This window comes from Rhinoderma darwinii, chromosome 4, assembly GCF_050947455.1.
Source record: "Rhinoderma darwinii isolate aRhiDar2 chromosome 4, aRhiDar2.hap1, whole genome shotgun sequence".
Classification (NCBI taxonomy): Eukaryota; Metazoa; Chordata; class Amphibia; order Anura; family Rhinodermatidae; genus Rhinoderma; species Rhinoderma darwinii.
Window position 1 is genome coordinate 132,789,414 of NC_134690.1, and position 144,179 is coordinate 132,933,592.

Here is a 144,179-nt window from a genome sequence, read left to right on the forward strand (position 1 = left end):
CTTCCGATGCCCCGTGCAGTTAGCACGTATATAAACGTTTGCAGCATCCATCGAGGATTAATGAGTGCAGAAGCTGCTTCAGCATGAGCAGCTCTGTACTAATCTATGTGTCGACCTCTTTGACTTAGTTTCATAAAACAAACATGTGTTTTTTTATGAAACTAAAGTTACAAGTGCAGCAATGCTCACAATGAAGCAGTCTGCACTTATCTCTCTGCCCGTGTGTGTCTACACCTCCCCCTCCTTCTCCCTCCTTCTCCCTCCCTTGGCTTCTGCCCAGACATAACAGAGCCAGTGTGCTCCTTATCTGGACAGATAAGAAACAAAAAGTTTTGTTTTAACCCTTTAGTCTTCTTCTCTCTCCTGGAGAGTGAAGAAGGCTAACTGTTAAAGAGCTGCAACAGTGTGTCGGCCTATTGTGTCCGGTACAGACTCCATCTTTTGCCATGTTGCTATATTCCTTGATAAAATTCTCAGACCCTATGCTATAGGGGCCAATTCATAAATCAGGGACACCTCTGACTTTTTAAAGAAACTGCAGGAAGTCTCTATACCGAGTGATAGAAATATCATACTTGCTTCATTTGATGTTACGAGTCTATACACAGTTATTGATCATGTTAGAGGTCTGCAGGCTGTGGAAGATATTTTGCAATTGTCTGATTTTTCTCCCGACTGTCGTGTGTTCCTTTTACAATTGTTAAACATTATTCTGAGATGCAACTACTTCTTGTTTGGGGACGACTTCTTCCTACAACTGCGGGGTACTGCAATGGGGTCGAATATCGCCCCCACTTATGCCAATATATATATGCGTACTCTGGAGGAAGCTTTCATCTATGTATCCCATCACTTTAAACATGTTGTTAAGTGGTGGCGTTACATCGATGACATTTTTTTAATTTGGTCCGGAGACCTTACAATGTTGACCGATTTTCATACTTTTCTAAACTCAATTGATGAGGGAGTTAAGTTTACGCTGGTACAGTCTGAGTCAGAAATTCAATTTCTGGATGTACTGGTTAGGATTACAGGTGATCACTTTAGTACTGAACTTTTTGTCAAATCCACTGATTGTAATAATCTACTCCTTTTCTCTAGTAGTCACCCACGCAAGATGGTGGAAAGCTTACCTACTAGTCAGCTCATGCGCGTTAAGAGAGTTGTTAGTGACACGGATAGTTCTGATAAGACATTGGATTTGATGATGGATCGTTTCAAGAGACGTGGGTATCCGACGAGACTCCTTGACAAACATAGAGCTAGAGTAGACAAATTGGATAGGATGACACTTTTAGAATCTACTGATTCATCAACAGATTTAGGACGTATTCCCTTTGTCTCGACCTACACGGAAAGGAGCAAGGATATTGCTAGTGTGATCAGGCGACATTGGCCCATGCTGGGCAATTGTCTTCCCCGTGTTAATGAATTCTCTAAACCACCACTCTTCTCGTATCGCAGACCACCGAGTCTAAAAAATAGGCTAGTCAAAGCTGATATTGGCCCCATCAGAACTAAGAAACAGATGTTTCTGTCCAAACCCAGGTTGGGTTGTTATCCATGCTTGTGCTGTGTTAACTGTAACCTTATATGTAAGGGACAAACTTTTGAACACCCTGGTACAGGCAAACAATTCCAGATTAGGCACTATTTGACATGTAATAGTGATTTTGTTATTTATGTACTTCAGTGTCCGTGTAAACTTTTATATGTGGGTGAGACCACCTTGGACCTGAAGACTAGACTCAACCAACATAGGTATACCATTAGGAAGAAGAGGTTGGATATTCCTGTATCCAAACACTTCTCCGATTTTGGACATACCGAACAGCAACTAAGATTTTCAATCATAGACCGTATCCCGTTACCCAGAAGGGGCGGTGACAGGACTAAGCTCCTGAAACTTTGAGAGCTTCAATGGATAGGGAGACTTGATACTCTAAAACCAAGGGGTTTAAATGTTGATTTTGCTTTAGGTGGGTTGATGTAGACCCCTCACATTGAGTCTCAGTAGTGGTATGTTCAGACCTCCTGTTCCGTATATTTGACAAGAAAATTGACTTTCTATTGAATATATACTAATTTTATTTTTCTATTTTAGATGAAGATACATCATTTGGGATATCACTCGTGTGGATCGATTGGATCATTGTTTTACATTTCATGTATGGCAGGTCACCCTGTTATTATGTTTTATGATACTGTTTCCCTATCAGATTTTTGCAGTCTAGGTCCGAAGATGACTTGTGGTGGCTATAGGCTTATATGGTTCCATGTGACTATGACCCGTCTTTGACACAAGTGCTCTCCAGTTCTGCTCTCTATACACGCCTTACGATGCAAGTGGGGAGGTTTTGGACTGCACTTTGTCACATGTGTGTGTTATTTACGCATACATGTGACGGTGCTTTCCCTATATGTGAGTGACACGGATCGGCTGGTTGCGGATCTATGACCTCCTGCCCTCCCTTTAGCACGGTGTAGACGTTGTTTCCCCTTCACTGGATAAGAGCTATTTAATGTCGGGGTCTGTGATACTCTTGGGCTTCTATGTCTGCCACCCTGGTCTATTCTCGGTCAACTAATGTCTGTTTTATCCATAGGCATATTGCCTGCAATATTTTCCTTACCTCTTTGTAGCCAGTATCCAAGATGGCGTCCGTGTACTCAGATGTGCAGTGCGCATGCGCCTACTACGTCACACTCCTGGGTGACCTTTGCTCTCAGCCATACGTCCGCGCATGCGCAGTTGCGCCTCGTGGACGCCGCCATTGCGGCTGCATGATCTGACATCCCCAGGTGATATCCATTTTAAACACTGTTTTGATTTCACGATTGTATACACATGTGTATGTATTATCATAATTTACACTGACCGGATGAATTAACCTGTATGTGTATTCCTTAGCACTTTTTGTACTATTGTACTCTGTTTACATTTGTAATGATGCATCACCTTTGAAGATATGTTTCACTTTGTATTTACACCTCTGTACAGTATACCTTGATTTATACTTGATTGCTGTTATTGTTTTTTTTAAATTGGTATCCTGTCTTATACCACTGTTGTTTCACTTGTCATTTGCTTGAGAAAGGCTCTAGTGGATAGAGCTGAAACGTTGTACTTAGGGTTAATAAAGTACCCTCTTTTTCACTGATCTCTACGGTGTGCTGCCTATTTTTTGGATCTCTGTTGATATTGAGAGCTTGGTCTGCTCCCTGGGGCCTGCACCCACATCCTTCAACCGGTGCTGCTGGATCTTTTTCGTATATATATATATATATATATATATATATATATATATATATATATTATATATATATATATATATATATATAAGCACACACACATAAATAACAAACATAAATATATAAAACTTTTTTTAATGAATTGTCTGCTTATAATAAAAATGTTAAACATGGAATTAATTTAAATAATCTAGAAAATTAAAGCCTCATAAGTCTTGTAAAAAACAAACAAAGTAAAAATAGTTGGGATACTCAAAGCGGTTGCAAATATATTATCGTTTAAAGAAGTTCACGTTAGAAATGGAAAATCTGAACTGGAGACAGGGGCATCAATGACCCTCGGTCATGAAAGGGTTAAGCTTGCAACCCACGTCAAGGTTACTCATTCTCTTGCGAGTCCCTAACTTAACCCTAATGAAACAAACTAAACTGAACTTAATAAAATGCAAAGGCAACAGTCCATAACCAAAGTTTCTACCAGATAGCTTCCATCTGCCATGGAACTGCTCCAACAGGTGACACAAAATAGTCAGCATAGTGTTCCCGGATTGATGCTCCAGGTCTTCCTTACTGGTTCTGTTCAAGACGAATGGTTGATGTAGGCATGTAGTGCTGCAGCTCACCATCCAACACAGCATCATGAATTCGGCGGAAGTTGTGGCTTGGATAACCAGCATCACATTATCTGGACTCATCTGCAGAGAGGACTGCAATATCTGCCACTTGCTGCTCGGAATCCCAAAGGCACACTCAACATACCGCCTCGCACGGGTAAGGCGGTAGTTAAAAATGTGCCTCCGGTCATCCAAGTCACGCCTGGCACCTGGGAAAAGGACGCATCACATGGGGGGATAGCCCAAAGCTTTCATCAGCCATGATGACAAATGGTGCTAAAGGTCCAGAAGATCCCAGCAGTTGCCTCGGTTCGGGAAGGGTAAGCTGGTTGGGCTGAAGCCGTTCATCCATTCTGGAAGCCCTGAAGATGCCCCAATTAGGCCCCTATATCCACAATTATAAACCAGTAGGTGCTGTCAGCCAAGACCAAAAGCACCACCGAGAAATATTGCTTATAATTGAAGTATAGGGACCCTGAGTGAGGTGGCTTCTTCTCACGAATGTGTTTCCCATCCAGTGTGGCAACACACTTGGGAAACTGTGCAGATTGGTCACAGTCCTCGGCAATCTGAAGCAAGTCTTCTGCCTTGGGCTGTGGCATTACCGTTGATCTCAGTCGCTGCCAGATCACTTTGCAGGTCAGTCACATGATCCGCAAAATGATTGGGGAACCCAGCAGAATTTTAAAATGCAGCGATGCTAATGAGTTCCCGTTGCCAGTAATCTGTGGGAAATAAATTAATTAGTGGTAGCAAAACCAGGGCGACATGGCGGCAAAAGTCAAAGAGGTCAAGTACGCTCATACTATCTGTGACAGGGAGACATCAGTAAATGGGCAAAGGAAACAAGGAAGTTTATACTATCTGTGCCAGGGAGACATGGGGAAATGGACAAATGAACATTGTGTTCTTACTTGAGGGTAATGATTAGCCGTTAATCCAAAGTGATGAACCGTCATGGTATCATGAAAGGTGAGTCCAGGATGCAGGTCTACCAGCAGATGATCAAAGGTGGAAATGGACAGACGGCAGTAGCTGTGGAACTTGTCCGGTTGCTGAGTCAATGGGAGACAATGGGGTGAACCCAATACCTCCATCTCTTCAGTTCTTCTTCCAGCAGTGGTGGTCGCCGAGAGAGGAGCCAGTTCAGGAGAACATCATCCACAGAATCTCAGGACATCTCTGCAGTGAAATAATCGCCAGAAACCAGAGCTAGAATAGCAGAGGAATCAGACAGAGCGCTCAACAAAGCAAAAACGCAAATGAAATTATTTTGGAGCCCCAGTGACCATGTGACCATCTTAGGGGGATGGGAGGTCTATCATGTGACCACCTCAGAGGATTGGGACTACTAGAGACCTCATTTCAAACTTTCCGCAATTATTTCTGGATCCGTGATTACTAATGACACACGGATGGACTGCAGAAGGTTTTTCACAACAAATACTCCGCAAATACCGACAACAGATCGCAAATACAATATGGTCGTGTGCATGAGGCCTAAGACAAATCCTTGCTTTTTAACTTGTCATATGCCCATTCAGGAGTTCTGAATCTTGATTGGCCAGTCTTCTGCCATGCATGAATCACATTTCAAGCCTGTTTTTCACAAAGACATATTATGTGATTGCGAAGTGGTCAAAGTAAGGGCTCATGTGTAAGGACCTGTATGGACACAATGCACTTGTGGTCTGTATTACAGACTAGTAGGTACTCGGTGTACAGTGAGGCACTGTACTCTTCCCTTGAAACAATAGTTCTAGGGTAAAATGCCTTCATATTAGAGCATTCAAATGCATGCGTCTGTATGAAATCGGATGCACACTGAGGTACAGTGGTGGCAAATAGAATTATATTGGTGGCAAAGTACAGATCTTTACCACTTAAATTTACACTGCCATTGTGTGCATGCTGCCTAAATGTGATAAACCGTGTTGCTCCATATCTGCACCATATTCTATACTAGGATTATAAAGTTATATAAAAAATAAATGTGTATTAATATGTTTTTACTTTCGCTTACCAAGTTTAGTGTCTACTTCATAATGATAAAACAAAGATAACAGAATTAATAAATAATAAGGGCACAAAAAAACATTTACATGTTTTAAACTTTAATAAGACGAAAATACTTATCAAATACAGTAAACAATTTTAGTTTTCTTACTGCTTAAATATAGCACAAGTAGGGAAAAATCTATCAGATGAAATTCTGAGGATTAGTTATCAGTTTACATAAACTATATGCAACAAGAAGATCAAATCATGGTCACACAAACCTGCTGCAGCAGTTACTAAACTAGAAAATAGAGGCCCATTTGGTGCCATGAAGATGTTACATAAGCCACAAATATTTGAGGTGTCTTTTTGGGTTATAATATTATCTTTTTTTTTTGGAAGCTTTAAAGGAGTAGTAGGAAAAATGGCATAAGCCTAAGGCTGGGTTCACACTGAGTTTTTTGCAGGGGGAAAATCTGCCTCAAAATTCCGTTTGGAATTTTAAGGCAGATTTTCCTGGCGTTTTTCATCCGCAGCCATTGAGCACCGCGGGTATAAAACGCTGCAAAATACGCTTTCTCTGCCTCCCATTGTTGTCAATGGGAGGTCAGAGATGTTAACGCCCAAAGATAGGGCATGTCCCTTCTTTTTCCCGCGAGACGGTTTTCCGTTCATGGGAAAAAAAAACGCCTCTGCCTCCCATTGAAATAAATTGGAGGCATTTTCGGACGGTTTTTGGCTCGTTTTGCGAGCCAAAAGACTCTGTGTGAACCCCCCTTATGGAGTTTAATTTGATTATGATTCCTAGAAACAGATCACTTAACAGACACAATGTCAGAAGTGCAGCTACAGATGGCTATATACACAGTCGAGTCACATTATTATGACCACCAGCTAATATCCAGAGTGTCCACCGTGTGCAGCACGGACAGCAGCTAGATGGGCTGGGAGTGACTCAATATGGTGCTGGTCGGTTGTCTCAGGTATCTGGAGCCATGCTGACTACAGTGCATCCCACATATGCTGGATGGTGCTTGGGAGAGGATCCATAGCGCGAACAAGACAATCAAAGTGGTCCCACATATGCTCAATTGGGTTCAAGTCTGGCAAATGAGGGCCGCAGGGAAGTACTTGGAATTCTTGGTCATGCTCTTCCAACGACTGTCGGACATTTCTGGCTCTGTGACATATCGCATGTTGCTGGAAGACAAACAGCATGTATGGGTGGACGTGATCTGCAATTATGGATTCATACCCAAATCCATTCAAAATGCCTTCCACGTGGATGAGTGAGCCCAAAAAATGGCATGAAAAAATTCCCCCGCCAATAACGCCTCCGCCAACAACTTTTGTTCTTCCAGCAATGGTTGCAGGGTGTTTGTTCTCTGATGTTTCTCGCCTGACATGCCAACGTCTCTCCGTTTGATGAAGCATAAAACGTGAATCATCGAAGAAGGCAACCCTTTATCAATCATTGGTGGTCCAATTCCGATACCGCCGTGCACTTTGAAGCCTTTTTTTTCCGATGCACCTTTGTTAGCATAGGAGCAGTGACGATCTGTCTGCTTTGGGGCCCCATACGCAGTATGGTTCGTTAAGCTGCTCCACTGTAGCATGTAGTTCGGCCCACGCGCTCCTTCGTAGCCGACGTTCACCTCTCACATTAATGGCACATAGTGAACGCAGTTTCCACATCGGTTATTCCCAATGGTGCCATTTGTTCCACTCACGATACACTTTCACCAAAGAAGCATGCAAAGAGTTCACAAACTGCGCTGTTTGATAAATAGCCACCTTTTGCCCGAATGCCAATAATCAACCCTTTTTGCAACGCTGACAAATCTAGCCCCTTTTACCCATGGCAACATCGAGTGATATGTGTTCAGACAGCCTATTGCCCACCTTATATATCCACTAAGCCAGCCCACGACACATCACTTCCTTCTAGGGCTACGCGCTGCCGACCTCAAAAGTAGGAGGTGGTCATAATAATGTGACTCGACTGTGTATAATAGATTTATAGATTATTTTTCTCAGCCCATTTGATTTCCTTACAGATAAGAGCAGGTAACCTTTGTCAACCATGTTATTTGTATCTTCTAGTACTTTCCTAATTTAGTTTACCATTTATTATTTCATGTTAAAGAAAGTGACCTTGTGGCCCGCCAGTATTTATCATTCCACTTGAATATTTTACAAATTGTGTTTCATACTATAAATTATTTTGACCTCTGTACACTGGCAATATCCATACAAATCTACAACTAAAGAAATACATATTAATACATGCATTCTAGTATTAGACTATATAGTTATGAATTGCTTAGAGATCAACTTTCCTTGTATACTGGTCATTGTCATTTAGCAGGATCGGTCTTGCATTCTGCCTTTATTTTCTCAATTTAAGTGACATTACTATTAGATAACATAACCAATTGCTGAATTCTGTGTAGATCAGTATTTTACAACAGTGTACACCTTCTGTGGGTTTTAAGTTATTGTATAGAAGATTGATGAATTGTCTCAGTAACAACAATATTTAACTGCATCAGTATTATTGATACATATTTATTTATTATATCTGTATTGCATCAAATAGATTAAAGAGTTTATGCTTATTATTTTCTGTTGTCAATATAAGAACAAAATATCAGAAAAGTTTAGTAGATCAAGGTAAATAGGTAACTGAGAATAAGAAAGGGAGATGGGTCTGTGTTGCAACCCTCATAAGTAAGGTGTAATTAGTATTCAATAGTTCTACTTTTAAAGGGCATCTGAAATGTGGACCCGTTTATAGATATATTTGCAAAGCTATTTAAATATCTGGAGTTGACTGTTATAGTTATGTTTTTCTCATGGCCAGTTTTATATTGTCTCTAAAAGAGCACATTTTGGCTACATCAGCGATATTATGTGAACTTAGCAACTGGAGGGCTTAACAGTAAGGTAGTAAGGTAGAAATCTTTTGAAAAAATTTATCCAGCACTCTCTCTGATAAAATCCAAATTTTCATTTATACTACTAAAACAAGGTAAAAACAATCCCAGAGAGGACGCTTACGCGTTTCGAACCACTAAGGTTCTTAATCATAACTATGACTGAGAATCAAAGCGGTTCGCAACGTGTAAGCGTCCTCCCCGGGATTATTTTTACCTTGTTTTAGTAACATGAATTAAAATTTGGATTTTGGAGAGTGCTGGACAAACTTTTTCCAAAGTTTTCTACCTTTTGCATTCCAGCGTGGTACAAGGGTATGGTGAGTGGACCAATGCTTTTCTTTTTTCTTTTTTTTCTAGGATAGTAGAAAGCCGTCTTTTGGGCACAAAAACTATTATTATTCCACCAGGGAATGATTTAATTTGTGTTACATGTATAGGAAAAGTAATATAAGCCTTTTTAGATTTTTTTTTTTTAATTAGCTAATGTAATTCTGTTAATCTGTTACATACAACCAATGTTTTCTTTGTACAATCAAACATGTACAGTATTTATTGTACTTACGACAAACTATAGATACATGTAAAGAAAAACGCAAAAACAATCAAAATAAAAGAATTAACTTTGATTTGCAATACAAAAATTTAATTCTAAAACCATACAAACACAACTTTGCACAGACAAAGGCCACAGAGGGCCGTTGTGCAAGAACAATGTAAGGGGCCCCTGGCATACTCACAAATATACAAAGATGCTCGTACAAGCCAGAGGGAGAGATGCTCTTTTCAGTGGCTCTTGCTAATAAGGAGTGGTCTTAAGCAGGGGTGATTTATTACATCCATATGCCCTAAGAAGCCATATAAAAAAGGGCCTATCTTAAGCCAAAAATTTCTTTATGTGTTAATTAGCAGTAGGTTAAAATGAAATATCCTGATTTTGAGAGTTTCCATGTACTTAATTTACCCTATAGCTTGGGAGTTAATACAAACAAATACTGTAAAGCCCTTTTACACAGAACTCTCATTCCCAATCATTGGCCTGTGTAAACAGGGCAGCGATCAGCTGATGAACGTTTGTTCATCGGCTGATTGTATAGTGTGTAAACAGGGAGACCTGCTGCCAACAAGATAGAAATGTATGGGGGCGAGCGATCGCATTAACGAGCACTCGTCCCCATACAGAGCTCATTGTGAAAGGAGCAAACAAGCGCCGATCAACGAGCTGTGTCCTTTATTGGTGCTCATTTCCATGGCCCACGTTGGGCTGTGTAAGAGGACCCTTAATGCTAATATCTTTGGTTGTCTAAGGTAGTGAGTGAGTTAGTGCTAATATCGTTAGTCATCGAGAGGAATGAAACACTTAGTGGAAACATATTTAGTGATTTATGGTAGTGAAGTGGTCTAATGGTAACTGCCCTGCTGGTCTAGCTATCAACCAACCAACCAACCAACCAACCAACCACAGAACTGCTCAGTCAAGCAGAGATACTGATGGTGGTCATGCAGTGTATGTGTAATTTATTAGAGACCCATTGACAGGGTGAGTAATGGAAGGGGTTAAGAGAAAGCCATTCATGACCAGAGTGGGCTCCCTCCCCACTGCTCTGGACCCCTGTGCAACTGAACAGGCTGCACAGACAATATGTCCATCCCGGTGTATACAATTCCATGTATGATTCTGTATATATGCTTCAGTATGTCAGGCATCTCAATCAGTTTTCCTGGCACTAGAAACAATGTAAATATTTTGGCACTAAGCCCATTAACAAAATTGGAAACCAAATTAGCGTAATAGGTGATTGATTCTTAACACACTATATATTGTTATTTTAAAGAACTTTGCGACCATGTTATTTTCCTACACATTTCTTCCATGGTCTTGGCAGGGCTCATAACATTTTCTAGTTTTTAATACTATTTATAACATAAATGGGCTCTGTAGGTCTAAACATGTACACAAAGTTTTTTTTGTAGATACAAGAATTGTTCAATAATGTTTATGCAAATACTACTCTTCTTTACAGGTACACAACTTTATAATACCAAGAGTAATACAAAGTCCAATTTTATTCCCCACCCCCAAAGAATAATGAATATGTTTTGCGGTTTAATTTGCATAATACCATACTTGAAATGACTACCAATATGTTTGTACCTCTAATCATAATATGTTAATTCTTTAAAGGGTAAAGCCATTAATTAGAGACCAGTGCAGCTTTCCTTCTTATTGCTGTAATCATTAAATTGATTTTTCCAGTCCATCATGTAATTGTTCCAGCGATGGAATTCAGCCTTCCACTGTCGTTCTACTTCATCAATATTTTCTGGAAAAAAAATCACAAGGGGAGTATTAATCTAAATTTGAATCTATGTTTTTACAATAATTGTTAAAGAATGAGTGTTAGTGAGTGTTTCTGGAAATACAAAGCATTGGATGATCTAGTGACAGAAAACAGGAATTGATAAAATGTAATGTTAATTTTTTTATTTATTGTTTTTATTTAATTCTTTTTTTTTTTTTCCTTTCCATTTGACTATTGAATCTATCTATAATTATATTTCTCTAATTAAAAAGAATTTTTGGCTTGATTATATTTTACATCGCCATCCTCTTCATTAAGTTTCCAGAACTGTTTCCAATTTGATCATATACATTTGTATATGCACTAAGAAATTCAGCATGGTAGCATTATTGAATATATTTAGAAAACACCTTAAATCATTTACATATGCTGCGGATTTCTAGTAAGAAAATTGTAACATAGGTTCACTTTCTGGTGTCAACTGTGGTTATATGGTTATTGTTAACTGGATTTCCATCTTTACTAATCTGGCCTTCATTAGATGTATGCAAACTACATGTATACTAAGATATTTTTTAACCTTAGTCGGCTTGGCAGTATTATTGAAATAGAAAAATAGAAATAATTACATAGGTTAGCTCACCGCGTTTCCACTACGTTATTTTCTCCGTTAGTTGGTTCCACGTCTAGATATTGCAGGTGCTTGAAGATACTCCCAGAAGAGTCGACAGCATGTATACAAGACAATGGAAGTGGACAAAAAATTGGTGTATCCAGAACTCTGGTAAAAAATTTAGGTTTTATTCGGTCATTTTAAAACAGAACGGTTAAAATGAAAATCCCGGGACCACGCTTACGCGTTTCGAACCTCTGGGGTCCTTAATCATAGCTTAATCATATGCTATGATTAAGGACCCCAGAGGTTCGAAACGCGTAAGCGTGGTCCTGGGATTTTCATTTTAACCATTCTGTTTTTAAAATGACCGAATAAAACCTATATTTTTCACCAGAGTGCTGGATACACCAGTTTTTTGTCCACTTCCATTGTCTAGTATTATTGAAATATCTATGGTCACTTTAAAGGCTATGTAAACCTTTGAATACTTTTTTATTTTTTTTTATAAATAAAACAATGTATTATAGTATTTTAAAGAACTTTGTAATTGGATACATAGAAGCTGTATCTTGCACTCAAACCCAAATCTGTCAGGTGAGCGGGACTGGCGGCTTCAATGACAGCAGGTTTTGCATGTCTCTGACTTGCCGGATCCATCTGTTATCGATCGCATCTGAGCTCTCGAACTAAGGTATGATAGGTATGATAGATAACAAGTGGACACGCAGAACCCGCTGTCACTGAAGCAGTCAGTTCCACTGACCTGACGGATTTGTTTGAGAGCAAGATACAGCTTCTATGTATCCAGGATACAAAAAAGCTGCATCTCCAAAAAAATAATAAAAATTTAATTAAAAAAAGTTGTTTAAAATACAATGATACATTGTTTTATAAAAAAATAAAAAAAGTTTTCAAATGTTAACATAATCTTTAACTAAAAAATAAATCCCAGAACAGTTATGATCTTTGCAATGCTTCTACCTCTGTAATACAGCAAATATGATACCAAACAGCCTACTGCTCGTCGCCCAGTCTTACATATGACTGCTACAAAGTAGTAATCATATATCTATTCCTACTGAATCACAACCCTCAACCCTCTCACAACCTTATTCTAAGGTCTAGTGAGCAAAGTTCTCTCTCCTTGCATCTCAATTCATATTGTGGGCTACATAGTTCCATTCAGGGGTGTAGCTAAAGGCTCATGGCACCAATGCAAAAGTTCGTATTGCCCCCCCCACCCGCAAACTCATGGCTGACAGCCCGCAGCTTTCAGTTGCATCACTGGGTCTCTTAAGTGACCCAACAATGCAGCACTAGGAGCCGGGGCGTCACTAAAGTCTTAAAATGTCAGGGGAAATAGCCCCAATACATATGCCCCCCCAAGAAAATGTGTGTGTGTGTATATGTGTGTATAGGAGACAGCATATCTATAGCACTACGACCCTATAAACTATGGATAGGATTAGATACAGTGGCTCAGCAGGCAGTATCACACATGATTGGATTAGATATAGGGCCCAGCTCGCTGACATTGCGGCTCTAGCGCTGGACCCAGGAAAGGTAAGAATAATAATTGTTTTGCTTCTTTATGTGTTACTAATTATTTTTGTGTGTTTGTGTTATTTTACAGGTTCGGTCGTTGGACTACGTCGAATTCGAGGACTACTTCAACGACAGCGTTTTTTTATTCTCAATAAAATGGTTAATGTGGGTTGTGTGGGTTTTTTTTTTATTTCAATAAAATATTTTTTCTATGTCCTTGTATTTTTTTAAACTTTATTATTACCATCTTAGCTGCTTGCTGATTGACAGCGTCCATTACTAAGGCAGGGCTTAATGTTATGCCGGTACAGAGGCTAACACTTACCCCCATTATTAGCTCGTTACCCACCGCCCCCAGAGGTACTGGGAAGAGTCGGGTACAAACCAGTACCCAACCATCTGTAGTGATGGCCGGTCACTGAGGCGGCCACAGGCTGGTAGTATTAAGCTGGGGAAGGCCAAAAACAGTGGCCCTTCCCACCCTGGTAATGCTAGGCTGCTGCTGCTGTGTTGTTTCTGGCTGGTTATGAAAATTTGGGGGGACCCCACATCGTTCTTTCCAAATACCTACCGTGTGGTAGGTTTATATACAGGCCCATCAGACAGGATCACACATGGGCCCTGTATCTAAGCCTACCATGTGATTGGCTTAGATACAGGGCCCAGCAGACAGCTTCACACAATCTGTGATCCTGTCTCATGGGCCCTCTAAGCCTGCTACATCGTAGGCTTAAAGAGGCTCTGTCACCAGATTTTGCAACCCCTATCTGCTATTGCAGCAGATAGGCGCTGCAATGTAGATAACAGTAACGTTTTTATTTTTAAAAAACGAGCATTTTTGGTCAAGTAATGACCATTTTTGTATTTATGCAAATGAGGCTTGCAAAAGTACAACTGGGTGTGTTTACAGTAAAAGTACAACTGGGCGTGTATTATGTGTGTACATTGGGGCGTTTTTAATTCTTTTACTAGCTGGGCGTTAGGAATGGGAGTGTATGATGCTGACGAATCAGCATCATCCACTTCTGTTCGTTAACACCCAGCTTCTGGCAGTGCAGACACACAGCGTGTTCTCGAGAGATCACGCTGTGACGTCACTCACTTCCTGCCCCAGGTCCTGCATCGTGTCGGCCACATCGGCACCAGAGACTACAGTTGATTCTGCAGCAGCATCAGCATTTGCAGGTAAGTAGCTACATCGACTTACCTGCAAACGCCGATGCTGCTGCAGAATCAACTGTAGCCTCTGGTGCCGATGAGTCCTCGCTCGTCCGACACGATGCAGGACCTGGGGCAGGAAGTGAGTGACGTCACAGCGTGATCTCTCGAGAACACGCTGTGTGTCTGCACTGCCAGAAGCTGGGCGTTCTGAAGAGAAGTAGATGATACTTCTCGTCAGAACGCCCAGCTAGTAAAAGAAGTAAACACGCCAAGATGTAACACACATAATACACGCCCAGTTGGACTTTAGCAAGCCTCATTTGCATAAATAAAAAAATGGTCATAACTTGGCCAAAAATGCTCGTTTTTTAAAAATAAAAACGTTACTCTTATTTACATTGCAGCACCGATCTGCTGCAATAGCAGATAGGGGTTGCAAAATCTGGTGACAGAGCCTCTTTAAAGGGTTTCTTAATATCATACAAGAGCTGTGGCCCCTTCGAAACAGCTGATTGGTGGGGTCCCGGGAGTCGAACCCCGACCTATCAGCTTCAGCAAGACAGGGATATTAATCTTACCCTCCTCTTCAGCCACAACGGAGGTCCTGACTCTATCCAGGGTAAGGATGTTGTGCACGGCGCACAGCGCTGTGACGTCAGGACCTCCGCAGCGCTCCGGAACCAGGCAGTAAGTACTGTTAGTTACTATAGTAACTTTTTATTGATGTGGTGTAGGGGGCCACAGGCAATTGCGGCAATTGCGACCGCTGTGACCCCTGTAGCTACGCCACTGGTTCCATGTGGAATATTAAAGATCGAAAATTCTCCTAGACACATTGAACACAGTGTGAGTTATGGCATTCAATGACGCATGCTTTTTATATGCTTACATTTTTTTTTTTGTAGACTGCCACATTTGTATACAATAGTATGTGCGGCTCCATTATAAAGCATTAATCCTAAATACGGTGGTGTGCATGAGACCTTCATAAATGTTTAAAGTCATGAAGACCATATCAGATAACATTGATACAAAGCTGTTTTTTTTAAGTGAATACTTGTTTAATAGATAAAAGATTCATGAACGCTCTATTTTAAAATGTCCCCTTGAGATTTAATACAATTTACTCCTTTGATAGATGAGTGGGAGCCATAGCTGTAAATAATTTTTTATAAGAATATTGTAAAAACATGGCAGGTTGTGTGACATACAGCGCTGAAAACTTTCCAGAGTTATCTTAACAGCTGTTCCTATGAAATCCCACTGTGCAACTTGTTAATGTTATCAAAATCTGTGCTCTTCTCATTTCTCTCTAGATTTAAGACAACAGAACTTTTATACCTAGGGAGATTTACATTCCTAAAACAAAAGCAGGTAACATTCTTAAACATCAATGTTCTTTGAATTAATTTAAGCCCTTAGGTATACAAGTGTTCATTTTAAGTGCATAAGATTTGTGGTATATTATTGAAACCCTATATACAAGGTAAGAGGAGACACCCGTGTACACACATTCAGAGGGATGTACTCTTGAGTGACTTTCAATACCCTCCTGTTTTCAGAAACACTAAACTACCTGTTAAATCCAACAGAAATAGTGCTTGTGAAATAACCATAGCGCTACATGTACCAGTGTACTGTAGTTGTTCATAAGATGTCTGGTGGGTGATTATACCTGAAGCACAAAAAGCTAACATTGACCGAATAGGTCATAAAACAATGAATTGTAGGGGTCTGATGCTGAGATTTTTCCGTAACGCCCATTTTTTCAGGAAGGAGTGACTGCTCATCGACAACACTTTATTATATTGCAAAAAAAAAGTGGTCTGACCTCCATTGATCCTTATTTTATGTTCGAGCCTATTTATAGGTCTTTAAACATTGTGTTGGAAAATCCCTTCTAAGCATAAAAGCAAGCCTCTTATTAGGCCCTGAATAAAGGAGTTCTCTTTGTATGTGGTGTATAATAAACAAAAACTTCCAACAGCCCTGTATATAAATATCTATGAACATCTCATTTTAATTAAAATCGGTGCCGCCCTGTATGTTTTGCACAAGAGCCTCCACATACAATGGTCAAGCCTAAATTACTACATCAATTCTAGGTCTTGGTAGGTCTGTGGCACCATAATATTTGGGATAGAAATTAATTTGAATATAAAAAGTTACTTTACAAAAAAAATGTCCTGCAGTGATTTGTTTTATAGAAAAAAAAATTACTTTAAAAAACAAATGTTTAATAAATGATAAAGTAATTATCTATTGCAAACTGTTTTGTAACCTAACATTGCTTTTTGTATACTTTGACCATTGCAATAGATTTATAATCTAGAGCATAGAAGGTAAAGTTATTGTCCCAATTCAGCAAAGCATCCCCCGCATAGATCCGTGGGTTATTTGCTCATCTACTTGTTGCCAGCTGCCACCAAGACGAGAATGTTCTTTATCAGGGAACCGAACAGTGAACAGTAAGACTCCAATAAAGTTAAATAAAACAAAACTGCAGCTATGAAAACAGTCACGGTAATGCTGCTGCCAAATGGATGGTGAAGATTGTCACTATCTCCATTTATCTTTTAATTGCAGAAGAAAACTTTTTTTACAGAAACTTATTTCAGTTTATTTAGAAATAGCATTCACTGCTGAATATCTACAATTCTCAGAATCTCAATGGACCCTTAATGTAATAAAACAGCCCTTGATAATAACACCTGTGACAATAGAAACATAAACATCATTAAACATATGTCTTCATACATAATTGATCTGGTTAATTACTTCATAGAAATTCAATCTAATGTAACGCTCTAATTCCATGGAGGAATTCACATCCTGAAAGGCAGTAGAAGGACACACAGTTTGATATATTATTGCCACCTGTTTACATTCTTAGTGATAAGGTCACACAAATCAAATCATAAGTCATGCATCTTATTAACACTGACCTCATCAATCTATGTGAAATGACTACCATAGACAGAAATGAGACTGTCGCTAATAAAGTAAGATTAGTGTGCGCTGTACCATCTCTAATTAAAATAAACTGCCCTTGTGCCGGTTATGAAGCGAAAAATGTATATAAATGCACTATCAGGAATAGTGAGTACAATTTCCTCATGTCCACACGCAAGTATTATCTAATAAACACAACACATTAATTGTTATTGCATTAAACAGGAGAAATGGAAATAAATGTAGGATTTTATGCCTTAGGCTGTGTTCACATCACCGTCGCTTTCAGCTGAGGGGTTCCGTCGGAAGTTTTCCCTTGGGTTAACCCCTCAGCGGAAAGGCAAACAGAAACCTCATCTTCTGTTTCCCTCACCATTGATATAAATGGTGACGGAAACCTAGCTAATGGTTTCCGTCTGTTACCGTTGTGACAGGGTTCCGTAGTTTTGACGGAATCAATAGCGCAGTCGACTGTAAATGTATCGGAGTACGGGCTCACAGACTATCGTTTGAGGCCGTACTCCGTTACATTCATTTACGGAAAAAGCTGAACAGACACGAAGCAGCTGAGTTCTCACACAATCGCTTCTGCTGCTTCGTTTTAGCGATGGGGGGGTCTCAGCTCGGACCCCCACCAATCCAAACATCTGACATGTCACTATGACATGTCAGAAGTTTGTTAAACGTTTAGCTACACTTTAAAGGGAGTCTGTTACAAGAAATTTGCCTATCAAACCCGCAGCACAGTAATATAGTGTAGCCTCACCTGAATCTAACACTGTTTTCATTTTTCAGCTGAGTGGCTCCGTTGCAGCGACAATCACTTTATTCCTTATATGTAAATGAGCTTTTTGGAGCAACGAGGGCGTCAAACTTATCTACCTTTTATTCCCAGTCCGACCCTCCCTCACTGTAACGGAGGCACTCAGCTGAAAAATGAAAAAGCGTTAGATTCAGGTGAGGCTACACTATATTACTGTGCTACTGGTTTGATAGGCAACTCAAAGCGCTGGTTTAACCCCTTAATGACCAGGCTATTTTAGGCCTTAATGACCAAGCTATTTTTTAAATTTTTCCATTGTCTTATTCAACGAGCTCTAACTTTTTTATTTTTGCGTCGACATAGCTGTGTAAGGTCTTGTTTTTTGCGGCACAAGTTGTATTGTTTGAATAGCACTATTTTGGGGTACATTTAATTTATTGATTAACTTTTATTAACTTTTTTTAGGGGGGAAAGAAAAAAAACAGCAATTTTGACACACTTTTTTGAGTCCTAAATTTACACCTTTTACCGTGTGGTATAAATAACACAATAACTTTATTCAGCAGGTTGTTACAATTGAAACAACACCAAATTTTTATAGTTTTCTTATGTTTTACTACTTTACACAGTAAAACCACTTTTTTTTCAAAATAATTTGTTTTTGTGTCTCCATATTTGAAGAGCCATGACTTTTTTTTATTTTTCTGCCAATGCAGCTGTATGAGGGCCTTTGTTTTGCAGGACAACTTGTAGTTTTATTGGTACCGTTTTGGAGTACATGCAACTTTACTTTTTGGCAAAAAAAAATTTAAGGCAGGATTCACAGAAAACAGCAATTTTTGCATTGTTTTTTATTTTATTATTTACGGCGTTCGCCGAGCGGTTAAAATAATGTATTAAAATGAACAGGCATCTGCTAGGCCATGCCCCTGGCATGGCCTAGCAGGTATTAACTAGTGGCAGACCTGGGGGCATTTATTAGGCCCCCGGCTTCCATAGAAGACACCGGTATACGGTGATCACACGCAGGGTGTCTGTGGGGAGAGAGAGGGAGCTCCCCCTCTCTCCAAAACCACTCAGATATATATCTATAGTTTCTAATGGAACATTACATAATTTTTGTTTTGTTGGATTCATACAGTGAGGTAGACTACAAGGCTCATAAATCTCTATGGAAGCCTTGTTATGGCTCTGCGTTACGAGATAACTCCAGTTCTGCATCTGAAACATCAAACCGCTAGCGACATCAAGAAGGTAAAATAAGACTTTAAACTACTGTTTGTATTGTATTACTTTGTAATGAAAAGTTTCAGTCAGAGTATCAATATCTTAACATTTTCAACTCCAAGTCATGAATAGTACCAAGATCATGTATTGCTCTGTCAATAATTACAGAATAGAAATAATGCAGCATCTAGGAAAATCTGTTTCGAGCAAGATATCCTCAAAAACTGTCACCATGAGTAACCATGCAAAGGGGGCAGAATTGAGGGAGGCCACTAAGAGACATATGACTTCTATGCAAGAGTTGCACAGCAGGGGTAGAAGAGACTGGGCATACAACTATTGCGGACCAATTTTCACCAGTCACAATAAAAGATTGACAATTAGAAAGCAACTGTTTGAAGAAAAGCAAGCTGATTCTAACAGACACGTGAAAACCCAAATGCTATATCCACAAAGCGAGGTGGGGGTATAATTTTTTGCAACAGGTCCAAATAAGCATGTAAGGTTGATGGTAAAATGCAGCAATATGGGATAAAATCCTTGGGGGAAAACCTGCTATAGCCTGTGGAAGAAAGGTAACTATAATGCAGCCATTTAACATGCAGACTACATTTGATGACTGTTGTATATTCAAGCACCACAATGTAGAAAAATGGGAAAAATAGTAATAACACAGTTGACACATAATTAGGCACAATTAGTTTCTAAGAGATCTTTAGCAATTTAATTCCATTCACTATCAATTACTATCAATATCCAATTACTATCTCTAAAAGACTCTATAAGTCAGGGGAACCTCTCCGAAAAGAGCAAAAGTCCTATAACACCCTGGAAATCCAAAAATCCTAAACTGTTCCAACATGTTTCCCCAGAAAGATACAGTTGTGCAACTATTGTATAAAATGAAGTATAGAGAAACAATCACTCATCTCAACGGAGCCACTCACTGATCCAGCTCTTCTGGAAGGCGTTATGATTGGCAAATAAGGAGAATTTAGCTTTCATTTTCTAAACTGCCCTGGAGAAATAAAATCTGGACCTGATAGGTGGCTATGAGTAACAAGTCCAAGTTTTCTCTGAGACAGTTTTTATACACAAGGCCCATTAATATCTATCTATCAATATTTATTTTCTCATCATTAATTTTGTGATTCTGTCAAACATTACACACGTGGGTAAACATTTAAGCACAGAATACGTTTATTATAATATATATATATATGGATTTATATACAGTATATTTATTTATATATATTACTGTAAATATAATATTATTTTAATGAACTATTTATTTGTTTGTTTGTTTATGAAGTCGTTTTGAACTTTCTGCTGTATATTTACCTGTTATCTGCAGAATTTTGGGATAGAATTTGTTCCAGAATCTGCACTGCTTGGCACGCATTTTCCGATCTGTCTTTAAGTCTTCTGTGTCTAACATAAGGTAATGTTGTTCATCGAGTGTGAAAGCTGGCCATCTGTTTTCCTGAGACTGCGCCCCATTTGGATTGCTAAACGAGAGATATTTGAACATAACGCCTGTTATTACATACTCTGCTCATATTTTGCATTACACTCTTTATATCCGCAGCCTTTTGGTTACTCATCCATATTCTAAACACACAACAAATGCTTGTAATATCACTCAGAATAGAAGCTCTGAATGCTGCAGTGTGTTGTAGGATTTATCAGTACATAGTGCAGACTGTGCCATGCTCTGTGCCTTATTTATCAAGCCCAGAAATACAGAAAGACAAAACTGAGTTGGAAAATTCTACATTTCTGAATAAAAGAATGCATGCAAAACTAGATGGAGACGGAAAAATAACACAAGTCAGTTTAATACTTAGGCCCTGTTTACACTGAGTTTTTTTTTTTACGTGGAAACCGCGTTGGAAAACACGCCAAAAACGGCCGAAAACGCCTACCATTGATTTTAATCGGAGGCGTTTTCTGCTGCGAGTGATAAGACCGTCTCGCGGAAAAAAGAAGCGACATGCCCTATCTTCAGGCGTTTACGTCTCTGACCTCCCATTGACATCAATGGGAGGTAGAGAAAGTATTTTTTGCGGCGTTTTTGCCCATGGTGCTCAATGGCTGCGGGTGAAATGTCACGAAAAACGCGGCAAACGGCGTGCAGGCAGATCAATATCTGCCTCAAAATTCCGTCAGGCAGAATTTTCAGCCTGCAAAAAAACAGAATTGAGGGAGGCCACTAAGAGACATATGACTTCTATGCAAGAGTTGCACAGCAGGGGTAGAAGAGACTGGGCATACAACTATTGCGGACCAATTTTCATCAGTCACAATAAATGATTGACAATTAGAAAGCAACTGTTTGAAGAAAAGCAAGCTGATTCTAACAGACACGTGAAAACCCAAATGCTATATCCACAAAGCGAGGTGGGGGTATAATTTTTTGCAGCAGGTCCAAATAAGCATATAAGGTTGATGGTAAAATGCAGCAATATGGGATAAAATCCTTGAGGGAAAACCTGCTATAGCCTGTGGAAGAAAGGTAACTATAATGCAGCCATTTAACATGCAGACTACATTTGATGACTGTTGTATATTCAAGCACCAAAATGTAGAAAAATGGGAAAAATAGTAATAACACAGTTTACACATAATTAGGCACAATTAGTTTCTAATTAGTTTCTAAGTCTCCTACAATAACTTATTACAAAATACAAGACCCGCAGCTACAAGTATAAGACGCCCACATGTGTAAAACTTTTCATTGTTCTAGTCAGCTGCATCACAGGTACCCTGAAAGACCCTGAAAATTATATTCTATTTCGAGATACGCTGTATAATATTTTGCTCTTTATCTTACTCCTCTGTTTGTATCAGACGTTCTGGCACCTCCAGTGGCGTAACTACCGCGGTAGCAGCCATAGCCGCCAGCCGACACAACCCTGTTCCGCCTTACAATGATGCGCTGATTGACGGGGCAAGTCATTCTGCCTCGCAAATCAGCGTCATTGGATGACGCTCATTCAGCTCCTGTACACACGCTCAGAAGAGAGCATGTCTGCATCGCCAGTGAACAGTGTGGGAATGGGATCATGTGAGTATGTAAAGTTTTTTTTTTCTCATAAAACTGTGAGTGGCATTATATATAGTGGGGGCTCTATCTACAGGGGGTCGTCTACATGTGGGCCACTATATACAGGGGGGGTCTATATGTGGGGATGTGGGGCACTAGCTACAGGGGTGGTCTGTATGTGGAGATGTGGGGCACAATCTACAGGGGGGGGTCTATATGAGGGGATGTGGGCCACTATATACAGGGGGGTCTATATGTGGGCCACTATCTACAGGGGGGTCTATATGTGGGCCACTATCTACAGGGGGGTCTATATGTGGGGTACTATATACAGGGTGGGCTATATGTAGAGCACTATCTATAGGGGAGCTATTTTTTAGGGTACTTTCTGTAGGAGTGGGCTATATGTGGGACACTATATCAGGGGTGGGTTACCTGTGAGGCACTAGCAACAGGGTGGCTATATGTAGGGCATAGTTTACAGGGGTGGACTATATGTGGGACAGGGGGAGCTGTACAGAGGTGGGCTATACATGGAGCACTATCTAAAGGGGAAGCTATGAGTAGGGCAGCACGGTGGCTCAGTGGTTAGCACTATTGCCTTGCAGCTCTGCAGTCCATATGTGGGCACTATCTACAGAGCGTTGTATGTGGGGCGCTGTCTACAGGGGCTTCTATGTAGGTGACTATCTACATCGGGCTATGGGGGCACTATCTACAGGGGGCACGGTGTGTGTGTGTGTGTGACAGTGTATGGTGCTATTATAATCATGGACACAGTCTACGGCGCTATTATAGTTAGTGGTGCAGTGTATGGCGCTATTATATTTAGAGGTGTTGAGAATTTTAACTTTGTTTATCCCCTTCACGTCGTAAACAACTTTCAGATTTTCATTTTCGTTTTTTCCTCCCCACTTTCCAGAAGCGATATCGTACTATGAGGGCTCGATTTTTGCGGGACGAGTTGTAGTTTTTGTAGCACCATTTATTTTGCCATATAATGTACTAGGAAACGGGAAAAAATTATTTGTGAGGTAGAAAATGAAAAAAACAGCGATTCCTCCATGTTTTTTTGCGCGCCGTTTTTACGCAATTCACTGTGCAATTAAAGCACCATGTTAACTTTATTCTGCGGGTCAATACGATTACGGCGATACCAAATATATATAGTTTTTTCTATATTTTACTACTTTTACAAGTAAAGTGTATAAAAGAAAATTTATTTTGCGTCGCCAAATTCCGAGAGCCATAACTTTTATATTTTTCCGTCGATTAAGTGGTATGAGGGCTTTTTTTTTGCGGAATAAGCTGTCGTTTTTAATAATATAATTTTGGTGTACACGCGACGGTTTGATAACTTTTTATTTCATTTTTTGTCGGAGATTAGGTGACCAAAAAATAGAAAATCTGGCGTTTACAATTTTTTTTGTTTTTACGGCATTCACCGTGCGGGTTAAATAATGATATATAGTAATAGTTGAGACCTTTACGGATGCGGCAATATCAATTATGTTTATTTATTTATTTACTATGCTCTAGGGGGAAAATGGGAAAAGGTTTTTTTTTTGAACTTTTTATATTTTATTTGTTTTTTTTTACACAAAAAAAAACTTTATTTAACTGATTTTTACTTTTTATATTAGTCCCCCTAGGGGACTTCAACCAGCGATTGTTAGATCGCTTGCACGATATACTGAAATACTAATGTATTGCAGTATATCGTGATTCTGACAGGCATCTATTAAGCCCTGCCAGAGGCAGGGCTTAATAGGTGTACAAAGATGGCGGACCTGGGGGTCTTCATTAGGCCCCCAAGCAGCCATAGCAACCATCGTCCCCCCGCGATTGCGTTGCGGGGGACGCAATGAGCTGTTAGAGGGGGTCGCCCCCACTTTCTCACGATTTAAATGCTGCGGTCTGTATTGACCGCGGCATTTAACTAGTTAAACTAGCGGGATCGCGCTCGAGCGTGATGCCGCTAGTTACTCTGAAGTGTCGACTGTAACATACAGCCGACACCAACATCGTATGGAGCGAGCTCACTGCGTGAGCCTGCTCCATACTTCCCATTCCCGGCTATGACGTAACTGTATGCCATATGTCAGGAAGGGGTTATAGGTGCAGAAATGTCTTAAAAGTAAGAACCTGAAGACATCTGAGCAGAAAACTGCAGAAATGGGTTATGGCCGTTGAAATCCAATATAGATGTCTGGACCGGAGGGAGAAGAAAAGAACTAGAATCTGAGATGTCACCGGTGAGTCACTTAATGTAAATGTTAATTCTGCCTGTAATCAGCACTGTAGTCACTGTATGATCTGCAGCGAGATGATGGGTGATATGACTTTTCTTTGTGAATCAGCATCTCCCAGCATATCCTCACCATTGTTCGGGCCATGCTGCGAGCTGTAGTTTTACACCGTGCAAACCTATATGTCAGGGGTTGCACTAAATGGAGCTGTATTTGTTCTGGTGTTGTATATATGTACTGATCTTGGATATGATGCTGTATGTAAGTACTGAGCTTGGTTCTGATGCTGTATATACGTATGAGATTGGTTTTGGTGCTGTGTATATATGTAATGAGCTTGGTTCTGGTACAGTATATATGTATGAGCTCGGTTCTGCAACTGTAATTATATAGGATATATTTATGATAAAAAAAATTGCAGGGCAGATGGAATTGTTCTCAATTCATTGTATATTTCATGGAAACCTGTCTGGTAGTTTTAACCCCTTGAACCGCCACCATGCGGTAATACATGACCTGACAATATTCCCCAGTATGTTTTTTTCAGATGCAGCAAAATCCTTAAAATCCACTTTTAAAACCGCACACTATATGCTAATTACTCATTAGAGGGTCATGGGCCGGTGCCGCTATCCAGAAGAGTCACATAGTCCTGCCTCCAAACCCACCTTTCCATGTTTGATTCACATCCCCCTGGCTGATACAACTTTCTCAGATGCACCTTTGTCTTGTGGCACTATAAACAAGGGGGGGAGGGGCTGTGTGGCACTATACACAAAGGGGGGCTGTGTGGCACTATACACAAGGGGGAGCTGTGTGGCACTATACACAAGGGGGAGCTGTGTGGCACTATACACAAGGGGGAACTGTGTGGCACTATACACAAGGTGGAGATGTGTGGCACTATACACAAGGGGGGGCTGTGTGGCACTATACACAAAGGGGGGCTGTGTGGCACTATACACAAGGGGGAGCTGTGTGGCACTATTCACAAGAGGGATCTGTGTGGCACTATACACATGGGGGAACTTCATGGCACTATTTACAAGGGGGAGGGCTGTGGCTCTATCTACAGGGGGTTGAGTGCGGCGCAATCTACAGGGGTTTGTTTGTGGCACTTTCTACTAAGCGGGGGGGGGGGCTATGCTGCACTTTCTACTAAGGGGGGGGCAGTGTGGCACTATATACAAGGGAGGGGGGCTGTGTGGCACTATATACAGTGGGAGCTGTATAGCGCTATATACAGTGGGGTCTTTATGGCGATATCTACAGGCGGGCTGTATGGCACTATCTACAAGGGGTAGGTGGGGGTTCGATCTAGAAATGGGGTGTGACACTGTCTATAGGCAGGGCTGTATAGCACTGTCTAACGGGAGGCTGTATGGCACATACTACAGGGGGCACTATTTATAAGGGGGGCTGCTTGTGGCACCCGGGGGGGGGGGCCCGGTCAAGAGTTTGCTATGGGGCCCAGTCTTTCCTAGTAATGCCCGTGGGCACTTCTGTAGTTCTTTCATTAAAATTACTGTATGAAAAAATAAGATCAGGATGATCCATGTTAAAGGGAAGTATTGCAGTGAATGAAAATGTGGGGGCACATAAAACAAAACTTTATTTTACAGTAATGCAAAATTGTTAATTGCAATCTGTGAGATTCTCATGGAATAAATATTTTTGTCTCAAATTAAAGCATCTGTTCCTATTCTATATTTTTTATAGTTTATCTTTAATATTAAAAAGGTTGATGTATTAATAAAATGTAAAAAAAAACCAACATCAGTCATGTTTCACATCTGAATTATCTATTTGAACTTACATTGTGCATTACAGGAGCAAAGTTGGAAATACACAAAAGACAATGTGTAGTTTGTTGTGGAGCATATCTTCGAAAATGAATGACTAGAGAATTAAGCCAAATTACCCTAAAACCATAGTCCTGATCAGTCCAGGACTTTAGGATGACCTCACACATTCCAAAAAAATAGCTATTTTATTTTTCCGTCAATATAGTCCTAGGAGGGCTTGCTTTTTCCGAGACGAGTTGTACTTTTTCATGGCACCATTTATTGTACCATATAATGTACTTGGAAATAGGAAAAAAAATATTTGTGGGGTAGAAAATAAAATCAACTGCGATACCTCCATTGTTTTTTTGCACTTTTTTTTTTTACCAAATTCACCCTGCAATTATGCTGCGAGTCAACTTTATGCTGCGAGTCAATACGATTACGGAGATACCAAATTGATATAGTTTTTTTTAAATATATTTTACTACTTTTACAGTGAGGTCTCATTCACAAAAGCCACTTAACAGCTCCGTGTGGCATCAGCATATGATGCGTGGCTGCGTGGTTTTCGCACAGCCGCCATCATTATGACACTCCATTTGAATGTTTGTAAACAGAAAAGCACGTGGTGCTTTTCTGTTTTCATTCATCCTTTTGACAGCTGTTGCGTGAATCACGCTTGTCCCACGGAAGTGCTTCCATGCGACATGCATGGTTTTCACGCACCCATTGACTTCAATGGGTGCGTGATGCGCGAAAAACGCTCAAAGAACGGACATGTCATGACTTTTTTTCAGCGGACTCACGCTGAGTAAAAATCACGGACATGTCTGCACGGCCCCATAGACTAATATAGGTCCGTGCAACGCGCGTGCAAATCACGCGCGTTGCACGGACGTAATTCACGTTTGTCTGAATAAAGCCTGACAAATAAAAATTTATTTTGTGTTGCCAAAATCTGAGAGCCATGACTTTTTTTTTTCCAATTAAGTGGCATGAGGGCATATTTTTTTGCGGGATAAGCAGTAGTTTTTAATGGTAACATGAGGTTTTGATCACTTTTTAATTCATTTTTTATTGGTGATGAGGTGACCAAAAAACAGCGACTCTGGCATTTTAATTTTTTTTTACTGCATACACCGTGCAGGTTAAATAATAATATATTGTTATAGTTCAGACTTTTACGGACGCAACAATACAAATGATGTTTATTTATTTATTTTACAATGCCTTGGGAGGAAATGGAAAAAGTACATAAAACATAACTTTTGTACATCAAAAATTGGATCACTTGCACCATAATTGTCTTTCTGACATCGCGGAGGGGGGGGGGGCTGATGATCTGTTAGTGGGGTTTGCCCCCCCTCTCTCCAACAATTTAAATGCCATGGTCGTTATTGAATGTGGCATGTAATGGGTTAAAAGAGTGTTACTGTGACACGTTTATTTATTTATATAGTGCCAACATATTACGCATGTCCTCTTTTTTACCGTCCCCATTGGGGCTCACAATCTAAATTCCCTATTGGTATGTTTTCAGGTGTGGGAGGAAACCAGAGTACCTGGAGGAAACCCACACAAACAAGGTGAGAACATACAAACTCCATGCAGATATTGTCCTTGGTGAGATTTGAACCCAGAGCCACAACACTGCAATGCAACAATGCCAACCACTGAGCCACCGTGCTGCCTGTGTTGGCTGTAGCAAACAGCTGACACCCACATTGTATGGAGTATAGTATGTCCTCCCTGGAACCTGCAGGGAATTCAGGCTGAAACACTGCACCAAATTGTGCAATTCTTTGGGTGGAATGTCTGCTGTGGAAAACAACAGTTGAAAAAATTACAACTTATACTTACCCCGTTCTCCATAGTCATGGTGACGCGTCCCTCTGTTGTCCATGCAGTCCAGCCTCCTGGGATGACGGTGAAGCCCATGTGATCGCTGCAGTCTGTGATTGTCTGCAGCAGTACAATGGGATGAAACATCATTCCAGGAAGCTGGAAACCGTCGCTATGACAATGCCCGGGTGGTAAGTATAAACCTTTTTCTTAATTTTAAACAACTAAAAGCTTTTTTTTTTTCACAGTTGCAATTGTTGCGGTGGAAAATGGTAACATTTACTATTTGTTGCGAGTTTTTCCTTCCCATTTAATTAATTAATGAAACCCCGCAAGAGAAGAGTAGCAAATTCGCAACATAAATAGACATGCTGTGGATTAAAAAAACGCACTGCAGGTCAATTTATGAATGTTTTTTGGCAAATTTATTACGCAGCGTGAGGATGAGATTCCATCAAATCTTATCCACTCTGCTGCTACTGTAAAATAGGGATGCATGATACATAGAAACTTTGGTACTGTTTCAATACCATGCACCCTCAAACGGTTCAATACCGTTATTTCATTGATTTCGATACTAAGCTATGGGGCCGCATAGCTTAATATAGTAATACATGAATGTATAAGAGCGGGGCTGCGGCTGTGTAATACAGCCATTGCCCAGCTCCTGAGAAGTGCGTGCATGGTCACCATGATGTGATGCGACCAGCGCTGCACTAATGAGCGGCGGCACTGAAGACAGAACATGGCGGGCGCACTGCAAAACACCCCCATGTTCTGTCTTCGGTGCCTGCCCTGACGCTCATTAATGCAGCACCGGCCGCATCACCTCATGCTGACCGCGCGCGCACTTATTGTCAGGAGGGTTGCAATGGCTGTATTGCACAGCTGCAGCCTCGCTCTAACGGCGGAGATCAGAGAAACCTCTCATCTCCGCCACTATTCTCCTGAATGCTGCGATCAAAGCTGACCTCAGCATTCAGGGGAAAATGAGAAGGGGAGATGCCCTTTGGACCGCATCACAGGGAATTCCTGTGACGCGATCGAGGGCCATACCATATATGGGCAGACAGCCCAGGGTCTATTGAAGGACCCCAGGGCTGTCTGACCATATTTCCTGTTAGGGCATACTTAGGTATGTCCTAACAACTGCCTGTGTACTATCAGTACACAGGCTAATGTACTGGCATATAGATATATACCAGTACATTAAAGTTTAAAAATAAAAAGTAAAAAAAAACATAAAGTAATGTTAAATAAAAAAAAACACTAACACCCAGTAAAATAAACATAAAAATAAGTCTCAATTCATAAAATATATACATATTTGGTATCGTCAGGACCGTAATAACACATTTATAGCGTTAATCATGTTTACGCTGTTATAAAATAAAAAACTGCTTTCTTTCACTTATTAATGTGAGGCACCAGGTACTAGGAATTTTGAACCTTCATGTACCTCACATTAATAGTAATTAACCCCATCATGTACCTCACACATTTACCCAATGTTGTCCATTATGACTGAGGTACATTATGGGGTTAATTACTATTAATGTGAGGCACATGGAGGTTCAAAATTCATCACACCTCGCACCTCACATCAGAAAATGGAAGAACTTTTTTTTTTATTATTATTGTTGCCAAAAGTATCGTTTTGTTAACAAGTATCTCAATACTACACAAAGTATCGGTATTGAAGTCCAAATTCTGGTATTGTGACATCCCTACTGTAATATGCTGGGATTTTCCGCAATGAAATCTGTTGCGAAAAATCTGCGGTACAACATGTGAACATACCTTTTCTGTCATTTTGCTCACATGATTGCCAGCAAGATGAAAGCTGTAATACACAACCACAATGCCACTGCAACGCGGATCAGAAAAAACTCTAAACCTGACAGCTAACTCATTCAGCGCCGCTATCAAACCTAATCACAGCACTGCAAAAGACAGGGACCTCCCTTGTGTACGTTGTCGACAACTCCAGTATGCACAGGCACAATATAATGGAATACATAAATATGGCGTATTTTAAGTAAACACAATAGTGAGATGAGATGTCATTGTCCTGAAGAGGCTACTTTATCAGGAAAGTGACAACGTTTTCTTTCTCGTACTTACCAGGTGGTATATAACCCAAAGTGTTTTTCTACAGATGTCATAAAAGCTGCTCATGTACACACAGTACAGAATTTTTCTTTACAGAATCACTAAATGTAAGTTAAAGTAAATCATTTAAAAACAGTTTCTTACATCGTATATACAAATGTTTCTTAGGGTTCTTGAATAGGAGATATTTAAGGCAAAGTAGTGAACATGGGCGCAGGCATTTTCCTATTCTTCTTGTTATAAATCTTCACCAGAAGAAAATGACTGCTTACAAAAAGATTGTACTGAATAATGTACATAAAATCTGCATATGGCGGAATACAGATAAAAGTTAAGCCTCACTCACACAAGTGTGTCTGATTTGAATCCGTAAAAAAAGGGACCATTCTACCTCCGTTTGTATGCCCACGTGCATTCCGTATGTCTGTGTTTTACACGCATATGGCATCTGTATGTTATGTTTGTTTCTCGCCCGCATATTGGTTAACTGTCTGTGAAAAATGGACAGCACGTGGTTGCCGTCCATGTGCTGCCCGTTATTTTCACGCACCCATTACCTTTAATGGGAGAAGAGGTCCTCAAAAACAGACCCGAAAAGGACATGCATTGAGTTTCTTGTAACGGACACACTCTCCATGAAAAAACATGGATGTTTGAATATCCCCATTACATTGCATGGGTCAGCACACAGACTTGAAACACGTTCGTGTGAATAAGGACTTAATGTGAACATCACTTTTATATTAAATAAGCAGGACTTAGCTGAGTACTGTATGTTCGCTGTAGTGTTGATAACAGTCTTGTAACCACTGCTTGCATTATAGCATCTGCTGAAACTGCTCACGCATGCAGGATCTTCAGTGAATTAATTGAGCACCTTCTTAGTCTTCTATAAAATTGTGTTCTGTATTAAAACTGTTATAAGAGACAACCTGTTCACTGTATGATAGGGGCCGAACCAGGTAGATGGGTTGATCTCTGACTGCAGGGTCAGTGATGAAGGAGTTCATCAGGGGCCCAGGGTTGGGTGTTTCCGATGCTATATTTATGTTTTTAAGTTACAGCCGGCGTTAAAGCATTATAAATGAGTGGATTTAATGGCAGTTCTATTTTGGTTAATAACTGCTGGTGGTTAAAATAAAAGCTGTGGTTAACCTCCACTCAATAAAAGAAGAATCTGTATCTGTGACTTTATTAACTGAGGTATGAGTGTGGCCTTCTTTGTGAGTAATGGATTGCTTGGTGGCTGTTTCTTGCAGTCAAAGATACCATTCCATAAGGATCAATAGACTGAATATGGATTCAGAAGAGACTGAGAGAAGATGCCCACTGGAGATGAAGGACTAGCTTGCTACAACTCAAAAATTGGCCAAAACGGTATTTAACTAATTTACAGATTTACTTAGGGCACGTTCACAATAGTGTTTTTTGAAGTATGTCTGATTAATGCAAACTGATTTCATAGAAATGAATAGAATTAGTTGACAGATCTGCCATAATCACTTGTTATTAGTTTCATAAAAGCACACTGTAAAAACACTAGTGCCCTGAGGTCTATGTAAATAGGAGGCAAGTCGATAAAGAACATGACATTGGAAAGATTAATTTTAACTGTCTCCAGACCAATTTCTTTGTCTTCATTTCACACATACATTATAATATCTCATCAGGAACGTTGACAGCTTTTGATTAATTGAAAACAGTGCAGATGTCCATCATGGTGAAGTAGGATAATTGATTTAGCAACAAAAAAAAGAGTACATACAACCCTTAAGTGGACTTCCCTAACTTCAAAGATAGGCAAGGTCATGTTAATAATAGATTTACTAATAGAATGGAGAGAAATGTATATCTAAGCCCATTTCAAACAATTTATTCATAAAGATCATATAATAAGGAGGATTGTAAAGCGGCCATCATATGGTGACCACTTTAAGTGAAATGCCAGGCTGGCCGAGACTTCCCCCAGCAAAACAGCTGTTAGCTGGGTGTGCCGATAGCAGGAACCTGCACTGATCATCATGCAATTGCAATCTGAAAGAGGATATTTCCAATGAGACAACCCCTTCAAAGAAGAATAACATTCATAGAAGAATATCAATGTTTAGAGATCCTTAAGATCCTTTCTTACAGGAAAATTATTTTATTAAGGAAACAGGAATCATCATTACATGGGCAAAAGCTATATTAAAGAGATTCCGACCTCAAGAACTAGGCCTGCTCCGTATGCAAATAACCAACTTTTTATGTTGGTCTTGTAAAGCATCAGTTATTTGCTTCACCAAGTTTGCATACATAAGAGCATACTTCATTAATAAATTAAATCATGCTGTCACAATTGATTGTCTTTAGGGTTTAAGTAGAATGGTAAAGGGCTGGGCATTGAGATGGCAATTAAAAACAGAGCAAAAACAGGCAAATTCAAGTCATCTGTTATAGATAATTGCAGTAGCGAAAATGCTATAAATAATACATTATAAAGGCATAAATATTGTATAAATTGTACATTGAAAAAATGTAGCATGGGAAAGGATATGGATATGGAAATCTCCCGGCATACACACTAAACGTGTCCATAGTGCTCCATGAGAAGTATAAGTTAAATGGTCTATGGGTGAGGGATTGCTGCGTATTTTCCACCTGGAATTGCGTACGGAATATACGCAGCGGAATGCCGTAGCAGCAAAGTCAGTGAGACTTAACAAATATCATCCTCACGCTGCGGAAAAATTCCATCCAGGAATTTCACCTGAGGTGTGTAATTTTATTTCTGCAGCATGTCAGTTATTGCTACGGAAAATGGATTGATTTCCTGCGTTTTTTCTTCATAGAGATCAATGAGGAACAACAATTCCGCACAAACGACAATGTATTGTGTAATTTGCTGCAGAAATGCTGCAGAATTTCTTACAGGGGGGTGGAAATGACATCACAGGAAGAAGAAATATCACCATCATACAGCCTTTGAAAAAACGCAACAAAATCGGCACTATTTTTCACAGTAAAAAACGCATGAAATGGTGCGTTTTTTCCGCTAGTTAATGCGTTAGAATTCTGCTGACATTTTCTACAGAAAAACGCGTTATGTGTGGACAAGCCCTAAGGCATTCAACACATCCTATGTTTAACATATATGTTAAGGGGCTTTTCACGGCGCATACACTAAACGTATACCAAAAACGTGATGTGGATGGGGCCTTATTGATTCAAAGAACATTTCCGTTGGTCTTGGAAAAAAACAAACATTTGGAGTATGTGCCATATGGTCTCCGGGTAAACTTAGTATATATGTTTTTTTTAAATTATTTATTTAAAGTGACTGACCAGTACCCGAATGGACAGTCATTTTAAGCCCAGCCAATCAAGCTTTTTTTTATTATTAAATATTCCTCTGTTCACCATGGCTCCTCTTCCCTGCAGCTAGAATGGGCGGGCTGATGCTGGTGAGTGATGTTTCTAGCTGTGCCCGCCCGCCAGCTTCTTCCCCACATATTTCCACTACTGCCAGGATTGTGTAGCTTTTAGCTACAAGTGCAACTTTACAGAGGGATGAATGTCAGTGCTAAATATAGGTACATACTGTAGGTAAACATCATGTCAAAGTGACCATCAGACAGCTGCTTTAAAAACCTTTATATATTTTGAAAGCTTATCTATTATTTGGATTAAATGTAGATATGTCTAATAATATTTATTTATCGCCTGTTCTTTTACAGAGCTTCAAATCCCTTGCTTTCTTTCACATAGCCATAGAATTAATTGACAAAATTCTGCCTGCCTGCAGCGCCCAGAAGAGGAAGCTTAGGAGTTTACCTTTACGTTTGTTGCTGCTCCTCCTCGTTGTGGCTGCAGATAGGCAGAATTTTTGTAAAATAAAGCAGGTGATTTGGAGCTCTGTATTATAAAACAAAGTTCTGACCTCTATAAAGATGTATTATGAAATTAATCAGTACAGAATGTTAGACCATGAAATAGGAATAGGGGAAAGGGAGGTCTGAGGGTATGTTCACACGCAAACTCAAAAACATCTGAAAATATAGAACTGTTTTCAAGGGAAAACAGCTCCTGATTTTCAGACGTTTTTTAAGCCACTCGCGTTTTTCGCAGCGTTTTTTACGGCTGTTTTTTTAGCTTTTTTCAATAGAGTCTATGAAAAACGGCTCCAAAAACATCCCAAGAAGTGACCTGCACTTCTTTTTGAAAAACGGCTGCGTAAAAAAATGGCCCATTGGAACAGAACGTCGTTTTTCCCATTGAAATGAATTGGCAGATGTTTGGAGGCGTTCTGTTTCAGATTTTTCGGCTGTTTTTCAGGCGGTTACGCCCCGAAAAACGTCCGAATATAGGCCGTGTGAACATACCCAACAGTGATTGGTTGAACGGAAAGAGCTTGGGGGAAGGGGGGTTTAGACACTGAGGTTGACCAACAGAAAGAGAAGGGAGCTAGAATGTCTAACAAGAAGTAGCCACTTCTTGCATATGAAGGCAGGAAACATCCGGAGCACATGAGAAAGTCTTTCACAGTTAGGGTATATTCACACGGCAGCGTCCGTTACGGATGTAATTGGAGCTGTTTTTCCATGGAGTCCATGGAAAACGGCTCCATTTAAGTCTGAAGAAGTGACAGGCACTTCTTTGACGCGGGCGTCTTTTTTACGCGCCGCCTTTTGAAAGCGGCGCGTAAAAATAATGACTTTCGGCACAAAACATCGTAAGACCCATTCAATTGAATGGGCAGATGTTTGCCGACGCTTTTGAGCCGCATTTTCGGACGTAATTCGGGGCTAAAACGCCCGAATTATGTCCGTAAATAGTGTGTGTGAACCCAGAATTACTAGAATAGAATAGTACTTTGTCAAGTATGAAAAATTCCGTAAATAGAAATTCTTACATTAAACAATGTAAAACACTATGGGATAAGCGCATACACAACCGATGCTACAAACAATCAGACTTAACATATTTAACCCCTTCCCGCTAGTTGCATTCTGGGCCTTATTGACCAAGCTTTTTTTTTTGTTTTTCCATCGTCACATTCAAAGAGCTATAACTTTTTTTATTTTCACATGGACATGGCTGTTTGAGAATTTGTTTTTTGCGAGATGAGTTGTATTTTTCAATGGCACTGTTTTGGGGTATATATAATTTTTTAATTACATTTTATTAACTTTTTGGGGCGGTTTAATAAAGAAAACAGCAATTTAGCCATTGTTCTATGAGTTTTACATTTACGCCGATTATTGTGCAGTGTAAATAACATGCTACCTTTATTCTATGGGTCAGTAAGATTACGGCGATTGCAAATTTGTATAGTTTTTTTTATATTTTACTACTTTTGCAGAATAAAAGCACTTTTGAACTAAAATAATTTTATTTTGCATTGCCGCTTTCCAAGGGCCACAACTTTTTTATTTTTCCTTCAATGTCACCATATGCGGTACTTCATTGCTACCATTTTGGGGTACATGGGACTTGGTACATGGTTAACCTTTTATTATTATTTTTCGGGGGGGAATGGGAAAAAAATAGCAATTTTGCCGTTGTTTTTTGCATTGTTTTTACAGGATTCACCCTGTGGTTTAAATAATATGCTAACTTTATTTTTTGGGTCATTATGATTGCGGGGATAACATATATGTGTAGTTTTTATTTTATTTTTACACTTCTACTGTAATGACGGGGTAGGGAGACAGACAGGGAGACAGACAGGTGAGCCCTAATCTACCCGCCACTCAGTCCCTGCCTACTTGCACGGCCCGTCCTAGGCGACGGCGTACAACTGGGTGACGGTCCCTACGCTCAATATGTGCACGACAGACAAACAGACAAGGGGTACACAGAAGCTAACGGAAATGGGGCAGTTGCCCACTGCAACACCATGAGCAACAGACGTAGTGAACGAGCCGAGTCAAACCAGGAGTCTACGAGGTACCAAACGCAGAGCAGGAGCGTAGTCAGTAAAGCCATGGTCAAAATGAAGCAAGGTCAATAATATTAGCAGGAGCAGAAGAGCCAGGAAACAGGATAGAATCACAGGCAAAGACAAGCAGGAAATGAAGGTATAAATAGATCGAGGGCGGGAGCTAGAACCGTCTGGCCAGGCTGTGATAGGTTCTCCCACTCCTGAGCCTACCAGCCTGAGTGGTAGCAGATCGAGTCACTCTATAAGACCTAGGAGCAGGTGCAGACTGATTAATCACAGGCGTCGACACAGAAGCTGTGTCTGGCAGATCCTTTACATCTACTAAATAAAACCATTTTCTTATGGCTTATTCATTTTTATTTCACATTAATTATTTTTTAAGTCTCACTAGGGGACTTCACTATGCGATTAAAGATCACAGATATAATGCTTTGGTATACTTCGAATACCAGAGCATTATTGCCTGTCAGTATAAGGGTATGCTCACATAGCAGCCTCCGTTACGGCTGAAATTACGGAGCTGTTTTCAGGAGAAAACAGCTCAGGAATTTCAGACGTAATGGCAAGTGCATGCGCTTTTCGCTGCGTCCATTATGGACGTAATTGGAGCTGTTTTTCCATGGAGTCAAGGGAAAACGGCTCCAATTACGTCTCAAGAAGTGACAGGCACTTCTCGTGGCGCGTAAAAAAAATGACCGTCGGCACAATACATCGTACAACCCATTCAAATGAATGGGCAGATGTGTGCCGACGCTTTGGAGCCGTATTTTCGGACGTAATTCGGGGCTAAAACGCCCGAATTACATCCGGAAATAGGGTGTGTGAACCCAGCCTAATACTGACAGGCATCTATTAGGACATGCCTGTGGCACGTCTTAAGGCTGGATTCACACGAGCACATTACGTCCGTAATGGACGGACGTATTTTGGCCGCAAGTCCCGGACCGAACACACTGCAGGGAGCCGGGCTCCTAGCATCATACTTATCAGTTCAGATCTGAAGTGGCTTTGAGGGCCTTATATATTAGAAAGTCCCCATAAATCACCCCATTTTAAAAACTGCACCCCTCAAAGTATTTAAAATAGCATTCAGAAAGTATTTTAACGCCATAGGCGTTTCTCTGGAATTAAGGCAATGTAGAGGTGAAATGTACAAATTTCTATTCTTTTTGCCAAAATTCATTGGTAATACAGTTTTTTTTTTTGTAACACATAAGGTTTTACACAAGAAATGCAACTCAATATTTATTGCCCAGATTTTGCAGTTTTTAGAAATATCCCACATGTGTCTCTAGTGTCCTAGTGGACTGAAACACCGGCCTCAGAAGCAAAGGTGACCCCATTTTGGAAACTACACCCCTCAGGAAATTTTTCTAGGGGTATAGTTAGCATTTTAACCCCACAGGGTATTTGTTAAATGTATTTGAATTAGTCTGTGAAGATGAAAATCTCCTTCTTTTCTGAAAAAACTTAGAAATATTTAATTTTCACAAGGAATAAAGGAGAAAAAACACCACCGCACTTGTAAAACAATTTCTCCTGATTACAGCAATACCCCATATGTGGTAATAAACTGTTGTTTGGACACACAGAAGGGCTCAGAAGAGAAGGAGCGTCATTTGGATTTTGGAGCGCTGATTTTGCTGGATTCGTTTTCAGTGCCATGTCGAATTTGCAATGAACTGGAGGGACCAAAACCATGGAAACCCCCAAAAGTGACCCCATTTTGGAAACTACACCCCTCAAGGACTTTATCTAGGGTATAGTTAGCATTTTGACCTCACAGTTTTTTTGCTAAATGTATTTAAATTAGTCTGTGAAGATGAAAATCTGCTCTTTTTCTGAAAAAAACTTGATTTTTACAAGGAATAAAGGAGAAAAAACACCCCAGCATTTGTAAAGCAATTTCTTCCGATTTCAGAAATACCCCATATGTGGTAATAAACTGCTGTTTGGACCCACAGAGGGGCTTAGAAGGGAAGGAGCGCTATTTGGCCGTTTTCGGGTGTCATGTCGCATTTGCAAAGCCCCTGAGGGACCAAAACATTGGAAACCCCACAAAAGTGACCCCATTTGGAAAACCACAACTTTAGGGATCTATTTATAGGTGTAGTGAGCATTTTGACACCACAGGTCTCTTGCAGAATTTATTAGAATTAGGCCGTGAAAATTAATATCAACATTATTTCCAATAAATGTTGCATTTTTTTAGTTTTCAACAAGAATAAAGGAGGAAAAAGGCCTCCAACATTTGTAAAGCAATTTCTCCCGAATAAGGCTATACATGTGGTCATAAATGTTTGTTTTTTTTAATTAGAAATGAATTAACCCTTTCTGGACTGATTGTCTTGAGAATTTTTTTTGTTACACCACCTTCTGAGAGGCATCACTTTTTTTAATTTTGTATACGATTGAGAGTTGTGAGGGCTTATTTTTTGCAGGGGCGAGCTGTAGTTTTTATTGGTACCATTTTTTTGTACATACAACTTTTTGAGCACTTTTTATTAACATTTTTTTTAGAGCTAAGGTGACCAAAAGCCAGCGATTTTGGCGTATTAAATTCTTTATTATTTACGGCGTTCACCGTGCAAGTTAAATAATGGTATATTGTAATTTTTTTTTACTTTTTCGGACGCAGCGACACCAATTTTATGTATTTTTTTATTTTTTACATTGCTTTAGTGAAAAAATAGGAAAAGGGTTTACTTTTGGACTTTAAATATTTATTTAATTATTTTCACTATTAACTTTATTTACTTTTTTTTTTTTTACACATTTTATTAGTCCCCCTAGGGGACTTGAACCAGCAATCATTATATATTGTAATTTTTACATGTTCCTGTCCTTTAGTCCCGGGTGTCAGCTGTAATACACAGCTGACATCTGCAACTTATGGCACGGGCTCAGCATGTGAGCCCGCTTTATACATCACCCCCCACACCACGACATGCTATTAAGTTGTGGTGCACGAATGGGTTTAATGCACAATGGATGGTGCAGAGTGAAAATTAAAATTTTCCACTGATATGTCAGTTTAATGCACAATATGTTGTGCCTAGTTTGTGCCACTGCAGACAAATACCTCATAAAATATTAATCGGGTTCTCCCGGGTATGGTGATGCCATATCTGTGGACATAAACTGCTGTTTGGGCACACTGTAGGGTTCGGAAGGGAGGGAGCAACTTTTGGCCTTTGGAGCTCAGATTTTGCTTGGTAGTAGTTCTGTTTGGAGTTTTTCTGGTATTTCAGTTTATAATGTGCGGGCATATGTAATATATAATCGGCAATATGTAATAAATAATAATCGGCAGATGTGTGCCTGGTGTCGCACTGATAAATGGTGCCAGATGTTATCCGCTTTTGGAACACTCTGCACATTTTGCAACGCCATATTCTGGGAGCCAGAATTTTTTTTTTTTCTACACCGGTGTTGTGTGAGGACTTATTTGTTGCGGGACAATCTGTAGCTTTTATTGGTACGGTTTTGGGGTACATGCAGTTTTTTTTATCACTTTTTATTGCATTTTTTGGCAAGCAAGGTGACCAAAAAGCATAAATTCTGCCAAGGTTTTTTATTCTTTTTTTTTTACGGTGTTCACCCTGGGCTAAAAATGACAATTTAACTTTATTCTGCAGGTCGATACAATCACGGTGATACCATATGTATATAATTTTCTTTCTGTTTTGCAGCGTTTGCGCAATAAAATCACTTTACTTTAAAATACTTTCTTTTTTGTGTCACCATATTCTGAGAGCCATAACTTTTTTATTTTTTAGTCAAAAAATCTGTGTAAGGGCTTGTTGTTTGCGAGACGGGTTTTAGGGTATGTTCACACGGCCAAATTTCAGACGTATACGAGGCGTATTATGCCTCGTTTTACGTCTGAAAATAGGGCTACAATACGTCGGCAAACATCTGCCCATTCATTTGAATGGGTTTGCCGACGTACTGTGCAGACGACCTGTTATTTACGCGTCGTCGTTTGACAGCTGTCAAACGACGACTCGTAAAAATACAGCCTCGTCAAAAGAAGTGCAGGACACTTCTTTCAGACGTTTTTGGAGCTGTTTTCTCATAGACTCCAATGAAAACAGCTCCAAAAACGAGTTGGTAAAAAAATGAGTTGGTAAAAATGCGAGTTGGTAAAAAACGTCTGAAAAGCAGGGTCTGTTTTCCCTTGAAAACAGCTCTGGATTTTCAGACGTTTTGGTTGACTACGTGTGAACATACCCTTAGTGTTTATTGGTACTATTTTGGGGGTACATGCGACTTGTTGATCACTTTTTATTGTATATTTTGGGAGGGGTGGTGACCAAAAAATAGTGATTCTGAAATTGTTTTTTACTTTTTTTTTTTGCAGTGTTCACCGTGCAGGAAAAATAATGTTCACCGTGTAGGAAAAATAACACTATAGTTTTATAGTTTGGGTCATTATGAACGCGGCGATACCAAATATGTGTACTTTTTTTAATGTGTTAATTTTTTTCCTATAATAAAAGACGAATTATAGGGAAAAAAAGCATTTTTTGTAACTTATAACTCTTATTTGTAAACTATTAAGAAACATTTTTATTAACTTATTTATACTTTACCTACGTAGTGTAATGTGTTCTAGCTATCATTGTGACGTGACAGTCACTCTGACAGGAAGCCTACGAGGACTAGCCTCTGGCTGGTCCTCATAGGCTTCTGTACATGGCAGCCTGGATGCCATTGTCCAGCTTCCGGTTGCCATGGCAACCATCGCCAACCACCGTGATTTCATGTGGGGGTTGGCGATCTGCTGTAAACTCCTTGAATGCGGCGATCGCAATCGACCGCCGCATCTAAGGCGTTGACTGCTGAAATCAGCAGCGATGGGCCGCTGATCGGCAACATGGAATGCAGGGCAGAAACCCTGCACAGTTAACCGCCGCTGTGGTGTAGTGCCGCGCGGCGGTTAACTTTCAAAGTACAAACGTAACCGCACGTCAAGGTGCGCAAAGGTACTGCTCACCTTGACGTGCAGGTACGTCAAGGTGCGGGAAGGGGTTAAAAATTGCACCAACAATGACACCAAAACTGGCCTTAATGTTAGGATACCTCCTCAGTTCTCAAAAATCCCTCTAAAGTAAAACAATAAATAGTTGACAGTGTGAAGAAGGTTCAGCTGCAGTTTCTATCTCTATTTCTACTTCTGTGAGACTGCATGCTGTGAGAGGGAAAGGGGAGTAGAATTGAGGAAACATCTGATTGGCTGGGAGTGTTGAACTTGCATCAGACCAGGAACAACCCACTTGGCAGGTATTGAGAGAGAAAATATGCATTTTTAAAAGGCAGGCACAGAAAGTCCGAAAAAAAAAAATACAGATGTAGCAATCTTTAACTTGACTTAACACTTTTAATACACTGTGGCAAGAAACATTAGCTTGACTTTTTAAATGGCTTTTGTTGTGTGATATCACGCTGCAGCAAGTTATCAGAGTCAAGTTAAACTTTGCTGTAACTGTATTACACAAACAAGTTTGGGTTACTACATTTAATATACATTTATAGATACCTGCCTGGAGTGATTGTGGCTTTTATTTCCCTCTTAAACATTGATATGCTTAAAGGGTATACTTTAACCCCTTAACAACATGCCATGTACAGTGACGTCGCTGCCGTTAGGTACTTAACGCAACAGCATGTAACTGTACGTGACAGTGATGGAGCCGGCTCAGAAGCTGAGCCAGTGCCATCACCAGTGGGTGTCAGCTGTATATTACAGCTGACAACCTGCTGTACGGCCAGGACCAGAGCTAGCCTCCGATCAGGCAAATTAACTCCTTAGATGTAACTATCAAAAGCAATTGCTGCATCTAGGTGGTATATAGCCGATTGTCACCCCTGTGATGCGATCGTGGGGGTGCCGATGGTTACTATGGCAACAGTTGGACTAACAATGGCCCCCTGATCTGCCAAGTATGAAAGCCTTTTAGGCCCCGCCCAGAGGCAGGGCCTAAAAGGCTTGCTGTCAGGGCCAAGAAGATGGCTGTAATGGCCAGGACCGGAGCTAGCCAGCAATCCAGCCGATTAACCCCTTAGATGCAGCGATCAAAAGCGATAGCTGAATCTAGGATGGTTCTTAGTCAATCGACACCCACGTGACGCGAACGTGGGGGAGCCGATGGTTGCTTTGGAAACTGGAGGCCTAACAATGGCCTCCTAGTCTGCCAAAAACGGAAGCCTATTCGGCCACTTCTGGAGGCGGAGTCTAATAGGCTTGTTGTCAGTGTATAACGGACAGTTCTAATACACTGCACTATGAAGGTAGTACAGTGTATTAGAATAGCGATCAGGGCTTCATGCCTTCAAGTCCCCTAGTGGGACTAAAAAATAGTTAATTAAAGTAACTAAAAATGTTGTAAAAAAAAAAAAAAACAACATTAACTTAAAATAAAAGTTTAAAGTTAAAAAAACAATAACCGCCTTTTTTCCCATAAGTCTCCCAAAACATAGAATAAGAAAGTGATCAAAAAGGCGCATGTACTCCAAAATTGTACCAATAAAAACTACAACCTGTCCCACAAAAAACAAGCCCTTACACAGCCTTTATGACTGAAAAATAAAAAAGTTCTGGCTCTCAGAATATGGTGACAAAAAAATATATACATATATTTTTTAAAAAGTGATTTTATTGTGCAAACGCTGCAAAACATAAAAAAAATATTATTACCATAATTGTATTGACCCGCAGAATAAAGTAAAAATGTCAGTTATAGCGCAATGCGAACACTGAAAAAAAAGCCATAGCAGAATTGCTGGTGTTTGGTCACCTTGCTTGCCAAAAAAAGGAATAAAAAGTGATCAAAAAGTCGCATGAACCCCAAAATTGTACCAATGAAAACTACAGATTGTCCCCGCAAAAAATAAGCCCTCAAACAGCTTCGGTGGAGAAAAAAATGGCTCTCAGAAGTTGGTAACACAAAAGGTGTTCCAAAAGGGGGATAAGATCGGCCACCATTTATCTGCGCGACACTGGCCACATATCTGCAAATTATTATTTATTTACCCAATTATTATACCACCTTATTATGCCCTGATGAACTCCGCACAACTTACATATATCCAGGGCTGGCCTTAGGGGTGTGCGACCTGTGCAGGTGCACAGAGCACTGCACCCTCCCAGCATGTAGGGGGCGCCACTGGGTTCTGCCTCTAGTATGTGCTCTCCTCTTAGTTACACATATGGAGTAAGTAAGAGCCGAAGCCTGTGACCCTGTCAGCAAGGAGAGATGGTGAGTGTCTATGTGGGTCTCTGTGTGTATACATTATGTGTATCTGTGTGTATATGTGTATGTGTGTATGTGTGTGTGTATACAGTATGTGTTTCTGTGTGCATACAGTATGTGTCTCTGTGTGTATACAGTATGTGTCTGTGTGTATACAGTATGTGTCTCTGTGTGCATACAGTATGTGTCTCTGTGTGTATATAGTATGTGTTTCTGTGTGTATATAGTATGTGTCTCTGTGTGCATACACAGTGGCGGATCATCATTAGGGCGGTTCGGGGGACCGCTCAGGGCCCAAGGCTCCCGGGGGGGCCATGGCCGCCAGAACTGCACATGACCGCATGGGCCCCCTCATGCCCAGTGGCATCGCTAGCATTGGAGGGGGCCCCGTTCATTCATATACAAACTCAGATACAAATGAATATTATAGGCTGCAGGCCACATTAGACTTGCAGCCTATAAGGTGCTGGGAAGACTCCATGCACAGACCGGCGTGATGAGGTACTGTATCAAGCTGGTATGTACATGCGTCTAGTCTGGAGGATTCACATGCGTCCAGCTGGAGCGACCGCCATGGGGCAAGATAAGTAAAATATAGATATCTTTTTTTTAGGTGGGGGTAGCACTGTGTATATATTCAAGGAGGGGGGGAGTGCTCCGTTACACTATATACAAGGGGGAGTGCTAGGTGTCCCTCTATACAAGGGGGAGGGTAGCGCTGAGTGGGCCTATATACAAGGGGAGGGGAGCGCTGTGTGACACTATATACAAAGAGGGAGTGCTCTGTGACACTATATACAAGGGGGAGAGCTGTGTGGCTCTACATACAAAGGGGGAGCGCTGTGTGCACTATATCCAAAGGGGGAGCTCTGTGTGCACTATATACAAAAGGGGCTGCGCTGTGTGCACAATATACAAGTGGGTGAGCGCTGTGTGACACTATATATAAGGGGGAGCGCTGTGTGACACTATGTACAAAGGGGGAGGGCTATGTAGCACTATATACAAGGGGGGGCGGCTGTGTGGCCCTAGCCACAGCGGTATGTGTGTGATGCTCTTTACAGTGGTGGCTCTGTGGCGCTATTTACAAGAGGGGGAGGGCTATGTGGCCCTCTCTACAGGGGGGTTGTATGGCACTATCTATAGGGGGCTGTGTGTAACTCTCTCTATGGGGGGGATGTGTGTGGTGCTTGCTAAAGGGGGGATGTGTGATATATACAGGGGGCTGTGTGTGGCACTGTTTTACAGTGTATGGTATTATTATATTCAGGTTTCTAGTGTTTAGTGCTGTTATATTTAGGGGCACAGTAAGTGGCACCATGATAATTTTATTTTCGTTTATAGGTGTGGAAATGTTGGAAAAGTGAGGAACCGAAGACATCTGAGTGGCAAATTTAGCAAAAATGGGTCATGGCCAGGAGAAGTCGTCATGAACTCTGGACCGGATGGAAAAGAAAAGAGGAAAAAAAACTACTAGAATCTGAAACGTCGTCACCTGTGAGTCACTAGATTTATAGAGAATCTGTCACCGCTCCTGACATGTTTACTATAGGAAATCCTTGTTTTTCACAAAAAGTCTTTCTGCAGTCCAGGACTGATAGACAATTCCCCTTGTCAGGAGGATGTGTCTCTGCAAGGTGTGATACTGTCAGTATGTAGGGACACTGCCCTGTGACAAGGGTAATCGTAACACCCATTTGTTAATGCTTGCCCAAAAAGGTAGTGTTAACAATAGTTACGGCGTGGCAGGGCGGCAGTGCGGAAGGGGGGCCCAAGTTTGGGTAACAGCCCAGGACCTATGGTCTACTTAATCCGCCACTGTGTATACAGTATGTGTCTCTTTGTGTCTACAGTATGTGTTTGTATGTGTATATGTTACAGTATGTGTGTGTGTGTGTGTGTGTGTGTGTGTGTGTATGTGTGTGTGTATATATATATATATATATATATATATATATATATATATATATCTGCATTAGTTTATGTCTATTTCTATAAGTGTATGTTTAATATTAAAGTTGAACAATTAAAATGAAGATATCTGTGCTACCCCCTATATACCCTGCTGCCCCTATATACCCTGCTAACTATATATCCTGCTGCTGCTTATATTTCCTGCTGCCCCTTTTATACCGTGCTGCTTCATATAACCTGCTGCCCCCTGTATACCCTGCTGCCCCCTATATACCCTGCTGCCCCTTATATAACCTGCTGCCCCTTTTTTACTCTGCTGTCCCCTATATACCCTGCTGCCCCCTATATACCCTGCTGTCCCTTATATACCTTGCTGTCCCTATATACCCTGCTGCGCCATATATACCCTGCTGCCCCTTATATACCCTGCTGCTCCTTATATACTCTGCTGCACCTTATATACCTTGATGCTCCTTATATACTCTGCTGCCCATATATATATTCCTCTGTGTGTGTGTTTATATGTGTCTGTAGGTATAGTTATCATCTACGACATTATCTGTACTCAGAGAGTTATCACTGTGTTATCTGTAGAGTTACATAGGACTGCAGGTCACATTTACAACATTACCTGTACTCAGAGAGTTATCACTGTGTTATCTCTGGTGTTACATAGGACTGCAGGTAACGCTACTACATTATCTGTTCTCAGAGAGTTATCACTGTGTTATCGGTGGTGTTACATAGGACTGCAGGTAACATCTACTACATTATCTGTAATCAGAGAGTTATCATTGTGGGTTATCTGTGGTGTTATATAGGTCTGCAGGTGAAACTACTACATTATTTGTAGTCAGAGAGTTATCACTGTGAGTTATCTGTGGTGTTACATAGGACTGCAGGTCACATTTATGACATGATCTGTACTCAGAGAGTTATCACTGTGTTATCTGTGGTATTAAATAGGACTGCAGGTAATGCTACTACATTATCTGCTCTCAGAGAGTTATCACTGTGTTATCTGTGGTGTTACATAGGACTGCAGGTAACACTACTAGATTATTTGTAATCAGAGTGTTATCACTGTGTTATCTGTGGCGTTACATAGGACTGCATGTGAAATCTACTACACTATCTGTACTGTGTATGTATGTGCCTGTGTAGGTATATGGGTATATATGGGTCTGTTTGTGAATGTGTCTTTGTGCTTGTATATGTGCCTTTTATGTATTTGTATATGTTCCTGTCTGTGCATTTATCTGCTGGTGTGTGTGTGTATATGTATTTGTACATCTATATATTTACCTGTATGTATATATTCCAGAATGCGTGTAAGTATATTTGCCTGTATGTCTAAATATCTGTCTTTATATATGTACAGTATATATGTTCCAGTATGTGCGTGTCTATATATGTGGTTCATTTTTTATTTGTGTAAGGGGCAGCAATAGAGAGTCCCGCACAGGGCGCCATCCAACCTAAGGCCAGCCCTGCATATATCCCCACATTATAAACTGAAATACCAGTAAAAGCCCAAACAAAACAATTACCAAGCAAAATCCACGCTCCAAAAGCCGAATGGCGCTCCCTCCCTTCTGAACCATACAGTGTGCCCAAACAGCAATTTACATCCACATATATGGTTTCCCATGCCCAGGAGAACCTGCTTAACAGTTTATGAGGTATTTGTCTGCAGTGGTATAAACTTGGCATAACATATTGTGCACTAAAATGGTATATCAGTGGAAAATTGCAATACTCACTTTGCACCATTCATTGCGTGTTAGTTTATAATAAAAAAAAAATACCCTGTGTGGTCAAAATGCTCATTACACCCCCTAAAAAATGCCTTAAGGGGTGCAATTTTCAAAATGGGTGTCACTACTTGGGGGTTTGGTTTACTATTTGACACCAGAGCCCTGCTATTGTGGGGCAATGCTGCAAAAATCACCAAAATAGGCCTCAAATGCACATTGTGCTCCTTCACTCCTAGGCTCTGTCATATGTCCAGGCAAATGATAAATGCTTTGAGGGGTGTAGTTTCCAAAATGGGGTCACTTCCACTGTACTCTGGTACCTAATAGAGCTCTGCAAATGCGACATGGCGCCCGAACACCAATCCAGCAAAATCTGTGCTCTAACGTTGGTTCGCGCGTTGCGTAAATATTGAGGATTTTCCGCAAAGTAATTTGTTGCAGAAAATCTGCAGCATAATACAGTAGCAGCAAAGTGGATGAGATAGAACAAATCTTATCCACACACTGCGTAAATACTGCGCGGAAAAAAACGCTCAGAAATTGACATGCGATGCTGGCTTTAATTCCTTAGCATGTTAATTGTATTTGCGTAAACACTGCTTATTTGTTGTGGGTTTTCCCATTGAATTCAATGGGGAGGTAAAACACACAACAAATAACAGTTGTTGAGTTTTTTTTGCGGCAGAATAGAAGCGATTCTGCTCAAAAAACACAACTCAGAAAAATAAAATCTTGTACTTGCCCCAGAAGTCTGTGTTTCTTCCTCCAGGCTGGCCTCCCGGGTTGACGCTTCATCCCAGAAGGCCTGCCTGCTAGCAGGCCTGCTAAATGCTGCAGTTTTCCGCAGCGGACATTCCGGGCGAAAAACTGCATCACAGTTTGGTGAGGTTTTTAGGCCGGAATTTCCTGCGGCCACCAGGGCAGATACACAGTGTAACTTTATGCAGCGTATCCACCTTGTGTGAACTCAGCCTAAAAGCCAAATTACGCTTCTTCCAATTTGAGCTCTGCCATGGGCCCAAACAGCCGTTTAGGGCCACATGTGGGGTATTGCCATACTCGGGAGAAATTGAGTAACAGATATGTGGTTTTTTTCTCCTATTATCGCTTTTGAAAATGAAAAATTGGGAGCTAAAACTACATATTTTTGGGGAAAAAATATTTTTTAATTTTTACTGCCTAATTCTAATAAAATCTGTGAAACACCTGTGGGGTAAAAATGCTGACTACATTTCTAAATGCTCACTAAAATGCTCACTACACCCCTTAATGCTCTCAGGGGTGTAGTTTCAAAAATAGAGTCCGTCTTAAGGGGTTTCCCCTGTACTGGTACCACAGGGGTTCTGCAAATGCGACATGGCACCCAAAAAACAATCAAGCAAAGTCTGCATGCCAAATAGTGCTCCTTCCATTCTGAGCCATACCGTCTGTCCAAACAGTAGTTTATGACCACATGTGGAGTATTGCGGTACTCAGGAGAAATTGCTTAACAAAAATTGGGGTACTTTTTCTCCTTTATTCCTTTTGGAAATGAGAAAAATTCAACATTATTGTGAAAGCATGTCGATTTTAAATTTCACGGCCCAATTTCACTAAGTTCAGCAAAAAACCTGTGTGGTCAAAATGCTCACTATACCCCTCGATAAATTCCTTGAGGAGTTTAGTTTGCGACATGGGATCACTTTTGTGGGGTTTCCACTGTTTTGGTCCATCATGTGCTTTTCAAATGCGAGATGGCACCCAAAAACCAATTCAGCAAAATTTGAACTCCAAAAGCCAAATGGCGCTCCTTCCCTTCTGAGCCCTGCTGTGTTTCCAAACATCAGTTTATTACCACATATAGGGTATTGCCATAATTGGGAGAAATTGCTTTTAAAATCTTGGGGTGCTTTTTTCTTCTTTATTCCTTGTAAAAATGTAAAATGTCTTAATTTTATTGGAAAAAATTTAGATTTTCATTATCACAGTCTTATTCCACTAAATTCAGCAAAAAACCTGTGGGCCCAAAATGCTCACTATACCCCTAAATTCCTTGAGGGGTTTAGTTTGCCAAATGGTGTTTCCTTGTGGATGTGTCCACTGTTTTGGCATTACAAGACCTCTTCAAACCTGACAAAAATATAATCTAATAAAAAGGAGGCCTCAAAATCCACAAGGTGCTCCTTTGCATCTGAGGCCTGTGTTTCAGTCCAGTAGCACACTAGGGTCACATGTGGGATATTTCTAAAAATTGAAGAATCTGCGCAATAAATATTTAGTTGCTTTTCTCTGTTAAAACCTTCTGTGTTACAGGAAAAAACTGGATTAAAATGAAATTATGGCAAAAATAAATACATTTATGCGACATGGCACCCAAAAAACAATCAAGCAAAGTCTGCATGCCAAATAGTGCTCCTTCCATTCTGAGCCATACCGTCTGTCCAAACAGTAGTTTATGACCACATGTGGAGTATTGCGGTACTCAGGAGAAATTGCTTAACAAAAATTGGGGTACTTTTTCTCCTTTATTCCTTTTGGAAATGAGAAAAATGCAACATTATTGTGAAAGCATGTCGATTTTAAATTTCACGGCCCAATTTCACTAAGTTCAGCAAAAAACCTGTGTCGTCAAAATGCTCACTATACCCCTCGATAAATTCCTTGAGGAGTTTAGTTTGCGACATGGGATCACTTTTGTGGGGTTTCCACTGTTTTGGTCCATCATGTGCTTTTCAAATGCGAGATGGCACCCAAAAACCAATTCAGCAAAATTTGAACTCCAAAAGCCAAATGGCGCTCCTTCCCTTCTGAGCCCTGCTGTGTTTCCAAACATCAGTTTATTACCACATATAGGGTATTGCCATAATTGGGAGAAATTGCTTTTAAAATCTTGGGGTGCTTTTTTCTTCTTTATTCCTTGTAAAAATTTAAAATGTCTTAATTTTATTGGAAAAAATTTAGATTTTCATTATCACAGTCTTATTCCACTAAATTCAGCAAAAAACCTGTGGGCCCAAAATGCTCACTATACCCCTAAATTCCTTGAGGGGTTTAGTTTGCCAAATGGTGTTTCCTTGTGGATGTGTCCACTGTTTTGGCATTACAAGACCTCTTCAAACCTGACAAAAATATAATCTAATAAAAAGGAGGCCTCAAAATCCACAAGGTGCTCCTTTGCATCTGAGGCCTGTGTTTCAGTCCAGTAGCACACTAGGGTCACATGTGGGATATTTCTAAAAATTGAAGAATCTGCGCAATAAATATTTAGTTGCTTTTCTCTGTTAAAACCTTCTGTGTTACAGGAAAAAACTGGATTAAAATGAAATTATGGCAAAAATAAATACATTTATGCGACATGGCACCCAAAAAACAATCATGCAAAGTCTGCATGCCAAATAGTGCTCCTTCCATTCTGAGCCATACCGTCTGTCCAAACAGTAGTTTATGACCACATGTGGAGTATTGCGGTACTCAGGAGAAATTGCTTAACAAAAATTGGGGTACTTTTTCTCCTTTATTCCTTTTGGAAATGAGAAAAATTCAACATTATTGTGAAAGCATGTCGATTTTAAATTTCATGGCCCAATTTCACTAAGTTCAGCAAAAAACCTGTGTGGTCAAAATGCTCACTATACCCCGCGATAAATTCCTTGAGGAGTTTAGTTTGCGACATGGGATCACTTTTGTGGGGTTTCCACTGTTTTGGTCCATCATGTGCTTTTCAAATGCGAGATGGCACCCAAAAACCAATTCAGCAAAATTTGAACTCCAAAAGCCAAATGGCGCTCCTTCCCTTCTGAGCCCTGCTGTGTTTCCAAACATCAGTTTATTACCACATATAGGGTATTGCCATAATTGGGAGAAATTGCTTTTAAAATCTTGGGGTGCTTTTTTCTTCTTTATTCCTTGTAAAAATGTAAAATGTCTTAATTTTATTGGAAAAAATTTAGATTTTCATTATCACAGTTAGAGATGAGCGAACCGGGACAACCGAACCCGGTTTCGGTCCGAACTTCAGGAAAAGTTCGGTTCGCAGCGAATCCGAACTTTACCGGGTTCGGCCGAACCCGTTTTGACCGAACCCGGCTACATTTTGGCGCCTGCCACATGTTACATCTAAAATGGAGGATTACAGAAGATCACCTGACATCAGGCTACCCCATAATGCCTTGCAAACGGCTCTCCCAGCCTATCGGGAGGCAGCATAGGGGCGGGCTCAAGCCTGCAATAAAAGTCTATGCACGGAGCTCAGCGGCCATTTTACAGACAGGAGCTGTAGGAATAGCATCTCTGTGCAGTAAGGGAAAGCTTTAGGAATCTAAAAGGCAGGAATTCAGAAATCGAAGGGGCTCATCCACTACTCACTACTCAGCCAGTGTGTGAATACGCTTTTATAAGGGGCTCATCCCCGTTGCATCCAACTTGCAATACAGGCAGCCTAGTAGTACTATAAGGCCCAGCATTCCCTGAGTGCACTGCAGCGAGGCTGATTGAAATTCTCATTCATTGCCATTTGCCAAGCCAGTGTCCGTGTGTGAATACGCTTTTAAAAGGGGCTCATCCCTGGAATAACAATCCAACTTGCCATACAGGCAGCCTAGAAGTACTACAACGCCCAGCATTCCCTGAGTGCACTGCAGCGAGGCTGATTGAAATTCTCATTCATTGCCATTTGCCAAGCCAGTGTCCGTGTGTGAATACGCTTTTAGAAGGGGCTCATCCCCATTGCATCCAACTTGCAATACAGGCAGCCTTTGTAGTAGTGGTAGTAGTAGTACTACAAGGCCCAGCATTCCCTGAGTGCACTGCAGCGAGGCTGATTGAAATTCTCATTCATTGCCATTTGCCAAGCCAGTGTCCGTGTGTGAATACGCTTTTAAAAGGGGCTCATCCCTGGCCGTTATTAACAGGATAACAATCCAACTTGCCATACAGGCAGCCTAGAAGTACTACAACGCCCAGCATTCCCTGAGTGCACTGCAGCGAGGCTGATTGAAATTCTCATTCATTGCCATTTGCCAAGCCAGTGTCCGTGTGTGAATACGCTTTTAAAAGGGGCTCATCCCTGGAATAACAATCCAACTTGCCATACAGGCAGCCTAGAAGTACTACAACGCCCAGCATTCCCTGAGTGCACTGCAGCGAGGCTGATTGAAATTCTCATTCATTGCCATTTGCCAAGCCAGTGTCCGTGTGTGAATACGCTTTTAAAAGGGGCTCATCCCTGGAATAACAATCCAACTTGCCATACAGGCAGCCTAGTAGTACTACAAGGCCCAGCATTCCCTGAGTGCACTGCAGCGAGGCTGATTGAAATTCTCATTCATTGCCATTTGCCAAGCCAGTGTCCGTGTGTGAATACGCTTTTAGAAGGGGCTCATCCCCATTGCATCCAACTTGCAATACAGGCAGCCTTTGTAGTAGTGGTAGTAGTAGTACTACAAGGCCCAGCATTCCCTGAGTGCACTGCAGCGAGGCTGATTGAAATTCTCATTCATTGCCATTTGCCAAGCCAGTGTCCGTGTGTGAATACGCTTTTAAAAGGGGCTCATCCCTGGCCGTTATTAACAGGATAACAATCCAACTTGCCATACAGGCAGCCTAGAAGTACTACAACGCCCAGCATTCCCTGAGTGCACTGCAGCGAGGCTGATTGAAATTCTCATTCATTGCCATTTGCCAAGCCAGTGTCCGTGTGTGAATACGCTTTTAGAAGGGGCTCATCCCCATTGCATCCAACTTGCAATACAGGCAGCCTTTGTAGTAGTGGTAGTAGTAGTACTACAAGGCCCAGCATTCCCTGAGTGCACTGCAGCGAGGCTGATTGAAATTCTCATTCATTGCCATTTGCCAAGCCAGTGTCCGTGTGTGAATACGCTTTTAAAAGGGGCTCATCCCTGGAATAACAATCCAACTTGCCATACAGGCAGCCTAGTAGTACTACAAGGCCCAGCATTCCCTGAGTGCACTGCAGCGAGGCTGATTGAAATTCTCATTCATTGCCATTTGCCAAGCCAGTGTCCGTGTGTGAATACGCTTTTAGAAGGGGCTCATCCCCATTGCATCCAACTTGCAATACAGGCAGCCTTTGTAGTAGTGGTAGTAGTAGTACTACAAGGCCCAGCATTCCCTGAGTGCACTGCAGCGAGGCTGATTGAAATTCTCATTCATTGCCATTTGCCAAGCCAGTGTCCGTGTGTGAATACGCTTTTAAAAGGGGCTCATCCCTGGCCGTTATTAACAGGATAACAATCCAACTTGCCATACAGGCAGCCTAGAAGTACTACAACGCCCAGCATTCCCTGAGTGCACTGCAGCGAGGCTGATTGAAATTCTCATTCATTGCCATTTGCCAAGCCAGTGTCCGTGTGTGAATACGCTTTTAGAAGGGGCTCATCCCCATTGCATCCAACTTGCAATACAGGCAGCCTTTGTAGTAGTGGTAGTAGTAGTACTACAAGGCCCAGCATTCCCTGAGTGCACTGCAGCGAGGCTGATTGAAATTCTCATTCATTGCCATTTGCCAAGCCAGTGTCCGTGTGTGAATACGCTTTTAAAAGGGGCTCATCCCTGGCCGTTATTAACAGGATAACAATCCAACTTGCCATACAGGCAGCCTAGAAGTACTACAACGCCCAGCATTCCCTGAGTGCACTGCAGCGAGGCTGATTGAAATTCTCATTCATTGCCATTTGCCAAGCCAGTGTCCGTGTGTGAATACGCTTTTAGAAGGGGCTCATCCCCATTGCATCCAACTTGCAATACAGGCAGCCTTTGTAGTAGTGGTAGTAGTAGTACTACAAGGCCCAGCATTCCCTGAGTGCACTGCAGCGAGGCTGATTGAAATTCTCATTCATTGCCATTTGCCAAGCCAGTGTCCGTGTGTGAATACGCTTTTAAAAGGGGCTCATCCCTGGAATAACAATCCAACTTGCCATACAGGCAGCCTAGTAGTACTACAAGGCCCAGCATTCCCTGAGTGCACTGCAGCGAGGCTGATTGAAATTCTCATTCATTGCCATTTGCCAAGCCAGTTTCCGTGTGTGAATACGCTTTTAGAAGGGGCTCATCCCCATTGCATCCAACTTGCAATACAGGCAGCCTTTGTAGTAGTGGTAGTAGTAGTACTACAAGGCCCAGCATTCCCTGAGTGCACTGCAGCGAGGCTGATTGAAATTCTCATTCATTGCCATTTGCCAAGCCAGTGTCCGTGTGTGAATACGCTTTTAAAAGGGGCTCATCCCTGGCCGTTATTAACAGGATAACAATCCAACTTGCCATACAGGCAGCCTAGAAGTACTACAACGCCCAGCATTCCCTGAGTGCACTGCAGCGAGGCTGATTGAAATTCTCATTCATTGCCATTTGCCAAGCCAGTGTCCGTGTGTGAATACGCTTTTAGAAGGGGCTCATCCCCATTGCATCCAACTTGCAATACAGGCAGCCTTTGTAGTAGTGGTAGTAGTAGTACTACAAGGCCCAGCATTCCCTGAGTGCACTGCAGCGAGGCTGATTGAAATTCTCATTCATTGCCATTTGCCAAGCCAGTGTCCGTGTGTGAATACGCTTTTAAAAGGGGCTCATCCCTGGAATAACAATCCAACTTGCCATACAGGCAGCCTAGTAGTACTACAAGGCCCAGCATTCCCTGAGTGCACTGCAGCGAGGCTGATTGAAATTCTCATTCATTGCCATTTGCCAAGCCAGTGTCCGTGTGTGAATACGCTTTTAAAAGGGGCTCATCCCTGGAATAACAATCCAACTTGCCATACAGGCAGCCTAGTAGTACTACAAGGCCCAGCATTCCCTGAGTGCACTGCAGCGAGGCTGATTGAAATTCTCATTCATTGCCATTTGCCAAGCCAGTGTCCGTGTGTGAATACGCTTTTAGAAGGGGCTCATCCCCATTGCATCCAACTTGCAATACAGGCAGCCTTTGTAGTAGTGGTAGTAGTACTACAAGGCCCAGCATTCCCTGAGTGCACTGCAGCGAGGCTGATTGAAATTCTCATTCATTGCCATTTGCCAAGCCAGTGTCCGTGTGTGAATACGCTTTTAGAAGGGGCTCATCCCCATTGCATCCAACTTGCAATACAGGCAGCCTTTGTAGTAGTGGTAGTAGTAGTACTACAAGGCCCAGCATTCCCTGAGTGCACTGCAGCGAGGCTGATTGAAATTCTCATTCATTGCCATTTGCCAAGCCAGTGTCCGTGTGTGAATACGCTTTTAAAAGGGGCTCATCCCTGGAATAACAATCCAACTTGCCATACAGGCAGCCTAGTAGTACTACAAGGCCCAGCATTCCCTGAGTGCACTGCAGCGAGGCTGATTGAAATTCTCATTCATTGCCATTTGCCAAGCCAGTGTCCGTGTGTGAATACGCTTTTAAAAGGGGCTCATCCCTGGAATAACAATCCAACTTGCCATACAGGCAGCCTAGTAGTACTACAAGGCCCAGCATTCCCTGAGTGCACTGCAGCGAGGCTGATTGAAATTCTCATTCATTGCCATTTGCCAAGCCAGTGTCCGTGTGTGAATACGCTTTTAGAAGGGGCTCATCCCCATTGCATCCAACTTGCAATACAGGCAGCCTTTGTAGTAGTGGTAGTAGTACTACAAGGCCCAGCATTCCCTGAGTGCACTGCAGCGAGGCTGATTGAAATTCTCATTCATTGCCATTTGCCAAGCCAGTGTCCGTGTGTGAATACGCTTTTAGAAGGGGCTCATCCCCATTGCATCCAACTTGCAATACAGGCAGCCTTTGTAGTAGTGGTAGTAGTAGTACTACAAGGCCCAGCATTCCCTGAGTGCACTGCAGCGAGGCTGATTGAAATTCTCATTCATTGCCATTTGCCAAGCCAGTGTCCGTGTGTGAATACGCTTTTAAAAGGGGCTCATCCCTGGAATAACAATCCAACTTGCCATACAGGCAGCCTAGTAGTACTACAAGGCCCAGCATTCCCTGAGTGCACTGCAGCGAGGCTGATTGAAATTCTCATTCATTGCCATTTGCCAAGCCAGTGTCCGTGTGTGAATACGCTTTTAAAAGGGGCTCATCCCTGGAATAACAATCCAACTTGCCATACAGGCAGCCTAGTAGTACTACAAGGCCCAGCATTCCCTGAGTGCACTGCAGCGAGGCTGATTGAAATTCTCATTCATTGCCATTTGCCAAGCCAGTGTCCGTGTGTGAATACGCTTTTAGAAGGGGCTCATCCCCATTGCATCCAACTTGCAATACAGGCAGCCTTTGTAGTAGTGGTAGTAGTACTACAAGGCCCAGCATTCCCTGAGTGCACTGCAGCGAGGCTGATTGAAATTCTCATTCATTGCCATTTGCCAAGCCAGTGTCCGTGTGTGAATACGCTTTTAGAAGGGGCTCATCCCCATTGCATCCAACTTGCAATACAGGCAGCCTTTGTAGTAGTGGTAGTAGTAGTACTACAAGGCCCAGCATTCCCTGAGTGCACTGCAGCGAGGCTGATTGAAATTCTCATTCATTGCCATTTGCCAAGCCAGTGTCCGTGTGTGAATACGCTTTTAGAAGGGGCTCATCCCCATTGCATCCAACTTGCAATACAGGCAGCCTTTGTAGTAGTGGTAGTAGTAGTACTACAAGGCCCAGCATTCCCTGAGTGCACTGCAGCGAGGCTGATTGAAATTCTCATTCATTGCCATTTGCCAAGCCAGTGTCCGTGTGTGAATACGCTTTTAAAAGGGGCTCATCCCTGGCCGTTATTAACAGGATAACAATCCAACTTGCCATACAGGCAGCCTAGAAGTACTACAACGCCCAGCATTCCCTGAGTGCACTGCAGCGAGGCTGATTGAAATTCTCATTCATTGCCATTTGCCAAGCCAGTGTCCGTGTGTGAATACGCTTTTAGAAGGGGCTCATCCCCATTGCATCCAACTTGCAATACAGGCAGCCTTTGTAGTAGTGGTAGTAGTAGTACTACAAGGCCCAGCATTCCCTGAGTGCACTGCAGCGAGGCTGATTGAAATTCTCATTCATTGCCATTTGCCAAGCCAGTGTCCGTGTGTGAATACGCTTTTAAAAGGGGCTCATCCCTGGAATAACAATCCAACTTGCCATACAGGCAGCCTAGTAGTACTACAAGGCCCAGCATTCCCTGAGTGCACTGCAGCGAGGCTGATTGAAATTCTCATTCATTGCCATTTGCCAAGCCAGTGTCCGTGTGTGAATACGCTTTTAAAAGGGGCTCATCCCTGGAATAACAATCCAACTTGCCATACAGGCAGCCTAGTAGTACTACAAGGCCCAGCATTCCCTGAGTGCACTGCAGCGAGGCTGATTGAAATTCTCATTCATTGCCATTTGCCAAGCCAGTGTCCGTGTGTGAATACGCTTTTAAAAGGGGCTCTGAAATGTCTGGGAAAAAAAAGGTTGTGAAAGGACGGGGTAGAGGAAGAAACACCCATGCCGTCTCCTCTTCCAGTCCAAATGTTGGATCTGTTGGTGCCAGACCCAGTAGCAGCATTTGTGGCACAAGACATGTGCCCAGTTCCACTAGTAGCAGCTGCCATGTGCCTGCTAGTAGTAGTATCAGCAAGCCAGACTTGTCCATCTCCTCCGGTGGGCGGGTTACTTTAGACAATACGGCCATTGTGGACTGGTTGGCTGGCTCGCGGTCATCTCAGCAGGAAGACTCTGACGATCTGGCTTCAAGCCAGGTTTCGTTGGATTCCAGATCCTCTACAGTTCCTTGGCACGGTGACAGTAGTAATATAGGTATTTCTAGCGTTTCCATTCCATCATCTATGTCTTCGCTCCCCCTTCCTAGCGGGAAGCCATCTTTCCTGAGAGTCCTAAGAGACATCTCCTCGGGTGCGAAGGAAGATACTGAACAACATAGTGATGATGATGATTTGTTTTCCGCGAGTCAGCCAACGGAGTGTGTTGCGGCGGTGGTGGAGGTGGAAGCGGTGACCGAGACGCATAGCTGCGGTAGTGGGGGTGTTGGTGGTGGTAGCCGTGGTGGCAGACGCAGTAATGAGGGGGGGCATGGAGCCCGCCATGATGTCACATCACATTCACAACACAGTGACAGAAGTGGCGGGGATGATGAGGAAGGCTATGATGATGATGTTGTTTTAGACAGGACGTGGGAACCAGGTGACGAGGTGATGACGGCGTCAGAGGAGGAGGGTAGTAGTGGCGGCACTGGATGTGATAAACAGCCAAGCCGAGGTAGGGGCAGAAGTCAATCTGCAAAACGTTGCAGCGGTAGGGTCAGCTCAGGAGCCGGTGACGGCGACACAGATGCTGGTGTAGGTTCCCGAAAAAAGCCTGCCAGACAAGGGGCAAGCTCGGGTGGTTGTGGTGGTGGTGGTGGTGGTGGACGTGGTACTACCTCTTTACGGTACTCTGCCGTGTGGCAATTTTTCTGTACCTTCCCAGAGGAGGAAAACATGGCACAGTGCCGTATCTGCAAGCAGAAAGTAAGGCGTGGGCAGGGCAGCAATGTAGGAACTACTGCTCTACGTAAACACATGGAACGGCATCACAAGGCCATGTGGGACAATCAACATGCCCCACCATCATGTACATCTAATGAAGACCCCTCTTCCGCTGCTGCTGCTGCTCCGAGTCCCTGTCATCTAAGTAGTAGCCAGGCCTTATCCACCATGTCGTTGTCATCATCATCATCACTGTCATCTACTGCTCCTCCTATGTCCCGTCAGTTATCCATTACGGAATCGTTGTCCAATAAGCAACAATATATACCCAGTCATCCACTTGTCGTGCGGCTTAATTCACACCTGGCAAAGTTGTTGGTGGTGCAGTCGCTGCCATACCACCTGGTCGACTCCGCCGGCTTCAAGCAATTGATGGCGTGCGCTCAGCCTAGGTGGCGAATACCTAGCCGACATTACTTCTCCAAAACAGCTGTCCCTGCCTTGCACAAGCATGTGGAGGAAAAGGTGTCCAAGTCCTTGCAATTATCCGTGTGCAGCAGGGTACATGCCACCGTCGACACGTGGAGCAGCAACTATGGGCAGGGACAGTACATGTCTTTCACGGCCCACTGGGTCAATATTTTGCAGTCCGATGCACCACCGCAGCAATGCCAGGCATTACCACCTCCACGCTTGTATGTTTCTAGTTCAACTCCGGACACCAGGCGCCTACCATCCTTCTCCTCCTACTCCTCCTCCTCCTCCTTGCCTTCCTCCTTGGAGGTCTTCCCGTCCCCGACAGGACACAGCGTATCTTCCACTCCTCCTCCCTCCTCTTTTCATAGGTGCAAGGTGAAGCGCCACAACGCTGTCTTACACCTGCTGAGCCTGGGCGAGAAAAGCCACACAGGGCAGGAGCTGCTGCTGTGCATCAAGGAGGAAATCGCACGCTGGCTGTCTCCTCTGAAACTCACACTGGGCAATGTTGTCTCTGATAACGGCAAGAACGTTGTGGCTGCACTGCGTCTAGGTCACCTGACACACGCTCCTTGCATGGCACATGTGATCAATCTGGTCATAACACGCTTCTTAAAGTCATATGTTGGTTTGAAGGGTGTGCTGGCCATGTCCAGGAGGGTTTGCGTTCGCTTTAGACGTTCGTATGCATTTAAGCACGCCCTCCTGGACTTGCAGCGTCAAAACAATCTCCCAGAACACAGCCTGATTTGCGACGTTCCAACACGATGGAATTCCACCCTGCACATGTTGGACCGTCTGTACGAACAGCGGAAAGCCGTGAATGATTTCCTGATGCAGCAGACGGGCAGCGTTTGGAGCCAGTGTAATTTCGAGCTCAGGCACTGGCAGCTGGTTAGAGACGCATGTCGCGTTTTGAGGCCCTTTGAAGAGGCCACACGATTTGTGAGCCGTGACGCTAGCGGAATGAACGATGTTATGCCGCTGATATTCATTATGGAGCAAACGCTCACAGCGATGATTCAGCAAAGGATGGAGGAAGGATCACATCTGGCTATGGATGTTGAGGAGGAGGAGGAGGATGAGGAAACAGGACCTGAAGAGGAGCTGGATTTGGAGATGGAATCACAGGAAGGGATAGGGGACGAGGCAGCCGCACAACATGACAGTGATGGTGGTGATGACGAGTCTGACGACGACCTTGATGATGGACAACCATGGCAGTATGGGGCGGAGATGGAACCAACCGGGCCCTCTGAAACGCTGGCCAGGATGGCGAGCTGTATGCTTCGTTACTTGCGCGCTGACTGTCGTATTGTTAGCATGAAGCAAAGAGATGACTACTGGATAGCCACACTTTTAGACCCTCGGTATAAAGCCAGAATGGGGGAGTTTTTTGCGCCTTCCGAGAGGGAGGCAAAATTGGCTTATTATAGAGAGAAGCTATGCAGCCAGCTTGTCATGGCTTTCAAACGGCAGACACCCGCTGCAAGCATGTCTGACCGGGGGGCCACTCTCCGCTCCCCACTGTCTCATCGTTCCACCGCCTCTGGCAGAGCTACCTCTGCAATAGGCGGCAGCCGTGGCAGCAGCGGCAGCAGCAGCAGCAGCAGCAGCCAATTCAGTTTGGAAAATATGATGACAACATTTTTACATCCAATACCCCGACCTGACACACATCGTAGCACTAGTCACCAAAGGGATGTTCACCATCTCCAGGTGCAGCACCTAAACAACCAGGTTCACTCGTACTTGGACTGTGCCCTTTCTCCGTCAGAAATGCTGATCCCAGACCCCATGGACTTCTGGGTCAGCAGATTGGATCATTGGCAAGAACTGGCCCAGTTTGCCATGGGTGTACTGTCTTGTCCACCCTCCAGTGTAGCGTCAGAGAGGGTATTCAGCGCAGCAGGGGGCTTCGTCACCCCTAAGCGAACAAGATTGTCCGCCAACAGCTTGGAAAATCTCACGTTTCTGAAAATGAATCAAGCGTGGATCGGTGAGGATTTTAAAACCCCTGTGCCTGATGCCACTGATTAGATCTTACATTGCTGCTGCTGCTGCCGCCTGCTACTGCCGCCTGCTACTATGGGATTCTGTCCTGTCCACTCTTTTTTTAATGTGCCGCTGTTGGTGCTGCAGCTGCTACTACTTCTACCACCAATCCACCCCAGTGCCGTCTGCTACAAGCAGGCCTGCCCCACCAGAGGGCTTTGTCCTGTGACTCTCCAGTCTCTTTTTTTAATGTGCTGCTACTACTGCTACTACTGCTTGCACCCTTGCTGTCTGTGTTGGCTAGTACCTCTACTACCACCAATACACCTACACTGCCATCTGCTACAAGCAGGCCTGAGGCCTGCCCCACTACAGGGCTTTGTCCTCCTGTGACTGTCCAGTCTCTTTTTTTAATGTGCTGCTACTACTGCTACTACTGCTTGCACCCTTGCTGTCTGTGTTGGCTACCTCGACTACTACCACCAATACACCTCCACTGCCGCCCGTCTGCTACAAGCAGGCCTGAGGCCTGCCCCACCACAGGGCTTTGTCCTCCTGTGACTGTCCAGTCTCTCTTTTTTTTAATGTGCTGCTACTACTGCTACTACTGCTTGCACCCTTGCTGTCTGTGTTGGCTACCTCTAATACCACCAATACACCTACACTGCCGCCCGTCTGCTACAAGCAGGCCTACCCCACCACAGGGCTATGTCCTGTGACTGTCGTCCAGTCTCTTTTTTTAATGTGCTGCTGCTACTACCAGTCCTACCACCCTTGCTGTCTGTGTTGGCTAGTCTACCTCTACTACCACCAATACACCTCCACTGCCGTCTGCTACAAGCAGGCCTGAGGCCTGCCCCACCACAGGGCTTTGCCCTCCTCTGACTGTCCAGTCTCTTTTTTTAATGTGCTGCTACTACTGCTACTACTGCTTGCACCCTTGCTGTCTGTGTTGGCTACCTCGGCTACTACCAGTCTACCACCAATACACCTCCACTGCCGCCCGTCTGCTACAAGCAGGCCTGAGGCCTGCCCCACCACAGGGCTTTGCCCTCCTCTGACTGTCCAGTCTCTTTTTTTAATGTGCTGCTACTACTGCTACTACTGCTTGCACCCTTGCTGTCTGTGTTGGCTACCTCGACTACTACCACCAATACACCTCCACTGCCGCCCGTCTGCTACAAGCAGGCCTGAGGCCTGCCCCACCACAGGGCTTTGCCCTCCTCTGACTGTCCAGTCTCTTTTTTTAATGTGCTGCTACTACTGCTACTACTGCTTGCACCCTTGCTGTCTGTGTTGGCTACCTCGACTACTACCACCAATACACCTCCACTGCCGCCCGTCTGCTACAAGCAGGCCTGAGGCCTGCCCCACCACAGGGCTTTGCCCTCCTCTGACTGTCCAGTCTCTTTTTTTAATGTGCTGCTACTACTGCTACTACTGCTTGCACCCTTGCTGTCTGTGTTGGCTACCTCGGCTACTACCAGTCTACCACCAATACACCTCCACTGCCGCCCGTCTGCTACAAGCAGGCCTGAGGCCTGCCCCACCACAGGGCTTTGTCCTCCTGTGACTGTCCAGTCTCTCTTTTTTTTAATGTGCTGCTACTACTGCTACTACTGCTTGCACCCTTGCTGTCTGTGTTGGCTACCTCTAATACCACCAATACACCTACACTGCCGCCCGTCTGCTACAAGCAGGCCTACCCCACCACAGGGCTATGTCCTGTGACTGTCGTCCAGTCTCTTTTTTTAATGTGCTGCTGCTACTACCAGTCCTACCACCCTTGCTGTCTGTGTTGGCTAGTCTACCTCTACTACCACCAATACACCTCCACTGCCGTCTGCTACAAGCAGGCCTGAGGCCTGCCCCACCACAGGGCTTTGCCCTCCTCTGACTGTCCAGTCTCTTTTTTTAATGTGCTGCTACTACTGCTACTACTGCTTGCACCCTTGCTGTCTGTGTTGGCTACCTCGACTACTACCACCAATACACCTCCACTGCCGCCCGTCTGCTACAAGCAGGCCTGAGGCCTGCCCCACCACAGGGCTTTGTCCTCCTCTGACTGTCCAGTCTCTTTTTTTAATGTGCTGCTACTACTGCTACTACTGCTTGCACCCTTGCTGTCTGTGTTGGCTACCTCGACTACTACCACCAATACACCTCCACTGCCGCCCGTCTGCTACAAGCAGGCCTGAGGCCTGCCCCACCACAGGGCTTTGCCCTCCTCTGACTGTCCAGTCTCTTTTTTTAATGTGCTGCTACTACTGCTACTACTGCTTGCACCCTTGCTGTCTGTGTTGGCTACCTCGACTACTACCACCAATACACCTCCACTGCCGCCCGTCTGCTACAAGCAGGCCTGAGGCCTGCCCCACCACAGGGCTTTGCCCTCCTCTGACTGTCCAGTCTCTTTTTTTAATGTGCTGCTACTACTGCTACTACTGCTTGCACCCTTGCTGTCTGTGTTGGCTACCTCGACTACTACCACCAATACACCTCCACTGCCGCCCGTCTGCTACAAGCAGGCCTGAGGCCTGCCCCACCACAGGGCTTTGTCCTCCTCTGACTGTCCAGTCTCTTTTTTTAATGTGCTGCTACTACTGCTACTACTGCTTGCACCCTTGCTGTCTGTGTTGGCTACCTCGACTACTACCACCAATACACCTCCACTGCCGCCCGTCTGCTACAAGCAGGCCTGAGGCCTGCCCCACCACAGGGCTTTGCCCTCCTCTGACTGTCCAGTCTCTTTTTTTAATGTGCTGCTACTACTGCTACTACTGCTTGCACCCTTGCTGTCTGTGTTGGCTACCTCGACTACTACCACCAATACACCTCCACTGCCGCCCGTCTGCTACAAGCAGGCCTGAGGCCTGCCCCACCACAGGGCTTTGCCCTCCTCTGACTGTCCAGTCTCTTTTTTTAATGTGCTGCTACTACTGCTACTACTGCTTGCACCCTTGCTGTCTGTGTTGGCTACCTCGACTACTACCACCAATACACCTCCACTGCCGCCCGTCTGCTACAAGCAGGCCTGAGGCCTGCCCCACCACAGGGCTTTGCCCTCCTCTGACTGTCCAGTCTCTTTTTTTAATGTGCTGCTACTACTGCTACTACTGCTTGCACCCTTGCTGTCTGTGTTGGCTACCTCGGCTACTACCAGTCTACCACCAATACACCTCCACTGCCGCCCGTCTGCTACAAGCAGGCCTGAGGCCTGCCCCACCACAGGGCTTTGTCCTCCTGTGACTGTCCAGTCTCTCTTTTTTTTAATGTGCTGCTACTACTGCTACTACTGCTTGCACCCTTGCTGTCTGTGTTGGCTACCTCTAATACCACCAATACACCTACACTGCCGCCCGTCTGCTACAAGCAGGCCTACCCCACCACAGGGCTATGTCCTGTGACTGTCGTCCAGTCTCTTTTTTTAATGTGCTGCTGCTACTACCAGTCCTACCACCCTTGCTGTCTGTGTTGGCTAGTCTACCTCTACTACCACCAATACACCTCCACTGCCGTCTGCTACAAGCAGGCCTGAGGCCTGCCCCACCACAGGGCTTTGCCCTCCTCTGACTGTCCAGTCTCTTTTTTTAATGTGCTGCTACTACTGCTACTACTGCTTGCACCCTTGCTGTCTGTGTTGGCTACCTCGACTACTACCACCAATACACCTCCACTGCCGCCCGTCTGCTACAAGCAGGCCTGAGGCCTGCCCCACCACAGGGCTTTGTCCTCCTCTGACTGTCCAGTCTCTTTTTTTAATGTGCTGCTACTACTGCTACTACTGCTTGCACCCTTGCTGTCTGTGTTGGCTACCTCGACTACTACCACCAATAAACCTCCACTGCCGCCCGTCTGCTACAAGCAGGCCTGCCCCACCACAGGGCTTTGTCCTGTGACTGTCGTCCAGTGTCTTTTAATGTGCTGCTACTACTCACCCTTGCCAATAAAAAGGGTCAATTTTTGGAGGGCTTGTGAAAAGCCATTGCTTGTTGCTTTTACATCCATGTATGGAAGAACCCCGGCAGGCATCTGCCAATAAAAAGGGTCAATTTTTGGAGGGCTTGTGAAAAGCCATTGCTTGTTGCTTTAATGCTTTTACATCCATGTATGGAAGAACCCCGGCAGGCATCTGCCAATAAAAAGGGTCAATTTTTGGAGGGCTTGTGAAAAGCCATTGCTTGTTGCTTTAATGCTTTTACATCAATGTATGGAAGAACCCCGGCAGGCATCTGCCAATAAAAAGGGTCAATTTTTGGAGGGCTTGTGAAAAGCCATTGCTTGTTGCTTTAATGCTTTTACATCCATGTATGGAAGAACCCCGGCAGGCATCTGCCAATAAAAAGGGTCAATTTTTGGAGGGCTTGTGAAAAGCCATTGCTTGTTGCTTTAATGCTTTTACATCCATGTATGGAAGAACCCCGGCAGGCATCTGCCAATAAAAAGGGTCAATTTTTGGAGGGCTTGTGAAAAGCCATTGCTTGTTGCTTTAATGCTATTACATCCATGTATGGAAGAACCCCGGCAGGCATCTGCCAATAAAAAGGGTCAATTTTTGGAGGGCTTGTGAAAAGCCATTGCTTGTTGCTTTAATGCTTTTACATCCATGTATGGAAGAACCCCGGCAGGCATCTGCCAATAAAAAGGGTCAATTTTTGGAGGGCTTGTCAAAAGCCATTGCTTGTTGCTTTTACATCAATGTATGGAAGAACCCCGGCAGGCATCTGCCAATAAAAAGGGTCAATTTTTGGAGGGCTTGTGAAAAGCCATTGCTTGTTGCTTTTACATCCATGTATGGAAGAACCTCGGCAGGCATCTGCCAATAAAAAGGGTCAATTTTTGGAGGGCTTGTGAAAAGCCATTGCTTGTTGCTTTTACATCCATGTATGGATGAACCCCGGCAGGCATCTGCCAATAAAAAGGGTCAATTTTTGGAGGGCTTGTCAAAAGCCATTGCTTCTTCTTTTACCACCTTATATGTATGAACCCTGGCAGGCATCAGCCGCCTAAAATGGTAAATTTTTGTACCTTTTTTAACAATGCATTAAGCATACAACATGCACAAGTGCAGTGGTTTCTGTTAGTTATCTCCGTGTCCCATCCGTTTTCCTAGAGCCATACATGTTGGCGTAACTTTGACACCAACTTTGCATTAAAGACAGCTCAAAAGTACTTGGATACACTCATGGGTGACCTAAGAGTGTTATACAGGGCTTCTAGGGCTTTAAAACAGTGTTATACACGATTTTTAGGGGCTTTCTTGTATTACAGGTTCGGTCAGAACTAGTTCGGTCCGAATCGAACTTTTGCACGAAATTCGGCGAACTTGCCGAACCGAACTTTTCATAAGTTCGCTCATCTCTAATCACAGTCTTATTCCACTAAATTCAGCAAAAAACAGGTGGGCCCAAAATGCTCACTATACCCCTAAATTCCTTGAGGGGTTTAGTTTGCCAAATGGTGTTTCCTTGTGGATGTGTCCACTGTTTTGGCATTACAAGACCTCTTCAAACCTGACAAAAATATAATCTAATAAAAAGGAGGCCTCAAAATCCACAAGGTGCTCCTTTGCATCTGAGGCCTGTGTTTCAGTCCAGTAGCACACTAGGGTCACATGTGGGATATTTCTAAAAATTGAAGAATCTGCGCAATAAATATTTAGTTGCTTTTCTCTGTTAAAACCTTCTGTGTTACAGGAAAAAACTGGATTAAAATGAAATTATGGCAAAAATAAATACATTTGTAAATTTCACCTCTACTTTGCTTTATTTCCTGTGAAATACATTAAAGGGTTAAAAAACGTTCTAAATGCTATTTTGAATACTTTAAGGAGTGCAGTTTTTAAAATGGGGCGAACTATGGGGGTTTCTAATATATAGGGCCCTCAAGGTTACTCCAGGACTGAAATGGTCACTGCAATAATAGGTTTTGGAAATTTTCTTGAAAATGTGAAAAATTGCTGCTAAAGTTCTAAGCCTTGTAACGTCCTAGAAAAATAAAAGGACTTTAAAAAACAATGGCAACAATAGGTAGACATATGGTAAATGTTAACTAGTAACTATTTTGTGCGGTATTACTATGTCTTACAAGCAGATACACCTTAAATGTTGCTAATTTTCTCTAAATTTTGGCGTTTTTCACAATTAAATAATGAATTTATCGACCAAATTGTACCGCTAACTTAAAGTACTATGTGTTATGAGAAAACAATCTCAGAATTGGTTGGATAAGTAAAAGTACTACAAAGTTATAACCATATAAAGGGACACATGTCAGATTTGAAAAAACTGGCCTGGTTCATAAGGCCAAAACAGGCTGTGTCCTTAAGGGGTTAAAATAATTATGTTTTTATTTCTTGGCCCAGTGTTTGTCAACCACTACAAAATATTTAAATTCTAATGGAAAATAAAATATTTTGTTAAAGACAACCCATTATGTTTTATTTCTTTTATTTAATAAAAACACATTTTAAACTTATTTTAAAGAGAACCTTTCATCTGCCCATACATGTGCAGCTGAGTGCACCATGTAATGGGTAGGGCTGCACATATCCTGTCTCACTTTGAATTTCTTTCCTATCTTCCTCCGTTATTTAGATATTGGTGCCGTTATATTTGGCGCACAATATCTAAATAACCCCCTAAACTGTCAATGGGGCGTGTAAATGACAAGGGGGTGATTTTTCGAGAGAGATCACGTAGTCTTTCCATCACTGCTTGACAAGAGATGGAGAGGAGAGCGTGCACGCATGTGCACGCTCAAATCCGCCCCAGCCACGGAACAGAAGAGGAAAAGCAGAATGTGAATTATTCTTCTTCTCTTCTGAGGCGGCGGGAGTATCGCCGACAGTGGCGTCGGAGCTGTGCACGCATGCGCTCTTACTCTTCAGCTCTCGGCAGACAAGGACGACAAGACTGTGTAATCTCGCGCACAGCCCCGACGCCGCTGCCGGCTGTACTCCACTCGTGTCTGAAAAAGCACTACACTTATTTAAAATCACTGAACAGGCCATACTTACTAATAAGGGCAGGTAAACACACCACTTCCCAGCTGGACGCAGATAAACCACAATGCTACATACAGGTGCAATACACGGATAAAAAGCCACTCTCACGCCTACTATTCAATATTCAATAATTCAATAAGTATGGCCTGTTCAGTGATTTTAATATCTGCATAAAGTGCATTATTATGAATTTAAAATATAAATTGTATATATCTAAAAGAAATGTGCAAAAATAAACTTGTTATTTTATTTTGATGGGTTACATGGTACAAATATTCAAAAAACACTAAATATATGAAGAACAATAACATGAAGAACAATGAAACACAAGTACATTAAAATAGAAATTACTGCAATTGCTAAGTTTGTGATATTTAAGCGCATTTCATGAATGTAATAATTTACAGTAATGTTTGTGTTATATAACTTTATGGGTACTGAAGGACACATTTCACCATATGTTCTTGGCAACAGAGCATTGTTGGATTAAAGCGGATCATGCTGTTACAGAGTAATCACTCTCCGGAGGACTTACACTGCATTATGGGATAAAATCTAAAACTAAATACTGTTAATTTCTTATTAGCAGTGACATGAGTAAAAAATACAATAAAAAGAAAGCATAATAGTAACTCGATTTACTCAAATTTCATTCTCGCTACGGGTCAGCAAAAATATGTATGAGGCAAAAGGAAAATATTACATGTGACGACCTGTACTAAATCTTTGCTAACAAATGACAGAGATGTGTCTATTTGCTACCTTTCGGAAAGTCTATACGCGGGTGACTAAGAAGAGGAAGTTTTCCTTTAGATTCAGTTTCCATCTTAAATTTTAAAGATGAGGCCAAGGAATTCAAAGTTGGCATAGTTCCACAGGGATCAATTACCCTAGCTTGAGGAGGAGAGCCAAATCAACCATAATCAACATAGCATATCCATAGTACAGGGCACCACGTGGGATATTCCAAAACAGAATCAGATCCTGTTACCGGAAAAAGCGATCCTCTGTATATTACCATGAGATGTATGTACGCTCATAAATCAAGGCAGCGCAGTGACTAAAGCAAAGCTTCATGTACTGGAAGGTTGGTAAATAGTGAACAAGCATCACAAATGTCCATATTATTCTGGATTTTATTCATAAGTTAATAAAATACTTGAATTTCAAGGAACATTTTATAAATATCTAGTTAAGATTTACATTACATGGTTTTATAGGCTGGTTAGTTATGCAATTCAGAGTGGAGGAACTAGAGAACAACTGTCATTTGAATGCTTACATTTGTAGTATATTGGGGAAGATGTATCAATATTGGTGTGTAGGAAAATAGGAGCAGTTACCCATAGCAACCAATCAATTTTCACATCTTATATTTCAGAGGCCTTTTAGAATATGAAAGAAGCAATCTGATTGGTTTCTATGGGCAACTACTCCACTTTTCCTTTGCACCATTTTTCATAAATTCTCAATTGTGTTTATGCTCAAAACGTTTCCACCCTTAGGGTATGTTCACACGCTTAACAAAATACGTCTGAAAATACGGAGCTGTTTTCAAGGAAAAACAGCTCCTGATTTTCAGCCGTTTTTGAAGCAACTAGCATTTTTTGCTGCTTTTTTTACAGACGTTTTTGGAGCTGTTTTTCTATTGAGTCAATGAAAAACGGATCCAGAAACGGCTCAAGAAGTGACATGCACTTCTTTTTACGAGGCGTTTTTTTACACGGCCGTTTTTAAAAAACGCATTTTTAGCCGTTTTTCGGGGCGTTTACGGCCCGAAAAACGGCTGAAAATAGTTTGTGCGAACATACCCTTAGGCCAAATGCACATGATGCGCATTATGTGCAGATTTGCTTCGCTTATTTTCGTGCAACAAATCTGCAACGTAATACAGTACCAGCAAAGTAAATGAGATTTCAAGAAATGTCATTTACATGTTGCGGTTTTTTTCTGCACCTAAATTTACCTGTGGTAATTTATCTGGCATTTCCGTTTGCGAATTGTATCTTACTAGTTTTAAAAGAAAACGCACCAAAATCTGGAGCATAACAATGCAACTATTTCCGCATTTAAATGTAAAAACCGTACCTAAAAAAAAAGCATAACATTTTTTTTTACCTGCGGTTTTGTTGTGGATTTTCTGCACCTAATTCGGCAGCCTGTGTATGTAGCATTACGGTCCCCTAACATGGCCCGATATGAGCTGTGAAAGCACGCGCCGGTCAACGAGGCAGCTCGTTGATCGCCACTCGTTTGCTCCTTTTAAAAAAAAGCAATAATCAGTAATGTATGGGGATGAGTGATTGTTACTAAGTTCGCTCGTCTCCAGACATTACCATGTCGGCAGCACATCTTCCTGTTTACACAGGGAGATGTGCTGCCGACAGCGATAATATTTCTTGCTGCATAAATGATACAATCAGCCAGTGAACGAGCTTTTGCTTGTTCTTTGGCTGATTGTTGCCCTGATTACACAGGGCAATGATCAGGAATGAGCCTTTATATGAAGACTTGTTTGTCTGATGATTGTCTCGTGTAAAAGGGCCTTTACCATTTAAAGTCACATGCAAATGTATCAGTCACATTTAAGATAGAACAGAAAAATAGTCCATTCAAGACTGTTTAATTTAAAAAGGTTGTACCGGAATCAAAAATTATCAATTGGAAACTGCAACACAGCCCCGTTGATTTGATCGGGTGTGTTCCTAAAGGTTGGAAGCCTACCGATACCAGCAATATGCTGTAACATTCTATGATGATAATACCCCTGTAAAAGGGCTATCCACTGTGGATAATCCCTTTCTGCTCTGCTAAAAGGGTCCCTCGATGATAAGTTGTACATAGCAACTGGGTGCCAACCGGCAAAAAAAAACTATTTCCCAACTACCATGAACAAGTTCAATTATAAATCTTTATTAGGCTATAAGAAGCAATTAAACAAACCACATAGATAAATTAAAATGAACCATGTATGCTGCTAGAGCAGGATCTATATAGAGCAATGCTTAATAGGTGTATGTAGTAGTAGGCACTAAGGGCACGGCTGTGTAATTCCGCTGCGGACAGTCCGCAGTGGAATTCTCCAGCGGCCGTTTTTTACATTTGTAGGCAAGTTAGTTCAGACGTTGCGGAAAACTCCACTGCGGACCATAGGCTACGGTGCAGAATTTTCCCTCCACAGCATGCACTGACTGTTGCGGAGAAGAAGCGGAATTTCACTGTGGATTTCAGCCTTTGAAATGCAAAAACTGAAATCTGTGGCATGTCCGCTAACTTTTCTGCAACGTCTGAATTACCTGTCAAATATGCAAATGTTGGTGCAGATTCGTTGCGTAATTGCCCCAAATCTGCACCAACATTTGAAGCGGAAAAACTCTGCCACGTCTGGCGGTGCCGTTAATGATAAAAGTGCATTAGAAGCTAGCGGCTGCAGAACGCTATGGCTACACTAACTGCTAAGTTTTGCTGGATCTAGAACCTGAGAATGTAGTTAAAATTCAAAAGAGCCCCCCTGACATGTTTCGCTACATCTGTAGCGTCCTCAGTGGTTCAGGGGCTAATGACCAATGATAAGTTGATCATAGTTTGTTCTGCTGCTGGAACGCCAAGTGATTGGCTGAAATCCAACAATTTGACAATTCTAGTATTCAATTTCCCTGCAGCACCACATTGGAGACAAAGTATTAGGGCATGTTCACCCGTGGCGGAATTCTGCAGACACTGTCCGCATTAATGCCGCACATAATCTGCGTTGCAGATTCCGTTGCGCCTTTGCCTAAAATGTGAAGGCAAATGCTGCGGATCAGTCGTTGCGAATTCAGGTGAAGAGTACTTCCTGCTGTGTCTTAAAACATTCCATCTCAGTCTGGCTATAGACCTCGAAACACATAGGTCCAGCCAGAATGATGAAATATCCTGTTCGTGAAAGCAATCCGCAATGCAACAGACATAACATCTGCGGATTTAATTGCGTAATTTTGCAACTCCATTAAAGTCAATGGAGAAATTCCGCCACAAGTCCGCAACAGCTAGTGTATGCTGCGGACACCAAATTCCGCACCGCAGCCTATGGTCCGCAGCGGAGTTATCTGCAACGTCTGCACGAAGATAACTAAAAAGGTGTGGAAACCAATGGACAGACTGTCTGCTGCGGAATTCCAGTGCGGACTGTCCACAGCGGAATTCCACAGCAATTCCGCCACGTGTGAACATGCCCTTACACTGTTGGTGTTACGGGAGCTTATTGTGTATAACTTTAATTTTTTCTTCTGTCCATTTGATTTTGATTATTGTTATCTGTGATGGGCCATTTATTTGGTATCTGTTTTTGAGAAAGCTAGATTAAGAATTTCAGGACTAATATCATCGCCATGTTTTCAATTATGAATTGAGTCTATATTAGATTCCATATTATTATTTTTTCTTTAATTTTAAAATTATATATATATATATATATATATATATATATATATATATATATATATATATATATACAGTGAAGGAAATAAGTATTTGATCCCTTGCTGATTTTGTAAGTTTGCCCACTGTCAAAGACATGAACAGTCTAGAATTTTTAGGCTAGGTTAATTTTACCAGTGAGAGATAGATTATATAAAAAAAAAAAAAATATCACATTGTCAAAATGATATATATTTATTTGCATTGTGCACAGAGAAATAAGTATTTGATCCCTTTGGCAAACAAGACTTAATACTTGGTGGCAAAACCCTTGTTGGCAAGCACAGCAGTCAGACATTTTTAGTAGTTGATGATGAGGTCTGCACACATGTTAGATGGAATTTTGGCCCACTCCTCTTTGCAGATCATCTGTAAATCATTAAGATTTCGAGGCTGTCGCTTGGCAACTCGGATCTTCAGTTCCCTCCATAAGTTTTCGATGGGATTAAGGTCTGGAGACTGGCTAGGCCACTCCATGACCTTAATGTGCTTCTTTTTGAGCCACTCCTTTGTTGCCTTGGCTGTATGTTTCGGGTAATTGTCGTGCTGGAAGACCTAGCCACGAGCCATTTTTAATGTCCTGGTGGAGGGAAGGAGGTTGTCACTCAGGATTTGACGGTACATGGCTCCATCCATTCTCCCATTGATGCAGTGAAGTAGTCCTGTGCCCTTAGCAGAGAAACACCCCCAAAACATAATGTCTCCACCTCCATGCTTGACAGTGGGGATGGTGTTCTTTGGGTCATAGGCAGCATTTCTCTTCCTCCAAAAACGGCGAGTTGAGTTAATGCCAAAGAGCTCAATTTTAGTCTCATCTGACCACAGCCCCTTCTCCCAATCACTCTCAGAATCATCCAGATGTTCATTTGCAAACTTCAGATGGGCCTGTACATGTGCCTTCTTGAGCAGGGGTACCTTGCGGGCACTGCAGTTTTTTAATCCATTACGGCGTAATGTGTTACCAATGGTTTTCTTGGTGACTGTGGTCCCAGCTGCCTTGAGATCATTAACAAGTTCCCCCCGTGTAGTTTTCGGCTGAGCTCTCACCTTCCTCAGGATCAAGGATACCCCACGAGGTGAGATTTTGCATGGAACCCCAGATCGATGTCGATTGACAGTCATTTTGTATGTCTTCCATTTTCTTACTATTGCACCAACAGTTGTCTCCTTCTCACCCAGCGTCTTACTTATGGTTTTGAAGCCCATTCCAGCCTTGTGCAGGTCTATGATCTTGTCCCTGACATCCTTAGAAAGCTCTTTGGTCTTGCCCATGTTGTAGAGGTTAGAGTCAGACTGATTAATTTAGTCTGTGGACAGGAGTCTTTTATACAGGTGACCATGTAAGACAGCTGTCTTTAATGCAGGCACCAAGTTGATTTGGAGCGTGTAACTGGTCTGGAGGAGGCTGAACTCTTAATGGTTGGTAGGGGATCAAATACTTATTTCTCTGTGCACAATGCAAATAAATTTATATCATTTTGACAATGTGATAATTATTTTTTTTTTTATATAATCCATCTCTCACTGGTAAAATTAACCTAGCCTAAAAATTCTAGACTGTTCATGTCTTTGACAGTGGGCAAACTTGCAAAATGAGCAAGGGATCAGATACTTATTTCCTCCACTGTATATATATATATATATATATATATTTATATATATACATTTATATATATATCCCCTTCCCGACATCCGCCGTATATATACGGCGCTGTCGGGCAAACCTTCCCGCAAAACGCAGTACCATTAAGTCACGGTGATAGTGTGGAGCTGAGCCCGCACCATCACCGCCGGGTGCCAGCTGTACGTTACAGCTGGCACACTGAGGTAACGAGCAGGACCGGAGCAAGCATCTGATCCGGACGATTAACCCCTCAGATGCTGCATTCAATAGAGATCGCAGCTTGTGGAGTTTTTAGCCACCCGCACCCCAGCAACGTGATCACTGGGTTGCCGGTGGCTGCAATGGCAACCGGAGGCATAATACTGGCCTCCCGGTCAGCCAGCAATGGAAGCCTCCTATGCCCTGCTCGCCAACGGGGCCTGAAAGGCTTCCGGTACCATCGGCAAGATTCCGCTGGCTCAGCTTCGCCAGCGTCAACAGTGAAAAACTATGCCAGAATTGCTGTTTTTTTATCACCTTGAATCTGAAAAAAAAGGATAACAAGTGATAAAAAAAAGTTGCATGTACCCGAAAATAGTACCAATAATAACTACAGCTCGTCCCACAAAAAAACAGCCCTCATGCCACTACGTCTATGAAAAAATAAAGTAAGTTGAGGCTCCAATAAGTCAGGAAAAAAAAATATGCAGTTGCGCTGGCCCCAGGGAAAAATTTCTTCTGTTTCAAGTGGCGATTTAGCAAGGCCCTAAAATTAGGGAACCAGGAAGGAGAGGGCCCAAACATATCTGCTGGAGCGAAGGTGCCCGTATTATACCAGGAAAACACTTCCCAGTTAAATTCCCCCTAACTGCAAAGGTGCGGAGTGTGTACCAAAACATGGATAAGTAAGTACATTGTTTATCAGTGTGACACTGGCCTGCACATAAAAGATTACTTCACAGCGTAACAAATATTTATGGATTATTTTATTGTTTACCCTATTATTATACCAGCTGACTATGCTCCCACATTATAAACTGAAATACCAGTAAAACTCCAAACAAAACTACTACCAACCAAAATCCACGCTCCAAAAGCTAAATGGCGCTGCCTCCTTTCTGAACCCTACAGCATGCTCAAACAACAGTTTACTTCCACATATATCGTATTACCATACCCGGGAGAACCCTTTTAACAATTTTTTGGGTGTGCGTCTCCAGTGGCACAAGCTGGGCACAACATATTTCCCACTGAAATGGCATGTCTAGGGAAAAATTTTCATTTTTACCTTGCACCATCCGCAGCGCAATCATTTATAGAAAAGACCTGTGGGGTTAAAATGCTCACTACACCCCTTAATAAATGCCTTGACGGGTGTAGTTTCCAAAATGGGGTCACTTCTCAGCGGTTTCTTTTATTATTTTACATCAGAGCTTCTACAATTGCTAACCAATACTGTGTAAATTGCCAAATTAAGCCTAAATTTTGCATGTTACTCTTTCAGTCCTGAGCCCTGTCGATAATCCATGCAAAAGATTAGGGCCACATGTAGGGTGATTCTAAAACCGGGAAACGCAACATAATAATTAGAGAGCTGTCTTGTTATGGTGGCACAATCTGGACACCACATATTGGAAGATCTATGGAAAAAAAAATCCCATTTTCACTCTGCAATATTGAGTGCACACTAATTTCTACAAAACCCGTGCAGGATTAACATGCTCGCTACACCCCAAGGTGAATACCTTGAGGGGTGTAGTTTCCAAAATGGGGTCACTTGTGGGGGGTCCCCTCTGTTTTGGTTCCACATGGCACAGATGACCAGAAACCAATCCAACAAAATCTGTACTCCAAAAGCCAAATGGCACGCCTTCAATTCTGAGCCCTACTGTGTGCCCCTACAGCAGTTTATGACCACATATTGGGTATTACTGTACTCCAGAGAAGTTTATTTACAATTGATGGGGTTCTTTTTTTTTTCCTGTATTTTTTGAGAAAATGAAAAATGTTGAGCTAAAGCTACATCTTATTGAAGAAAAAGGATTGTTTTTATTTTCACTGCCCAATTCTAATAAAATCTATAAAACTCCTGTGGTGTCAAAATGCTCACTACACCCAAATATGAATTCCTCAAGGGGTGTGTTTTCCAAAATGGGGTCACTTGGGGGAGGTTTCCACTGTTTTGTCCCTTCGGGGGCTTTGCAAATACGACCTTGCCTCTGCAAACCATTCCTGCTAAATTTGAGCTCCAAAAGCTAAATGGTGCTCGTTCCCTTCTAAGCCTTGCCATGTATCCAAACAGCCATTTAGAACCACATATGGGGTATTGTTTTAAATCGGGGGAAATTGCTTTACAAATTTTGTGGTGCTTTTTCTCTTTTAGTCCTTGTGGAAATGAGAAAAAAATAGCTAAACCTACATTTTCTTTGAAAGAATGTAGATTTTAATTTTCACGGCCTACTTCCAATAATTTCTGCAATAAAGCTTTGGTGTCAAAATGCTCACTATACCCCTAGATAATTTCCTTGAGGGGTCTAGTTTCCTAAATGGGTCATATTTGGGAGATTATTACTGTTATCGCAGCGCAAAAGCCCGACAAATCTGACATGGTGCCTAAAATATTTTCTAATAAAAAGGAGGCCCCAAAATCCACGAGGTACTCCTTTGCTAATGAGGCCTGTGTTTCAGTCCATGAACACACTAGGGCCACATGTGGGATATTTCTAAAAACTGCAGACTCTGGGCAATACATATTGAGTTGCATTTCTCTGGTAAAACCTTCTATGTTATAAAAAAAATGGATTAAAAATGAATTTCTGCAAAAAAAAGTGAAAATTGTACATTTCACATCTACTTTGCTTTGACACGTCTAAATGGTTAAGAAACTATCTATATACTGTTTTGAATAATTTGAGGGGTGAAGTTTTTAAAATGGGGTGACTTATTGGGGGTTTCTAAAATATAAGGCCCTCAAAGCCACTTCACAACTGAACTGGTCCCTGTAAAAATAGCCTTTTGAAATGTTCTAGAAAATGTGAGAAATTGCAGCTAAAGTTCTAAGCCTTGTAACGTCCTAGAAAAATAAAGTGATATAAAAAAAAAACGATGCCAATCTAAACTAGACATATGGGGGATGTTAATTAGCACCTATTTTGGGTGGTATAACTGCCTGTCTTACAAGCAGGTACATTTAAATTTAGAAAAATGCTAATTTTTGCAATTTTTCACAACATTTTGGTGTTTTTCACAATTAAATACTGAATGTATCGAGCAAAATTTGGTAGTAACATAAATTCCTATGTATCACGAGAAAACAGTCTCCGAACCACTTGGATAGGTGAAAGCATTCCGAAGTTATTACCACATAAAGTGAAACATGTCAGATTTGAAAAATGAGGCTCTGTCAGGAAGGTCAAAAGTGGCCAAAGCGGGAAGGGGGATATATGCTCATATATATGCCAACATGCTCCTGGTTTTGTAGTGAGTTTTATTATTTTGTATTTGCTTATATTCATTATAATATTTATTTATTTATGTTTACTATTGTAGGTAAACAGTTTCAATAATAATAATAGGTAAGTAGTTTAAATATTATTTTGTAAACTAACAAAACAATTAAGTACAATCTCTTATATGTTCAGATTGTCGGCCCTCACTAGTTACACATTGCTATAAAGTAGTTTTGCTGTTTGTCCTACGCAGCAGCACAGAAATAAATGGGTTAATTCCCTACTACTGGTAGGACAGGAGCCAAGAAACAATAAATGATTAACTAGACTAGAAATAGGACCTAATCTCCACCCCTTCCCTGTGTCTTTTTTTTCCTACTGCCGCTGGACAGGTGCTCCTGCTGGTATCCCTCTGCTGTTTCTATTTATCCAAAAAAGGGTGTTAGAAGAAATCCCTTAACTTTCAAGAGGCAAAGGTGTCTATTCTCCTTTAGTCCTGGTTCCAAAACCAGAAGATATTGTAAAAGATTTGGGAGGATCAGTCAGCAATAATAGTGATCCTGTAGCGTCCATGGTCGCAGACCATCGGGATTACTCCCCCCCTGGCGGCCGCAGCCATGGATCTGTGAGTGCTGGCCCGCATCTCCTCCCCAGGAGACGCCAGCGCTCACTTCCGCTCCGGTCCGCTGTGTCCCGTAGGGTGAGCGCGCATGCTCTTGCTCGGCCTGGGAATGATTACTAATTAGCCCATGATCACCCTGGACTATAAGAAGGGCTCTGCCCCTTTTCTCATTGTCTGATCATTGTTGTGTTTACCTATGTTAGTCTTGCAAATGGTCCCTTAGTGTTATCCTGTTCCCGTTGTTCCCGTGCTCTGCTACCTGTTACCTGTATACCATGCTATTTGTTCCTGTGCCTTAAACCTGTTGGAATTGTGTTGTGCCACCAGTTCCGCCTGCTGTGTTACTCCACGTCTGGTGTCTGCTGTCAAGGTCCCATCTGTGCCTAGCCGTTGCTACTGTCTGCATATATTGCCTTGGTAATCTGTTGGCCAGTTGCTATCCCGCTATGGCGGTACAGCCCAGTGGGTCCACATACCCACAGATTGTTACAGATCCTACCCTTTTGGCCCAAACTACTGTGGTCTCCCAGACTACCCCAAATGGCTAGGGGCAACTTCTGGGAACTACCACATCGCCCAGATCTGTTATTACAGTACGGCCTGTTTTGTCAGAATGTCAGGATCCTCTGACTCACGGCCTGGAAGTTGGCAGGCCCATACTGACCGAGCTCGGTCTGCCTACAGCAATTATAAAAACTTTGATAAAATCTAGAGGATTTGCAACTTCCAAGATCTACAAAAGGGTGATTGAAATCTTTAAAAGATGGTCAGTAATGCAATGAGGGGAAAGGAGTGAGGTCTCAGTTTAAGACATGTTGTTTTTTCTCCAAGCAGTGTTTGATAAGGGGCTAAACCCAGCACCCTAGCAGTACAGATTTCCGCCCTATCGGCCTGGTCGGGGAAGTGTTGGGCCAGAAAACCTTTGGTAAAGAGATTCATGTATGCTACAAGGAGGCTCAGGCCAACGGTCTTAGAACCTTACCCTAACTGGAACCTCCTGCTAGTTTTGAGGGTTCTTGCGAAGTTCCCCTTTCATCCTTTGCAAACGCTGGATATGAAAAGGTTAACCTTCAAAGTATTATTTCTGGTCGCAGTCACGTCGGCCAAGAAGGTACTATGTGATGCTCTATATCAAAACAATGCTTTGCCAACAACAATAATAAAAAAAGTTCTTCCATTTTCTGATGTGAGGTGCATGTTGTGATAAATTGTGAACCTCCATGTGCCTCACTTTAAGGGCAGATTCACACGAACGTTGCGTTTTTGCGCGCGCAAACAATGCAGCGTTTTGCGAGCGCAAAAAACATTTGACAGCTGCGTGTGTCATGCGTGTCTGATGCGCGGCTGCGTGATTTTCGCGCAGCCGGCATCATAGAGATGAGGCTTGTCAACGCCCGTCACTGTCCAAGGTGCTGAAAGAGCTAAATCTTTCAGCACCCTCGACAGTGAATGCCGAACACAACAGCGAAAAACCTGTAAAAAAAAAAGATGAAGTTCCTACTTACCGAGAACTTCCCGGCCGTTGCCTTGGTGATGCGCCCTTGGTGACGCGTCCTTGGTGACGCGCCTCTCTTGACATCGGGCCCCACCTCCCTGGATGACGCGGCAGTCCAAGTGACCGCTGCAGCCTGTGATTGGCTGCAGCCTGTGCTTGGCCTGTGATTGGCTGGAGCTGTCACTTGAACTGAAGTGTCATCCCGGGAGGTCGGACTGCAGGAAGGAGACAGGAGTAATCGGTAAGTTAGAACTTCGTTTTTTTTTTACAGGTTAATGTATTTTGGGATCGCAAGTCACTGTCCATGGTGCTGAAACAGTTTAACTCTTTCAGCACCATGCACAGTGAATGTCTCCCGACGTCGCGGACCGGAATTTTTTTTGCCGGTTTCGGCCAAAACGAGTTTGGCCGAACCCGGTGAAGTTAGCTTCGGTTGTCGGGGTTCGCTCCTCGCAAAGACACTCCGTTTGGATGCTTGGAAACAGAAAAGCACGTGGTGCTTTTCTGTTTCCATTCATCCTTTTGACAGCTCGTGCGCTGTTTCAGTCTGTTCGCACGGAAGTGCTTCCGTGCGACCTGCCTGGTTTTCACGCACCCATTGACTTCAATGGGTGCGTGATGCGTGAAATACGCAGAGTTATTGAACCTGTCGCGTATTTTGCGCAGCGAACAAACGCTGCGCAAAATACACGGACTGTGTGTACTGCCCCATAGACTTCTATAGGGCATTGCGTGCCGCGCGAAAACCACGCGGCCTACACGCTGCCAAATCACGTTCGTGTGAATCCCCCCTAATAGTAATTAACCCCATCATGTTCCTCAGTCATAATGGACAACATTGGGTTAATGTGTGAGGTACATGACAGGGTTAATGACTATTAATATGAGGCACATGGAGGTTCAAAATTCATAATACCTTGTGCCTCACATTAATAAGTGAAAGAAAGCAGTTTTTTATTTTCTAACAGCGTAAACATGAATGACACTATAAATGTGTTATTACGGTCACGAATATGTGTATATTTTATGTGTTAAGACTATGTTCATTGTAAAAAAAATGTGTGTGCTTCCTATTTTTTTTTTACTTTTTTATTTTTTAACTTTAAAGTACTGGCATATATTTATATACATATATATATACATTAGCCTGTGTACTGATTGTACACAGGCAGTTGTTAAGACATACCTCAGTATGCCCTAACAGGAAATATGGTCAGACAGCCATGTGGTACTTTAATGGACCCTGGGCTGTCTGCCCATATATGGTAAGCCCCTCGATCGCGTCACAGGGATTCCACATTATACGATCCAAATGGCTCCCCCTTCTCATTTACCCCTTGAATGCTGCGGTCAGCTTTGATTGCAGCATTCAGGGGAATAACGGCGTAGATGAGAGGTTTCTCTGATCTCTACTGTTAGAGTGGGGCTGCGGCTGTGTAATATAGCCATTGCCCCGCTACTGACAATAAGTGAGCGCGCATGGTCAGCTTGAGGTGATGCGGCCGGTGCTGCACTAATGAGCGGTGGCGCAGGCACTGAACACAGAACATGGGGCTGTTTTGCAGAGTGCCCGCCATGTTCTGTCTTCAGTGCCGGCAATCATTAGTGCAGCGCTGGTTGCATCACATCATACTGACTGCGCGCGCACACTTGTCAGGACTAAGGAGCGGGGCAATGGCTGTATCACACAGCCACAGCCCCGCTCTAACAGCATTTATATATTCCGAAACTGAGCTGTGCGGCCGCACAGCTTAGTATCGAAATACATGAAATAACTGTATTGAACCGTTTCAGGGTGCACGGTATCGAAACAGTATTGAAGTTTCGATGCGTCGTGCATCCCTACTCCCAATAAATTTGTTTTCTGCATAGACGGTATTATTTTTAAAGATACAGGGAAGGGAAGTTAATAATTTATTGTTTCTTGGCACCTGTTCTACCAGTAATGGGGAATTAACCCATTTATTTCTGTGCTCCTGCTTGGACTACAGGAAAGAGGAATAGCGTAAGTATAATTCCTTCTTTTAGACTGTGCCAAAAAGTTATTTATTGGCATTAATTTCTTGGCATGCTTCTTTTATGAACTGAATCATCTTATCAACCGTTCATGGTTTTCTTGAATATACCTTATCTTTGATAACTCCCCAAAAGAAAAAGTCCATTGCGGTAAAGTCTCGTGATCGTGTTGGCCATTCAACCAGGACTCGTCTACCTATCCACCTATTGGGTCATTTTTTGTCAAGAAAATTACGCACTGCTAAAACATAGTGAGGAGGTGCTCCATCTTGCTCAAAATAGAAGTCTTAATTTTCATGCTTCAACTGCAATTGTGGTATTACATTTTCTTGGAGCATGTTAAGGTACAGGTATGAGGGAACCATTATATTGTAGAAGATCGATCCAATTACCCTTTTTATGAAAGGGCCGGCCCAAACTGTAATTGTTGCAAAGGGGTTTTCTGTTGAGTTGTAAACACAGTTGTGCCTATTAACAGCACCTGAAAGTTTGAACTTTACTTCATCGAACCAAATTATTTCTCTAATAATGCCATCTCCTTGTGTTTCTTCATTCAAAATTGCCTCACAAAATTATAATTGTAATGTTTGAAAAATATATGCTTGTATATGCTGTAATATATATTATATATTTCTATGTAATTTATGTGTACATTAATTATTTATTGATTTATTGATGTTATCTAGGGAATATATATGTGAATTATATGGCATATGAATTTTTGTCATCTAAATATATGTCTTAGGTTTATATAGATACATTAGGGGCTATTTGCCCTCTTCTAAGATGGCCGCGTTTTTTTCCTGTGAATTATATTATTGGTCTCCATAGAGCGCATGTGGACTACGTTGACATGACGCCTCGGAAAGGCGGACATGATGATGCAGATGACATACATATTTTAACTCTGTCAGCATATGTATAGACATGCTGTATTGACAAGCAGAATGGTAGCACCCAGTTTTCAATTTATTCATATTATATCTCCACAAAGAATTACAGAAGAATGCGCAATGCAGAGTTCTAAGAAAAGTTGCTCTTGAATTGTTATTTTTTGGGGAATGCAAGTATTTACTTTGCTAAAAGTGACATGTCCAGACAGCTGGCAGGTCCTCGGTAAAGTCATTCTACAATAGATTAGAACCTCTTGGATTGAATGTAATTTGTGATAATTGTGATCATTTGTGTCTTATTTCCCCAATAAAATAAGGAAAGGTACATAACTACTTTTAGAGAATAGATTCTGGTTAGACTTATTTCACAACATAAATTGATCTTACTATGTAATTGTATCTTTTTTATCTTATACAACAATGTTATAGTAATAAGGCCCTTTTACACTGGGCAATTATTGGGCAGACAAACGTTCATAGAATGCTCGTTGCCGATAATTGCCTTGTGTAAACAAGGCAGCGATCAGCAGATGAACGCGCAAACGCTCGATCATCTGCTGAACATATGGTTTTAAATGAGTAAAATATTATCGTTGTTCGGCAGCACATCACCCTGTGTAAACAGAGAGACATGTTGCCGACATGATAATAATGTATGGGACCGAGTGATCGGAGTAACGAGCAATCATCCCCCTTCAAGTTCCTTTAGACCGGAGCAAACGAGCGCCGATCAACGAGCTGTCTCGTTGATCGGCGCTCGTTGTATCAGCCGAAATGGGCCGGTGTAATAGGGCCTTAAGTGTTTACTACAAATCAAGTACAAGTACAAAGGAATGATTATTTTAAGATATAATTGTGACTTTTGCTTCTATTTAGTTATCTGTCTCTGCAGCTTTGTTTAAAGTGCAAAGAAACACATTTGTCTCCACTAGTAGTTATGATAGTATATTCTTAATGTGCGACTAAGGGAGAAAAGTCAAGATAGTTTATAGCGCTGGTAAAGTTTCCAGCCTACTGTCATCATGCTGGGTTCTATCAGTTTTCCTTTAGTTGATTGGTGTCTTGGCAACAAAGGGTAAGAGAAAACATAACATGACTTTTTCAGGCAGCAGGAATGGTGTAAGTTACTTTGTGGTTTGTTGGACAGAAACCCAGTTGGTCCGTAGCCCTATTTCTTCATTAATTTCAGCGAGAAGCTTTGTTCCACGCCTTAGTAAGTAAGATTGATGCTGCAGTCAGCTAGGATAATATATAAATAGATCACTAACAGCGTACAAATATTTACATATTTTTGCGTTTAATTTTGATATACTGTAAAATGTCATTCACTAAAACGAAAACATAATTTTTAAATTTGCATAAAATCTATTATCAGAAAGTTTTTCTTTATTTTTATTTTATTTATTGCAATCAGAAAATTATTTTAATAAGGTTTGTGGTACAACTTCATGTCTGTGCTTTTACAGGAATTGCTTTTATCCAGTTGCTTTGTAACTAAAAGTCTGAACAGTAATTAGTTTACGATACAGAATTTATGATATATAATATAAAATAGTATATAATAGTGTTTCATTTTGGTGTTTTTGAATATATGTCAATAAACAGATGAAATATGACTGAATTGAGGTTATTTTATCACTAAATAAGGTTATTATAAGCATTATATTTGCCTCTACTGCTGCTTGTTTGTTATCTGTATGGCCCCTATTACACCATGTTTAAATATAAGCTTTTGAGGCCGGGATCACACACACAGTTTTGATGCCGTTTTTGGTGACTACATCAATACTGTATGTGTGATTCGGGCCTCAGATGTATTCTTGGGCTAGGGCTGTTAACAATTGGTAGCAACTGAGACAAATTGTAGGATTCCTATGGTGCAACCTCAATGTTTTCCTATGGAAAACAAGATCGCAGGCACACTTCAGTAAAAATATTATGTAGACTGGTTTCAGAAGGTTATAATGAGGTGGAATTTTAGTGTTTGTATTAAGGGCTCAATACCTGGACTTCCCATGATTCTACTGAACAGAATTTAGATCACCATAGGGTTATATCTGGATATCTAAATGCGTTTAAATTCCGAATGTATGAAAACAGGTAGGCAGGAATATTGGGATTATTGGATTTCTTTTCCTAGAAACTGTTTTGTAACCGTGTCGGTTTGGATTGCATTAAAAAGAGGGGGGGGGGTGGGATGCAACGTATTGAGAGAAAATTAGCAGCTAATTGGATTGAGATGATGCCTTTATTGGTAAACTGTTATTCAGAAATGCAAGCTGTCAAGTCAATTCAAGTCTCTCTATCTGGAATACAAGTAGAAGGATCTGAGCTAATCTCAGCTGCTGCATCCAGAATGTATTTATAGCATTAACTCTAAAACCAATATTTAATGAATGGTTGCCAATACCCTATTAAAATATGTCACTCTGGTGTCACTCTCAGCATTAAAGGGGTATTCCACTACTGGACAACTAATGACCTATCCACCAGATAGGTCATTAGTATATCATCGGAGCGGGTCCGACACCTGGACCCCTCACCGATCAGTTTCTCTGGCTGCATGATGTCATTATACAGTATGCAATGTACGGAGCCAGAAGCAGTTGGCTCCGTACACTCCATAGCACCGTGCTGTTGAACTGCAGCTCTGCTCCTATTCACTGAAATAGGAGCAGAGCTGCAGTACCGCTTTTTCGTGACTGGAGCCATCTGCTTCCGGCATGGACGTCTGGTGCACAGAAGCAGCCAGAGCAGCTGATCGGTGTGGGCTCTGGGTGGATAGGTACATTGGCCCTCCTCTCTCATTTTCTTTGCAATCTATGGGACAGCCGTACATTGCACAGGGTGTGTCCCCACTGCGGCTATGTCACATACTGTCATAATGTCACTTACTGTAGTCTTGCAACATGGCCGGAGCAGGGACACACTCTCTGTACAATGTATGGTACCTTGTACATTGCAGAAAATAGTAAGGGGCCCCTTTTTTGGACCTAAGAGCGGAATTGTTTACATGCAGAGGTGATTACAGATGTAGCAATCCTCATCTAGACTCTGATAATTTATGATAGAATATTATTTAAAGGAACCTATCACTAGATTTTGGAGCACTAACCCACCAGCATGTCATTATAGTACTGGGATTTATCGTCCTAAACATGCCTCTCTCAAAACTGTCTGTTTAAGCATTATATCTAAATGGAAGTTATAATACATTGTGCGCTGTATATATTGTGCGCTACATTTCTTAAGCGTTTTAGACAATTTTTTCAACACGCTCAAGTAGGGGCGTGGCTCATCGGCAAAGGGGCATGGACTAGCAGGAAGGGTGTTGTTTTTTAAATTTTACACTGTCTAGCATGTCTAGCAAATGCACAAAAATGTATGATCCATCATGCACCAGTTTGATAAATTTACCGAATTTTCTGACTGCGTTTTCTAAGTTTATGCTGTCTCAAACTTAGACAGTATTAGTAAATCTGCCTTATTTTGTACATATTAAATTGATGTTGTGCTGTTCTACTAAAGGTGCTTGACTTACTAGCTATGTAAAATACTAGGCGCCGGGATGCATGGCCCGGATACCATATTGGGGATGTGTCCAATTGCTTTGTAATAGTATTATGGCTCAATTTTGTCGAGGTTCAGACAGCACTAGGTGCATAAATAGGGACCCAAGACTATATAAATTGTGAAGAAGTACTATGCACACCAGTTTGGAGAAAATTCAAGCAGGCTTTATAAAGGCTTGCACAAGCTGAAAAACTGCACACTGGAATAAACCACTAGTGATTCATCCTCACCCCTTGAGTGCTGCCTACCTTCTTCTTTTTCTATTCGTTTGTGGGCGTAATTGGGACCATGCCCCTGGTCTGTTGTGCACCATAAGGACTTAAAAGAAACAGTGCTGTTCCCATCTCCATTTTTCAGATGATTGTAATTGTATGTTACTGTGCACCATGGCCGGCCTTAGCTACGTGCACAGGGCGCTGGGGGCCATGTTGTAAGGGGGGCACCAGCGGGTGAATTTCTCCTGCTCTGCGGCTACTGCTCGGGGCGCCAGCGGGTCAGGTGTCACTCACTACTGGCTTCCCCGCGCCACGATTACCGCTCCCCCTCTCCCCCTCTTCCCCTCCTCGTCTTACGTCCTGAGTGATGATCAGGCGTGATGACATTGCTCAGGACGCAAGACAGGGAGGAGACTATCTTACCATGCGGTCCTGCTCTGGCTATTTCCCCAGGGCTCCGTTCCAGCAGCATCAGCACTGTAAGAAGCCCAGCAGGTTAGTCAGACTGTGGCCTTTGGTTGTATGGGGGCACTGATGGGGGTCTAAAAATGGCAAATGGGCACAGGATTCAGTGCCACCTTGGTGCCCATTTGCCACTTATTGTTCCTTTAGTGTCCTGTTCAGTGCCCCTTCGAAGTCCATTTGCCATTTATTGCTCATTTATTGTTCTTCTGTGACAGAGGGTGCTAAAGGGGCAGTAAATGGCAAATATGCATCAAGGGGGCACTGAACATAAGGACACTAAAGGGGCAATAAGTGGAAAATGGACACCAAGGTGGCACTGAACGACACTGTTAATAAATGGCAGATGGGCACATTGTTCAGTTGCTCCATAGTACACATTTGCCATTTGTTGCCTTTTTAGACCTTGTGCACATTACGTTAAAAGGGGTTAAAAAGAAATCCTGTTGAAGCAGTAGAGGAGAAGTTAAAATTAAAAAGAACTTATACTTACCTCTCTCTTCCCAGACGTTCCTGTGCTGGGGGCTCCCGTCACCTCTGTTCACTGTTTGTATACAGAGCAGCTGCAGCCGCTCTGCATGCAATTGGAGAACAGAGGTGACGGGAGCCCCCAACGCAGGAACGTCTGGGAAGAGAGAGGTAAGTATGGGCTGCTTTCTTATTTTAACCCATTCAGGCCTGAGATATTTATTGCTTTATTCATACGTTTTTCACTACCCGCCTTCCTAGAGCCATAACTTTTTTATTTTTTCGTCAATAGGATGGTGGTTATTTTTTGCGGCATGAGTTGTAGTTTCTATTGGTAGCATTTAAAGTGCCATATAATGTACTGGGAAACTGAAAATAATTCTTTCTGGGCTGAAATTAGAAAAAAACGGATTCCTCCATAGTTTTTTGGGGTTTTTCGATTTTACGGCTTTCATCGTGCAGTAAAAACGACAAGTTAACTTTATTCTGCATCTCAATACAATTACGTAGATACCAAATTTATATAGGTTTTCCATATATTTTACTACTTTTACAAAGAGAACTATTTGTTAAAAAAATAATGTTGTTTCACCGCATTCTGAGAGACAGAACTTTTTTTATATTTTCGTCTAAGCAGTGTGAGGTCTTATTTTTTGCGGGGCGAGCTGTAGCTTTTATTGGTACAATATTTTGGTACATGCAACTTTTTGATAATTTTTTATAAACATTTTTTTAGAGCTAATGTGAACAAAAAACTGCGATTTACTTTTTTTTTTACGGCCTTCACAGTGAGTTAAATAAGAAGTAATAAAAAGTACCAACATTGCCCACGTGGACAGCCGTTTTGATATTTTTTCCTGTTATACAAAAGATAGCCTTTGAGTAAACAGAGTAAGGGCCAGTTCACACGTTGAGTAAATACTGCGGATTTCCCGCAACGGAATTCGTTGCAGAAAATCCGCAGCAACAAATTTCATGAAATTTGTTTACTACAGTCCTTTGAAAAAACTAATTGGTTAATAGAACAAAATCTAGATAAATACTTCACGATTTGGGACGGATGGATTAAAGCACAAAAATCTGATCTTATTAGACTTTTGTGACCGGGTGAGGTGTCCGTCTCCTCTCAAACTCATAATTTTGGAATATTTTGATGTCAGTCAATTCCTTTTTTCTTTTTAGCTTGGACAAAATACATCTCAAACTCATATCAGTAGAGACAATTGTTAGTTCACCCTTTGTTCTCTTATTACAATTTGTATTTGTATACTTTGTAACTCCTAACCCTCTTCCCTTCCTTTCTGTACTCTCCTTCCATACCCCTCCTTTCCTATGTTTTAAAAAAAAAACTTAAATAAAGAATTTATAGAAAAAAAAAAGAAAATCCTCAGCAAATACAGTAGTAGCAAAGTGGATGAGATAGAACTATCTCATCCACATGCTGCGTAAATACTGAGCGGAAAAAACTGACCTGCAGTGCAGAGTTTTATTCTGCAGCATGTCAATTGTATTTGTGTAAACGCGCCTTATTTGTTGCGGGTTTTCCCCGTTGTATTCAATGGGAGGTTAATTCTGCAACAAATAGCAGTTGTGTTTTTGCGGCGGGTTCGCAGCGATCCTGCTGCAAAAAACACCACTCAGAAAACAAACAATATATTATACTTACCTAGGAATTTGTTTTATCTTCCTTGGATGACACTTCATCTCATGTGACCTCCGCCTGCAGCCAATCACAGGCTGTAGCAGCGGTCACATGGATGAAACATCATCCCAGGAGGCTGGCCTGCTAGGAGGCCGGCCTGCTAACAGGCCGGCTAAGTGCTGCAGTTTTTCGCAGCAGGCATTCCACAGTTTGGTGCGATTTTTCGCCCCAAATTCCCTGCGGCGCACAGGGCGGATACGCTGTGTTCTTCTACGCAGGGTATCCGCCACGTGTGAACTCAGCCTAAAGGTAATTTCACATTACATCCTGCCCATCCGTGTAATGTATGCACCGGGAAAGCTCCCAAAACGTATGGTAAACAGTCCCATACACCTGATGGAGGTTAAAATAGCCTCAGTTTGGGGGGTACTGCGCTATTTTATGCAGTGGCGTCCAGTAAAAAAAAATTATACTGCATGTTTTTTGTGTCCATTTAATGTATGCGCCAGGAGCTTTTCCGCCACATATGATAAATGGAGAGGCAGGACGTAATGTGAAAACAGTCTTACCAAAACATAGGCCTTGTTCATACTGTGCTTGAAAACATCTCCATATTTTGAGACGTTCTTTTACTTGGTGCGTGCACATACCCTTAAAAACACTAGTGTTTTTGTAAAGTTATTTTTAAACTACAGGCGCTTTTGACGCGTATTCATCGCGTTTTTTGCCGCTCATTCAGAACTCCCATTGACTATAGAAATTAGGTGCGATTTAGGCGCATTTTCGGCGCGTTTCGTTTTATGTGCCGAAGAATTGACCCGACAGTCCTTTTTTACGCGACACATTTTTTAACAAAACGTGTCGTATGCACCCATTGATGTCAATGGGACGCTTAAACCAAGCATTTTTTACGCGTTTTTCGGCGTGACAAATGCACAAACAAAAGCACCAAGTTCCGACAATACATAACAATGATAAAAGGAGTGGGGGGCACCAAAGGGCAATTCCACACAGGGCACCTTGTAGCCTAAGGCCGGCCCTACTGTGTCCTATAACTTATTGTATATCGTTGAAGAAAATGTTGGCACCTTATAAATAAAATAATTATTATTAACCGTGTTACATGGACCCCAAATACGTTGGTAAATTCATGAGGCCATGCATACCACCGTATAAAAACAGCAACACAGTATGTACGTTTAGATGCTGTGTATTAGACTGGTTTTCCTCTAGAAGTACTGTTTCTATGTAGGCCAAAATGTAATGTGCAATACGGTTCCCTGCTGGAGACCATATTACGAGCTGAAATGTTGTGTGCATGACAAATTCAGGTCTGCTACTACCTCTGAGTCTATATTCCCTAAAGACAGCATTTTCACATAAGAACCAAATAAGAACGCACTGCCCTCAAATGTTGAAAGAAATGTCAGCTCCATTAATATAGTATAGTGTACTTGTACTGTACGTAGCTTTTCCTGTGACACATAATGTTACAGTTCATTACAAAAATCTCTTGTAATACTTCCAATTAGCTTATTTATATTATCTTAGTTTATAAAGTCGGGTGAGATTTCTAAAGTTTCTTTGTATTTCCAAATGTCGCTTTCCTGATCTAATGTAACTTTAGCATATGCACACAACATCTGATTTGTTTTTTTTACTAATTAAAACGAAATTGTGTTATTTTTTTCTAATCTGTTTTTATTTTTTTATTATAGATTATTTTATTATATTTTCTGTACATGATTATGGGGGCAGCCATCTTGCCTGAGCTATTGTTAACAACATTCAGAGATATGCTTTACAGCAGTCACATGTACCTTAGGAATCTGTCAACAGGAGGGAAATTTTATGGGAGAGTGTTACAGGCATGCTCTGTAACCTGTGAAAATGACACTGTGCAGGGAGGCGTACGAGGTGAACTGTGACCATCCTATTGTAAATGGTGAATCCAGTGTTACCTATATAGAGGTTTTACCTTTCATTGTAATCCTGTCTGTGATGATAATGAGATGACTGCTGAGAACTGATCTCTACAGAACAGGAAGTGTCAGTCTATTGCGAGGGTCAGTGGCCAGTTCGAAAACTGCATTTTTTATATAGATAAAAACATTTAAAAAAAATCATAAAAATGATTTAACCCCTTCAGGACTGAGCCTGTTTTGGCCTTGAGGACGAAGAAAATTTTTTCAAATCTGACGTGTCAATTTATGTGGTAATTACTTTGGAATGCTTTTACCTATCCAAACGATTATGAGATTTTTTTCTTGTGACATATTGTACTTTATGTTAGTCAACAAATTTGGTCAATAAATTCAGTATTTGCTTGTGAAAAACACCAAAATTTGGAGAAAATGTGCAAAAATTAGCATTATACAAATGTATATGCTTGTTAGGCCTCGTGCACACTTCAGTCTTTTTCTTCAGGGTGCTAACCATTTTTCTGATGGCTAGCACCCTGACCCATTCATTTCAATGGGGCCATGCACACTTCAGTTTTTTTGATGGTCCCGTTGCTCCGTTCCGAGAAAAGTAGAGCATGTCCTACTTTGGTCCGAGATTCCGTGACCGTGAGGCCCATGCAAGTCAATGGGGCCGTCAAAAAAACTGAAGGCACACGGAAGGCATCCGTGTGCCGTCCGTGTGTGACGGAGCCGTTGCCTAGCAACGGACGGGCGGGCAGAAGTACATTACAGATATATTACACTAATCAGCAGCCAGTTCTCTCTATCCATCACTGATAGAGAGAAGAGGCCGCTGATAAAAATAAAATAAAAAGAAGTTCATACGTACCCCGGTCATTCTCTTGGTGACGAGTCCCTCTTCTTTCTCCAGTCCGACCTTTCTGTATGACGCGGCACTCCATGTGGCCGCTGCAGCCTGTCATTGGCTGCAGAGGCAGTCACGTGGGATGAAGCGTCATCCCTGGAGGCCGGCCTTCTGGCGACATCCAGACTTGTGTGACCGCCACTACAGCCTGTGATTGGCTGCAGCGGTGACATGGGATGAAACGTCATCCCAGGAGGCCAGACAGGAGGAAAATGCAGGGAGTTCTGGGTAAGTATGAACTGATTTTTTTATTTATTATTTCATAAAAATTGTATTTTCGAGCGCCAATCACTGTCCAGGGTGCTGAAAGAGTTACCGCCGATCAGTGCAGCCCATTAACTCTTTCAGCACCCTGTACAGTGACTAGCGCTGAACAGTGACTAGCGCTGAACAGGGGTTTTTTTTTTAACCCTTTAGGCACTTCACAGAAATAACAGCAAAGTGGAGGTGAAATTTACAAATTAAATGTTTTTGTTTTTTTCCAGAAAATCCATTTAAATCCATTTTAATATTTTTTTTCACCAGAGAAGCACCACACAATATTTATTGCCCAGATTCTGCAGTTTTTAGAAATATCCCACATGTGGCCCTAGTATGCTAATGGAAGAAGCACATGACTAAGAAGCACCTAGTGGATTTTGGGGCCTCCTTTTATTAAAATATACTTTAGGCACCATTTTAGGTTTGATGAGGTCTTCTGGTGCCAAAACACCTTATTGCAAACTACACCCCTCAAGGAATTTATAGAGGGGTATAGTGGGTATTTTGACCCAATAGGGGTTTTTTTTGCTGAATTTAGCGGAATTAGGCCATGAAAATGAAAATCTAATTTTTTTCCAAAAACAGTAGAAGATTTTAATTTAAGTCTAAAGAAGAAAGGGCATCCCACTTATCTAAGGGTATAGTTAGCATTTTGACCCCACAGATTTTTTGCAGAAATTATTGGAAGTAGGCCACGAAAATGGGAATCTACATTTTTTCCAATAAAATGTAGGTTTAGCTAAATTTCCACAAGGACTAAAGGAGAAAAAACACTCCAACATTTGTAAAGCAATTTTTGCCGAGTATGGAACTAACCTATATGTGGTTGTAAAGTGCTGTTTGAACACACGGCAGGGCTCAGAAGGGAAGGGGCATAATTTGGCTTTTGGAGCTCGAAGGTAGCTGGAATGGTTTGCGGAGGCCATGTCGCATTTGCAAAGCCCCTCAGGGACCAAGACAGTGGAAACACCCCCAAAAATACCCCATTTAGAAAACGACACCCCACAAGGAACTTATCTAAGGGTATCATTGGCATTTTGACCCCACAGTTTTTATGCAGAAATTACTGGAACTAGGCCGTGAAAAAGGAAATCTACATTTGTTTTCAATAAAATGTAGGTTTAGCTAATTTTTTTTCATTTCCACAAGAACTAAAAAAGAAAAAACATTTGTAGAGCAGTTTCTCCCGAGTACAACAATACCCCATATATGGTCATAAACGGCTGTTTGGACACATGGTGGGGCTCAGAAGGGAAGGAGGACCATTTGACTTTTGGAGCTCAAATCTAGCTGGAATACTTTTCGGAGGCCATGTCACATTTGCAAAGCCCCTGAGGGGACAAAACAGTAAAAAAAAAACACAAGTGACCCCATTTGGGAAACTACACCCCTCAAGGAAATTATTTATAGGTATAGTGAGCATTTTGACTAAACAGGTTTTTTGCAAAATTTAATTGAAGTAGGTCGTTAAAATAAAAATCTAAATTTTTTTCAATAAAATGTAGGTTTAGCTAATTTTTTTTAATTTCCACAAGAAGTAAAGTAATTAAAGCCCCCACTACATTTGTAGAGAAATTTCTCCTGAGTACAACAATACCCAATTTGTGGTCATAAACTGCTGTTTGGACACACAGGAGGGCTCAGAAGGGAAGGAGCGTCATTTGACTTTTGAAGCTCAAATTTAGCTGGAATAGTTTGCAGAGGCCATGTAGCATTTGCAAAGCCCCTGAGGGGAGAAAACAGTGGAAACCCCCCATAATTGACCCCATTTGGGAAACGACACCCCTCAAAGAAATAATTTAGAGGTATAGTGGACATTTTGACACCACAGGTTTTTTGCAGAAATTATTGGAAATAGGCCGTGAATATGAAAATCTAAATTTTTTCCAATAAAATGTACGTTTAGCTACATTTTTTTAGTTTCCGTAATGACTAAAGGAGGAAAAGCCCCCAACATTTGTATAACAGTTTCTCCCGAGTACAACAATACCCCATATGTGGTTATAAATTGCTGTTTAGACACACAACAGGGCTCAGAAGGAAAGGCGTGCCATGTGACTTTTGGAGCTCAAATTTAGCTGGAATAATTTGCGGAGGCCATGTTGCATTTGCAAAGCCCCTGAGGGGAGAAAACTGTGGAAAACTCCTACAAGTGACCCCATTTTGGAAACTACACCCCTAAAGGAACTTATCTAAGGGTATAGTTAGCATTTCGACTCCACAGTTTCTTTGCAGAAATTATTGTAAGTAGGCCCGGAATTTTTTCTCCAATAAAATGTAGGTTTAGCTATTTTTTTTTTTCATTTCCACAAGGACTAAAGAAGAAAATGCACCCCAACACTTGTAAAGAAAATTCTCTTGAGCACGGCAATACTCCATATGTGGTTATAAACTGCTATTTGGACACATGGCAGGGCTTAAATGCGAAGGAGTGCTATTTGTCATTTAGATTTTGCTGGATTTAGGAAACTACACCCCTCAAGGAACTTATCTAAGGGTATAGTGAGCATTTTGACCCCACAGGTTTTTTTGCTGAATTTATTTGAATTAGGCCATATTTACTGTTATTTAAATATATTATGGGGGGCATATGTAAATTTTGAAAAGTAAATCAGAGTATAATAAAGGGTACCGGAAATAATACAATTCATAATATATAGATGTGTGGTTTGCCTTGAAGCAATCCTTTATGCACAGGCCAGGTTTTTCGACATAGGTGTCACACTAATAAGTGGTGTCCTTTATCATCCCCATTTTGGTACTCACTCTGCACATTTTTTGAATCTTCCCTTCTTTGAAGCTTGGGGAATGATGCCAGGAAAGTGTTGCTCTGGTACAATATGGCACCCTCGCTTTCAGCAGATGTGCTTGTGACTTCCCCTTCCTGGTTTTCAAACACAAGTGCCTTGATAATTACCTCTTGAAAATTAAGGAATGACCCTGTCCGGCCTGCACATTGGATTAGCACGTAAGAGTTATACCATCTGTACCATGTGCACATGGCCACATTTTTGCACCACACCCTTGTTTTTCACATAGCATTATATGGCTTCAACACTTGATCTGAGAGATCAACCCTTCCCATGTACTTATTATAGCCCATGATGCAATCTGGCTTGGGGGTCATTGTAGTGCTACCTCATGTATTGTGGTCAAGAGAAGGTCATCCCTCATGTCCTTATACTTGATGAACAACATGTTCCCGCTGCATAGTGCCCTGCTCTCACCCCTTCTGACACGTTGGCCAAGCTGTGCTGTAGGTAGGCCGCTCTGGTTTTTTAGCACAGTGCCGCATGCTGCATTATTTCTGGTGGAGAGGCATTTAAATAGTGGGATGCTGGTGTAGAAGTTATTCACGTAAAGTTGATAACCCTGGTCCAGCAGTGGGTACACCAAATCGCACACTATTTTCCCACTAACTCCCAGGACGGGGGGCATTCTGGGGGTTCAATTTTGGAGTCCTTCCCCTCATAAACCTGAATCCTGTAGGTGTACCCTGAGCTACTCTCGCACAGTTTGTACATTTGTATCTCACACCTCGCCCTCATACTGGGCAAGTATTGGCGGAATTTTAGCCTTGCCTTAAAATGTACAAGGGACTGGTCTATTGCAATGTTCTTTTGGGGTGTACACTTCTTGAAATTTGGTGCAGAAATGATTAATGACTGGCCTGATTTTGAATAGGCATTCATATGTGGGGTCATCATGGGGTGGGCACTGTGCATTAGCATTGTAATGAAAAAATTTAAGATTAGCGTTAAAGCGAGTCCGGGACATGGCCATGCGATAAATTGGGGTGTTTTACAAAATATTTGTACTCCAATATTGCCTGATCTGTGGCTTCTTTACTAGCCCCATATGCAGCACAAGGCCCCAAAGTTTGAGCATCTCCACTGCATCTACAGGGGTCCAATTGAACGGTCTAGCATATGATGACGTGGGGTTCTGGGCAATAAATTTCTGGGCATATAAATTGGTCTGGGCCATCATTCAATTCACGAAATCCGCACTGTAAAAATTTAAAAAAAAACATTTTTCTGTGAGGCCTTCAGTCTCAAAATTTGTTCCTGAACTGCCTATGAATTCATGTATCTCAGGATCATTCTTGGGGGGTGGGTTCCACATGGAATCCACATGGAGTCACTTATCTAGAGTGTTGCCTCAGCTGATGTCCTGGGTCGCCTTTGCGGGGGTTCCTCATCACCGGAAGATGAGGAGGACAAGATGTATGGGGCAAATTCATCCTCTCTCTCGCTGGCCAAATCAGTGTCAGAGGCCAGGAGGGCGTATGCCTCCTCTGCTGAATAGACACTTTTGGATGATTGGGACATTTTTATTAGGGGGTGGAGTAATGCTTGAACACGTGTAACACTGACTTTATTTTTACACAGGGGGTTGTGTGTGTTGTGCTTTTCCACATGTATTGCTGAATTTAAAAAAAAAAAGGAGAAGAGAAGAGAGGAAAAAAGTAAAATAAAAGTTTAGAGAAAACAGTAAGTATAAAAAATTTACTGAACGAACTATCAGTGCGAAAAAAACCTGTAGTATAAAAATTATACTACGGTAAATTTACACTAAAACATAAAATTTAGTGAACAAACTTCAGTAAACCAAAAAAAAAATGTCCGTTACTAACTGACGCTAAATCTGAAACTTTACATATTAGAGCAAAACAAACCCTGTAGTATAAAAATTATATTTCAGCAAATTTAGACTCAAACTATAAAGCTACGCTATGTAAAATTTAGTAAACAAACTTTAGTAAAAAAAATTGAACGTCCATAACTTGCGCTAAATTTGTAACACTATACTAATGTAGCCAAGTTTATCTTGACTCTGATAACTTGCTGCAGTGTGATATCACACAACAAAAGCCATTGAAAAGCCATTGAAAAAGTCAATTTAAAGTTTCTTCACACTGTGTATTTAATGCGTTAAAAGTCAAGATAAAGATGGCTACATCTGTATATTTGTGCTAAAAAAACCTGTAGTATAATAATTATACAGCAGTAAATTTAGACTAAAACTAGAAAGCTACGATATGTAACATTTTGTGAACGAACTTCTGTAAAAAGATACTGAAAGTCCATCACTAACTGACTCTAAATCTGTAACGCAATATGTTAGTGCTAAAAAAAACTGTAGTATAAAAATTATTCTGCACTAAATTTAGACTAAAATGATAAGGCCAAAGCCACACGTGGCGGAATTCCTCTTGAATTCCGCTGCGGACACTCCGCAGCGTTAATCCGCAGCGGAGCCGTTTGTCCATTGACTTCCACTTTTATTTAGCAGTGTTCGTTTAGACGATGCGTAAAATAACGCTGCGGAGCATAGGCTGTGGAGCGGAATTTGGTGTCCGCAGCATGCTAGGGCTGTTGCGGAGTTGTGGCGGACTGGTTGCGGACTCATGGCGGAATTTCTCCATTGACTTCAATGGATATTCTAAATTCCGCAATGAAGTCCGCAGCTGTCATGAAAATGTTATATGTGCTGCGGATGCGTCTTGCTTTTTTGACATGACATTTCTTAATTCTGGCTGGACCTATGTATTTCTAGGTCTACAGCTAGACTGAGGAAGTCAATGGGGCTCCCGGAATTACGGGAGCGTTGCTAGGAGACGTCTGTAAATAGTCACTGTCCAGGGTGCTGAAAGAGTTAAGCGATCGGCAGTCACTGTTTCTGCACCCTGGACAGTGACTACCGATCCCAAGATACAGCAACCTGTAAAAAAAATAGAAGTTCATACTTACCGAGAACTCCCTGCTTCTGTCTCCAGTCCGGCTTCCCAGGATGACGTTTCAGTCTAAGTGACGGCTGCAGCCAATCACAGGCTGCAGTGGTCACATGGACTGCCGCGTCATCCAGGGAGGTCGGGCTGGATGCCGAAAGAGGGACGCGTCACCAAGACAACGGCCGGTAAGTATGAAATTAGTTTACTTTCACTAGGGAAAGTGCTGGCCCTTCTCTCTATCCTGCACTGATAGAGAGAAGGAAAGCACTTTTCCCGCAGTCCCCAGCAGCTAGTCCGCATAAATTTACTGCACATTTTGGGCAGATCCGCCGCAGAATCTGCAACGCAATTCTGTGCGGCATTGATGCGGATAGTTGCGGAGGAAATCCGCCACGTGTGGGCATGCCCTAAAACTACGCTAACCACTGACACTAAATGTGACACTATATTTTAAAAGAAACCTGTCGTATAAGAAATAAACTACAGTAAATTGACACTAACTTTAGAAAAATTGTATAGCTAAAACTACCAAAAATGCTGTCATTTTTTTTAATTATAAAACGGACGCTAACCTATATGTCTGCTACCCTAATGCCCTACCTATGCAGGTACTACCTAAAACTAATCAGCTCACCTAAACTACCGCTACCCTAAGGGCAAAGCCACACGTGGCAGAATTGCTCTTGAATTCCGCTGCGGACACTCCGCAGTGTTAATCCGCAGCGGAGCCGTTTCTCCATTGACTTCCACTTCTATTTAGTAGGGTTCGTTTAGACGAAGCGGAAAATTCCGCTGCGGAGCATAGGCTGCGGTGCGCAATTTGGTGTCCGCAGCATGCACTGGATGTTGCGGAGTTGTGGCGGACTGGTTGCGGACTCATGGCGGAATTTCTCCATTGTCTTCAATGGAGATTCTAAGTTCCGCAATGAAGTCCGCAGCTGTCATGCACATGTTATGTGTGCTGCGGATGCGTCTTGCTTTTTTGACATGACATTTCTTCATTCTGGCTGGACCTATGTATTTCTAGGTCTACAGCCAGACTGAGGAAGTCAATGGGGCTCCCGTAATTACGGGAGCGTTGCTAGGAGACGTCAGTAAATAGTCACTGTCCAGGGTGCTGAAAGAGTTAAGCGATCGGCAGTAACTGTTTCTGCACCCTGGACAGTGACTACCGATCCCAATATACAGCAACCTGTAACCCTTATGCCTTACCTATGCAGGTACTAGCTACACCTAATCAGCTCACCTAAACAGCCGCTACCCTAATGTCCTACCTATGCAGGTACTAGCTACACCTAACTATATTTTATTTAACTTTTTACTTTTTTACAGTTTTATATATAAATTAAAGGGCCAAAAAAACCTGCGTCAACAAATTACCACTGAGGCTGATTATAGACTCAGCACTCAGTGGCCGCAGGGCGCACACAGAAAGATGGTGCAGTAAAAAAAGGGCAAGTTTATTAAACTTGCCCCAAAAAATTAGCACAGATGCTTATCAAGGATGGTAGTCACTGATCAGCACTCAGAGGCTGCAGGGCGCACACACGGAGCAGGTGCTGGCAGAAAAATGAAAAACAAAACCTGCGTAAATTTTTTTTACCACAGATGCTGATAAGTGATGTCAGTCACTGATCAGCACTCAGTGGCTGCAGGGCGCCCACTTGGAGATGGTGCGAAACTGACGAAAAAAGTCCTGTACCAAAAATTGCTGATCAGTGATGGCGGTCACTGATCAGCATCCGCAGGATCTACAGGGGGAGGAGGTTTGGGGGGGTACAGGGACTGGGAAAGGGAAATTTAGGGATCAAGAGTGCTTCTAAAAATAAAACATTTAGCAGCAGCACAGTTGATGATCACACAGCAGGATGCAGTAGAGTACGATCGCAGCACAGAAGGCCTCAGTAAGGGTAAGTATGGCTCACAGACGGTAGTACACCAACTCTGCTCACCGTTCCTAACTGGAATGAGGCGGGCAGAGCTGGTGCAGGGTGTTTGAAACACCCACCATGGCTGCAATGGATTATTTAAAGCGTCAAAGAGCAGCGATTGGCCTGTCTGAATTGAGCGAACAATCACAGTGATCGCCGACCTGCCTGGGCCATGAGTAAAGATGGCCTGCTTTCAGGGACAGCAGCCAACTTTACTCGGTCACTGTGTCTTTAGACACGGTGACCTCTTAACCCTACAACCTACCTATATGTTGAATTGCGTTAAGTACTTAACGACAGCAACGTAATAGTATGTTGGATGTCGTAAAGGGGTTAAACTTGATTTAAACAGTTGGTCATTTTCTGATGACACTTTCTCTTAAAATGCTATGGACCCGTTTGCACCGTTTTTTTTTTTTTATATTGCTCATTTTCTTGCAAAATTAAGCAACTTTCTAAATAGCCTTCATTAAAAATGTTCTACCATTTTGCTGCTGTATAGTCTGTTTAACTCCTTCAAATACCTTGTTGTCCTAAAAAATTCTGATGTACATAAGGGCTTATTCAGACGAACGTGATATACGTCCGTGCAACGCGCGTGTTTTTCACGCGCCTCGCACGGACCTATATTAGTCTATGGGGCCGTGCAGACAGTCCGTGATTTTTACGCAGCGGGTGTCCGCTGTGTAAAACTCACGACATGTCCTATATTTCTGCGTTTCTTGCGCATCACGCACCCATTGAAGTCAATGGGTGCGTGAAAATCACACGCACCACACGGAAGCACTTTCGTGGGACGCGCGTGATTCGCGCAACTGCAGTAAAAAGTATGAATGAATACAGAAAAGAACCACGTGCTTTTCTGTTTACAAACATACAGAGTGTCATAATGATGGCGGCTGCGCGAAACTCACGCAGCCGCGCATCATATGGTGGTGACATTAAGTGCCTTTTGCGCGCGCAAAAAACGCAAAACGGCAAAACGCACACGCTCGTGTGAATCCGGCCTAAAAGCGACAGCACACTGCTCCTGTCAGAGGCTGGGGTCATCTCCGCTCCCCCCATTCTCTCATTGTTAGCGATAACAGCAGGTAGGAGGAGGACAAACAGGTAGATCAGAGTGTGGAGAGGTTGGAAATCATCCAAATGTTTAGGGAGAGCAGATCACACAGGATGTCAGTATCTGCTGTGAGTGTAGCACCCACAGCAGACTGTGCAGTGGGAGGAAGGGGGAAATAATACCCTCCTCAGTGTCAGTGTATAAACAGTAGAGGTTGCACAAGGGAGTTTATACGTTGGCTGTATTAGAACAAGAAAGCAGAACATGAATGAAGCTATGCTGATACATGAGAGCTAGATTAGATAGCACATCGTATTTGTGCTATCCGCCGTGCGTATACGTTTTAAACCACTAAAAAAGTATTGAAACGTATAGTCGGCATATACATAGACTATAATGGGTCAAACGTAGACCAAAATAGCATGCGTTTGGTTTATGTTTGTCATGGTTTACGTTGGAATACTGTTTTTTGAAAGTACTGAAAAGCGTAGTCTGCTACGCTATTTTGTACTTCAGAAAGAGGTATACGCGACGTAACGTTTTTTAGCATTGATCTCAATGGACGATGTATGCAAACATAATGCTATCCATTACTAATCTATCCATTGGATTTTGTTGTTTTTTTTTCTATCAGTGTACACTTTAAAAAGAAAAGTATACTTTTTTAGGTAAAAACGGACAGAAACGTATAACGACGTATGAGTATATGTTAAATGTACATGCTATAATGAAACACAGACGTAAACAGAAAATGGTACACGTTTGTATATGTTTTCAATGGTCCACGTTTTCATTTTTTTAAAAACTTATACGCTCGGCAGATAGCACAAACGCAATGTGAATGGGGCCTTAGAGGGACACACAACAGGAGAAAAGTCTGAAACTATGAGCAGGGTACACATTGAATATCAGGGGGTCTGAAATGAATGACAATGAATGAATGAATGAATGAATGAGGATCACTAATCCCACTACGGACGTGAAAAACTGCAGTTTTCCATGTCCGAGGTGGACCTGTGCGGGACGTGTTTTCACGGATCCACCACAGACTACAGTCTATGGAGGGATGCGTGACACGCAGTAAAATAGGACATGTCCTATTTTTCAATGAAGCGTTCACAAGCTCCGTTGATACAATGGTCGTGTGAACGGCCCCACTGAAATGCATGGGTCCGTGTGACGGCCGTCGTTATAAACGGCCGTTACATGGACGAGATTCACTTTCCATTGCAAGTGTTCATTGCCTTTAAAATGACCCTGTGAGCTGATATAATAAGGAAAGATCAAGAATTGGACAAAGTTTTATCATAATAAATCTAAGGAGAAAATTTACATTCTAAAACAAATCATAATATATGTTGTGTTTATTACAAACTAATATGGTATACTGCTTTCTCTCTCTCTCTCTCTCTCTCTCTCTCTCTCTCTCCCCCTCTCTAATATGGTGCTGTACAGAGACACCATACAAAAGCACAATAAAGAGTGCTTCTTGCAGATGGCTCTTCTTTTGCATGAGCTCTTAGGCTGGGTTCACACGACCTATTTTCAGGCGTAAACGAGGCATATTATACCTCGTTTTACGCCTGAAAATAGGGCTACAATACGTCGGCAAACATCTGCCCATTCATTTGAATGGGTTTGCCGACGTACTGTGTAGACGACCTGTAATTTACGCGTCGTCGTTTGACAGCTGTCAAATTGACTGCCTCGGCAAAGAAGTGCAGGGAACTTCTCTGCAACGTAATTTGAGCCGTTCTTCATTGAACTCAATGAAGAGCAGCTCAAGATTTACGAGCGTCACAGACGACTCGTATATTACGAGGAGGAGCATTTACGTGTGAATCGAGGCAGCTGTTTTCTCTTGAAAACAGTCTGTCTTTTCACACGTAAATGCCTGCTATCGTGTGCACATACCCTAACAGATATGTGATAGAAATAGAATTAAAGCAGTGCCAAGCCAAAAAAGTAACAAACAAAAGCACAGAGCTACACTACCACAAGCTAAGCAACCTAATATATAACTGTATTTTTGCACAACAGAATGTTTCTTTATACAGATGTAGCTGTCTTTATCTTGACTTTTAACGCATTAAATACACAGTGACAAGAAACTTTAATTGACATTTTCAATGGCTTCTGTTGTGTGATATCACGCTGCAGCAAGTTATCAGATAAACTTGTCTACATCCGTACAGTCCTGGACGATACAGTGAAGGAAATAAGTATTTGATCCCTTGCTTATTTTGTAAGTTTGCCCACTGTCAAAGACATGAACAGTATAGAATTTTTAGGCTAGGTTAATTTTACCAGTGAGAGATAGATTATATATATATATAAAAAAAAAAAGAAAATCACATAGTCAAAACTATATATATTTATTTGCATTGTGCACAGAGAAATAAGTATTTGATCCCTCTGGCAAACAAGACTAAATACTTGGTGGCAAAACCCCTTGTTGGTAAGCACAGCAGTCAGACGTTTTTTGTAGTTGATGATGAGGTTTGCACACATGTTAGATGGAATTTTGGCCCACTCCTCTTTGCAGATCATCTGTAAATCATTAAGATTTCGAGGCTGTCGCTTGGCAACTCGGATCTTCAGCTCCCTCCATAAGTTTTCGATGGGATTAAGGTCTGGAGACTGGCTAGGCCACTCCATGACCTTAATGTGCTTCTTTTTGAGCCACTCCTTTGTTGCCTTGGCTGTATGTTTCGGGTCATTGTCGTGCCTGAAGACCCAGCCATGAGCCATTTTTAATGTCCTGGTGGAGGGAAGGAGGTTGTCACTCAGGATTTGACGGTACATGGCTCCATCCATTCTCCCATTGATGCGGTGAAGTAGTCCTGTGCCCTTAGCAGAGAAACACCCCCAAAACATAATGTTTCCACCTCCATGCTTGACAGTGGGGACAGTGTTCTTTGGGTCATAGGCAGCATTTCTCTTCCACCAAACACGGTGAGTTGAGTTAATGCCAAAGAGCTAAATTTTAGTCTCATCTGACCACAGCACCTTCTCCCAATCACTCTCAGAATCATCCAGTTGTTCATTTGCAAACTTCAAACGGGCCTGTACATGTGCCTTCTTGAGCAGGGGGACTTTGCGGGCACTGCAGGATTTGAATCCATTACGGCGTAATGTGTTACCAATGGTTTTCTTGGTGACTGTGGTCCTAGCTGTCTTGAGATCATTAACAAGTTCCCCCGTGTAGTTTTCGGCTGAGCTCTCACCTTCCTCAGGATCAAGGATACCCCACGAGGTGAGATTTTGCATGGAGCCCCAGATCGATGTCGATTGACAGTCATTTTGTATGTCTTCCATTTTCTTACTATTGCACCAACAGTTGTCTCCGTCTCACCCAGCGTCTTACTTATGGTTTTGTAGCCCATTCCAGCCTTGTGCAGGTCTATGATCTTGTCCCTGACATCCTTAGAAAGCTCTTTGGTCTTGCCCATGTTGTAGAGGTTAGAGTCAGACTGATTAATTGAGTCTGTGGACAGGAGTCTTTTATACAGGTGACCATTTAAGACAGCTGTCTTTAATGCAGGCACCAAGTTGATTTGGAGCGTGTAACTGGTCTGGAGGAGGCTGAACTCTTAATGGTTGGTAGGGGATCAAATACTTATTTCTCTGTGCACAATGCAAATAAATATATATAATTTTTACTATGTGATTTTCTGTTTTTCTTTTTTATATAATCTATCTCTCACTGGTAAAATTAACCTAGCCTAAAAATTCTAGACTGTTCATGACTTTGACAGTGGGCAAACTTACAAAATCAGCAAGGGATCAAATACTTATTTCCTTCACTGTATATGCAAAGATTTTGCAATGTGTTTTATATACATACACATACATCTATTTAAATGTGTGTTTCTCCTATATAGGAAAAGGTTTAAAGGGTTGTACCAAAATCAACATTTATCACCTGAATATAGTAGGTGATAAATGTCTGATCGCTAGAACGGGGGTGTTGAGCCCCCCTTCATGTTACTGTACAAACGTAGTGAGAAGTTTGAATGGAACGGGGGTCGAGCATGAGCGATGCTGTTCCACTAAAAGTAAATATGACTGTCAGAGCTCAGCTATCTTCGTCAATCCCATAGACTTTGAATAGATAGATAGATAGATAGATAGATAGATAGATAGACAATTAGAATCTTACAGTTTTTTACTAACATATTAAAGGGGTTGTCCGACGGCCCAAAAAGAAAAAAAAATTCCCCAACATATGTATATAATTTCCCTTATGGTACTACATAATTTCCTAAAAGAAAATAATAATTGAATGCCATTAACTTACCCGCGATATAGTGGCACAAACGCTCCTCGGCTTAGTGATACAGCTTGCACTGATAAAATACATATCCCATCACGCTTTTCTTACCTGACTGCAGCCTATTCCCCACCCATTCCTTGCTTCTGATAGGCTGTGCATGTGGCCAGTACTAAGGAGGGGGCTGGCTTAAGAGAGCAGCAGTCACATTGCCAGCCCCTCTATGTCACCTGATGGATGATTTGCCAACACCAGCAATAGGAGAAGAGAAGGCAGAAGTCACGAGGGGCTGTGTCGGCGCGCATCATGTAGAAGGAAACTACAGAGCTTCCTGCATCACATGAGCGGGCTTTTGGGCAGCGTTTCTGCACAGAATTGAAAATACAAGTATATTGGTAAGTCACTTGGATCCCCACTCTAGGAATAACCGTGGGCAATTTTAGGTCTCCAGATAACCCCTTTAAGGAGAAAAATTGCACAATGTCAGCCTTAAATATGTTTGATATAAATTTTAGTATATATAAATTATACAATATAATACATATATATGTATATATATATATGTACTATATATGTTTATCTCGCTCTCTCTCTCTCTCTCTCTCTCTATATATAGATGTATATATCTATATATCTATATATCTATATATATATATATATATATATATATATATATACACACATACAGTATATATATGTATATATATATATATATATATATATATATATATATATATATACAGTATATAATAATCTGAATTGTCTGAATATATTATCATCAAAACAGCCTTGAGATAGGCATGTGTGACTTGTGGTGCAATAAGAAAACTCTTTTCCTTCATTTAGAATAACTGATGCTTTTGACAATATTTGTGGGTGTTTGTATTAAATAGAGAGCTACAGAGAAATAACAAAAAAGGCTTTTTGGAAACCAAAGGCTATAGAATACATTTGTAAAAAAGTGTAATACTGCTACTACTACTACTACTACTACTACTACTACAGATACTACTACAGATAAAAGTCATCATCATCGACTCTTCACATAAGGTTAAAAAAAACATGGTCACAGTAGGAATAATTTTTTTAAAAAAAATTCTGAAGAATATTAAACTTACCCAGTTTTTGCAAAATTGGCCCAAAGCCTCATTACATTTCTACTCAGTGTTTCCTCCTCTTTTGTGTAATTGAGTCTCCTGTACATTGGAATTCCAAAAACAAATTCAATTTCATAGCCATGCACAACTCCCATCCAATCCGGCCATGCTAGTTTTGTCGATCTGTGGTTGAAGAAGTACAAATATGCCTTGTTCCCAAATTCTGAATTTCTCTTTGTGAATTCCAGCAGTGGACATATAAAATAGTAATCTCCAATAAGATCATTCATGGCATCACGATTAAGGACTGGATTATGTTCATCTTCCCAGTTTGTGTAGTGAAAGATCACAGAGTCAACTGCAAGATCAGTGGCTATTGGAAATGCTAGTTTTACACTTTCCTGAAACTGGCTTCGATTTATAAAACTTTCATGGTCTTTGCTAAACCCTGGTATCTGATAAACTAAGAAATATGATCCCTCATCTTTATTAACGCCTGTTAATATCTGTGTATTTTTTTTAAGTTGTCCAAGTTGCAGAAGATTTTCAGGTTTATCAATGAGAAAATCTCCATCAATTATTGGAAGAAAATGAATTTTTATTAATAATCTGCGTGTTAGACTAGAAATTGAATTTTCAATGAGCTCCTGTGGAGTTTTACTCCGAATGCAAGCAATTATTTCTGTCTCATTTCTGAAGGAACAGCTCAACATGTTTGCTAATGTCAGAGCTCGATTAAGGGCTTCTGTGCTACTTACGACAGCCCAAGGGGCATTTGCAGTTCCACTTTGCATAATGGCTCTTGTAAAATATGGATGACTTTTGGGAGAAAGCAAATGACAACTGACAGATGCCCCTCCTGCACTTTCTCCAAAAATAGTTATGCTTTTTGGATTACCACCAAATGCTGCAATATTTTCATGAACCCATTGAAGTGCTAACCTCTGATCAAACAGACCAGCATTTCCTGGTGCTTCAGGGTTACCTGGAAAAGCCAAAAAGCCAAAAACACCCAGTCTGTAATTCAGTGAAGCAACAATAACACGTTCATTACGAGCTAAAAACTTGCCATCATAAATGTCTAATGAGGATGTTCCAGTTTCGAAACCACCACCATATATCCAGACCATGACACTGGCATTTCTTGGCTTTGGACTTGGTATCCATAAATTAAGGTAAAGACAGTCTTCACTTAATTGGGTATTTGGATTCCACATTTCAGCCCCAGAAAAGCCAGGGTATGTTTGATCAACATATTGATAGCATGAATTGCCGTACGTTGTAGAATTCCTCACTTCAGACCAAGGCTTGATAGGCTCAGGCTTTTTAAACCTCAAAGCTCCAATTGGTGGTTCTGCATAGGGTATCCCAAGGAAAGCTGTGATTGTCTTAGAAAATACTGATATTTGTACCCCTCTTACTTTTCCGGATTTGGTAAGAACAATGTCATCCTCAGAATCACAGTAGACAGTGGAAGAGAACACACAAATGACCGTGAAGCAGATTGCAAAGATATTCTTTCTTTGTGTCGGCCTGTACCACATAACTGATAACTGCAATAGATATAATTTTTGGTTAATATAAATAATCTAATTTAATGAAGTGTTTTCCACACAAGAACCAAAAACAATGGAAACAAACGAATGGACCATCCTATATAGCCAGTAACCATACCTGAATATACTGCAGCCAGCTATAGCTGCAAGCAGCTGTCAGTCTGCCACTGACTACCTATAAAACTAGCTAATAATAGGAATGTTTGCTGAATATGCAGAAGACTGATTGTTGAAGGGCAAGTATTGAACCGTATCTGCATTAATGATTGTTGGAACAGATACATTTTGTATCACAGACACAATTATTACCATTAAAATAAAACAACTTCCTCTATGAAACCTCTTGGTAGACTGCGGGTTCCACTAGCAAAAATTAACTGTGGAGAGATGCTGATAATAGAGGCCTCTCCATTAAATTGTGTTCCCAGCAGTGACAGAGCAAAGAATGACAGAGGCAGATATGGGCCTGGAGGGGACTTGGGCCGTTTCAGACCTGAAAGTCAATCAGTGAGCAGTAGCTGACTTTGGAAACAATTAGGCCCTAAGTCCATAACAGTATTATTTTGCGGCGCTGGGAAGGGGCAGGGTTCCGCATTCTGAATGGGTGGAGCCTACCCATATTAAAGGCAGGGCATATCCTCAGTGGGAGGTGTCCCTCTCCTTCCTGCATTAATTTCAGGGGTCAGAACTGGTCAAAATAATTCTGGTAAGTATTCACTACAGTGCAGTGGCGTAACAAGATAAATAAGGGCCCCAGTGCCGGGCCCGATATCTTCCCCCCAGATTGGACATAAAAAAAAAATCTACTCACCGCTACACTTGTCTTGTCCAAAGGGATTTACCCGAATCCCCCAGGCTGCCAATCAAGTCACAGTTCATACAAAGTTCTGACAGCGCCAGAACGTTATATGCGACACAGCATCAGCATCCTCCGTCGGGACCCAGACCTGTGCCGGGACCAGATGTGGCAGCCTGAGAGGATCGAGGGCGTGCCTCCTGCATAACCCCCCCCCCCATGCCTGGTCGCGGCTGCACCCACTGCGACCACGATTATTACGCCACTGTTTCAGTTTGTGAAATAGATAATTGTGTGGCATTACAATGTGTGACACTTGTATGAATCCAGCATGAGTGGTGCCTGTAAGACATGTGTCCAGCGTGTAACTGTTACTTGTAAGGCATGTGTCCGGAGTGTGAGATGTGCATTTAGGTCATGTGTCCACTGTGGTAGGAGTGTGTGGGCGGCATGTATCCAGTATGTGCGCCATGTGTCCTGAGTGTTAGGGGCACATGTGCTGTACATACTCTAACAAAGCACGTGAAAAGGGGATGTTGCAGAACAGACATTCCTTTTAAGATGTACATTCATCTATCAATAAACAATAAGAATCCAAACAGAAAAGATGAATTTAGACATTTAGTGTATAATCAAGTGTAAAGCATCAATTCTATTAGGTTATGGATACTTCTTAACACTGAGATTAACTGGAATAATTATAAACAGCTGGAAGAAACTGGACTTGATTTATAATACATACTGAGCATGTGTCAATAACAAGGCGTATACTAATACTACAGCAGGGGAAGTTTCGGCATTATGCAGAATACAAAAGTACAGTCATAAGTAAAGTACAATCAACTATATAGCAAGTGAATTAATACAGGAATTTCCATCTGGACTTCTAAATAATGTGCTTGAATAGTCATTGTATAAATACACCAATGAGGCCATAACTATCGATTTTGGATTTATTTTAATTGACAGCATTGTTCATAGAAATGTATTGCTTTTAATAAACTAAAATAGTTCAGTAAAGTAAATAGTGCTGTCCATCTAATCTGTCTATTACAATAAACTTTTATTAGGAGCATTATCAAGTGAGAGGAACTTGCATAGCAATACATAATTGTTCTTTGTTCATGTTTTAACATTATTTAAAATGTACCTAACTTTTCAGGTGACTTTTTAGAATAAGCTGTAATATGTGTGTACATGAGGAATAACACTACTTTTGTCCATTATATGACTTTTCTGTTCAGAGACAAATTCTATTTACAGTTACGTGGGACGGCGATGGGTGCTACCTGTGTGCCGTCCTATGCTAACCTATTTCTGGGCCATTGAGAACAGGAGATTGTGAGAGCAGTTATGGATACGGTTTCAGGTAGCGTGGTCAGTTGGATGCGCTTTATTGACGATATACTGTTTATTTGGCAGGGTACGCGAGCTGAGCTTGATCGATTTTTAACCATCTTAAATACCAATACATGTAACATCAAACTGACAAATGTGATTAGTCAGGACTTTATGGAATTTATGGACATCAAAATTTCTGTACAAAATACGGGTAAGCTCAGTACCACTATTTTTCGCAAAAAAACTGCTGTAAATGCTCTTTTACATGCATCTTCGTTCCACCCCTCACACACTATACGCTCCATCCCCACAGGACAATTTCTGCGGGCACGACGTGTATGCGATTCACAATGAAACTTCGAAAATGAATCCCAATGTTTGAAGGCTCAGTTTGCACAAGGAGGATACCGTAAAAATGATATTGAGAAAGGGTATCAGAGAGCATACCATACTGACCGTAATAGTCTTCTTGTTCAACAACAGCGCAAAAAGAAAAACAGTGAGGACACGGTAAGGCTTATCACTACCTACAATACACAATGGTCTGAGATGCACAAAATTGTTACTCGCTTTTGGCCCATACTGTTGACAGACCCTGATCTTAAAAGGCTTCTACCCCCCAAACCCCAACTTACAGCCAAAAGGAGTAAGACCTTAAGCGACCATCTAGTTCGGAGTCACTATAGTGCCCCCAACTCTAATATGTATCTATATGGTTCCAAGGGACCAAAGTGGGGATCATTCCCCTGTGGCCATTGCTCTATCTGCAATTTGATAGTCAAAACGGATACTTTTCCTGACTCTGAAAACAAAAAATGCTACAAAATTGTGCATTTTATTAATTACAGTACATCGGGGGTCGTCTACAGGGCAACATGTCCGTGTGGTCTCTCCTATATTGGCATGACCACAAGAGAGCTTAAAATAAGAATTCAGGAACATGTAAGAGACATGAAAAAGGCTGAAAAAATTGCGGATAATGATTGGGAGATGATTAATAAACTTAAATCTATCCCCAGACATTTCCGGGACCATCATAACAACAGGTGGCAAGATCTGAAAGTACATGGCATTGATAAAATCATCATTGGAACACGTGGTGGAGACACTTTTCGCAAGCTTGAACGTATCGAGTGTAAGTGGATAACAAAGCTTAACACTAGTTCACCATATGGTCTAAATGAAAAAATGTCCTTCGCTTCCTTCTTGTAATTTACCCCGTGGGTTCCATGGCGTCATTTTTATGGAATATAGTAAGTTTTATGATATTTTAATTGTGTGATGGGATTATTTCTGGTTGATACATTTCTGTGATCATGCTGTTGCGGTGGGGACGCAATGTTCTGTCGGTGTGAGTTATATACACTCAGGTCGGACTATTTTTGAGTATTCTACACTATCTCAAATTCTCAATCTCTTTACAGGCGATATGGATACATTGGCTCATTTGTCCAGTTATAGCGGAGGTGCTTTATGATGCCCAAATTGTGCCCGTTCCCGCTTTCTTCTGCGTGCTATTATCATATGTGGGCTTAGTGTATGCATGGGAATGTCATTTTATGTATACATTGCTATACATTTATACCCTTTTTTGTATATGTTTGGTATTTTGGGATGTTCTCAGCTTTCTCAAGGGGTAGGTATTGGTACTGGTACACGTACCTTATCCATATTTCTCTCTTACTGACACATGTCTATATGAATTTACATATTGTTATTATTGTATTTCTTGTATGATATCATGACTACTACATGCACATATTATGTATACACTTTTAGTGTACCAACTTTATATATTTATATATTTTTACTACTCTATATACACTAATTAATTAACATATTTATATACCTAAGTCTATACACGTTATCACATTTTATATATCATGCATGAATCTATATATATTGTTTCATGTTTCTTATCCATTATATTATATCCACGTATACTCACTACACATTTTTTTGAATATGTATATATATATTTTTGGCACATGTATGGATTTTAATTGTATACATGTGTTCAGTTATACTTACTAGATCACTTACATTTTGATGACTTTCAGTCATGATGCATTGATTATTTTTATGGTCTCTAACACGCTCATATTGAGTTGCATCATTTTCATATTTTTATATAGGTTTTCAAATTTTTGACATTTATACAATACATTATATAATGATTCATATTGAATATGTTTATATTTCTGCATGTTTAATAATGGCTATATATTTTTCAGGTGCAGTCCTTTTTTACTCCTTCACATAATCTAACTATTTATTTATTTTTTTATTTTCCTCACTTCTTTTCACTATCACGAGCACGTGTGTTCACTCACCTCTCCTCACTCCCCTTGCACTCTATTTACACTATTTACTATTATTTGTTTATATGGGGGTACATTGTATATTTATATATGTATATTTTTATTACGATGGTATTTATTGTAAAATAAAGTGGAATTTTTAATTGTATGGTGCTATTTACAGTGATGTACTAATATGTGTAGAATATTGATATTGTTGTGTATTTATGTATGTATGTATATTCATTCATGTCTATGTATATGGGATTTTTATGTGCGTGCTCCAGCTGTCCAGTGATAATGTTTCAACTACCTTGAGAGATACCCAGGTACTCGGGAGTACCGACTAATGTATTAACTATGCTTTCACTATTTATATGTTTTCCCGGGGTAGATTGTTTTAGTGCTATATACGGCACTCCTGGTCAGTACATGACCTTTATCCCGTGTTTGGGCTTCTGGCATAACTGCCAGGCTCTAAAATGGCCACTAACCCTTCCCTGTATAATGCCAGCCCCTCCCTTTAGTCTTTTTGCAGCGTGCATGCGCAGTTTGTAGTTTAAGTCCGTGGCACAGTTTCCGACATCCGGATCAGTGCCGGTGCGCATGCGCCAAGCAGGTATGATGGCGTCCGCAGAGACGAATGTGGCTTCCGTCGTCTGTGCACATTAATGGTGCCTGCAGCATGGTAGGTGTAATTTGATCTGTGATTGCAGATCTCCATATTCTGTGAACACTGCTTAGTGTTTGGCTATTCGTGTAGTCCCCTCCCTCTGCATTTTATATTTAAAACAACCACTATCCCATCAGTCAGTACCCCTTGAGAAAGCTGACGGCGAAACGTGTGTCGGGGCGGTCAGTGTGGAGTGTTCCTGCGTGCTTCCTATCATGCAGTCCATGGGTTTGTGCAATATCCTTTATTTATAAAGCATGGTCTTTGTTTTGGGTGCAACTTGGAGCTTTAGCTGTATACTCTTATATGCATGCACAATTTTGTGCTCTTCTGTTAGGTGCGAAATATATTTATGTGCTTCTGTTGTCCAAATACTTGATCTATATGATTATCTTTTCTATAGATATCTGCATTTGTTACCACATCACAGGATGTTTATAGTATGGTAGCATATATATTGGATTATTCATGCAGCTCCTCCATACTCTCCTTTTTAACTGTGTGCTATATTGTTTTTATATTTTGATGGCCAATGTGTTATGTATATTTCAATAAAGTTTATTTTATATTGTCATGGTACATGACTTGTGCTATGTGTGTTTCATTTTCTGGATATACTAGTAGTCTTCACAGTCTGGTATAGGTATTGTTATTATATGACTTGTAGTCTGTATTTATTTTATTTTTTAATATTCCGCTCTGCAGGCTCTCTCTCTAATTCTCAGTTTTCTCTGAGCTAGTGTGTGGAGCCTTAAAGAGGCTTTGTCACCAGTTTAATACTTGCCTATCTCCTACCTAATCTAATAAACGCTTTGTTGTAGGTAGCTACTGTTTTATTTTTTTTATTTTGTAAAAAACACGTTTATTAGTGACAAAGTTCTGATCATTTTTACATTTATGCAAATTTTTTCTAAAAGCCTAACTTGGCGTTTTTCTTCTTCGTTTCACCAAGTGGGCATTGTGAAGAAAAGTGTATGATACTGACCTATCAGCGTCATACACTTCTCTTCATTCATGCCCAGCTTTATTCACAGCATAGTATCTCGCGAGATCACTCTATGATGTCACTTACTCCCGCAGTTCCTTCACCAGAGCAATTGGGAGAATGACAAGACATCGCCTCCAGCCGAGCCAGGACTGCTTCTGAGGAAGATAATCATCCTGGCACGGCTGAAGCCGATGTCTGGTCATTCTCCCATCACTCATGTGAAGGAACTGCGGGAGTAAGTGATGTCACAGCATGATCTCACGAGACCACGATGTGCTGTGAATAAAGCTGGGCGTGAATGAAGAGAAGTGTATGATGCTGATTGGTCAGCATCATACACTTTTCTTTACAATGCCCACTTGGTGAAACGAAAAAAAAAAACCGCCCAGTTGGGGCTTAAATGTAATAAATGTAAAAATGATCAGATCTGTGTCACTAATAACCATTTGTAAAAAACAAACAAAAAAAACAGTAGTTATCTACAACAAAGCGTTTATTATATTAGGTAGGAGATAGAGAAGTATTAAACTGGTGACAGAGCCCCTTTAAGCCCCTATTACACTGGCCGATTTTGGCCAGTGCATCAAGCGCCAACAACGATAATATTTTACTTTTTTAAATGATACAATCAGCAGATGAATGAGCGTTTGCTCGTTCATCTGCTGATCGCTGCCCTTTTTACACAGTGCAATTATCGTCAACGAGCGTTCTATGAACGCTTGTCTGCCCAATAATCTCCCAGTGTAAGACTCCCTTAACTGCTATCATGTCTTCTATAACAGCACATAAAGAGTACATGCATAAGAATATATATATATATATATATATATATATATATACACACATATACACATACACACACATACATAACTAGCAGCATGTAACATTTAATGAGCAGTGTAGCCGAGAATCCAAAGCAGGGGTGAGATATAACTCTTACCAGCAGCCTGTGTACCTCTATACTCCTGCTCCTTCCTCCTGTTCCTCCCTTTCTACTCCATAGACCTCTATAGGCAGTGTCTCCTTTCTCTCTCTTTCTGCTCCTGCTCCCTCCTACTGCTCCCCCCTTCCCTCTCCATTAACTTCCAAGGGCGGGATCTGTGTCTCTTTCTCCCTGCTCCCACATCCTGCTCCCCCTCCCCTCTCCATATGCTTTTATTGGCAGGCTGTGAAGAGACACACCACCACTTCCTGTAGTCCTTCTACTTTGCTCTGTAACTAGAGACAGATTTTGCTTGATAACATGTAGATTACAGAAAGGGAGAAACCCAGTGGCAGTAACTTCAGACAGAATATGTATGGATAAAACAACTAAATTGAAACAGTAAGTACATTACAAAGTTGATATACTGTATACCGTATTAGGTATACTATTAGATTAGCATAGATTATTTTATAAGCTAGTGTCCATTTAAAACTACTGCATATGATTTTTGTTGTGTGTTTTGTTGTATGCAAAATAAATAAAACTTTAATGAAAATAGAATTTCTGATATCATGAAACTGTATTACCAATATTAAACTATGCCAATCCCTCATTTATCATCATCATCATCATCATCATCATTGATCGTTAGTTTACTGTATATACACAGGATTCTCTCTCCTAATATAGATTAATATAATAATAAATAATTATAAATAGTAATGCCCTTTTTTGTTTTTCTATGCTTTTTTATTGTATTTTAGCATAATTTTGTATCCCATAGAAATTAATATGTTTTTTTTTTGTTTAGCTTTTTGACAACTCTTGAAAAAAACATAAAGAAAATGCTAAGGATGTAGTAGAAAGGGTCGGAAAACAAAAAAATCATAGGGTCCCATGGGAAACAGTGGTTTCCAAACAGTGGAGCAGGTGCTTCATTAATATGCTGCTTGGTCTGAACACCACATTTTTCAAAGTATTTACGATATTGCTTTTGATCAATGTGTTCAATACATTGATAAAACTAATCAATAGAGCTCAAAATCCTCTTATTCCCTTTACAGGGAACATGATAAAACACTGGCTGCCTGCAGCCACGACTAGAGGGAGCTCAGTGCATATGGTTTTATACATCTACTATTGAACTCAATGCCGCCAATGACTTACTGGACATTCTTCTAATTTTAGATCACATAATCTATTTATTTATCTTACTTATATAGCCCCAAGATATTCCACAGAGATGTACAGAAGGTATCCTTATTCACTGTTCCAGTGGGGCTCACAATCTAATTTCTCAATCAACATATTTTTGGAAGCCCACACAAACACAGGGAGAGTATATAAACTCCATGCAGATGTAGTTTTTGTTGGAATTTGAACACAGGACCCTAGTTCTGCGAGGCAACAGTGCTAGCCACTTAGACACTGTACTGCCCAATTCAATTCATATAAATCCACCTTCAGACGTTCTGTAGTTCATGCTCAAGTCCATTGTACTTTTAAAAAAAAAAAAAAAAAACATTTAAGGTTACTTTACACTGGGGAATTACTGATGCAATTCGGGTTTTTTTCCTGGAAATTATAACAATATTTTCTTTTTAATTTTCAGTGAAAATTAATAAAAATTTTTTATTATTATCAATTGATAATGCTAAAATTACTGCTGGCACCGGCAGTACTAGTAAAAACTGTCCCATGCAAATAGGACTTTAACTTTTATTTGTAATATTGTATCTTTCATTACAGTCACTTATGTATCACCAGATAGGCTGCAAACAATAGAATTGGTTCATAAGTGATTACACTATCATACACCAATCCCCTCTTAGGAGGACAAGAAACAAAAAAGAGTAAGAAAACAGCTGCAGTTTAAAAAATGAATAAGGAAAAAATGGGAACCTTTTAAGCCGAGTGTAATAACCATTACCACTAATGACTAAGTATAGTTAAGTGTTATAGAAAATGAATACATACTTCCCTATAATATTTCTGTAATGGTATACATCTATGATCATGTTTTTGAATATTACTATAGAAAGAAAAATCATTATCTGCCTTTATTTGTAAGCATATAATCTCTTGCATTGTCTTGATGCTGAGAACCCAATATGCTCCACTGCCCTCATGTGCCCTTTACATATTAATAACTTTATTTACTCTAATATTAGATGCACTAATCCTATTACTCGTGCTATTTTAGTTCAAGTATATTTTTACATGATAATAGAGCAGGAATTAATGCAGCTTAACAACTGACTGAAGGAGATAGAATGGTAATAAATTAGTGTTTATAAAAATATATCACAAAGCTGTATTGATGTTCCACTGTTATACTGTAGCTCCCATAACAATGAATCTATTCACAGCATTTGTTAATTACAATGTACTGTAGTGTTGTTTGTCTGTCTTTGAGTGCAGAGTTTCTGTGATTTGATTTTTATAATTTCTTTTAACTTCTAAGATATTTTCCACTTAAATGAACAAATAGTACAGGGTTACCCAGTTATCGTTCAATTATATTTAGCACATACATTTATTTTTCTTTGGCAGGCATAACAATAGGGCAGAGTCAAGATAAATAAAGCCAATTATGGTAACATGCTTGAATTCCGAGCGACAGTAACATTAGAAACCGAGTTTCATGTGAAGTTTAACTTTGTTCTACAAAGTTCTGAAATCTGTAGTAGATCATAGTAAATCCACATAAATCACATTCAAAAGATATAGCCCAAATATGTTCTTAAAGATTTTTTTTCTTTTGTATTAAATGTGTATTTTATTTTTTATTTTAAATAAGTTATGTCATTGTGCTGCATTGGTTTATACTGTATAAATTAAAATTGTAACCTGTAGTTCAGTAGATGTCAGATGTACACAAAAACAAATCTGACATTGTAATTTATCTGTATGAAATACTACAAAGTTAGAAATATAAATTTTTAACATTTTTATATCTGTGTAAGCAAAGGTCTTTAACCAGTGAAAGTCTGCAGCTTTCATGACTTATTGGAAGTTCTAGTCTCACAACAGCTGGTGAGCCACAGGTTGCACACCACTAGCGTAAAACATTATTGTATTTTGTACAGAAATTATTTTAGCAATCATTTTTACTGATTGTGATACTGCAATCTGGAAATTGTCAATAGATATTTTTAAAAAACAAACATATTGTTAGTCTTTGTTTTACAAATATTGCCATGCAAATCGCCGCTTATACGTAAAATATAGCAATATAGTAATAATATATTTGTGTTTAAATACAGCATCTAGGTAAAATAATAAATAATATAAATATTAAAATATCAATTTATATAAATATATATTTTTATCACCCATCCAATATAAAAATATATATTCATAGTTAAATAAGTAGTAAAATAAAATATACTATATCTAAAAACTGTTTTACAATTAGTGTTACAATAAATGTTCTAATTACTTTTATGTTTCAGAAGCTGATGTAGGCTTAATACAGTCAATTCTGTCTAACAAATACTAAAACTGTTTTTATTCTTTCTGAATTTTTCTAAATCAACAGGTTTAAATGAATACAGATTACAAGATTTTTTTAAAAACTGAAATGTTGCGACACTTACCTGTATTGATGTTTCAATGTTTAAGTTAGAAACTGTGAGGATCTTAAGTAGTTCAGTGCCTAGAAGTGCATCTGCTGCCTCAGTTCTGTAAATTGGATAGTACAGACATTAATAGAAACTGTGTCTGAATTAAAGCTCGCGAGACTTGGCAGTAGCAACATGATCTGTAAGCAACACAACTTTACCATCTGACATCTGCTCTATGCATAAGTCTTGTCTATAGAGCCTGTTAGAAAATACACAATGCTGTCACATGATTGACAAAAGCCTGTTTTCTAATGCAATGTGACAGTGATATAGTAATACACTGATTTAACATGTTCAGTAATTACATTCATTTTAATATAGAAAGCTATAATTACTGAATTATGAATTTCATATTAATAGAAACTGCACAGTTCCTACATGTCGAGACTGAATATAATTATACAAAAATTGGCTTGAAAACACAGCTCTCACTCATGCATTTTATTTTCCAGAGTGGTATTACCCGCTTCAGGACTTTTTGCCTGCAATATGGTGCCTGAAGGCTGAAGTAGATTCTATCCTCTTGTGACCTAAGAGCTGAGTTTTGTCTATAAGATATATATTTTCCGGTTGAAGTGGGTAGAAAGAAGAACACATAGTAAAAACAGTATGTCTAGGTTCTTACCTGCATTTGGGTCACATTGGGCTTAACCCTTGATCAAAAACTTAAAAAAAAAAACTAATGCAATGAGTTCTTTTGTCCATTTAATTGTTATGGCCTTTTTTTTATTTGGGATGGTGTATAAAAAGTAAGGTACTTTGCCAGTGTGGCCTAGAACACAAAAGTGTTTGTCCAGCCACTTGATAGATAATAGATCCTTCAATACTGACAGATGATAGATTGATCAGAGGGTCTGTATGAGTATTGCTACTGATCACATTGGGGATATTGCATGTGATGCATAATATTCTGGTGGAAAATGCACCACATAATTTTCCTGTACCTTGTCCCAGCCCTTCAGTTATCTCATAACCCACTGCCCAAAACCTACAGTACATTGAGGACTCCAACATATTTATTATTTCCAAACTCTAACCAATAATGCACAATAATTAATGTGGATTTCCCAGTCTGATTGTGAAGTAAAGCATATGCTGTTCTCCAAGTTAAGACCAATAGAGTTTAGAGATTAGGGTCCATTTCAAATAATTTACCCCTTTAACTGTTAATAACATGCTGTATGTAATATCTCAAGTTCCGTTTTGTTTCAGATTCAGCCGATTTGGATCAAAGTTTTGTTTTGGCCCAAATACATTTGTTTCAAATCGAGCTTGCAAATTGACTAAAAAGGGATGTATTACACTCTGAGGGCTTCTAGGATTCTATCCCATCTATTTATAGCTCTCTAATGCAAACAAAACCCTAGTAATGTCAAAGTGACAGCAACATATATGGCTTTGGGTAAACGGATGGTAGCCACTGGTAATAAACAGCATGTTGAAACACACACAGCAAAGTCAGATTTTTTTCGTTTTTTATATGAAAAAAAACACGCTCCAAAAATCATCCCATTACGAGGGAGATGTATGGTATTGGAAGAAGCAATGGCTTTTTCCAAGCACTCAAAAATGTACCCCTTTTTGAGGAGTTGCAAATGCAACAGGTTTGGTGTTATTTTAAAGAAAAAGTTGTGGCGGTATGCCTGATTGTGGTTAACAAGTGAAGAATAAGTTGCTTTTATTTTTTTACAAAAGACGTCCAAATATTACCACCTTAAGGGAGCAGATGCCAGACCGGTGTATACACACATGACGCTGGTTTTGGAAAAGGCAATGTGTTTTTTTTTTGTTTTTGTTATTTTATTTTTATGATGTCCGGCTGCATAGTGGGTGACGGTGGTAGCAGTGGCAATATTAGTGGCAGTACAGTATGGAACATGATGGGCAAGGCCACAGGAGATGATGTCCGGCTGTGTAGGGGTGGTGGTGGTAGCAGCGGCAACATCAGTGGCAGTATAGTATGGAACATGGTGGGCAAGGCCGCAGGAGATGATGTTTGGCTGTGAAGAGGTGGTGGTAGCAGTGGCAAGATCAGTGGCAATACAGTATGGAACATGATGGATAAGGCCGCAGGAGATGATGTCTGGATGTAGGGGTGGTGGTGGTAGCAGTTGCAACATAAGTGGCAGTACTTTATGGAACATGATGTGCAAGGCCGCAGGAGATGATGTCCAGCTGTGTAGGGGTGGTGGTGGTAGCAGTGGCATTAGTGGCACTAGCTGTACAGTATGGAACATGAAAAACAAGCATGCATGAGATGTCTGGCTGTGTATGGGAGGTGGTGGCAACAGTGGGGACATCAGGGGCACTGGCAGCACAATATGGAATATGAGAAACAAGGACGCAGGAGATGATGTCCAGCTGTGTCGGGGTAGCAGTTACGGCAGCACAGCAGTAGCAGTACAGTAATTGGAACATGATGGTCAGTCAGTCAGTGGCAGTGACATCATTGGTCTGGTGATAAATAGCCAGTCCCCACACTGTCAGCAATGGCTAATCTATTTGTTGGCCTCAGCCAGAGGTGACTAAAAACCTCATGGATGCATGCCCGATTAATTTTCACAAATGTTATCCTGCACTCGTGGAAAAAAAAATTGTCAGCATTGGTGTCACAACGCCACTTGACATAGTGAATACCCTTTCTGACATCACACTGGATACTGGACAAGACAGCACAGTAAATGGTTTGACCCAATATAAATGATGGTTAAAGCATGCTAGATGACAAGCTTCCAATTCTCAAAATTAGCACGAAGAAGGAGGATTGTCATCTTACTCTGCCAGTGCACCAATCCTTTGTCCTTGTGGTGTCTCAGCACAGAAACCATAACCTATCGGACAAAATCCATCTGGATATCTTATGAACTTTGGCACTATGGGTGATATTGAAATATAAATGATTTGCATATTTCTGATGTCAATTGAATCTTTTCATAAATAAACAGACATTTTTGCAAAGAAATTCAAAGTTGCAACATGCTTTTTTCCACTGAATTAGACAAGACAGCACATGCAAACTGGCCCAGTTCCTGCCACTCTGCCATTCTGCTAACCCAGAAGTCCATGGTGTCAGGGCTCCAAAGGTTTTCTGCCAGAGTAAGTGAACAGCCCAGGTATGACTGAACTTAGTTGTTCAGTTTTTGCCCATCCGTTTGCTAATGTGCATCTGGTTGGCGAGGTGGAGTGAAAAATGTCTTGTTTATTATCTTAAAAATACTGTAATGGCTGCTACATGCAAGGGTGGCACTGGCAGAGGCGGTGGAGAATTGACTAGGTGAGGACTGTGAGCAGACGGGGACCTCCTAGGCAGACATGCGTCCAGCATGTGTCTTCTTGGCTAAAGATGTGACAAGCTGTTTTGTGAGCTCCTCCTAATAGTACTCCAATTTTGCCTCCCATTGGGAAGCAGGAAAAATCGACCCAATTTTGCCATTATAGTGAGGATCTAAAAGCATGGCTATCCAATAGTAATCCCATCACTTGATGTTAATGATATGCTTGTCAGAATGTAAGCAATGAATATTGATGGTGTCATTTGGAAGTCCACCACCCAGACTTGGACTTTACAGTCCTCCGTAGTATATAATTATGAAAAAAAGAGATAGATCCAGAGTTTATATATAAATAATATAACTTTTACTGAGATTTGTTTTTAAAAAGTAGAGAAATACTAACATACATATATAGCGGATTCATATGCCGTGTATTCATACATCACAGTGCATCTCGTATAACGTGTATCCAGAACATTATTTTTCAAGATTTTTTTGATCAAATTAGACAGCAAGATATTCAACCAATAAAGGGGTATTTCACACACATATTGTTGATTTTTAGAAGAGAGTTAGACAGACATTTCTTTTTATGTTCCCTTTATACAATTAGCAATTATGGTCATGGAATATAGGGGTCAATGCCCCGATACCCGTTTAGATGCTGGATATTATCCACTGTTTAATCAGTACAAGGGGATTTTACCCAACTGCAGTGCAGCAACATTGTTGGTGCCATTGTCGCTGGCAACACTGCCCAGTTGGAGTTCACTGGAAGATATATAGTGGGAAATTTGCTCCTGGATACAGCAGAGAAACTCGTACGCCGTGGCTTCTTGGGTGTAAGACAGAATGGCAGCGCTTCAGCTTACACCTATGAAATGAGGGAGGGGAGGCAACGCTCTGCCCTGTTCCTGTTTGGGATGTGAAGATGACATCTGCTAAGGAGGAACTGGAGGAGGAAGAAGATAGGCTCTGCCTGGTTTCAGAAGACCTACACAGCCGTGGAGGCGTCACTAGCACCTAGCCTTGTTGCCTTTGTGGATTGTCACCACTGCTACTCAAAATATTTACCAAGTGTCACTGCCCATAACTGTTGCTACTCGTGTCGACTGTGGCATGCACCCTGGCACACAGCCACAGAAGGGCCTTGATGCCTTTATTGAAAAATATAATATTACAGGTTATAAGTACTAGATTCTGGAGATGGGACATTGATCCAGGGATTTATTCTGATTGCCGGGGAGGAATTTTTCTCCTAATGAGGCAATTGAGGAGTATGGCAGCCACTGTAATGCCAGTAACATTGCCAGGTGCAAGTTAAGTTGACGCACAACTGGATGACTGGGAATATATTGCTGTTTCTTGGCCCCACATTCACTTATGGATGCCTCACCTTGGAAATGAGGAGTCATCGGACTAGGAGAAGCAGACATGGATGATAATGATGATGACATTGACCATGCACGAGTTGTGGATGTGGTCTGGCTACAAGAAAGACCACGGGGAGGAGGAGGAGTAGGACGGTCTTGCTCACTTTGCTTGCGAGTGCCAGCCCTGCCAATTCTATTTTGCCAAATGAGCTGGTGATGCCTTTTCACGTGACTATGGAGAGACGTAGTTCCTAAATTTGTGCCATAATGGCCACAGCTTATTTTCTGTGTGCAGATCTTGCACACTGCGGTGGATTTGTCATATGACAATGTACAAAAATATTCCCACACAGCAGATGACCACACAGAGATGCCACCACCACCAACGCTGGAAACATATCTACTACCACCACCCGAGTTTGCCCTAGGTATGATGTTATGGCTGAAAGTTGGCTTGGCTCGTTATTATTGCTGCTACCGCCACCTTCCTCCTCTATCATCTCGTCACCTTGACCCATTGCTTGGTCCTGTCCAACACAAAATCATCATCCTCAATGTCATCATCATGCCACCTTTTTTAGAATCATGACCATGGGCTTCTTGCACCCCCTCATGATTCACACTAGATGTGGCCCAAGTGGCCATACCACCATGGCGAAATGCGCAACTACTTCCACCACCGCCAACAGTCATTATGTCCTCCACCTCCATCTGACCCTCCTCCACATTACTTTCAAAAAGCTGACTGCTCTCTACTGTATCTTCCAGGAGTACTGGCTCTTTCGAGCATAGAAGTTGGCTCGCTGGGAGTCTGTGTCAATGAAGACAGAGTTGAGGAAAACATAGATTAGAACAGCACTCGATACTGAAGAGTAAGTTAAATCCTGGTGCCTGCTTTAGAAGAGGTCCTGCCCATTAGGGCCTCAACAATAAACAAAAAAGTGAAAAAGGTAATCTCTGGATTAAAATCACTTGATTTTTCACAATTTATGTAGTGGTGCTGCTTCTCTTCTCTGCTTGGAGGTGGAGGAGGAGAACTGCACGCAATACTGGCTTAAACTGACAGTTTTAGTGTCAGCGGTATTATCATTCTGCTGTAAATTATCAGGGTGAGTCAAATATTCCAAAATGTCTTTTGTTCGTTTATCACGAATAACAAACCTACTGTGCTGTGGCCCGCTAGTGCTGCTACTACTACTACTACTACTACTACTACTACTACTACTACTACTACTACTACTACTACTACTACTAGCTGCCGTACAGCTGGTGGCAACAGTGTTGCTGCTGCTGCTACCACTGCCACCAACATTTTGTTTACTGCCGGATGACGTGGCATTGGTGTTTGCTCCTCCTACTTTACCCTGTCCCCGTCCTCTGCCACCCTGATTTTTACATCTTTCTGCCCAGCGCTCTGTGACAGCACAGCAGCACTGTGCAAAGTACATAAGAGACAGACTGTGAAAATGGATGCTAGAAGACTGACACTCACTGTCCCTCCCTGCCTAGCACACGGTGACAGAACAACAGCAGTTAGTTATTCTCGACCTAAATCTATCTATCTATAAAATAAATCAAACTATCTATTCCCTTCTGGTCACTCCTCACACTATGTCTGTGTATTTTCTGTATTGATCTGATTTCTGTAATTTTTATTTTACTCTCTTCTGGCAGAGCTCAGAGCTTTGATGTTATCTTCTCTCTTTTTTCATCCCCACAAAATGAATCTGTTCTGGGTATGCTCCTGCGTAGTGCCTATGTCATCACAGTGACCTCACACCCACAGTGCTTCATGATTGACTGGGAGGCTAAATGCAAGGCATTATGGGATAGTCCACCTGGTACGCGATTTCTGGTGACTCCCTTTCTATTTGCTACTTCATGTTTCACGGGGCGGCAGATTCTTTTACTGTTTTGCCCGAAACTAATCTCAAACGTTTCGATATTGGCAGGAAAACAAACCTTTTGAAAGTTTTGGGTTGAATCCAGTCTCTACCAAAATGTTTCGCTCATTTCTAATTATGAATTTAAACAAGTGCCGCAACTAAAATATAAGGATTAGATCTTCCATCTTGGTATCATATTAAAGTCCAGAATCTTATCTTTCGAATAACAGGATGGGTGCTCAAGGTGCAATATTCAGGCCTCACTTGTTTGAAGTCGGAAAGTATGATGAAAAGTTTTACTTCCTGGTTCTGTGTCTGTGAAAGGGAGAGTTGAGAGGAGGAAGTCTGCAAGTGATAGCAGAATAGTAGACCCATAGGTGTCTAACCGCTGAGTCTTTGACTGCAGGTAACGTGGGTGAAAAACTAATAGGGCCCCAGCTAGGGATTCAGCTATTTGTTGTATGCCCAGCAAGGGTAGGGGTTAATAAGTTTCTTACCTCTGGCTGCTGCTGTTAGCCCCCTCCATCCAGGGGGAGGGGTTATGGTCCTTCTCATTTCTCCCTCCTTCCTAGTGGATTTAAGGAGCTGTCTTCCTGGTCTCTGCCTCTTTTGGCCGTTACATTGCAATCTCCCTCCCGCCCCTTTTGAAAATTAATGTTCGGTGTTATATAAAAAAAATAAAAAAATAAAAATAATAATAAATAGATTTAAAAAAATAAAAAAATTTGTAACAGCACATGCATTCGTAGGTGCAGGATAGCTGGTTTGCCTTGCGGTTAGCAATACTTCAAAGTGGCAGATGGCACTGCCTTCAGAGCGGGGGTTTTTCTACAATTGTATTGGGTGGTATTTTGCACTTTTCTTGTGTTTATTCATTTATGTTCTGTTCATGGGTGAAATGTTGTTTTGTCGCAGCTGGTGGTTTGGTAAGGTGAATGCCCACCTATGTCGGTAGGCCGGCATACGGGTGTTTACCTTAAAAAATGTTAAATTATATTTGTTATATTTATAATAAAAGCTGTGGCCGACCCCGAGTCAACCCACGTTAAAGGAACGTTCATGTTGTCCTGTGTCAATTTACTATTAGGCTATCCCTAGCTATGTTATCTAAGGGTTATGGTATACATGCAGTCAGAAAGAGCACAGCCTGTTAAGGGCCTTTTACACATGGCATTTTTTCGCAATATCGAGCAAATGTGCGCAATCATTGGCCAGTATAAACATGTGCAGCAATTGCATGATTAGCGAGAAGTTGTTCCTTTGTCGTTGATCGATTCTTTAATAATGGCCTAAAAATTATTGTTTGTCTACGGTACATCCCCTCGTGCAAAGAGGCATCTGAGTGTGAGATTTTTGGCTGGAAAGACAAGCGATTTCAAAAGCGTTCGAAATACTGTAGCAAAAAAACATTTGATTAGTGTTACATATAAATGCATGTCGTTTGAACGTTAACTACATGCTATATCGTCGAACTGCGCTTTTTAAAAAAAATCTATCCTCACGTGAAACAGGACCCTTACTGTCACCTCTCTGTACAGCCTTCAAGTGATTCCCATGGGTGGAATAAATAAGCATTTGTTCATTTTACCCACCCCCAACCAATCAGATAGAATATGTGCTCTCTACTTGTCACATATAAGAGATTTATTTTTCCTACTATTAAGAGGATGAGCAGTTTCTCATCTAATCACCTCCTGAGCCTAATAAGGCCATTTGCCAACTCCGGGATTCAAATTTTAATGGTATCTGGATCGGAAAGATTATTGGTCTCTTGAGTTTTGATGATTTTGTGAAGATGGGAGCATATTGACATATACAGTACATAAGTGGCATGTTTGAACTCTGCACATCTTGAACTTTTATTTTAACCGCTTAAAGGGAACTTGACACCAGCATTTCACCTATTAAACCAGAAATACCTGGTGGAAGATGGGTGAAAAAAAAATTTTTTTATGTAACCTGTGGTATTCCGTTTTTAAGTGTTCCTGTGCCGTATGCTAATGAGCATAAAAAAGCCATATCTTAATTCCTCAAGTCTTTCCGAGTTTACCCCGCCTCCTTACTTTTGATTGACAGCTCCTCATCTCCCCCAGCACACACTAAATCTTGCGCTTGTTCTTGCACTTCGTTGTCCTGTTCTGGTGCGTTTGCACAATGGGACACCATAGCGGCGCATGTGCAGTAACTAGATTTGAGTCCCAGGCGAAGAAGGAAGAGGCATCGGAACATACACGGGCGCATGTGCGCTATATCAGATGAGATTTTGCATTCAGAGCGGAATAGATTTGGGCAGTGGGCAGGCATAAGAAGAGGAACGGATGAGACTGCCGGTTGGAGAAGTGAAGGAGAGAGAATAATGGCAATGAACTTGTGACAGTTCAATAGGTGAAATGCTGGTGCCTTTAAGGACAAGACCAATCTTTCTTTTTTAAATTTTGTTTTTTCATCCCCGCCTTCCAAAAGCAATAACTTTTTTAGATTTTTGCCGACATAGCTGTATGTGGGCTTGTTTTTTGAAGGACACGTTCTAGTTTTTAATGGCACCATTTATTGTACTGCATAATGTACTGGGAAACTAAAATACAATTATTTGTGTGATGAAATAGACAAAAAACAGCGATTACGCCATTTTTTGGGGGAGTTTTCTTTTTACGGCTTCCATCAGGCGGTAAAAACTACATGTTCACCTTATTCTATGGGTTGATATAATACAATTTAATTTTTTTTTATTTTTTGCCACTTTTATTAAAAAACAAAATCTATTTGTTAGAAAAACCAAGAGCCATAACTTCTTTATTTTTATGTCAATTGGGAGATGTGAGGGCTTATTTTTTGCAGGGCAAGCTGTAGTTTTTATTGATACCATTTTGGGGTACACGCGACTTTTTGATCACTTTTTATTCCACTTTTTGGAGAGCTAAGGCAACCAAAAAACAGCAATTCGGGTGTTTTAGATATTTCTTCACCGAGTGGGTTAAATAAAGCTATATTGTAATAGTTTGGACTAACTGATGCGGCGATGCCAAGTATGTTAATTTTTATTTTTTTAAAAATGCTTTAGGGAAAAGATAGGAAAAGTTGTTTTTTTAACTTTTAAAACTTTATTTTTTTAGAACAAAATTTTTTTTTTGTTTAACTGTTTTTTACTTTTTTTTATAAGTCCCCCTAGCGAACTCGAACCTGTGATTGCTTGCATAATATACTGCAATACTAACATATTGCAGTATATCGCTATACTGACAGTCACCTTTGCAGTCCTTGTAAGAAATACAAAGATGACAGACCTGGGGTCCCAGGCTTCCATGACAAGCATTGGCAACCTGCGATCGCGTTGCAGGGGGAGATGGGTGATGGCACGTCGGAGGGGGCAGTTGCTCCTGGTTCTAACAATTTAATCCCTTAACGCACCTTGAAGTAAGTGCATGTCATGGTGCAGGGGGAGAAGTATGAAGCGCGCTTACGCGCTCAGCACGCTCCATACGCTGTGGGTGTCAGCTGTGTATTACAGCTGACACCCGCCACTAATGGGCAGGAACTTGTTGAAAGGCGCTGATTGACGGGGGAAGTCATTTTGCCCTGCCAATCAACGATGGCAGCACTATCTACAGGGGGCTCTATGGGGGCACTATCTACAGGGAGCACTATGTGTGTGTGTGGGACACAGTGTATTGTGCTATTATAATCAGGGACACAGTGTAAGGTGTTATTATAATTAGAGGTGCAGTGTATGGTACTATTATATATAGGGACGTATTGTGCGGCACTTTGATAACTTTATCTTTGTTTATAGATGCGGAAATGTTTGAAAAGTGAGAAGCCCAAGACATCTGAGCGGAAAACTGCAGAAATGGGTCGTGGCCAGGAGAAGTCATAGAGGTCTGGACCGGATGGAGAAGAAAAGAGAAAAAGAAGAACTAGAATCTGAAATGAAGTCACCGGTAAGTCACTTAATGTAAATGTTTATTCTGCCTCTAATTAGTACTGTAGTCACTGTATGATCTGCAGCGAGATGATGGGTGGTATGATCTTTTTTTTTAGGAAACAGCAACTCCCAGCATATCCTTACCCATGCTGTGTTCTGGTGTTGTATATATGTAGTGGGCTTTTTTATAGTACTGTATATATGTACTTAACTTTGCTCTGGTGAAGTATATATGTACTACGCTGCTTCCGTAACTGCCATTCACTAATATGAGTTATGGAAAGTCCATGGTCAGGAAGTGGCCGAGAGGCAGCGATAGCAGAAAGAGGTAGAACAGGGTTTAGGGGGCCCGGTTCTAGAGATAGATGCGAGTCCCACCTCTGGGAACTGAACCTATCTGACAGGATCCACAGGATATGTCATAAATTTCCCTCATGGAAAACCCCTTTAAAGTGTAACTAAACTTCAAAAAATTTCTGACATGTCATAGTGAAATGTCAGAAGTTTTGATCGGTCGGGGTCCGAGCACTGAGACCCCCATGGATCACTAAAACAAAGTGGCAGAAGCGCTCAAGTGAAAAGCCGAGCAAGCGGTATATGGACGTACACCACTCCGAGGAACGCCGATCAGAAGCGGCGCAGCATTCAATTGTGCGCTTCTGCCGCTTCACTTTAGCGATTGGTGGGGCTCTCAGTGCTCGAACCCCCCACCGATTTAAAGTTCTGACATATTACTATGATATGTTAAAAGTTTAGTTAGACTTTAACCCCTTCCCGCCGCAGCCCTTTTTCAGATTTTCATTTTCGTTTTTTACTCCCCACATTCCAAAAGCCATAACATCTTTATTTTTGCGTCGATATAGTACTACGAGGGCTTAATTTTGGCTGGACGAGTTGTAGTTTTTCGTAGCACCATTTATTTTGCCATATAGTGTACTAGGAAATGGGAAAAAAAATATTTGTGGGGTAGAAAATGAAAAAAACACTGATTCCTCCATTGTTTTTTGCACGCCGTTTTTACGGAACTCACTGTGCAATTAAAACAACATGTTAACTTTATTCTGTGGGTTAATACGATTACGGATACCAAATATATATAGTTTTTTCTATATTTTACTACTTTTACAAGTACAAACCTGTGTAAAAAAGAAAATGTATGCCAAATTCCGAGCCATAACTTTTTTATTTTTCCGTCTATTAAGTGGTATGAGGGCTTATTTTTTGCGGGATAAGCTGTAGTTTTTAATAATACAATTTTGGTGTACATGCGGCGGTTTAATCCACTTTTTATTTAATTTTTTTGTGGGAGATTAGGTGACCAAAAAATAGAGATTCTGGCGTTTACTTTCTTTTTTTACGGCGTTCACCGTGCGGGTTAAATAATGATATATTGTAATAGTTCAGACATTTATGTTTTTTATGTTATGTTTTTACTATGCTCTAGGGGGAAAATGGGAAAAGGATTTTTTTTTAAACTTTTAATATTTATTTTTTTTACACAAAAAAAAACTGTATTTAACTCATCTTTACTTTTCTTATTAGTCCACCTAGGGGACTTCAACCAGTGATCGTTAGAACGCCTGCACGATATACTGCAATACTAATGTATTGCAGTATATCGTGATTCTGACAGGCAACTATTAAGCCCTTTACGAGGCAGCGCTTAATAGGTGTACAAAGATGGCGGACCTGGGGGCCTTCATTAGGCCCCCAGGCAGCCATAGCAACCATCGTCGTCCCCACCCCCCGCGATTGCGTTGCGGGTGGCGCGATGAGCTCTTAGAGGGTGTTGCCCCCTCTTTCTAACGATTTAAATGCTGCGGTCGTTATTGACTGCAGCATTTAACGAGTTAAACGAGTGGTATTACGCTCGAGTGCGATGCCGCTTGTTATTCTGAAGTGTTGGCTGTAACAAACAGCCGACACCCGCATCGTATGGAGCGGGTTCACTCCGTGAGTCCGCTCCATACTTCCCCTACCCGACTTTGGTGTATGGATACATCAAATGTTGGGAAGGGGTCAAAGAGAGGTGTTCTAATTTGTTTTTTATTATTATTATTATTATTATTATTATTATTATTATTATTATTATATTATTATTAATATTTTTTTCTTTTTCTTTTTTTTTTCTTTAATAAAACAGCGTATCAGTGTGTTTGGTACAACTTTCTAAGTACTTTTTATTAAAAATGATTTTTACTTTTTGAGATACAGCTGCTTTATATCCTGAATACAGAGTAGCTGTATCTAGTGCTAAAACCTCTATCCGTCAGGTCAGTGGCACTGATGGGTACAGTGTCAGCGGATTAGGGGGGTTTAATTGCGTGTGAGGGGGAAGTAAAGGGCCCAAGTTGTGTCAACAGCCCAGAGTCCATGGTACACTTAATCCTCCACTGATTATATGGTACTTTAAATGGTGCCAATAAAAACTACAACTCCTCCTGCAAAAAACAAGCCTTCACAGCACTCCATTGACAGTCAAATAAAAAAGTTATGGCTCATAGAAGACAAAGAGTGTAAAAAGAACATGAAAAAAAAATGGCTTGGACTGTAAGGGGTTAAGGGGTTAAACAGGCGGAATTAAAGTGATTCATTGCAGGGAGGTATCGGCTGTATTACACAGCCATCACCCGCTAAGTATGGAGCGAGCTCAGCCAGTCAAACCGCTCTATACTTCGCCTTAACGGCTGTGACGTACATGTGGGTGACATGGGGTTAAGGATGTGTTATGCATCTGTATCTGTGCTCTGCTTGGGTAAGACTTCTCGTTAGAAGTGTAAGGTGGCATTGACACAATGTGCCAGGTGTCTACCTTCAGAAAAAATATGGGTATGGGATTATAATATATTTTGAAATATTGGGTTTATTTTTATATGTAAAATTATCGGAAATTGTCTCAAAACCCTATCAGGGAAAGGGTTAAAGGGTTTATACATGTTTAAGTGTATATGACCATTATAGAGAGGCTGTCTGTCGCATTGTTGGTCGCAGTGTTTTTTACGGCCGTTTTTGGAGCTTTTTTCGCTAGAGTCAATGAAAAACAAGCTCCAGAAACATCCCAAGAAGAGACCTGCACTTCTTTTTCGTGGCCGTTTTTTTACGCATAAAAAAAACGCCGCGAAAAACGCTCCATCGGAACAGAACGCAGTTTTCCCATTGAAATCAATGGGCAGATGTTTGGAGGCGTTCTGCTTACAATTTGTCTGCCGTTTTTCAGGCGTTTACGGCCTGGAAAATGGTCGAAAATAAGCTGTGTGAACATACCCTTAGGCTTCGTTCACATCTGCGTCGGAGGCTGCGCAAGGGGCCTCTGTCACAGATCAGGCCAAGCATGCTGCTCTATTGTCTCTGGTAAAATCCCGAACATCCAACGGAAAGCCGACAAAACCCATTAAAGTCAATGGGTTTCCGTCGGCCCCGGAGGGTGTCCGTTGTGCCAACAGGGCGCAGGTCACAGTCTATAGTTCATATAGGGTACCTGTGGCAGCTCGGACAGTAAGAATGCAGGCTCAGCTGGGACTGGGGCAGTGGGTAGACGTCAGGCGTGGAGTAGCCGGACAGGCATAGATACAGCACAGCATGACTACAGCTCAGCACGGCACTTGACCAGGACAGCACGGGATATAGTATACACGATACAGGAACAGGGAACACTGGGAACTGGAAAATACTAGGAGACCATTTGCTAAGACACACTAGGATACGACAAACAACACTCAGGCATTGCAGGAAGGGGCTGGGCCCTTCTTATAGTCCAGGGTGCTCATGGGCTAATTTAGCATTAAAGTCCGGTGTCAGTGGAAGTGGAAGTGAGTGCTGGCATCTCCTGAGGAGGAGACTGGGGCCAGCGCTCGCTGACCCATGGCTGTGGCCGTCAGGAGGTGAGTGAACCTGATGGCCCGCAGCCATGGACATAACAGTATCCCCCCTCTTACGCCCCCTCTTTTTGGGGCCAGAGCGAGAAAGAAATTTCTTCAGAAGAGTAGGAGCATTGAGGTTCTCCTCTGGCTCCCAGGACCTCTCTTCAGGACCAAAGCCCCTCCAATCCACCAAATAAAAAGTCTTTCCTCTCACTTTCTTGGTGTCCAAGATCTACTTAACCTCGAAGGTGTCTGAAGGGCCACTGGAGGCAACCGCAGGGCTAGGAGTCTTGGTAAATCAGTTCAGAACCACCAGTTTCAGAAGAGAGACATGGAAGGAGTTGGGGATCCTGAGGGTAAGAGGCAGCCGAAGCTTGTAGGCGACAGGGTTGATCTGCTGCAGGATCTCGAAGGGTCCGAGGAACCTGGGAGCAAATTTGTATGATGGCACCCTCAGTCGAATATTCCCTGAGGACAGCCAGACCTTTGTGCCAGGAAGAAACTGAGGAGGTTCTCTTCTCCTTGTGTCCTCCTTCCGTTTCATGCGGTCGACCGCCAGCAGGATGGAGGATCGAGTCTGCTGCCAGATCTGCAGAAAGTCCCTAAAAGCAGTTTCAGCAGCTGCTACCTCGGACGTATCAGGCATCGGGAGATGAATTCGTGGGTGTTGGCCATAGACATTAAAGAACGGTGTATTCCCTGTGTACTCGCTGGTGTGATTATTGTATGAGAATTCAGCCCATGGGAGCAACTGCACCTAGTCATCATGCTGCGTGGAAATGAAGTGGCGTAAGTAGTTCTCCAAGATCTGATTGATCCTCTCGACCTGACCATTGGACTGAGGATGGTAGGCCGAGGAAAAGTCCAACTTTACACCTAGGAGTCCGCAGAGGGCTCTTCAGAACTTCGATGTGAACTGAATCCCCCGATCAGACACAATATGCTGTGTCAAGCCGTGCAGGCGGAAGATGTGTTGGATGAAAAGCTTGGCCAGTTGAGGAGCAGAAGGAAGACCGGTCAGAGAAACGAAGTGGGACATATTCGAAAATGGATCCTCCACCACCCAGACAGTACTGCATCAAGCAGAGAGAGGCAGGTCAGTGATAAAGTCCATAGCTATATGCTGCCAGGGAGCATCTGGCACAGGCAATGGCTGGAGCAGGCCAGCAGGTCTAGAGTGAGCGACCATAGTCCATAATGTCCTTGGGCAGTGTGGGCCACCAGAAATGACGGGCAATCAGATCACGGATTTTACGAGTCCCCGCGTGACCTGCCAGTCTAGAGGAGTGTCCCCAGTGGAGGATTCTCCCTCTGTCAGCAAGGCGCACAAAATTCCTCCCTGGAGGAATGTCCCCAACTTGCATGGGATTGATAGAGACAATGCAAGACAAATCAATAATGTTCTGTGGAATTTACATGGTGTCTTCTGTCTCGAAACACCTGGACAAGGCATTGGCCCTCACATTCTTGTCGCCGGGCGATAATGGAGCTCAGACTGGTACCTGGTAAAGAACAGTGACCACCTGGCCTGATGATGGTTCAGCTGTTGGGCGGTCTGAAGATATGTGAGGTTCTTGTGGTCCGTAAAAATCAGGATGGGATGAGCTGCGCCCTCTAGTAGATGTCTCCACTCTTCCAGAGCCAATTTGATGGGCAGTAACTCCCAATCCTCAATCGAGTAGTTGCGTTCTGCGGAAGAGAAGAGATTAGAGAAATATCCACATACCATTGAGTTGCCCTTGGTACCCCGCTGGAACAGGAGTGCGCCAGCACCGACAGAGGATGCGTCCACCTCCAACGAGAACTGTAGAAAAACCACCGGATGATGGAGGATAGAGGCTGAGGTGAAGGCACTCTTCAGGCTATTGAATGCGGACTCTGCCTCAGGAGTCCATACCTTGGCGTTCATGGCCTTCTTAGTGAGGTTAGAGATAGGAGAATTCAGTGAGGAGAAGGTCGGAATAAATTGACTGTAAAAATTGGCAAATCCCATAAAGCGCTGTATGACACTCAAGCCTTGAGGACGTTTCCATTCCAGGACAGACTTTACCTTTCCAGGATCCATCTTGAGACCTCTATTCGAGACAATGTAGCCCAGGAAGGGAATAGCATCTTTTTCAAACATGCACTTCTCCAACTTGGCGTACAGACGATTCTCCCTTAACCGCAGCAAAATTTGACGGACATGTCTCTGATGAGTCAGAGGATCTGGAGAAAAAATCAAGATGTCATCAAGATAGACCACAACACAAACATAGAGGCGGTCATGGAAAATGCCATTAACGAACTCCTGGAAGACCATGGTAGCATTACACAGGCCGAAGGGCATTACTAGATATTCATAGCGTCGACCACGGGTGTTAAATGCAGTCTTCCATTCATCACCCCGGCGAATCCAGATTAGGTTGTAAGCCCCACGCAGGTCCAGTTTGGAAAAAAAACTTGGCACCACGTATACGATCAAAGTTCTGAGATCTGTGGCAACGGATACTTATTTTTCACCGTGATCTGGTTGAGACCCCGGTAGTCAAAACAAGGATGCAGGGAGCCATCCTTCTTACTGGTGAAGAAGAACCCGGCTCCTGCCAGGGAGGAAGACATCCGTATGAAGCCCCTCTCCAAGTTCTCTTTAACATAGGTGGACATGGACAGAGTCTCTGGCAAGGAGAGAGGCTATACCCAACCACGGGGAAGGGATGCACCAGGAATCAGCTCGATAGGACAGTCATACGCCCAGTGCGGGGGCAGTGTCTCCGCCTCCCTCTTGCTGAAGATGTCTAAAAATGCAGCATAATTACCAGGCAATCCTGCCAATGACCCAAGCAGAGGAGGCGGAGCCGAACGAATCTGCACCAGGCAACGGCTGTGACACTCAGGGCCCCACTGGAGAACCTCTCCAGAGTTCCAGTCCAGGACTGGGGCTTGTAGTCAGAGCCAAGGCAGGCCCAGCATCACGGGGTTAACGGCCTTGGACAGGACATAGAATGATAGAAGCTCGGAGTGGAGGCCCCTACTTGGAGCCTCAGTGGCTTGGTGACAGCTATAACTGGGTCTAGCAGAGGTAGTCCATTTACCGATGCTACCATCAACGGTCTCTCCAGAGGGGTAGTGGGTGATTGAAGAAGATCCACCAGGTCTCTACAAATGAAATTAGCAGCGGATCCAGAGTCCAGTTACGCAGAGACCTGATGCGTTTTCCCACCGGACACTATGGTCGCGGGTATGGACAATTTAGCAGGGAGTCCTTCTTTGCCCAAGGTTCTCTCTCCTACCAACCCTAGGCTTTGGGGCTTTTGGGGACACAGAAACACAGGATTGCCTCCAAGGCCGCAATAAAGACAGAGTCCCGAAGTGCGTCTGCATTGTCTTTCCTGGGTAGATAGCTTACGTTGGTCCTGCCTCACAGACTCTTTAGTGGGATCGGCATATGAGGACTGCAGGGGTTGCTCCAAGGTAGAGACCGGACTAGGAAGACCTCGCTCCCGACTAACCTCTTGGAGCCGTTCTCGTAGCCTTCTATTAATCTGGGCGGCCAGAAGGATGAGGTCATCCAGGGTAGACGGCAGATCTCGAGGTGCAAGTTCGTCCTTAATTTTAGGAGACAGTCCATGTCAGAATTTAGCCACCAGGGCCTCATTGTTCCACAACAGTTCTCCCGCCAAGGTGCGGAAGTGGATGGCATACTCGCCCAAGGAGATGTTTCCTTGGCGTAGGTTCAGCAAGGAAGCCGCGGCATAGGAGACTCATCCAGGCTCCTCAAACACCGTGCGAAATGTCCAGAGGAACCCCTGGAAGTCACGGGTCTCTGGTCCTTGTCTCTCCAAGACAAGGTTTGCCCATGCAAGGGCCTTGCCAGTAAGAAGAGAGATGATGAAAGCGACCCTTGCACCATCAGACGAAAATGCCCTTGAATACAGGCTGAAGTGGATATGGCACTGGTTCAAAAATCTGCGACAGGTACTTGCGTCTCCCTCATAGCGGTCAGGAGATGGCAAAGAAAAACGAGGATGAACATTGCCAGGAGGTGTAGTCTGAGGATCAGTACTGCCAGGAAGTGTAGTAGGTAGAATGGCAGCTTGTGCCTCCTGCCGACGTGCGAGAATGTTCAAGGCCTGGAGGAGTTGGTCCTGTCGAGACCGGAGGTCTAGCATATCCGCCCGCATCTCGTGACGTCGTCATGGTCTTGGATTGACCAGCGGGGTCCATGGCCTGAGCGTACTGTCACATAGGTTTCATGGACATACTGGGCCGTACCGCCTTGGCGGTATGGCAGCTGGCCAACAGGGCGCAGGTCACAGTCTATAGTCGGTATAGGGTACCTGTGGCAGCTCGGACAGTAGCAAGGCAGGCTCGGCGAGGACTAGGCAGCGGGTAGACATCAGGTGTGGAGTAACAGGACAGGCGTAGTTACAGCACATCACGACTACAGCTCAGCATGGCACTTGACCAGGATAGCACGGGATACAGGATACAGGATACAGGAACAGGGAACACTGGGAACTGGAAAACACTAGGAGACCATTTGCTTAGCCAAAGTTTGCAAAGTTTGCATTGGTTGTCCAATCTGTTCTATACGACAAACAACACTCAGGCATTGCAGGAAGGGGCTGAGGCCTTCTTATAGTCCAGGATGCTCATGGGCTCATTTAGCATTGAAGTCCGGTGTGTGCACTGCCCCTTTAAGAGCGGGCACGAGCGTGCGCGCGCACTCTACGGGACCCTGCCGAGGTGAGTTGAAGTGAGTGTTGGCATCTTCTGATCAGGAGACTGGGGCCAGCGCTTGCTGGCCCATGGCTGCGGCCGTCAGGAGGTGAGTGAACCTGACGGCCCGCAGCAATGGACATGACAACTAAGGGGCTGTTTGCAATACGAACATGGGTAGACAACAAAAATGCTTAAGCAAGGAGTGGAAGGGCAGCGCCCTTTTTATAGTCCAGGGTAATCTGGGGATAGGTAGGGGAACTTTTAATAAGCGTGCGTGCTGTCCCTTTAAGACCGGGGATGAGCGTGCACGTACACCCTAACACACAGTCCAGGACAGGATGGCCGCGCGAGCTAGCGTCCCTGAGGAGGGAGACACTGGCAGGAGGCCAGGGGTCTGCGGTCGTGGCCATCTGACGATGGACAGCGGCGGCGGTCCGCAGCCGCAGCCATAACAGGAATAACACAATGCAGATGTGAACATAGCGTTACTGTAGTTACTCAATATGTATAATCAGTTAGGTATGTCACCACCTATAATATACACATTAGTACATTTATTTACCTTTTCAGCACTTTTTTTAAGGATTTATGGTCTGTTCATGCTGAAAAATGCAGATGGCTTTCCCAGCCTCTGGTAGGGTCAGCTTGTTTCTCTGCTTATTTCTGCTTCTAATGTAACAATAACAGATGTCTTCACTTGTAGACTGTCACTGTTCTACCTCTTTCATGCAAAGTATAAGCAGAACGAAAATGTATTATCTAATTGGTAAATGGATGACTGGCTGCAGGTCCTGTATTGGTATTGACTGTTGCAACATAAGTGATAAAGGTGCAGTGAGGGGGACGTACAGAATGGTATGTACAATGTCTGAGGGTGAAGCATGACCAAGTAAACAGAAGTGCTGTGGGAGTAATCTAGTCATGACTATCGGCAACCAAAACTAGCATTGCTTACCAATGGAAAAAAAATGGGGCAACAGAAATAAGTAGAGTAGGTTGCGTATGACTTGTGGGCGCTGTTTGTGTAACATTTTAATTATATTGTCTAGAATATGTCTGGGGCTGCATTTCTTCAATACAAATCTGACCTGGCTGAAGTTATAGATTCTGACAGTCTTTTTTTTTCTACTGGGGGCAGAAATTCATATTTACTGGGTTCAGTACCCATTTCAGGTCAATGGGGTTGGTGACCTCAGTGGATAAGCAGCATTTGGATTAAAGCTTTACATTGTGGTCAGCCCAGACCTATCAAGCATTATGGGTTAATAGAAGTAATAACTTACATCACATTCCCACTAGTATTTTTTAAATTTCTATGTAGTTATAAATGTATATTTATTAATATATTTAATCTCCCTCTTTGTAGCATCATAGTTTATCTGCATCCTGCAGGGAAGTGGTGTGTGTACCTGCCCTTATGAGTAAGTATGGCCTGTTCAGTAATATTATTTTTCTATGCAGTTATATGTGGAAATGATTGGACAACTGGGCAAAGTTTGCATTGGTTGTCCAATCTGTTCTATATTAACCCCAATGTGAAAGAAAAAATAACACAAGGAAAAGCATATATCTTTCTAAAATACATAGGCTTTCCATTATCTTTTTTTATCTATGTAAATAGAAGTCAATGGAGTGCAGATTAAACAGCTGATGCAAAAGTGGTACAATCCCATCCACACATAAGAATAAACAAACTCAAAAGGTGGTAGTGTAAATATGTACTTACTCTAAATGGCAAGGTCTGATTGTCTTTAAAAGTTTTATAAAACTGGACATACGGTTTATATTAAACATGCAGAGGTCCATCAATAGGATCTGCTGCAAGTTTTTAAATAATGTCTTGTCAGTGTGTAACATCTACACATCATTAATCTACAATAAAATGGCACATTTAAACCATGTTTCTCAATAACAATGACATATTCTAAAATATCCTAAAATCAATACATATTTTGACACTGCTCACATCAATATTCATTTGTGAGCTGTAGATGACATGCTGATACAATGCCGTATTTTGTGTAAATGATTTGGACATTTTACTACCATGACAGCAAACACAAAAAGTACATTCTTTTAAATGAGTTATGCTTAGGAAAGGACAAATTACATCAATTTGTATTTTTTTTCCGCATAAAACTGCAAAAAGATGGATTCATTCTGTCACTGCAGAATCAGATTCTTATCTGTTACCTCTTCTAGCCATATCCTCATCTTGTGCATACTTTATGCTTCTGATATTGAATAAGACCTAGCTATTGAATGATTCATTTTACGCACTAAAATACCCCACAATGTGTGAAATAGAAGTGGAATTCCACAGAGGACAGATTGCGTCAAAGATATGAAAATTTGTCCACCCCCACTATATGACTACAGAAACTGCTAAAGTAATAATTAGCCAATCTGCTTGTCTTTCCAGGTTTTATTTATGTGGAAAATTTATTTATGTCACTTTAGAATAGGTTATTGCAAATAGTTAATTCAGTGTTATTTTGCAGGTTTAATAGGCCTATAGAACAGAACAGAAAATATGCCACAGTGTTTGTTATTGTATAGTTATTCAGACAAAAACTGATCAATCCTGAAATTGTAAATAGCGGTTGGATATTTATATTGAGCACACTCACATCAGTGCCTGCATTGGCTGCCAACAGGCAATAGTTAGAAAATGCAAGCCCAATGTACTGTAGATGTTGCCCAGGTCACAGCAGAATCCATGGTTAGATATGCAAATGACAAAAAATAAATCATTAAACACAATATACTAGACCTCACACAACAATGAAAACAAAAAAATGTAACGTTATAGCTCACAAAAATACGGTGAGGCAAAAACAAAAACATAAACTGTATAATCAAGTCCAAAACTAGCTGCGACCTTAAATTGGTATTATCGTTTTAGAATGTCTTGACATATCACCAGGATCCCAAAAGGAACAGAAATTTATTCACCATTTCTCTTGCACAGCGGTGCTCCCAGCCACCCATTGGGCAGGAAAAGGGTAAAACGCCACCATTCTCATTGGTGGGAAACCCTCTTTAAGAGGTTAATGCATTTAATCTAATTAAGGCTATAGTTCTAAACTCAATTAATGCTGGGATCACACTGTGCATTTTTGTTGCGTTCTAACCAGGACGGATTCTAGCTTTTCTGCTGCCTGAGGGGAAAATTGAAATGGGGCCCCCCAGATTTTGATTGACACCCCCCTGTCTGTTCTAATTCACTACCAGCCTCCTCCAACTCTTGCGGATGCGCCATTACCTTGTACTCCCCTGGCATGCGCGGTGCAGCGAGGAAGCCGGGCCGAGTACATCCGCTGCATGGTGCGTGTCCAAGTAGTACAAGGCAATTGGGCATCCGAGAAGGTTGGAGGAGTGCTAATGATGTATAACAGCCAGGGGGATGTCAAACAAGCATGGAAAGGTAGGTTTGGAGGCAGGACTATACGACTTTTTAGGATAGCGGCACCGCCCCATGACCCTTTAATGGTAATTGAGTAATTAGCATATAGTGTAGATAGTGCCCCCATAGAGCCCCCTGTAGATAATGTCCCCATATGGCCCACTGTAGATAGCACCCCCTGTAGATAGTGCCCTACATAGATCCCTTCTGTAGATAGTGACCCCCATAGAGCCCCCTGTAGATAGTGCCCTACCTATATCCTCCTGTAGATAGTGGCCCCCATAGATCCTCCTGTAGATAGTAGCACCTGTAGATAGTGCTCCACATACAGCCCCATGTAGATAGTGCCCTACATATAGCCACCCTGTAGTTACTTCCATTCCTATAGCCCCCTGTAGTTAGTGGCCAACAAATGCCCCCTGTAGATATAGCCACCTGCAGATAAAGCCACCCTGTAGATAATGCCACTCACGCTTTTAAGAGAAAAAAAATAACTTTGCATACTCACCTGATCCCGTTCTCGTGCCGTCGTATTGCAATATGGGCCTGCTCTCTTGTGAGCAGGTCTGCTGGGGCTGAATGATGCAAGCGGCGCGAGGTTGTCATCGTGCCGCTAGCATCGTTAAAAACCACTGAATTCCAGGGCAAGTCATTGTGCTTTGCCAATCAACGCCTTTCATGGGACGTCCTATAGATGCAGATACAATTATAGTGCAGGAGGGGTGGTGGTGGCTGGTTTCAGTGGCGCCGCCAGAAAGGCAGCAGGCCCCAGCCTGAGGAGAGAAACTCATCTCGCCCCCTGGACGGTGCGGCCCTGGTTTCAGCATAAATTATTTTTTTTTGGGTAATAAACTCCCATGTCTCCTATTGAGAGTTCATGAATTAAAACAAAAAAACATGCTAAAAACGTGTCAAAAACACAGTGTGAACTCAAAGTAAGTATTAGGCCGAGTTCACACATTGCGCAAAGACTGCATTTTTTTCCGTAACATATTTAGTTGCGGAAAATCCACATCATAATACAGTAGCAGCAAAGTGGATGAGATTTGAACATATCTCATCCACAAGATGCCTAAATGATGTACGGAAAAAACGCTCAGAAATGTACATGCGGTGCGTTTTTTTAAGCCGCAGCATGTCAATTGTATTTGCGTAATCACTGCTTTTGTGTTGCGGATTTCCCCATTTAATTCAATGGGCATGTAGAACCCGCAACAAATAGCAGATATTGCAGGTTTTTTTGCAGCGGAAAAGCTGCGATTCCTTCACAAAAAATGTGACTCAATTTTATTTAATACTTACCCAGAATTCTGTGCTTCTTTATCCAGGCCGGCCTCCTGGGATGATGTTTCAACCCATGTGACAGCTGTAGCCAATCACAGGCTGCAGAAGTCACTTGGGATGAAACGTCATCCCAGGAGGCTGGTCTGCAGGACGTCAGAAGGTTAGTATGTGTTTTTGTTTTTTTTGGAGTGCAGTTTTCCCAAGCGGACAGTCCAAGTGAAAAACTGCAGCACAATTTGGTGCCGCTTTCCAACCGGAATTCCCTGCGGTGGCCAAGGCGGATATGCTGTGTACCTTTACGCAGCGTATCCACCCTGTGTGAACGTAGCCTAAGACAAAGGATGTACAGGTGCATCATAAACCACTGTTTGAAATAGCTCCATCATTAACTGGTTCAGGACCGGGCTGTTTTGAGCCTTCAGGAGCAAACACCATTTAGCCATTTTTAGCACGCGCTAGTTAAATGGCTATAACTTTTTTATTTGTTGGGCCAGCGACTTGATTTTGCAACGTTAGTTTCGTAGCCAATGCAGGTTTATTTTTTTTTATTTTTTTCATTTTATAATTTTTATACACATCCTTTTTGCTATTTTAGCATTTCTAGGCTTAAAGTTTAAAAATAATAGTAAAAAAATACTCTTTTTTAAGTTTCAGCTAATTTTTTCTGGTAATATTATAGTTTTACCCTAAAATAAACCTTTTATTTGTGAACGTCATTGTCTACCGTAAATTTAGATATATCACGTGTCTATTTTGGGGTAATTGGGTGAGGCTAGCGTTACTAAAATGATTGGCGTGGGGGGGGGCTTTTTTGGGTGGGTATTTTATGTGTATTTATTATTTTGTTTAGTTTATACTTTATTTTACTTTTATTCTTTTATTATTATGGTCTGTCCCTCAAAGGTCAGAAAAGATTTTATTTTTTATTCTTGTACACCCTTTTTTTCCACTGTAACTGGGGTTACAGTGGAAAAACTGCTCAAAATAAAAGTACATGTGCAGCATTTATACATTTATGTATATGACTATACGCACATATCTTAACAAAATCAACAAAACAGAAGAGAAAAAAAGAGAACAATTTTAAAAGAGAACAATTTGTAACATGCAGGGATTGCACAACTTAAATAGTGAATGTTCCCCCACACATATATGTTTCCAGAAAGCAGACATCCTGTTGATTACAATCATCTTAACATGCAGTTTACAGCCATGTCCACTTTTAATTTAAAAAAAATGCATTAGTGTAACGTCCGCGGTCGCAGACCGCAGACTCCTATCATCCTGCAGATGTCTTCCTCCCCAGAGATGCCAGCAAATGCGGCCATCCTGTCCTGCAGGGACCACAAGGGTGCACGTTCGAGCTCATTCCCAGCCTTAATGAGCCAGGGCACACACATTTTTTAAATTGACTGATTGCTCCCATGATCACCCTGGACTATAAGAAAGGCCCTGCCCCTTCCTTCATTGCCTGAGCTTTGTTGTGTTACCCATCTTAGTCTTTGCAAATGGTCCCTTAGTGTTTTCCAGTTCCCAGTGTTCCCATTCCTGCTACCTGTATCCTGTATCCCGTGCTACCTTGTTCCTGTGCCGAGTTGTATTTGTGTTGTGCCGTATACTACACCTGCTGTATTTCCCCATGCCTGGTGTCTGCCTGCTGCCAAGGTCCCATCCGAGCCTGCCTGTCTGTATTGCCACAGGTACACTTATTCAAACTATTGACTTTGCCTTGGTTTCCTGTTTGGCCAGTTGCTCTCCTGCTACTGTGGTACGGCCCAGTGCGTCCACACACCCATCGTGACAGTAAGCTCAGGCCATGGACCATGCTGGTTAACCCAAGACCATGACAACATCACAAGTGATGCGAGCGGATATGCTAGACCTCCGGTCTCGACAGGACCAACTCCTCTAGGCGTTGAACATAATTGCACATCGGCTGGATATGCAAGCTGCAGTTTCCCCAGCACCTGCTGCTATTGCCTCTGCTGTTCTTCCTACTACTCCTCCTGGCAGAACGGACCCTCCGACTACACCTCCTGGCAGCTCTGACCCCAG

The 144,179-nt window shown here is 41.8% G+C and overlaps 1 protein-coding gene across 1 annotated transcript; it reads right to left on the bottom strand.

Moving 5' to 3' along the window:
* Positions 1-9,399: 9,399 nt before the first annotated feature.
* BCHE (butyrylcholinesterase) lies at positions 9,400-118,469 on the bottom strand. The gene is made up of 4 exons (XM_075864030.1): positions 118,391-118,469; positions 106,234-107,765; positions 20,709-20,875; positions 9,400-11,124 (listed from the first exon to the last, which is right to left on the bottom strand). Exons 2-4 carry the CDS (start codon positions 107,754-107,756, stop codon positions 11,000-11,002), a joined length of 1,815 nt encoding a protein of 604 aa, XP_075720145.1. The 5' UTR covers positions 107,757-107,765; positions 118,391-118,469; the 3' UTR covers positions 9,400-10,999.
* Between the last annotated feature and the right edge of the window lie 25,710 nt (positions 118,470-144,179).

Bases quoted from the DNA above. Each gene is read 5' to 3' on its own strand.
- BCHE (XM_075864030.1), bottom strand. From the start codon at position 107,756: ATGTGGTACAGGCCGACACAAAGAAAGAATATCTTTGCAATCTGCTTC. The intron at 20,876-106,233 runs GTAAGTTTAATA...TCTCTCGTTTAG, and splicing joins GCCAATTTTGCAAAAACTGG to CAATCCAAATGGGGCGCAGT. The intron at 11,125-20,708 runs GTAAATATACAG...TTTTTTTTCCAG, and splicing joins CAAAATTCTGCAGATAACAG to AAAATATTGATGAAGTAGAA.